This window comes from Pseudochaenichthys georgianus, chromosome 16 (genome assembly GCF_902827115.2).
Source record: "Pseudochaenichthys georgianus chromosome 16, fPseGeo1.2, whole genome shotgun sequence".
Classification (NCBI taxonomy): Eukaryota; Metazoa; Chordata; class Actinopteri; order Perciformes; family Channichthyidae; genus Pseudochaenichthys; species Pseudochaenichthys georgianus.
The window spans coordinates 40,964,684-41,108,862 of record NC_047518.2 but is presented as its reverse complement, the minus strand read 5'-3'; the positions used below and the strand labels follow the sequence as shown (position 1 = coordinate 41,108,862).

The following is a 144,179-nucleotide window of genomic DNA, read 5'->3' as shown; positions in this document are numbered from 1 at the left end:
TTCAAATGTAATACATCAGTGGGTACAGTGGTATTGTAACGACTGAATGAACACAAGTGGATAGCACGACTCAGAGACAGAGGATTAGGATGCAAAAAAGGTCTTTATATCCAAGGTTCGGTACACGGGAGATCAGTCAATAAGGCTAACAAAACAGACGAGGAGTAGACAAGGACCGGGTCAAGACACGAAGCTGGGTCAGGTACACGTGGAATCAGATACTATGACAAATACTGCTGGAACGCTAGGAATAACTAAGACGAACTGGCACTGAAGGGAATGTGGATGCAGACTAAGTAGGCAGAGGGAGAGATGATAATGGGGCACAGGTGAGGCTAATTAGGGAAGGGAAGCAGGTGGAGTTCAATCAAGGGCAGGAAAGCTGAGACTGAAATGAGAGAAACAACAATGAAAACAGGAACAATAACAAAAACATCAACATGCTGGCTAAGCCCTTACAGTTCTATTTCGTATATGGCTTCGCCCTCTAAGGCTATCGCTATTGGGTTATCCCTCTGCGCCCCCGCGCAGCACTGAAACACTTGTAGTCCACGCCCACCCGCTAGGTGGGCCCCACCCTCGGGCCTCCTTCCGGTATAAATAGGAAGGTGGCCCGGCAATCTGCTCCCTCTTTTCTTCAGCAACCAGCAGGCAGCGCCACGGCGTCAGGGCTCGCTGCAGAATTCTGCTAGTTTTAACCTGTCGGTTAATAAACTGCAGAGCTCGCTAATTAAGCCGGCTGCCACTAATCTGTTGATTAAGTAGACAGCAGGGCTCGCTGCAGACGCCTGCCGGTTTTAACCCCTGTTAATAACCTACAGAGCTCACAGCATTCCTCTGTCCGAGATACGCCTCGTACACACGGCCTTAATAAACACGGCCTTAATAAACACGGCCTTAATAAACACGGCCTTAATAAACACGGCCTTAATAAACATGGCCTTAATAAACACATGAACGCCGTTATAACGCTTCATGTGGGCAGCACTGCACATACCTCCATCCATCCCCTGAGCGTGTACGCGCCTCATGGTGAGAGTCGGAGTGAGACGCAGCGTGTGGAGGCCCCCGCCTTGGGTTGCCTCACGGGCAGCAGCGGAAGGGGCTCTGGCGTGGCTCGTCACCATGACGACCAAAAACACATCTCGAGCACGTGCGCCCGCTCTCAGAGTGGCAGCGCGCAGGTCTGATGGACAGATGGATGAGCAGGCTGATCAGCAGAGGATGCGTCCTTCAGTTCGCCTCCCCCCCCCCCCCCACAGTTCAATGGGATACAGGAAAAACTCCTGTCCTCCCAGAAGCTATGTCTTGCGCTCCAATCCAATCCAATCGGAGCCGCTGGAACTCCTGTTGAAACAGGATATCTCCAGGGTTCCTCAAAGGGAGGAAAATCAGGGGTTTTCACTCCCGTTATTTTTCTAATCCCGAAAAAGACTGGGGCAATGAGACATCCTCGATCTGTCAGTATTCCACATGCTGACGATCAAACAGGTGCTGGAATGTGTTCACCAGGACGACTGGTTCACTTCCACCTGAAGGATGCATACTTCCACCTGAAGGATGCATACTTCCACGTACCCCTCATCCCGAAACACAGGAAATTCCTGCGTTTTCTCATTTCAGGGAATATCAGACCAGACAATCGTCTGCCGTTCGGATATTTCCTGGCTCCTCCCATTTTTGTGTAGAGAAGGCTGGAGCCACTACACAGAGGAGGGATGAGAGTGTGGTTTCCTCTGGACGACCTGCTATTTGCTAGCTCGCTCCAGGGAGGAAGTCGCTTTCCAGACGGTACATCTCGTATCGCATCTGTCAAGCCTGGGTTTCATAAGAAATTGGAAGAAGATAAAAGGTTTCCTCGCAGCCCTTTCGCCTCACGGCTCAGCCAGCAGAGCGCGGCTCTCGCAGCAGCGAGTGGAGGAACTGACAGCTCTCCTCAAGCATGTCACAACCCACACAGCCCTCTCCGTGACGCAGCTGCTCGGCATTGGCGTCAGCTGGTCACGTGATGATCCCCCGGGGTCTCTTCCAACAGGGGGACACACCAGAGGTGGTTCATTTGCTGCAGAAGCCTGCTGTTTTAAACCTATTGGTTTATAAACTGCAGAGCTCGCGGCATTCCTCTGTCCCAGACACGCCTCCTACACACGGTCATAATAAACCCACGAGCACCGTTATAACGCCTCGTGTGGACAGCATACACATACCTCTCATCCTCGGGGCGTGTACGCGCCGCATGATGAGAGACGGAGTGAAATGCAGCGTGTGGAAACTCCCTCGCAGCCCTTTGCCTAAAAGTGTGAGGCGGTGTCGCAGGCGTATGTCTCGGTAGAGCCCCGGAGAACATGCGCACTCCACCAGAGGAATTCCTCCTCCACGGCTTTGCACGGAGGAATGTCAGTGGAAGATATTTGCACGGCGGCATCTTGGTCTTCCCCTTGTTCATTTATTCAATTGTATTTGAGGGATGTTTCCCTTTCCTCTATGACGCACCCCGTACTGGGTGTCCTGTCGGAGTGAGTGACGTCAGGGAGCCAGCTGAGCGCTCTCCTACCTGCCTGGCGCGGAGAGAGCGGCTGTTCCCCCTCTATGATCGCAGGATAAGGTGGGACCTTCGTCTCTACTTCTCACAGCGGTCGGTATGTATTGTCCCAGCCTTCACCCCGTCAGGAAAACAGGTATGTTTGCTATGTTCCAGGGACGGGGAGGTGCCATTACGCATGGCACAACAGGCAGGGGGTGTTATTGAGCAGGTGTGTCTGTGCTTCTAGTGCTGGACGGACCCAGTGGGGCGCAGACTACATCATGCTTCGCCCTTAACCCAATAGCGATAGCCTTAGAGGGCGAAGCCATATACGAAATAGTACTGGGGTTACCTACTGTAACCCAGCTTCTATGAGTAATGGAAGCGCTGGGCCCCACTGGCTCTACGAATAGCTGAAGAAAAGTGATATTGTATGGGAGCAGATTGCCGGGCCACCTTCCTATTTATACCGGAAGGAGGCCCGAGGGTGGGGCCCACCTAGCGGGTGGGCGTGGACTACAAGTGTTTCAGTGCTGCGCGGGGGCGCAGAGGGATAACCCAATAGCGATAGCCTTAGAGGGCTGCGCCATTACTCATAGAAGCTGGGTTACAGTAGGTAACCCCAGGTATGAGCAATACCCTGTACAATAGTGCACTACCAGAAATTCATTTTTAATCCAATCAAATATTTTTTTCCAGAAGTCAGCCAAGTCTAGTAAACACCCGAGTTCATGATTTACAAAAAGCTCAAACTTAACTTTTCTCACTTATTCTGCCCAGCATCAATGAAAAAGTATAATATAAAATTTATAAACACACTTACTTATTGTAAGTCGCTTTGGATAAAAGCGTCAGCTAAATGCAATGTAATGTAATGTAATAAAACAGGATAGAGCAAATAACACTAACCATAAATATTTGACAGTTTAATTCACAAATACTATTACTTGTGTATTTACAATTGCTGCAACTTGATACACTATACAAGATAACTATTGTATCACTTTTGCTCATTTGCAGTTATTATAACACAACTCAACCAATAAGTCATGCTGTAAGGCTAAGCTATATTAAGTCATTAACCAGTTAACCCCTGAGCCTGTTTTTCAGGCCTCAGGCTCGAAAATGACATTCCCAGAACAAATGACTATATCTTCCCTTCTAAAAAGGGGTACATTAATAATCTTTTTTCTCAAAGCAAGGATAAACCTGTGAGTTGGATGTAGAAAAGTCAGAATCAATATAGATGTTTTTATTTTATAGTAAATTCAGATTGAACATAGTAAAACAATGTTGTGTAAACTATAGTTTCCTTCCAAAAAAACCCATTACTTATAGTGAAAACAGAGGTCGCGTTAACCGAATATTTTCCGTCTATGACGGATTTTTTTTAACAATGACAGAAAAATCTGAAAGGAGTCCGTCATTTTGACAGATTAGAACAAACTCGGAACAGCGCAAAATTTCCCCTGCAGCGAGCCTCCGGTGTTCTGCCGTGTTATGCATGCCCGCCAAAAAGGAAATGATACCGTTTCCAAACCTAACTTTGCCGTACAAATCATTGAAATGTCTGCACGTTTTTGCATGTCTGTGCGCGCTCCCGCGAGGTGCAGTGGACATGCATAACACGGTGCTAACAGTTCACGAGCGTGCGCCCCCCCCCCCCAGTTGACAGTTCACTAGCATGCTCTCTCTCCCCCCCTCGTCAGAGTTGTGTAAAGGCCGACGGCCCGGGTAATACTGGATTTTGACATCTAAACATTACCATTTGGGACAGCCAGGGTCGGCTCTAGAACAAATCGAATGGGGGGGAAATCATTTACCAAGGGGGGGGCACACACTGCCATCAACAACCAATACACAAACACCAACGTAACTTCAAAAAACATGCTGTAAAGTCTATTGTCTTTCACACACATTGCAGGGTGTAGCGCTATTGTCTAGCTCACCTATGACTTGTGCATACATGCACGGTTGTGGCACGACCACCAAAACAGAAACATATGGACATAGGCCACCATACAAAAAGTGTGCAAATGTATTTAGCATCCTATCCATGTGAACATGATTTAGGTGGGGGTGGACCTAACGTCCTCTAGGAGGGTCCGGGGGCATGCTCCCCCGGGAAGATTATTTTTCAAATATTGAAGTTAAATGCATCAATCTGGTGCACTTTGAGAGCAAAATGAAGAGATCTATGGATAGCCTACATCTCTCAGCATCCATATGAAACAGAACTGTACACAGATGTACTTTTTCTTTACTAATCACTCCCCTTTTAAACTGTATTCTTGTGTTACTGTCCTATAGTATTTCATACCCGTTTTTCATTTATTCTCTTATTTTTTAATAACTATAATGATCATATAAAGGTATTCCTCGCAAATACTTGTTTACATAAATGGTGACCAAACCGTTTGAGACCCACTGAGACTACACTAAAGTTAACTATCTAAACACTGAGAGTCCTTACCTCACCTCACGGACTCTCCTCCGCCTTGGTGTAGAAACAGCTCTTTATATCCGTTAGCATAGCTAGCTAACCAGATGGTAACAACAACATTCCACGTTACTGCTCACGCACTCACAAAATGCGCTCGTGCCACACACACACAGAGCCGAGCTTGAATGAAACACAGAGACCCAGAAGTACTTGTACTGTACTGTATATCATATTATGTTCGATGGCATTACTGTATAATCAGTGTAACAGATGAACAGATTGCCACCGGCTTTAATCTAAACACACAGCCACGTAATGATAACAAAACAAAGGTCGGGGGTCATTGGGTCAAGCAACACACCAATCAGAGAGCAGCAGTGAGCACACCTCAGGCTATGTTTTATATTTGTATTCTTTATTTCTGATGTATTTCACACAAAAACGGAAACGTTAGTGGAAACGTTTTCACTTAGGCTATATGATTTAAAAAAAAAAAAAAACGGCAAAGTGGCAAGGCTTGCCCACCCTGCGTTGGGGGGACACAGTGACTCATTTGGGGGGGCATGGCCCGCGAATGACCCCCCATGACGCCGACTCTGGGGCCAGCATGCCCAAAACCGGAAGCTCTCATACTCATACTCCGATTATTGCCATAAATATGATGATGGATTATCAGTAATCATTTCAAAGTGACACAGAGACATTGGATTAACCTTCAGCAACGTTTATATGCGTTTTAATGCCATTGAACCCAACTTTTGATCAGAAAACAGCAAAGGTACGACGTATTTCCCGTTTTGGCCTGTAAAGTGAAGTTGTGTGTTGTAAGTATCATCACTGTGCGACCAGAACTCACGGCAGTGAAGGCAAGCAAAGGTTTGCCTTCGTGGCCGTGAGTTTTGGTCACACAGTGATGATACCATTGGAATCTGTGGAATCTCAGCTTTCATATTATATCTAGTTTGTGCAGATTGCATGAAGTATAAAATATCACTACCGTGAGTTATGTGCTAAATGCGTTAGCACCCTTTCGCTTAGTGCTAATTCAGACACTCTGCGTGTTTTGTTTAGGTAAAAATGGTTCGTATTTTCAGGTAGCTGAGTTTCTTCCCGTTAAGTGGGTATGACACATTAATAGGTTAAATGTTAAGAAGCCCTGAGACACAGTTTCGTGAATATTGTTGTTTTTAGCCCCCGGGGGTGGGGGCTCCGGGTTTAACAGGTTAAATAAGCTCCAGTCATACCAGCTGTAACTTTAAAGTGACAAACTCCGTAATGCCTCAATATACATAATCCTACAATGTTAAAGCCTATAAATGATTCTGAAAAGGTATGTTCTGCTGAATGGGTTCTTATACTTTGAGTATATTTTGATTCCATTACTACTTTTGTCTTTTACTTAAAGGAGACCTATCATGCTATATTTAAATGATACAGTATAGTGTATGACCATACCTATACTGTAAGGTATATTTATACATTTTGGTGGAGGTGCAAACATCTCGGTTGCAGCAGGACGTTTCTGAATGGTTAGTTGACAAGCTGTTGTCCCTATTTATTTTACTCTGTTTGTTACGATGCTTGCTACTTATTCCGTTTATATTTTGGCTAATTAGCAAGAATGCAATGTGTACAGTTTGTAACTTAGAGTTTGTAACGCAAAAACAGCGATACATATATATATTTATAAAGGGAGACATTCATATTTTCAGCATATATACAATGGCCTCATTGCGTTTATTAATAGTTTACAGTCCTTTTCTTCCAACATTGTGCAACAATCGTTGGAAAGTTCAATAACTTAGGATGATAAAAAGTATAACTCCAGCAACACCTCAGTTGTCAGCAATGTGTGTAGTTTCATGTGTTTTTAAAAGCTCAGTTATTGACTTCTTTGTGCAAATTGCGCCACGATGCCTTCTGAACGGAGAATGTGTGCTGCATGGAGATACCACAGGTAACATTTTTGATAGCTTCACTAAGTTGTCTGTTTAGAGAATACATTTTTCACATGTCATTCAATATATGTTTATCACAATGTGTCAAGACGGATGCAGTAACTTGAGGACTCTGTAACCTGTATGGTGGACCATCCTGGATTGGTGTGCCTGAATGTGTTCTCCCTGCAGAATGCGTTGAATATTTACAGAGCTGAACATGGTGGACTACAGTTGAGGCAAATAGAGCAGTGAGTGGTTTGTTTGTTTGTTTGTTTGTTTGTTTGTTTGTTTGTTTGTTTGTTTGTTTTGACTGAAATTGTAAAACGAATGCTAATATTGTTCATGGAACATTTAATGACAATGATAATCTGCCGAAATGATATCCTGTCATTAAACTTTGAGTGTCTAATAGCAGAGGTGGAAGAAGTACTCAGATCTTGTACTTAAGTAAAAGTAGAATTACCAGAGTGTAGGAATACTCTGTTACAAGTCAAAGTCCTGCATTTAAAATTGTTATCAAGTAAAAGTAGAAAAGTATTAGCATCAACATATACTTAAAGTACGCAGTGCCTAGCCGATCCAGGAGTTCGTCGGCCCGGGGCATTGGATAAGCATCGAATTTGGACACCTCATTCACCCTGCGGTAGTCCACACAGAACCGGATTGACCAGTCGGACTCACATCAGGAGCGCAGAGGTGAGAGAAGTAGCCTTCTCAGATCTTGTAGTTAAGTAAAAAGTACCAGATTGTAGATCTGTTACAGTAAAAGTATTGCATTCAAAATGTTCCTCAAGTAAAAGTAGAAAAGTATTCTCATCAAAATATAGTGAAAGCAACGACAGTAAAAGTAGCCGTTGTGCAGATTGGTCCATTTCAGAATAATATATATGATATGTTTTATAATGATTGATCATGAAAGTGTTCTCAAAGCTGGTGAAGGTGCAGCTAGTCTGAATGACTTTGTGTACAAAGTCATTCAGACTAGCTGCACCTTGTGAGGAAATATTTGTATGTATGCATGTTAGTGAACTATCAAGATGCTTAAAAAGGGAAAATGATTTGGGTGAGTGAACTGTGGTTGGGGCCTGTGAACATTTGGTTTTGTGAAGACAAAAGGAAGAGGGGGAAGGTGTGGAGTTAACATACAGTCATCTCAGATCCCTGTGATAAGGAAAGTTGAGCCACTGGGATTGGGGATGTGAGCTGTTGATACTAATTTGGGCAGCCAATCACTGGTCTGGAAGGGGGGGCACAGATAACTCCTCCTTCTGGTCAGCGAAGTATTTAGACAGGACTCCCAGCAGGCTCTCTCTCTCTCTCCCCTCTCGCTGGCACAGGTAATTATGGGATCCCACAGATAAACTGTATTTAATTTGTACTGTACTTGATTGTATTGCATTGTATATTACCATTAAAGTGGATTATTGTTAAACGGTTACTTGTTTGCTATGGGTTTCCTTCCTGTAAGATAACGGCTATGTTCTAGGAACGCGAGGAGGTTTAAGAAAGCGGACAAGTGGTCCACACAAATCTCCTAACAAATGGTGATCTCCGACGTTTCCAAGTAGACAGGGCTGTGGAAGGATTCTGACGGCCAGACTGGGTCGGGAACAAACGCTTTCAAACACCTCAGACAATCGGCAGGGCCCTGCAACGACAACACGAAAGGTACCACGGACACCTGTTATGAAAATCAAATGTCTGTGATTGGCTATATCTAAAACATTAGGATTGTCTGTAGGCGTTTTACGGTGTTTTTTGATTTTTTAAAAACAAAAGGTTTAAATGGAATATACGATGCATATTGTACCATGTTAGGAAAGTTATATATAACACGTGAACGTTGATCGCAAGGTATAGAGAGTCCTGCGTGACGATAAATAAAGGCAGTTTGCGTGGATCTCAGGTATTTTAGTCCTGAAGTGACGTAGGAGCGGTGCAGTTCGTGAGTTTTGGGTGTAAGTCCCAGACGACGGAACCTGGATGGTCGATATTTAAGATCGATTCGCCGTTTATAACTGGGGGTAAAATAGCAGTCTGAGACCAAATAAGCGAAAGTGTCAGTTGGACTGCTATTCTGTTAAATCCTGGGGAGAGAACGCTAACGTCACCGACATTGTGACGAGATCGGCTCTCGTTTCCCCTTGTCTGTAAACATTGATTTGAAAAGCAAACGTGTGGTAAAGGGCTCGCTGAAACCTGGGCGTTTAAGCTCCATGGGGCGGTCACATTCCTTATGCGTGTTGAAGCACCGTCCGTGGTTTTGGTCTGCCTGTTGAAATAAACACCACATTACAAAGCCGGACAAAATGTACGGGGAATAAATCTGTGTGATTTTTACCTGAAATACTTCTGCGACCAAAGCACTCAGAAGAGTGAAGCTCATTTGTGGTCGGCTGCTGCCATCTAGTGGCTGAAAGGGGGTAACACCCTTACAAGTTCACCAAAGTACATTGCTGCTCGGTATTGAAGAAGGGAACCACGTTAATAGTAGCGACGACAATAGCCTAGTATATTAATACAAGTGAACACATATTTAATTAAGTCAGATAAAAAAACGAAGTCAAAATGGAACATCAGAAAAGTATAGACAATTCTGAAATTCCAGGGAGTTACAGGGAGCAATGGGAACAGATTAAGAGATTGATTTTGAGTGGAGTCAAACAGGGAGCTAAGGAAAAGGCTTGTAATGATCTCCGTTTCCTACACGATAAGATGATAACAGAGAATAGAGTGGAGGAAGATGACACCGTCGGTAATTTGGGCACAGCATTGAATCTATATGAAAGACAGATTGTAAAGCAACTTGCACACCTAAACGAACAGAAGCCCAGATGGTTTGCCCGTAGCAAATGGAACAAACAAATACAAGAACTAGATAGATTGAGGAGGATTTGTCACAATGCTGCCCTGGCAATGATTGGGATTTATGTTCCTCCCGTCACAGACGAAAATCTCCCGGGTGCAATGGCAATCCAAAGCCCCATAGAAACACATGAAGATAAAGACACGAAGGTGCCTACAGATGGTGACATTTTTGCCTATATAGCGGAACGGGTCGAATATTATACAACAATGCAAAATAAGGGTGTCTCTAACTCAGAACACAAATCTCAAACGGGGCCCATACAAAACCCAGCAATTCCCACCCGCTCCTCTCTCCTTTACCCGAATTTAGGTACTCTGATTACACAGCCCCCTCCCCCTTATTCTCTACCCGACGAAAGCGCAAATAAATTGCAAATGACAGTAGCAGATGTATCGGACACGGAAGGAGAGGAGACTGCCATAAGCGGGGGGAATTATAGGATGGTGGGCACGGTAGCGTTGAGTCCGTTAAGGGGCGTCCCTACTCCAAAGAAAAGAGTACATGTTACAGAAACACAAGTTTCCTCCCCGTTAGACGGACTACACAGCGCACACACCACGCGGAGGCCTAGTTTTAACACAGGACAGGGGGTGGTTCCCCCGAGAGGGGACAGTCAACCTGATAGGGAGCTCACCTCAGAACAATTGACTTCCCTTCTAACAGATCTTACAAAGAGCCACTCAGGCGCTACACAGGGAGAAATAAAATACGTAACTGACCTCCTAGATGAGAGGGAAATACGAGAAAAACGGTGCTATGAACAACAGATTCAAGATAGACGTAAGGAGGAAGTCAGGGGACAGGAACGAAGCGTATATGAGGGTTCGGGAGAAGATAGAGAGGAAATTAGGGAAAGGAGAGACCAGCACACAGGAGTACGCAGGCGCGTTGAGGAGGGGGAGAAAGGTGATCCTTTTCAGAACAGATCACGCCAAACATCGACGTCTTATTACCCAGGCGCTGGGGGGGGGGCGTCGGGCCATGAAAGTGAGGAAGAGACAGCAGACCACAGAAGTGGGGGAAGGTCAGCTGGCCATAAAAGAGATAGGGAAACAGCAGGTCATAAAACTGAGGGGTTTTACAATGGAGCAGGAGGCCAGGGTCATAAAGACAGCTGTCAGGACACCTTTCAGCAGGAACAAACAGGACATGAAGGGAGGAAGACAGCAGGGGGGCGAGATGCAAAGTTAAGCTGATATCTCTGACAGGAACAATCAGTGAACGACTGGGAGTAGGTCAGGTCCTTTCAATGCCCCGTAACAGATTGAGGTCTCAACACACCCCAGAAGACCCCACCGAACATGCTTTTATTGCTCCAGTATTACAGGCGCCTTTAGTGGCCGTGCAAAGCGGGAAAACGGCTTATCATCCTTTCACACTAGGGGACATACATGCGCTGATCGATAAAATGCCGTTGCCTACTGAGGGAGGAAGACATTGGATGCGAAGGTTTGCAGACATGGCTGTAGGACAGACTATCTGTCTGGGAGATTTCAGGAGAATACTGGCACAACAGACTTCCTATTATGAGGTGGAAAGAGTTGAGGATAGATCAGGAACATCAAAATGAAAGATGACGTGCCTATTTCCTTTAACAATGTTCACAGCCTGCTGGGCAAAGCAATGAGAGAGCATTTCCCACAGACAGGGGGGGGGTACGGGGCGCTGTCATTTACATTTGCACCTGGAGAGGCTGCGGCAACCATGTTGCTCAGGTCACGCCAACAATACACAGTGGCAACTGACTGCAGTCCAGATAGTAATGACCAACATATACAAATGTTTCGTAGGGCAGTGCTTGCAGCGGTACCGAAAGAAATTAAAAGTCTGATGGAGGACAATCCAGAGATAGATCAGTTAAACACACAGACGTGGGAACGTCATTTAGCCCATCATATGTGTAAAATTAACAAACAACATGCAGAAAGTAGAACTGAGGAAGAGGACTTGAGGGTGCAGTTACTGCGAACGCAGCTGGATATAGCCCGGAAAACAGTTCAGAATGACAAAAAGAATGCCAAACAGTTAATTGTTCACCCAGAAGCGCCGGCCGTGCAGCCACAGGGGCAACAAAACCCACAAGGGGGCTTTTCCAACCAGGGTCCGCCTTATAGTCAGCCCCAATTTGGCTATGATAATGGTTCTTGGCAACAGAGGGGTGGGTCCAGAGGCGGGTTCGGAGGTCAGGATGGTTTTGGAATGGCTCCTGGATTGGTCTATCAGAAGGTGTGTTTCATTTGCGGACAGCCAGATCACTGGTACAAGCAGTGCCCAAATAAAGCCCCACCAGGAAACAAGCGGGCCAAAGGGGGAAAGAAAGGGAACGGAAAGGGGAATGGATCAGAGAAACCATATGTCCAGACACCTCAGGAGGCTGTCCCATGGCCGCAACAACCAAACCAGGGTCACATTGCCCTAATGCTATGGCCGCCCCCTATGGCCAGTTTGTCCTGTATGAGGGGCAGCTCTACGAACAATGACGACGCCCAGGGAACTCTGGATGTACGGGCCTGGCGGATCCATACATTACTATGACTGTTAAAGACTCAAAGCTACCATTCCTGGTTGATTCAGGAGCAAGATACTCCACCATCAATTCTCCCGCCTTCAAGGCGTCCCTTTCATCTACAACAGTTTCAGTCATAGGGTTTTCGGGAAAAGTTAGAAAAAATACCGCTTTCCACGCTGTTATCCACCAAGATAGCAGGACAGACATTCTTGCACCAGTATATTCTTGCACCTAAAAGCCCGGCTAACCTAATGGGAAGGGATATTCTGATCAAAGCGAATGCCTCCATCCTCTGTTCCCCGGATGGACTGATAATATCATTCCCAAATGGCACGACAATCAACTGTTCGTTATCTACCATAAAATCGGGTTCTCAGATGATGTTGGCCCAGTCCACTGAGGCAGAAGCAACTCAACATGCCACTATATTCTGGGGACGGTTGGACCGACCTCGGGACAACACACCTGGACTATACTCCATTTTTCAACAATGGAAGCCATGGATTAACCTCCTCAGGCCTTATGGCCCCCCTCCAGACCCCCCCCACCTGACGCTAAACTATGATAGAAGAGACGACCAAAATTATGAATATGAGTATGATAATGAGGTGTCTATGGCCGTTTGGGATGTTACCACCACAAATCTTTTGTGGGACAGGCGGGGGTGGCTGCGTCGGTTGAGCTCTCTGATGAACAGCTGTATTGGTACCGTTTGTCTGCTGAGTCCACACCACACATTTCATTAGCTATCAGGAAGGGTTATGTAGCTAAAGAACTTGGTCCCATGGTAAAGACGCTGCTAGAAGTCGAAGATTGGGAACCTACGCAGATCGCGGCACTGACATACTCTCCCACACACAGAGCTTATCGTCTTAAAATCTGCACACAAGAATGCATCCACATGGAGAGACACGAAGTAGATAGACATCATGGTAGGGAGAAAACTGACCATGCATATACAGTTGACATGTTGCGTGATCTCCCGTCTGACCTGTGGGCGTCGCACTCTCATGATGTAGGTTTCTGCTTAAAAGCCACACCAGTAACATTTGAGGTGAGCAGCTCTGTGCCTGTGAACCGGTCACAATACCCGATCAAACCACAGGCAAAAGGGGGTGTTGACAAGGCAGTGGAGGGACTGAAGAGAGCAGGGGTGTTAGAACCCTCACAAAGCGTTTGGAATACTCCCATACTTCCTGTATCAAAATCTAGTGGGGAGTACAGAATGGCTCATGATTTGAGAACCGTTAATGCTATTACAACTACAGCTCTGATACCCGTTCCTAACCCCTACACGGCTATCTGTAATATCTCACCTGAACATACATGGTTCACCTGTATTGACCTAGCCAACGCTTTCTTCTGCATACCTCTGGCAGAGAGTATGAGACCTATTTTTGCTTTTACAATAGGTGGGGAGAAACTACAATACACAAGACTGCCACAGGGCTTCAGTTTGTCTCCGGGGATATTTAACAAAGTACTCAGGGAACAGCTAGAGGGCGTTACATTGCCAGTGGGGGTAGTATTGATACAGTATGTAGACGACCTTCTCATCGCAGCACCTTCTGCAGCCTCTTGTTTGGAGGCCACCAGAAACCTACTGGTGCGGCTCCACGCATCAGGGTTCAAAGTCTCCAAGAAAAAGCTACAATGCACCCGTAAAGAGGTGACATTTTTGGGCAGAGTGATTTCCCCAGCAGGCACGGGCATGTCGGCAGCGCATCAGGAACACATTTTGAACCACCCGAAACCCAAAACAGTAAAAGACATGTTGTCTTTTTTGGGTCTCACGGGCTACAGCAGACACTACATCCCAGAGTATAACCCAAGAACAGCTGGACTCAGAACACTGATCAATGAGAAAGGCATGCGCAATCTCACTGCCACGCTGAACTGGACACAAGCTGCAGAAGCTGCGTTCATTTCTCTCAAACAGTCCATGTCCCAAGTCACGGCTCTCGCCTCTGCATCTTATGCATTACCATTCTTTCTTGATGTTTCTGAAAATGAAAACACAGTAAATGGGATTCTTTTTCAGAAAAAGGGGGGTTGTAGGACAATATTGATGTATGTCAGTGTTACACTAGACAGAGTGGAAAACAGAGAACCTCCCTGCATGAGACATGCGGCAGGTACAGCACGTATCTTAAACAAGATTTCACACATTGTGATGAGCCATCCTTTGACAGTACTGACAACACACAGCATTGTCTCTTTTGTGAACTCAAGTGCATTCACAATGACTTCCACAAGACAGACCAGGCTGGAGAAAACTCTGACACAAGCACACATCACCTACACACATGACGGAGTTAACAGCGCAGACACCATAGGCAGCGGAGAACCCCATAGGTGTGAGGAGAGAATCATCCAGGATGTGAAGCTAAGAATAGATCTCAGAGATGAGCCTATGCCACATGCAGAAAACCTGTTCACAGATGGCTGTTGTTTCAGACACCCCACCGACGGGCTCCAGGCAGCCTATGCAGTGGTGGCTCAGACAGCGGAGGGACAGTTTGAGGAAAGAGCAGCAGGAAAAGTAACAGGGAAAGTCTCAGCACAGTTGGCAGAAGTGGTGGGAGTCATTGCAGCATTAGAGCTATCAAAAGGAAAAGACGTAAACATCTATACTGACTCAGCATATGTTCATGGTGTCATACATGTGGAAATGCGCCAGTGGATGAGAGCAGGATTTGTAACGTCCACAAATACCCCCATCAAACATGAGAAAGAGATCAAAAGGCTTGCAGAAGCAGTAATGTTACCTAACAAGTTAGCTTTACTTAAATGTAGAGGTCACAACACAGAAAATAACTACTTGGCTTGGGGTAACAATGCAGCAGACAAAGCAGCTAAAGACAAGGCAGGGTATACACCATGGTATCAAATGCTTGTCTTAAAATCTGCTGACTTGCTGCCCGCAATAACAGACGAGACGCTTAAAGAAGCTCAAGAAGCGGGGTCTCCTCAAGACAAAAAACTATGGTCAAACAGGGGGGCTACCAACAAAGATGGGATATGGTACTCCCCAGATGGGAGACCAGTGATACCCCCAGAGTGGATAAGATCAATGCTTAAAGAAGCACACGGCCCAACGCATTGTGGTAAAACTCAGATGAGCAGACACCTGACTCACTGGTGGCACCCTTACCCTACCTGACATGATAGCAAATCACCTAGAAGAGTGTGTAATTTGTTTAACCCATAACATCAGAGCCACAGTGAAACCACACCAGGGAAAGTTTCCTTTACCTAAGATGGCAGGAGAAGAAATCATCATTGACTACACTGACATGATTGACAAAGTAAGAGGATTCAGATATTTGTTAGTTGTAGTAGATGCATACACAGGTTGGCCAGAAGCTATCCCTTGCAGGAGAGAGGATGCAGACTCAGTGATCAAATTCCTAGTCACGCATTACATTCCATTACATGGATTTCCTAGGAAAGTGAGGTCAGACAATGGCAGCCATTTCAAGAACCATGACCTACGCGCAGTAGAACAGTCCTTAGGACTAAGACACAGTTTTGGAGCAGTTTATCATCCACAGTCTCAGGGAAAAGTGGAAAGGATGAACCAGAACTTAAAACAAAAACTCACCAAAGCATGCGAGGAGACAGGCATGAAATGGTTAGACGCATTGCCTCTAGCTCTTATGTCAATCAGGAGCTCCATTAACAAGGGACAGGTTTCTCTCCATTTGAGCTCACTCATGGTCACCAGTTCCCAGGCCCAGGGGCCCTAAGTGTAGGAAAGGAAATAGAGGTTCTAAGTTCGAAACCATACTTCCAGCAACTTAAGGGATTAGTGGTAGATTTTTCCACCCAGGTTGCAGAGGCAAAAGGGGGACCCGAGAAACACGAAGCGAACACTGCGGAGTTCGTCTGGCTGAAAGCGATCAGACCCAAGTGGCTGAGACCCAGGTTCTCTGGACCCCATCGGGTGATGCAGAGGACATCTCACGCTGTCCGCTTGGAAGGGAAAGGAGACATCTGGTACCACTGGAATCAGTGCGCCGTGGGGAAACCTCCGGGAAGGACCCTAGACGACCTCATCACGGACGTGGTCGGCGCAGAGGAGGACCCAGACGACAACACTCCTATCACCGACCCAGATGACAACACTCCTATCACCGACCCAGATGACAACACTCCTATCACCGACCCAGATGACAACACTCCTATCACCGACCCAGATGACAACACTCCTATCACCGACCCAGAGGAGGAACGGCACTGAGGGAACGAGGCAGAGCGGGGTGGATCAACGCTTCCAGATGGCGTCTGTCTTCTCGACCGGAGGCTGGCGTGTGAAAGCTGTCATCATCCCCCTCATCCTGGGCCTGCTGTACCTGTCCAAGGTAGCCCTGCTTGATGAAGCTGGGGCCATTCCAACGACAGGTGGCGAGGGCTCTCGCCCCTCGGGGGGAGAAAGTAAGGTGCTCTTATCTAAGAGCCCAGACCCTGAGGGCAAAATCACACCAACGGGCCAATCAGTGCCTAGCGACAAAGACAGGTTGTTTCCAAGCACCACACGAACATACAGTACGATGAGAGAAAGACAAAGAGAGAGACACAGAGTGAGAAGAAGGAGGAATGCCCCTCTCTCTGCTCACGAGCCACAGAACATTTCTTTTAACTGCCCAACTGCAATATGTGACTCACCAAACTGTGTTATTAAGTACCCTGTGTTTTTTAACAAGGGGGGCGACTCCACGGTGTGGAAAGCGTATCCAAGGACACAGTATCAGGAGTTCCGGGTCTCGCCACGGATGGTAAGAATAATACTCAACACCATTGCAAATATGCCCCCAGAACTGTGGTGTACCACGGCAGAACAGTTAAAATACGAGTCCCAGTGCACGACAAGGAAACCAGATTACAAAGCTCCCGATTCGGGGGTCACCGGATGTGCATTTATTGAACCAGAGCATGAAACACGTTTTCCAAAGAAGGCTTTAATCGCTCCACCTAAACTAACTAAGACCAATTCGGCAATAAGTTTAATGTTAGACTATGCACACGAACGTAATGTTAGTAACTGTTGGCTGTGCCAAAACCTGCCAGAATCCGTACATTCTCCCATGTTTAGCCCAATCCCATTCTCAAAAACTGATTACAGTTTAGTTAGCTGGAACGATATATCATCCCGCATTGGAGATGATGCCGAGGATTGTTACACTCCATCGTACCCAATAAACTCTGAGAAACCTCTAAAATACAAGGGTTTAATCTCGCTCATTGTTGAGACAGTAAATAAAGATTACCTGCCAGAGGGCTTCAAACAGTTGACGGTCCTGAGACTAATATATGTGAAGAAATATATTAACCTAGCTTTTGAATACAGATTCCAATTAGCTCTAGCCCAGACTAATTGCTCGGTTAACTTTGCCAGTCCAATATGTACACTGCAACCACACACTCCATCTTTATTAGTTGAGGCTTTGGTAACAGTAGTGCCCTGGTTTGGCTCCAGAACAGTGGACTCAGTTGTGGTTAAAATACATGACTGTTCACAGCCATTACCCTTAGGTAAGTCCCCTACCCGTGACTGCTCTGTCTATGTTCCCCCAGTGGTGGTACATGAGTGGAAGAATGTGTCCATCTGTTTCCAAAATGAAAGAGGATCTCTTACCTCTCCAGATGTGGGACACAGCGACTGTAATACTGTAATAACGGTGCAGTTAGCCAGAACGCCCCTCCCACAGAGAGTTTACTTAGTTTGTGGGGACCGAGCCTATGGCTGTATGCCTTATGACATTTTCTATGGCACCTGTTACCTGGCCTATCTAATCCCTTTAATCCGTGAAGTAAAGGCTGATGAGATTGCAGCTATACTTCCCTCTCCACATAGGAACAGCAGGTCAATTACAAAAGGACAGCGGATGGCTAGTCTATTGTTACCATGGTACGGTATTTATGTTTCTCAGCAGGAAATTGTAGCATTGTCCAAAGTAGTGGAAAATCACTTAAATGCATCTAACACCGCCATGTTAGCCGAACATAAAGAATTACAGGAGGTTAGGACGGTAGCATTACAGAATCGTATGGCACTGGATCTTCTATTAGCCGCCCAGGGGGGCACATGCAAGGTGATTGGATCTGAGTGTTGTTCTTTCATCTCTGACGCTACTCCTGAAATAATGGACATGGCTCATGATACCGCCAGGGGGATAAAAGAGTTGCATGAAACTCATGGGTTTACCCTTGGGGATTTAACTGGAACTTTTGGATCGTGGGGTGCGGGGTTGGTTAAATTTGCAGTGACCGTTTCAATGTTTATCCTAGTTGTGCTAATTGTGATAATCTGCTTGGTCACTGTAGTTAAACTAGCCATACGAAAGATGACCAAAACCGCCCTCCAGGCTCCCCAGACACTAGTAGGATATTCCACAGTAAATGACTCCGTGTTGATGTACGACGCCCAGGTTTCAGATCCGTGGGGCTCAATCACGGCATCTGCGCCATGGGGACCCCCACGAAATGAATGACAAGTTGATGAAAATTGACACTCAGAATGTAGAAGATGTATATATCTTTTCGGGTTTTCACACTATGCAATAAATGTCTGATTCTTCTTTTCAGACTTTTGAACTATGTATTGGACTAAAATAAATGTATTGATAAGTGCCTTACTTTGGACTAAAGCGTAATGAAGTATACGTGGAGTAATGTTAAAGCTTGAAGACACTGCAATTTTGCAGATTACAGATTAATTCAATCACCACTGTGAAGGTTATACTTTAAACTGTGAATTTCAACTGGACCTTTACAATCCAGATTTTATACCTCAGGTGGATTTCTAATAATCCTAAAATTTTAAATGTGTTTTTACTATAAGGGTCTTGAAGCAAATCTTTGAGATGCAAGCTATTTTTAAAGTTTGTAATTTGATGATTAAGGGGGACTGAAGGATAAATGATAAAAGATGTTATTTGGATGTTATTTTACTGTTTTCTTCTATATTTTTGGTATGTTTATTTTTGTACTATTGATAAACGATTTGTCTAAACACTGAGGAGAGATGATTTTCTATTACGATTAGCGGTACTCAATCATTCTGATTGAAGGTTTTTATTAACTTTGTTATTACTAAGTAATGGAATTGATGTATGGAGTTATTTACATATTTTGGTATTTCTACACGGTCATATGGAGTTGATATGTGGAGCCATTCCTGAATGTTTAAATAGTCTGAATCCCAGGTTATAATGTGAATGTCTTGGAATAGTTGGTCTCTTAAGGGTAGACCAAAAGGGGGAATTGTGAGGAAATATTTGTATGTATGCATGTTAGTAAACTATCAAGATGCTTAAAAAGGGAAAATGATTTGGGTGAGTGAACTGTGGTTGGGGCCTGTGAACATTTGGTTTTGTGAAGACAAAAGGAAGAGGGGGAAGGTGTGGAGTTAACATACAGTCATCTCAGATCCCTGTGATAAGGAAGTTGAGCCACTGGGATTGGGGATGTGAGCTGTTGATACTAATTTGGGCAGCCAATCACTGGTCTGGAAGGGGGGGCACAGATAACTCCTCCTTCTGGTCAGCGAAGTATTTAGACAGGACTCCCAGCAGGCTCTCTCTCTCTCTCCCCTCTCGCTGGCACAGGTAATTATGGGATCCCACAGATAAACTGTATTTAATTTGTACTGTACTTGATTGTATTGCATTGTATATTACCATTAAAGTGGATTATTGTTAAACGGTTACTTGTTTGCTATGGGTTTCCTTCCTGTAAGATAACGGCTATGTTCTAGGAACGCGAGGAGGTTTAAGAAAGCGGACAAGTGGTCCACACAAATCTCCTAACAGTGGGCGTTACCGTGAGTGACTACCGGTCACATAAACACCGGTTGTTACACTCCTTCCTCCATGAGAGAAGCCTGACATAGGAAGGCTTTTTCATTTTCCTTATCCCTCCTTATTTTATTTCCGATATTGTTGTTCCAACTTTAAGCTGGAAAACCCACAAAATCCTCTTCATCGCTTTCCTCTTCAAAAATCTTGAGGATACGCTGATGTTGCTTTCTGTCCATCTCTTCAGCAGTGGGAAAGCATGGTTTGATTTGAGCCACATTAACAACACGAATGTTCTCTCCAGTCTCTTCTAGGACCACCTCAAAGTTTAGAGGTCCGACTTGCCTGATGACACGATAGGGACCTTTCCACCTCGGTGCCAATTTGGCCATATAGGATTTATCAGCCCTTGAGTAAGGATGTGCTTTTATCCACACACGATCCTTCTCTGAGAAATCCACATCCCTTCTTCCTTTGTCATAGTTTATTTTTTGTCTCTGCCTTGCTTTTTCCATGTTGCCGTTTACCATTTTCTGAAACTCGGCTATCTGTTTAGCTGTAGTGTATGCAGAGGTGTCAGGATCACATAGATGGGGCTTTAGCTCGACATCCAATGGGCCTTTCAAAGGACGACAAAGGTTTAGCTCTGCAGGGGTGACTCCTGTGGACTCATGTACCGCTGAATTCAGTGCAAAGCGGAATTCTGATAAGTATTTGTCCCAAGCTTTGTGTTTTTCTTCCACATAGGAAGCTATCATAGCTTTCACATTCCGGTTAACTCTCTCAGTCATATTGGTTTGAGGGTGGTACGGTGAGGTCCGTTTCTGCTGAAGGTTCCACCGCTTGCATGTTTCTCCAAAAACAGCTGAAACAAACTGGGGACCCTGGTCCGAGAGGATGAAGGTCGGTACACCCCAGCGAGTCAGAATCTCCTTTGTTAATATCTGGGATACTGCCTCTGCTGTTGCTTTACGAAGTGGAAACATCTCAACCCATCTGGTGTAGTAGTCCACAAAGACAATGAGATAGAGGTTACCACTAGAGCTTCTTGGGAAGGGTCCCATGAGATCAACTCCTAACATCTCCCAAGGTCCATGTACCACAGTCTGCTGAAGTTTCCCTGGAGGTTTTCGGGTCTGAGGTTTGTAGAGCTGGCAAACCTGACAACAACGTACATACTCTCTCACATCAATGCTCATTTTAGGCCAATACACAAGGGCTTGTAGTCTTTTATACGTTTTATATCTTCCGAAATGGCCGGACACAGGATCATTATGATAATGGTGGAGTAGTTGTTGGCGTAGTGAAGATGGAATATACACCTGGTATAACGTTTTGTGAGGTAAGTGCACCACTCTGTATACCTTGTCCTCCAAAACAGTAAACTTGGTAGTTGCGTTTTCAACGACTTCTCCTTTTTCCATGATTGCATCGTACAGAGTCTGGATGACAGAATCCTCCTGCTGGGCTTTCCAGTTGTCCTCATCAGTAATTTGGAGGTTTCTATAGGTGTCCCTCTTGGAGAGCAGCACAGCAGCACAGGTGGCAGGTTGTGTCTGGGCATCATCCACAGGAGCTCTTGACAGCGCATTGTAAGGAAATATTTGTATGTATTCGTGCAAACTGTGAAGAAGCTTGAAAATGATTTGTGTAGAAAACTGGGCTGGTTTTGGGCCTGCTAACATGTGGTTTTGTGAGGACAAAGGAAGAGGGGGAAGGTGTGGAGTTGACATAGTCATCTCAGATCCCTGTGATAAGGAAGCTGAGCCACTGGGATTGGGGACTTAAGATGTGGGGTGTTGATGATAATTTGGGCAGCCAATCACTGGTCTGGAAGGGAGGCGCAGATAACTCCTCCTTGGGTCAGCGAGGGATATAGACAGAAACCCCACTGTGTTCGGTCTCTTTCTTCTCTGGCTGGCTGGCTGGCTGGCTGGCTCACGTGAGTATCAGGTAAATGTGGGATCCCACAGAACTGTATGTAATTTGTACTGTATTGATTGTACTTGATTGTATTGCATTGCATATTACCATTAAAGTGGATTATTGTTAAACGGTTACTTGTTTGCTATGGGTTTCCTTCCTGTAAGATAACGGCTATGTTCTAGGAACGCGAGGAGGTTTAAGAAAGCGGACAAGTGGTCCACACAAATCTCCTAACAGCATCTGGAACTGTGTTGTATTTTCCTTTACGGTACTCCACAGTGAAGGAAAATTCCTGGAGACGGAGAGCCCAACGAATAAGTCGAGTGCTATTTTTTTGCGTTTTGAAAACCCAGACAAGTGAGGAATGATCGGTCACTACTGTAAAGTGTCTGCCTTCCAAGTAGTACCTCCACTTCTCTAGGGCCCATACGACAGCGAGGCATTCTTGCTCTGTGGTCGAGTAGTTCCGCTCTGCCTGGTTTAAAGTTCGGCTGGCAAAAGCCAGGACCTGCTCTGTACCGAGACCAGTCTGTTGAGCCAAGACTGCCCCCAAACCGACATCACTGGCGTCAGTATAGACGATAAAGGGGAGTTTAAAGTCAGGATGACCCAGGATTGGCGGTGAAACCAGATTGTTTGCTATGGGTTTCCTTCCTGTAAGATAACGGCTATGTTCTAGGAACGCGAGGAGGTTTAAGAAAGCGGACAAGTGGTCCACACAAATCTCCTAACAAATGGTGATCTCCGACGTTTCCGAGTAGACAGGGCTGTGGAAGGATTCAGAGGACCACACTGGGTCGGGAACAAGCACTTTTGGGCGCCTCGGACAATAGCAGGGCCATGTATGATTGTCTGTAGGCGTTTCAGAGTGTTTTTGAAGTTTGAATGGAGTATACAATGCATCTTTTTTACCATGTTAGGAAAGTTATATATAACACGTGAACGTTGATCGTCAGGTATAGAGAGTCCTGCGTAACAAGAAATTAGAGCAGTTTAGCGTGGATCTTCAGGTAGTTTAGTCCGGAAGTGGCGTAGGAGCGGTGCAGTTCGTGGGATGTGCGGTGTGAGTCCCACACGACGTAACCTGGATGATCGATATTTAAGATCGGTCCGCCGTTTATAACTGGGGGTAAAATAAGAGTCCAAGACCAAATAAGCGAAAGTGTCAGCGGACTTTTATCTGTTAAATCCTTGGGAGAGAGCGCTAACGTCACCTACATTGTGACGAGACCGGCTCCCGTTTCCCTTGTCTGTAAAAATTAATTTGAAAGGCTGACGTAAACATAACGTTGATCGCAAGGTAGGCAGAGAGTCCTGCGTGACGACATATGAAGCACGTTATCAAGCCGGACAAAATGTAAGGGGAATAAATCTGTGTGATTTTTACCTAAATAACCTGTATGAGCATTGTCTATGGATATCAGACATTGAGTCAGAAGAGTGAAGCTCATTTGTGCTCTGCTGCTGCCATCTAGTGGCTGAAAGGGGGGGAAGCACGTTAATTAAGTCAGATAAATAAAAGCGAAGTCAATATATTGCGTATATTTAACTAAATGAGCTGTCTGTGGGTTGTCATTGTTGATTAGTACAGACCTTGTTTTATGTTGGTAAATGTAATGATACAAAAGCAAGCTATTCATCACAATTGTATTTTTAGGTTATGAATAAGACAAAAATAGTGGCCTAAGGGATAAGCAGAAAGGTTTTTGAACGCTTGTCAGTTATGACAAGGCGTTTAGGTTTTCAATGTGCGCCATCACGTTAAAACAGGATTGGTGGCATTTTCAGTTCATTGCTTGCTTCCACACGCCTTCCCCCTCCTTGTCTCTTTCACGACTATAGTTAATGCATTGGAACGATTGTCAATTTGCCGTGTTTCTAGGAACACGGCTGTTCCGGAACGGCCTTTCAAAATAAAAGCCAAAGGCCGCTGTTCGCCAGAGATGCCTTCACAATAAAACAGTAATTACCTTAACAATATATTTAACTTATATTGCGTCTTTAAATATTGATTTTAATTCATTACAGATCTAACCTGCTTGCAACACAACTTAGATAAACAATTTCAAGTGGTTAAAAGGGGTTTCCTGTCTGGCTCATTTGATTTAGAACTGAAGTAAGGGAGAATAGTGTTTTATGAGTCATTCCTCATGGTTTATAAAGATAAATCATCAGTTTGTCTGGACTTTGATATAGAGATATGATCATGGTGGAGAAGGAAGACCTTTTTTGGTTTCAAATTAAAGTAGAGTTTAAGGATGAAGTAAGCAGGACTTCAACTGGCCAAAAGACATTTTAAAGTTTAATATTCTTGGTTAGCAAACAAGACATCTGATTATTATGTCACACGTGATAATCTTGTTATAGAAACTAGCTTAAAATATTGGAGAAAATATGTAGATGTTCTTTCGTGGTGTGTGGAATATGTGATGCTGGAAACATGTACGTTTTTCAATGTATAGGAGAAAATGGTTTCCTGAAAGAGTTATGTTGGGTACATATGTAGCAATGGATGAAACAATTTTTAGAGTGGGTTTTTGTAATATCATTTGTAGACATCAATTAGGTTGTTTAGATGGCATTTAACAATTAAGACAGATACTATGATTACAAAGAGTCAGAGTGGAAAGGGTTGGATTTATTTAACCTCAGTGTGCTAGATTTTTTATAGGTAATGCGTCCCGAGACCTGGACTCCCCCTCTGAGTTAGAAAAGGCTACGGTCCCGACCATAGACATATAAAGAGTAGACGCCGCATTGGCTGCTGGGGCGCAAGAAATACGGCCGCCATCTTGGACCGGTCATCCTACAGACATTCTACCCAGAGACAGCAGAGGTTTCAAGATGCCAGAGCACTGTGCAGCATATTGCTGTGCAAATCGGCGGACGATTGCGAACAGGGGTCGGGGGATTACTTTTCACAAGTAAGATTCAACATTATAATTGGTTGTATTTTGTAAATATAATATTATTGTACTGTATTGATGTCCGCCAGCGAAATCGTAGCCAGCAAACATTATGTTCATGGCCAACTGAGACTTTATAAATCGCTGCTGTAACAAGTGAATGTCCCCGTTGTGGGATGAATACAGTAAAATCTAATCTAATCTATCTAGGAAGAAGAAGGAAGAAAATAAGCTTGACCTCCTTCTTAAAATGTTTTTGTGTTGACTCTCAAATCTCCCGTTTTTATTTTGAAGGTTTCCCAAAGACAACGATATGAGAAAGAAGTGGGAAGTTGCTTTGAGGAGGGAAGGGTTCACTGCAAGCGAGTCATCCGTGATTTGCAGTGAGCATTGTAAGCAGGACGAGTTTGACAGGACAGATTGTCCGACTCAGAGATGGTGTTATTCCCTCCATCTTCAGCTTCCCGGTTCACCTCCAAAGAGTAGGTGTATCATCATACGGTTATTAGCATTCATAAATGTAAATAGTTTATTATCAATAACAGGGCAGGGTGACGTGTGAGTGTGTGTGTGTGTGTGTGTGTGTGTGTGTGTGTGTGTGTGTGTGTGTGTGTGTGTGTGTGTGTGTGTGTGTGTGTGTGTGTGTGTGTGTGTGTGTGTGTTGTGTGTGTGTGTGTGTGTGTGTGTGTGTGTGTGTGTGTGTGTGTGTGTGTGTGTGTGTGTGTGTGTGTGTGTGTGTGTGTGTGTGTGTGTGTGTGTGTGTGTGTGTGTGTGTTCATTTTAGCCGGAAAAGGGCAGGACTACGTCTCCTTCCAGAAAAGCTGAAGAGAGCCTGTCTGTGGCCCCTCAGGACGACCCAGAAGCTTCAACCTCACACTCACAACCTCAGCCTAATGATGTGAGTATTTCTATTTTCAACATCATTCATAATGGTTCTAGACAAAGTCAAATCTCTCTTGTTTGCTGCCACTCATATTAAACACACTCACAAATAAACACATACACACACAATTGAAGACATGTTGAACATGCATTCCTGGCACCGATGCTGCTACTGAGGCTCTTGTGTTCATGGTGGTTGGCCTACACGGACATTGGAAGGCTCCCATTGCATATTACCTGACGAAGTCTTTGTCACCTGAAACACAAAGGGTCCTAATCTAAATCTAAAATCTAATCTAATCTATCTAGGAAGAAGAAGGAAGAAGATAAGCTTGACCTCCTTCTTAAAATGTTTTTGTGTTGACTCTCAAATCTCCCGTTTTTATTTTGATGGTTTCCCAAAGACAAAGATATGAGAAAGAGGTTCTCAGTCATGCTTTGGAGGAGCCGCATGCACGGGGCATTCGGGTGTCATGAGCAACTTTGTGTAAATATGGTTTGGCGGGGTGGTGTCATGTTCTTGTGTTTAACTTGAACATTTACATTTTTTATATAGATGTAGAAGTACATTTTCATTTTTTATGACATAGATATTCATTTTTACTGATATATAACTTCTGTCTATGTATAATGTATTATTGTTTCTTCATTTTTCAACTTATTAAAATAGCTGAGTATAGGCCTACACAATATGCTTCTCTATCATATATAGACCATTAGTGTTTTTTTATGTGTGTGTGTATATATTATATATCGTGTGTCTTTTGCAAAATACCTATCATACATAACATAGGCTATCAAATACCAGAATATTCTATTGCTGTTAAGCCTACTATGAATATTAAAATACGCCGAATCATGTGTCCGGTATCATGCCTACATATATGACGTTTGCAGAAACCCCCCCCCCCCCAATCAGTTTTGTATTCAGCGAGTTATGATTGATAAAATGCGCTGACACTTCATTGCGCCTGCCAGACAGATTACACTGAGTGGAGCGGGTGACCGGTCCAAGATGGCGGCCCCACGGCTCGTCAGCGCCAATAGGCAGCAGCGGTCGATGCGGCGTCTACTCTTTATATGTCTATGCTCGTACACACATAGATATATATAAACACTAGATGGCTCATGGGAGATTTTCCAGCGTAGCTGACCGGCCGCCATCTTGCTACAGTTAACAGTTACTCTGATTCGCGTTATGGTAGCTGTTGAGTGATCTGCACAAAAATACTCTTAACTCACTGAAATCTTGACTGATTTACAAACGATTTGGTTTATTATAAACATGATTAGCATGGCTATGATACAGGATGCTTGGACATGTTGAAATTGCAGCTTTTCTTTGTGTATGTGGTTGTATTTATTAGCTGGCTAATAACAAGAGGCTGTCAGTGAGACCTAGTATTACAAAGTTGACCCAGCAACTTTACACCAGTGGGAGAGGCAGAACTGCTCTTTCTTTTCAAACACAACTTAAGTTGTGTTGAATCTGATTCACTGATCCATCAAGCCATGTTGGGTAAACTACCTTTTTATATCTGCTCTCTGATCTCTCGACGAATTGAAAGTACGTATTGCCTGAGATCTCATGATGTTTTTTTATTGAATGTGCCAAGTGCTAGGACTGTCTTAGGGAAGAAAGCTTTTAGATGTGCAGCTGCACTAACTTGGAACAGCCTGCAAACATGTTTAAAACTGAGCACTTTGGTTCCCCTGCATCATTTTAAAAGTCGGCTGGGTGACTTGCTGTTTGATACTCATGGTAGCTGTCACTGTAAATAGAGTTTGTAAACGGTGCCCTGCACATTATGTTGTCATCCTTATTGTTGTGCTGTTGTTTTATGTTACATGTGTAACTAACGTCCTGCAGGTCACCCTTCAAAAAGAGATCTTTTGATCTCAAGGGGCTTCACCTGGTTAAATAAAGGCTACACACAAACACACTTTGCCCCTGAACATTATTATAATACAATGTGCATTGTACACATTCCAGAGATTGCACGTTTTACATAAGAGGAAGAAACATTTGTATATGGATATGAGACACTGGATGTAAACTCAACCCATGTATTCATGTGTGTTCAAACTACATAACCACATTGCCCTGTGATCACAGAGGAGAGAAGGATTCAGAGCTGAACAAATAACAGATGTTATTTTTAAGAAGAAAAGACACAGACAATGCAATCAACAATTGACCAGTGAAGACTTAGCATACATCATAGCATACATAGCATACATCATATATGTATACATAGCATTGTATACATAGCATACAATACATAGCATACATCATAGCGTACATCATTTGTTCATCTTTTTATTATTAAATCTCAATATGTTAAAAATAAAACTAATTTCTGGGCATTGGGTCAACTATTTCATGAACTAATCCCACTTTTAAATCTTGAACTTTGTCTGTTAAATTCAGTCTTTTAACAATTGTATTGCAGTATAACTATATCTTGCTTTCTCCGCCTCATCAGAGTTATGGATTGGATTCTAAATCTCATTCTACTTTCAGGTAAGTGTAACTCCTTTTACTTTCTCTAAGTGAACAGTCTCTGAATAAACATCACTGTAGTGTACTGTAGTTTCTCTCAGCTGCAGCATGTTTTTGATTTTCTATTACACAGTTTCTCTCCTCCAGATATCAAACCAACCAATTTACCAATCATTAACTCAATCAATTACTACATTAATCAGTTAACAAACCAATCACTAACTTAATCATAACTAACTAAATCAACCAACCAACCAATCAATTCAAATCATAATTTAAATGGCTCGTAAAATATAAAAGTGTAATCGAATGTAATTTGAGTATGTTTATTGTATTTTTCAGTTGAAATGTATCTCCACGACTTCTCTCCCACAGCGCTGTGCTCTCTGTCTTCATGTGTACTCCAACCTGAGTTTGTCTTATTCAAAGAAAAGAAAACCTGGCGTGAGGCTCAGAGTTTCTGCAGAGAGGATTGTCTCGACCTGGCCACCATAGAGGACCTGGGAGATATAGAAACAGTGCTGAGATCTGTTGAGGTACGATGATGCCGTGTGGAAAGGGGAGCAGAGGTGGCACTGGTCCATAACTGAAAAAGATGTCTACAAGAAGGGAGAAAGAGATTATTTCATTTGGGACATCCAAGAAGAGACTTTTGTCTTCAACAACGGGACACTGTTTGTCAGAGAGTGCACCACCACACAACGTTCAATTTGCTTTGATGGTGAGTGACACTTGATTCTGGAGTACACACACACACACACACACACACACACACACACACACACACACACAACACACACACACACACACCACACACACACACACACACACGCACACACACACACACACACACACACACACACACACACACACACACACACACACACACACACACACACACACACACACACACACACACACACACACACACACACAATTTAAAATGTGTGCCTCTACTGTGACATGTCTCCATGCTTTAATGTTCAAAAAGCTCTTTATTTTTCTCATACATACTCTCTGTTCACCCTCTGTCTGAAACCAGAGCCCAGTCTGCTCTGATTGGTTAGCTGGCCGGCTCTGTTGTGATTGGTCAACTGCTTAGAGATGTCCCGCCCCTTAGCCTATAACGTACAATGTGTTGGAGCGCTAGCCAATAGGAGAATGAGTGTTACATAGTGATGTCACTATGTTACAGATGTAAACAAAGGAGTCCAATGGAGGCGTTTCAGGCAGGGGTTTTAGCCTTTGCAGACCATTTACATGCACACAAACCGATACAACACGTAGAAGGGAAACCCCCAAAAGCCTGTATACACAAGGCGTCTTTAAGGATCAAAACAATCAGCACCAGTCTTTCTAATACACAGAGAGACACAGAAAACGATAAACTTGTGGTTTTCTTCATAGGAGGAAAACAAGGTAGAGATCAGCACGTACACGTTGCAAATGCTAGGATGGATTGCTGCTCGAGACCACTGCAGACAATTCTTCACAGACCTGGCCAGTGTGAGGAATGATGGGAAGTAGCCGGGGACCAGCAAGTGTGGGTTGGCCTCTTCAGGGACATCTGGGTGTGGTCGGACCAGACATTATCCTCATTCAGATACTGGAAAACAGGCAAAGCTGTTTATACTCCATCTGACGGAAACTGTGGAGCTTTGATGAAGAGCGTTTCTGGACGATGGGGAGAACGGCTACGCACAGAAAAACACCCGTTCCTCTGTAAATGTGGTGAGTTCTTCAATTTCATTATTTCATATTCCCTGTTTAGTTAATTTTTTTAGCTCATAATCTAAATTATTTTATTATTTGTGAGAACAGCTGAACATACAGTATATGTCCATACAATAGTGTGTGTGAGCTTAAAGGTAGGGTATGTAAGAATGGAGAAACCAGCTCGAGTGCACTAGAATTGGAAAATACACAACCGAAAAAAATCTGCCCCTTCCTTCAGACTCCCATTATTTTCATAAGCTCCACTCCAGTCAACAGGCTTGTAGTAATGCACCTAAAGCTTTTTTGGATGGCCAAACATGCCAGAGGAGGAATAATTATTGCACTTTATCCGTTTAAGAGTAGTTTGTCCCAATACACAGTACTGTAAGTCAAATGCAACTTGCCAAAAATAAAAGGAAGTCCTACTGCATGTGGTCGCATATTGCAGTATGAAAATGTGCATAGTATTCAACCCTCCATCCTCGGTGCCGCGGAGAAGACGTCACATTGACTGAAACCCTGAGAGAGAAGCAGAGCTCTCCACCTGTGGCGAACATAAGCTCACATATTTTTATTTTAACGGTCACCTATTATGCAAAATGCACTTTTCAATGTGTTTTATACATGAATGTGTGTCCCCGGTGTTACATGTTTTGTATAGATATGGCTCCTATAATATATTGTTCAAATTGTGCAAAAATTGCGACGGATAAATGAGAAAGAGGGTTAAAGTTCAAGATATAAGACGTTTGTTCCCAATTGTGTGTATTCTGCATGCTAGTGCAGTTGCACTACATACTGAAAGAAAAAAGTATGCAGCCTTATTTTTGCATCCATATGACCTTATTTGATCGTATCAAATATTCCACTCTGCAATTAATAATAATAACAATAATAGATTTATTTTGTTTGCGCTTTTCCAGGTGCTCAAAGACGCTTTACAGATATAGTGAAAAGAACAACAAATACATAAAGTTAAATTCAAATAATACAAAAACAATCACACATTAAAAGCCAGATTGAAGAGGTGAGTGCTTTGAAGGTGGTGAGGTCAGTCTCTGATGGGTTGTGGGAGTGAGTTCCAGAGGGAGGGGGCAGCGACGGAGAAGGCTCTGTCCCCCAGGTCCGGTGCTTGATGCGGGCGGGGATGGATAGGATGTTGGCTCCTGATGAGCGGAGGCAGCGGGAAGGGGTGTGGTGGTGCAGCAGGTCTGTGAGGTAGGGGGGGGGCTGATTGTTGAGGGCTTTGTGAGTAATCAGGAGGACTTTGAAGTTGATTATCCATGAAGAAGGATCGTCCAATTTCCTTATTTTTATTTTTAAAATGTAATTGAGATTGAAGTACGGAAATTGTACGACATTGGTGTATAATATTTCACATCTGTTTATGCGACGATTTTCTATTTCAAGGAGCTGGCGGAGAAGGTGGGAATGTTACGGAGTTTCAGTGGAAATATTTTGTAAGAACTACAAAGCAAAACTAACAATTGTAATATTAATCCAATCCAACTTTATTTATATAGCACTTTAAAAACCTTCAGACCAAAGTGCTGTACAGAGAGATAAGCTCACACAACATAATATAAATACATTTAAAATACAAGATACAAACACAAAACAAACCAGAATAAACGTAATAATTAAAAAATAAATAACAGCCATATAATAAAAACAATAGACCACTGAAAGCAAATAAAAGAAATCTACTTGTTTCTGAATGCCTCACATCGCGGAGGGGGCCTCACCCGAAGCGCATATGCGGCGCAATTACTGTAAGCATGCACCCCCCCCCCCCCGGGTGTTTTTTTAACGCTGAAACATTCAGACTGTTGGAAAAACCCAGATAACCTGGAGAAAACCCATTCATGAAGACTACATGGATTTAGGGGGGACAATGGGAACACATTACATTAAAGGTGAACAGGTCTCCCTTGGAAAAGAGATCAATGATCTCAATGGGATTTTATCTGTATAAATAAAGGTTTGAAATGAAATGAAAGGTAGAGGGGGAAAAGTGGGGTAGAGGGGTAGAGGGGATGTAGATTGCCATTTAATTCAGCATCATGAAGTTCTCCTGGTTCCTCTTGATCATTTGAGTTTGCGGAGTGGAATATCTGAGCAATGGTTCCCCTGTCACCATCCTGTGGGTCCGCGACTCCACCCGAGCGGAACGGATCTTTACTGCAGGAGGGTTTGCTATTGTGAGTGGTGTGACGAGGGTACGCTGCACGCTAGTCTCACTGTTCTTCTTCAGAGGTGGTGTGACGAGGGTACGCTGCACTCTAGTCTCACTGTTCTTCTTCAGAGGTGGTGAGCTGCACTAGTCTCACTGTTCTTCTTCAGAGGTGGTGTGACGAGGGTACGCTGCACTCTAGTCTCACTGTTCTTCTTCAGAGGTGGTGTGACGAGGGTACGCTGCACGCTAGTCTCACTGTTCTTCTTCAGAGGTGGTGTGACGAGGGTACGCTGCACTCTAGTCTCACTGTTCTTCTTCAGAGGTGGTGTGACGAGGGTACGCTGCACTCTAGTCTCACTGTTCTTCTTCAGAGGTGGTGTGACGAGGGTACGCTGCACTCTAGTCTCACTGTTCTTCTTCAGAGGTGGTGTGACGAGGGTACGCTGCACTCTAGTCTCAATGTTCTTCTTCAGAGGTGGTGTGACGAGGGTACGCCGCACGCTAATTTCACTGTTCTTCTGCGCGGTGTCCCGGCTTTTAGAAGTGTCCAATCTGGGCGACCGCTCTCCTGTTTCTTTCCCACGGTTCTTTGATGACTCCACCCCAGTTAGGGCAGAGTGTCTTCCTGCAGGTGCTCCCGGTGTTTTAATGGTTGGGGTGCGGGTTGGCCGCAGATCAGCAGTACTGCTCTCTTTGAGCTGAAACTTGTCCTTTTCCAGGTACTGCTTTCTCTTCTCCTCCGAGGAAGCGGTGCACTGGCATGTAGAATTTGCCTTCGTGGGCAACGGTTCACCTGCATCTTTTGAACCATGGCGGGCATCACCAGCTCGGGAAAGTGTTGGCAGGACGTGCGGCCTCACATCCACCGCGGCTTGCTGCAGGCTGCTGCGTTCCTGTTCCCGTTCCCGTTCCGTTTCATTAAGCACTCCTTGCTAAACTGGTGATTACCGAGTTTGGGCAACCATCATCAGTTTCTCGACAGAAGTAATTGTAATCTGGCTCCTCCCGTAATCTCTGAGCTGCTGGATGATGCGCGCGCTCCTGCTCCATGTATTGCTGGATTTGGTTCTCTCCCCGGCAATCTGTTTCTCCATTTCTCTGGCAGCATGTAATTCCTCTCTTATCTCCTGTTGACGAAGGGCTTTATTTTTAGCAGCATCGGATAATAAATCCTCTTGATGCTTAATGTTGGTTTGTCTTTTTAAATACACTTCTCGATTACTTTGCTCCTCAGACAACCTGTCAAGCTGTTTCAGTTGATGATACCAGTCCAGGCTGTCTCTTTTTCCTCTCTCTCCTTCTCTTCTTTTCCACGATGTGTTTCCATTCTGTGAGTGGCAATGCTCTTCTGAGCCGCAGCCCTCTTCTCCTTCAGGTCCTTCTGCTGTTTTCTCACTTTAGCATCTGCCTCGGCCACTTCCTTGGACAACTTCACTCCTCTCTCTGGATTCTCTGAGCAGCCTCCTTTTTTTAGCCGCTGCCAGTTGGTCTTTAACTATATCCTTAGGAATCTGCCTCATCTTGAGTTGTTCTGACTTCTCCTGTTTTCTCTGCTGCAGCAGTTCCTCTATGTCAGTCTGAACACGTTTAGTTTCCTTCTCCTTCATGTTCAGTTTTTTCAATTTCTCTTTGTCTGAGGCAGTTTTTTCTACAGATTTCCTCTTTACGAAGTTTTATGTTTTCGTCCTTTGCCTTCTGTTCTTTTCGATGCTCCTCTCTAAGCTTCTGTTTATGCTGTTCATCGAGGGCCCTGAGTTGGTCTCTTTCTTCCTTCTTCTATCAACAGATTCTTCTCCTTGGTCTGCTTAACAAGCTCGTTTTTCAGAGCCACATTATCACGGCGTCTCTGACGAATGTTGTCTTCCTTTTTCTCTGAGCATCAATACATATCTGACGCCTCTTTTCGTCCTCCTCCCTTTTCTGTTGGTTAGCCTTCCTCTCTGTCTCTCTATTAGACGCAGCCATAACTGCATTGTCCTTTCTATTTTTTCTTTTAAGAGGTCGCTATTGAACTTCCTGACCCTTGCATTCTGGAAGAACCTCTTATCCTTGGCTGCGTCAAGCGCCAATGATAAGTGCCGGTCTTTTCTCTTTAAATCCACGTCATTTGCAGCCGTCTCAGACCTATAGTCCTCCTCTGCCTGTTTGGGCATCATTGTTTGTTCCCGCTGCTTCAATATGCAGGTTTTGTAGATTGGATGAGCCATTTCAGTTTGTTCTGTGTTGTCGTGTTGTGTTGGGAAAATACCGTCTGTGTCTCTGTGTTGTGTCTCTGTGTTGTGTCTCTGTGTTGTGTCTATGTGTTGTGTCTCTGTGTTGTGTCTCTGTGTTGTGTCTCTGTGTTGTGTCTCTGTGTTTTGTCTCCACAAACTGATGGACTGAAGTCTTAGCAATTTGGTTCGGAACACAGATCAAGGCGAATGACATCATTAGATAGTGACCTCACATTCCGTGTGACAGCACTTGACTTTTGACTATTAAGTCATTCAAATAATCGCATTCCAAGTTGCCTATACAGTTGCTAGGCAACCAACATTATTGAATTTCACACCTGATTCTAAACTAATGCATTCCAATCAGGGGCGGATCTAGACAAATATTCATGGGGTGGCAGGAGATGTTGAGGGGTGGCATCCCCCGGCAGAAGTATATGCTGATTTAATCGCAGTCATATCAATCAATGTTAACTTGGAAAGCCACAATATTAATATTTTAACTCAATAACATCAGGACAGAGATGTTCACAAGTCTTTTTTTGCAAGTCCAAGTCAAGTCTCAAGTCTTTGGTCACGAGTCCAAGTCAAGTCTCAAGTCTTTGTGGTAGATATCAAGTCTCAAGTCTTTGTGGGGTGAGACTTGATCAAGTCTCAAGTCTTTGGTCACGAGTCCAAGTCAAGTCTCAAGTCTCTAAAAAAATAAAAGTCTCATCATGTCTCTTCTGGTTGTAATAAGCCAATTGTCTGCTGCTATCCAGTATGTTAAGAATACTGCACAGCTATATCTAAGAAATTCAAAGCATTTACTGTGTTATTATCACTCCTATATCTATTAGCATACAGTATCAGTACTGATTAGTTGTTTGTTATATGATCACTTTAAACCGGCTATTGCAATGCAATATGAGGACAAACATCACACTTTAGCTAAATACAAACAACTTATAAGCAAAACACTTCAGAATCAGAAATACGTCAAATACATCTTTGTATCAACCGTATTGTTTAATTACACTGGGTCTCTAATGACATCTTTTAAGTCTACTATTAATAAACATAATCCTCTATCCTCTCACTCAAACCCAGTGTCATGGTAACCTGATAAACCTGTAACATTAACGTTACGTGGTCAACAATAAACCTGTAACCTGCCTATAAACCCACAGATGTATTTATGTATGTAACTATGTATTTTTCTACGTTTAACGTTAGCCAGTAGATGGTGGCAGCGGGTAATGATTAACGTTACCGACCTTTTTTATGTCATGTCAAGAGTTGGATGTCAACGCCACTCAACTCAAACAAGCGTGACAAGCAATTCACTAATATTTTCAAATATTCAGTTACAAAGCTAGCAGCAAGCTAAGTTAGCATTACACAGCTGATGCTGAGCTAAACATGTTTGCTAACCGTCCATGCGTTAATGTGACTGACCTCTCCGGGTGACTTTTCAAGTGCCTGATGAAATTCGACGTTGTTGCGCCAGCATCCTTGATTTTGATATTGCAGACTTTGCAGTGTGCGCTCCTTTTGTTGGTGCCGCCGGCGTTTTGTTCGAAGTTTTTGTAGTTGAACCTAATTACAAGCGGTACAGCCGCAGGTGTGCCGCCGGTCGCCATTGTGTTACTACGAGGTAATAACAGAGGCGCGCACGTCTGCGTAATGAGCCCGGCTAAAGTAACTGGATGGCCTACCTGCCTGTCAGCCTTCCATCTGGGCACAAACTGATCTCGTGCCCTCATTGGTCATGTGCACGTTCGTGTGTGTTGGAGGAGGCGGGCTCTATAAGGAAGTAGCAGCCTCGAGCAGATTATCTCCGGTTGTGTATTTTCAAATTCTAGCGATCTCGAGCCGGTTTCTCTCAAATGTACCTACCCCACCTTTAATACGCCAAAAATAGAAAACACAATGATTGTTCACGAGTCCCAACACACGAGTCCAAGTCGAGTCTGAAGTCTTTTGGTCACGAGTCCAAGTCAAGTCTGAAGTCTCTGTGTGTGCGACTTAAGTGCGACTCGAGTCCGAGTCGCAGACTCGAGTCCCCATCTCTGCATCAGGATACATTATTGTGGCACATCATTTAAATATAAATATATAAGGTGGCAGACATCATTTAATGAATTTTAAATGAACAATAACAAATAAAAGACCAGCAGGGTTACCAAATCTATGCAGACTGCTGCAATACGTACATTAATTAACTGTCTCTTCGATGTTTGTCTGAATATGATAATATTAACAATCATATCATTCTTATCAGCTGTCAATCACTTTTATGATTCACATATTCATTTATTATTCAATAAACTATATTTTTTGGAGGAGTTAATGATGAATGTTCCTCAAGATGCTTGCTCACCCTCCTTCAAATTTGAATGACTATATCAAAACTCAAAAGATTCAAAGGAACAGTTCAGCGCAGCACGACTTTACTGCAAACAGTTACAACCTTGACTTTACATCAGAAAGAACAAACATTAAAGAAGTGACTAACTGCATCAATTAGGGTTAAAAAACGTGTATTCAGCTAAAATATATACACCGCTGCAGCTATTATGCAGTGGAAAGTCCTTACCTACTGGCCAGTTAAATCCTTTGTGCCTGTAGCCATCAGGCTGCACAACAATGTTACTGGACATAAATACACACTGTTTCCATACATCCATGCAAATATATGTAATATGTATGACCCAATATGTATTATGTTCATTTTCATTCATTTCTTACTTCATAGTTTATATGACCCAATGTAGCTATATAGGCTCATTTTTATTTTGTATTCATTTCTTATTTCATAGTTTTTGTATTTGAATCTTTGATTTTATTAATCTGTGTGAATCTGTGCTGTCCTGTTTTTCATTCTTACCCTGTTGCTGTTTGAACTGCTGAATTTCCCCACGGGGATTAATAAAGGTCCATCTTATCTTAAATCAAAGTGGTTACTTTTTTTTGGCTGGGCAGTGTAGTTGTACGTTTTATTTGACTTTCTCAGTAATTAAAACAGTTTTTTGGGGGCAGACCCCCACTGTTATGGAAATCTTAGACCTAGTCAATACTGTGGAGATATACAATTAGAATGATCAATCAATAAACTGCCTCGAAGGCACAGGTCTCACAGAGTATAGGATAGTTTGCAGGAGTGTGCGCAATAGTCACAGAATAGCAAAGCTTATACAAGATAGGGCGAGCAGACAGAGTTTTGTGTAGCGGCGGCAGTGTTGGGAAAGTTCACTTTCTACATGAACTAGTTCAGTTCACAGTTCACACATTTTAAAATGAACTAGTTCAGTTCATAGTTCATAATTCAAAATGTTGAACTAAAGTTCATGGTTTCAAAAATGAACTAATTTATAGTTCATAGTTCTTTTTTCAATACGTTGCTGTGAGCTATTATTTGTCTCCTGTACGATGTTAATGGGCCATTTCAATTTTTACAATATCCTCAGAGGGCCGTACAAGTTATTGACCTCTGCTTAAAAAAACTAAAATCACAGCCCATTCATTTCATTCTGTGCAAAGAAAAAGCAACCTCTTCATCCAGATATCTCACCATGACTCGCGTATGCATGCACGTGCAGGGTGTGGCGTGACCACCAAAACAGAAAGATATGGACACAAGATGTGTGCAAATGTATTTAGTTTCCTATCCATGTGAACATGGTTTAAGTGGGGGGGACCTAACCTCCTCTAGGGGGGTCCGGGGGGCATGCTCCCCTGGGAAGATTTGTTGCACTTTGAGAGCAACATTAGGAGATCTATGGACACATCTCTCAACACCCAAACACAACTGTAAGCAGATTTTCTTTTAATTTATGGATATTTGACAAATCACTCCCCTTTCAAACTGTATTCTTCTTTATTAATAACTGTCATATAGTATTTTATACCTGTTTACTTTATTCTCTTATTTTTTTTAGAACTATAATGATCATATAAAGATGTGCCTTTACCTCACTGGTTGTAGACAAAGCTTCTTATATTCGTTAGCATAGCTAGCTAACCAGATGCTAATGATAACAACACAGTTATTGACTGTCTGATCAGTGTGACAGATGAGCAGATCGCCACTGGGCTTACAACTAAAGACACAGACACGCAGAAACTGTGGCATGTGTATGGACTTATCGGTACTGCAATTTCTGAAGTGCTGGAGTGGCGTTCTGGTGCTCTCCGTCAGAACTGCACCCCTGTCAGTCGAGACATATACCACGTGATGACACGTTAGGCTTGTGTTGTGTTCAAGGACCCTGACCTTGGCCAGGAAAAACAGGCACCCGCTTGTTTAATTTTTTTGCGGTCTAGATTTCTTTCATTTTTTATTTTTTGCGTGTGTTTATAAATTACCTCGAGGGCCGTACCAAATTGTCTCGCGGGCCGTATACGGCCGGAGGCCGGAGGTTCCCCACCCCTGCCGTAGAGTCTCACTCTGAGCGAGTGCTGCTGCAGCTGCTCTCGGCTTCGTCCATACTAATTAATTAATTAATTCATTCAATGCTCGCCGGTTCCGCGGTTCCACATTGTTTGTTGTGAGGAGTCTGATATATTTAGTATATTTATATTTTAGTGCGACAGCCAGGGGTGACAGGCGCGTACGCGTCACAGGCAGCTTGCTGTTGCCAGATTGGGTGGTTTTCCGCATTATTTTGAAGCCTGTTTACGGTGTGTTTTAACTGGGTTTTCGGCTGAAAGGCATATGAAATCTGGCACACTTTTGAACGCCGTTATAATACAGTGCTGAGAATGAACGCACTTTTGAACGCCGTTATAAAGTGCTGAGAATGAACGCGTTCTCAATTACGTTCATCGAGCGGAAATACAGTACGTTCAGTTCACGTTCACCCAAAATATGAACGCGTTCATGAACGATCGTTCATTGAACGCGTTCAGGTACATCACTGAGCGGCGGAACGCCTCAGAAATCTGCTTTCACAAGGATGTCTCATATTGTTATTAGACGCATGTCCTTGAGCTGGAGAAAGTATAACGGTTCTCAGAATATGGAAGTTCATGTGTGACTTTGTGTGAAGAGGAGGAGTCTCAACATAGTCTACCAAATCAGCTCTGTGGCCGTGAAGCGCTTGGGAATAATAACCCTCATTAAGAGTATGCAGAGAAAAAGCACATATCAGGAAAATTGTACAGTAGTGTTAGACAATGCTTTTAGAAGCATTTGGTTTTACCCAAGCGGCAAACTCTGGGGAACAGCCGGGAAGCCAATACGGAAGTGCCACACACTGCAGTTCATATAGTGGCCGATAGGCGATGGCTGCAGAAAGGAGCAATTTCCATAGACCCCCATGTTAAAATGCCCAACTTTACAGCAGAAAAAAACATGTTTCTATCCCTGGCTCTTTTATTATCGATATAGTTAGATTCCACCTTCATGATTATGGATCTGTGAGTGAATTGTTTTCTAACAGGACCCTTTTATTTATATTAGGTCTTAAAGTTGTTGCATTAATTAGGGCGTGGTCACGTTGATGGACACGTACATGCCTCACTGTCAGCTAACAGCAACTTGCCCACTCTGCTAGGCTACAACCATAGAGGCTACAACGTTAGTTAGTCATAGTACTTGACCCTTTAGCTTTAGCCGTGTTCGTGGTGATATACCAGACAATTAAGATGTCGTGCTGTGCGCTTGAATGTACTAACAGAACTTCCAAGAAGTCTACTCACAGTTTTTTTCGGTGAGTAAAATGATAATATTATACATGTTAACCCCGTTAGCAGGTGTTTGTGTGCTTGTTAGCAGTGTTGTAGTCAAGTCACCAATTCACGAGTCCAAGTCACCCTCGAGTCACCACTCTTCGAGTCCGAGTCCAAGTCCGAGTCACCAAGGGAGAGTCGTAGTCGAGTCCGAGTCCAAGTCCGAGTCACCCAAGGAGTGTCCAAGTCGAGTCCGAGTCCGAGTCATCATTACCTGTGTTCGAGTCCGAGTCCAATTCCGAGTCACTTAAGAAGAGTCCAAGTCAAGTCCGAGTCACAAGTCTTCATGTATTAATCTTCGTGGATATATGTTTTGAAATGTAGCTGCTCCTCTACATTGCTGTTATCCTGTCTATTGAACTGCTGTGAAGCGACTTTGGCTACAATTCTTGTAATAGGTGCTATACAAATATAAAGCTTATTTCTAATATTCATATTATTATTATATATAAATAAACTATATTTAAAATGAGTTACCTTTTAGAGAAGTGATTATATTTGTATGCCAATATTTTCCTATGGTAAAGTTTTCGTTTTGCACTTTTATTTTGATAGTAATAAGATTGGGACTCTTATTTTGAAGGAACTTTTACGGGTTAAATCAGTTTACTGATAAAGATTTAGCCCCAGAAAGCACATGGCTACTTAGCATGCAAAATGACGTCATTCTGCATGTTAAGTATGTGCTTTCGTGTTATGGCTGAATCTTTATTTATTGATTAGATCACGTTACTCTGATGATAGTGTTCAAGACAGCCTATATGTCTGAACTCGACCCTTAGAGTAATGTGTTACGGAGCCTTCTCTTCTATATTGTTTCCACATAACGAGCATTTTGCTCTTTTCCAATGTGGAAGCAGAATGTGTGAAAGCATACAGCACGATGCGGGGTGTGTCTGTAGACATCTCTAGACTGGAACAGCGGGGCCCAGTACGTGAACTCGCCATACAGGATAGAGGACATCAGACTCCAGAGAAAATGTGCTCGAGTCCGAGTCCAAGTCGGAGCGTCAATGTACGAGTCGAGTCCGAGTCATCGTGGGGGGGGGGAATTCACGAGTCCGAGTCCGAGTCCAAGTCATCCTGTGCGAGAATTCACGAGTCCAAGTCCGAGTCGCGTCAATCAGTGCGCGAGTCCGAGTCGAGTCCCGAAAATCGGCACTCAAGTCCGACTCGAGTCCGAGTCCAGGACTCGAGTACTCCATCTCTGCTTGTTAGCTTAGCTTGTTATGTAGCTTATTAGCCAGCTAAGGACGTAACCCTCTATACATGTGTATATATATATATACAGTTTAGTTTATGATTCAGCCTTGGGTAAGACTTTTATAGTCTATGGCTATGACGCCCATAATGCTAAATGGGAGCAAATGTTAAAAGGGGACCCAATTATCCCAGTGGTGGCCGCCGGAGTCCGCCGCCGAAGCTAACCGGAGCCGTAGCTAGCCCTTTGCAGCTCCGTTAGCTTCGGCCAGCGGCGGAGTACGGCGTTATAACTGGAGATCAAGGAATGCAGCGAAACGCGGACTTGGTTCGCCTGCAGCCCGCTATAGTATTAGCCAGAGCTATTTAATAGAAGAGTTACGACATCTCCGTTCACTCCAATGGACCACTTTTTTACAGCAATGGCGGATCGTGGAGCCTCTCAATCGTTCCCCGGAAGTTAGCGCCAAGGCTGGCAGAGCTGTGGAGTTGCAGCATAATACACCGTTCGTGACGGACTTTTAAAGGTAAGAAGAAGTTTAAAGATTTATATTGCGGATATTATCAGTACATCTGATTCAAATTAACATGTGTATTAAAGGATGTCAGTGGATTATCCCTAAATTAGTAGATTTAGGGAACGTTTACAGATAACAGATTAAGCTAGCATACCGAAGCAAGTTAGCAAAACACGTTGAACAGCCTTTTAATTGTAAATTCCGTTCTCTTAATGTCATTTCGTCCAACATGTTGAATTAGAGAAGAGGGGCTTCTAAACGGGATTGTATGCGGGGGTGGAGGGAGTTAAATATTAGATAAATATAACTTTGGTGCGTGTAAGAGTGAGTGTTTTTAGCAGAGCCATATTGTGTCCTTGTGATTCTGTTGATTATTACCTGTCTGTATAATGTTGCAGCTCATCTGATTCTGGATTGATGGCAAAGGGAGAGGGACTTAAGTGAGAGTGAAAACACAAGGTAAGTTTAATACTACTGTTTTATATAAGTAAACACCTTATCTCCCCAAGGCATTTCCCATCCAATAGGTGTGCTGTGTGTGTATAACCCTTTCTCCTGTCTGTTACTCCCTCTTTCAGCACAAGAACCAGAGGGGGGTTCAATGGAGCCTGAATACCTGCACTGAGACCCTCACCCTGCACCCTGAGTCTCAACTCTGTGTTTTTCAAGCCTTTCCCTGTTTTTTTGTATTAAACAAAACATTAAGCTTTCCCAATGGTGTGGTTTTCGTTTTATGAAAAAGTGCAAATGCAGTGTTTGTATATAATTACATCACATATTGTGTTGCTGTTGGTCGTGAAATTGCTCCTGCTGACTTGAGCCAGCCATTTTTTCCTCCGCTCTGTGTCAGTGGGGAAGCCGTACATTCGTACTCCTTTCTCTGAGCGATTAGAGCATCCCCAGGCAGCACAGCAAACCATGGTGGCTACTAGGAGGCAGCACAGCAAACCAGAACAACACGGAGGAAAAGGCACCGACAAACTGCATGATATGCTATTCAATGTTTATTGAATCCCATGTAATGTAGCTCAGTGTAAGTTCAATCAGGAAGACAACAGCATCGGGTGTCACACGTTATTTCAATAAGTGATCAGGGGCATTACGCCCCGGCTAGCCAATCATCGCACCTGCTAACCTCTTTAAATCTGCTCTCCCCTTCCTGTCAGTTGTCATTTCAGGTGTCAACGCAAAAGGTAGTAAACGAATACTCCTCCGTAAACACTCAGAAAAGAAAGAAAAACAAACCACAATGTCTAACACAGACTCTTCCGAGAACGAACCGTTTTCGAAGGATCTCGATCCTGGCTCCGATGTACCTCCGGATGCAGCTTCGAACTCCTCAAGCCTCCGGCGCATGAGCGCCCGCCTGGCTTCCCGTGACAGCTCACAATCAGCAGAAGCAAACTTCATAATCACCCATTTACGGCAGCAGGGTATCTCTGCAGCCTCAGATCTCCCTCTCTCCCAGCTCAGGGAGCTCTCGGACCAAGTCTCCGGCGCGGTCCATCAGCCCAGGGCAGCAGCCCCAGCAGCTCCAGCCAACTCTCCAGCTATCACCCCCGAGAGGCCGGAGCGAGGACGCGGGCGGAGCCGCGGGGGGAAAAGGAAAAAAAAGTCAAGTCCCTCTAGAGCCGGTCCATCTAAAAGGTCCACCTTTCCACAGGCTCACCCAAGCGTCGCCCAGCCCGGGAGCCCCGGTAATCAGCCACTAACGGATAGCATAGCAAACTCCCTGCAATCGTTGGCTAGCTCTATGCTGCTAATTGACGCTCGCCTGCAGGCCATGGATAAAGGCCCCATCGGAGCTTCAACCTCTTCTGCGAACTGGGCCTCGGTCCCCGCTTCGCTGCCAACAGGATTTATGCCAGGTCTCGGGGGTTTCCCTCCACAAATCATAGCTCCCCCTCACTCCCTGGCTTCAGCACTCCCAGCGCCTCACTCAGGTAGGCCTCATATTCCCCAGAGCGCTCACATTTCCTCTCGGCTGAGAGCGAAAATCCTCGAAGGGAAAGACATAAATTTAGTCACCCTCATCTTGCCTTCCCCGGAGTGCGACAAGTCAATCGCCACGGGAGGAAGCATCACTGCCGTTTTTAAGTCCGCAGATCCTCGGCTCCTCAGAGACCTCAACATAGGACAATTTCTGGTTGCTTTCGGCATCTTCCGCGATGTCCTGTGTTCCGTTTACCCGGAAAGAAGAGTTGAGTTAGACGCTTATCTGGGCCTCATCGGCGATCTTTATCTCAAATTCGGGAAATCCACGTTCTACTCCTATCACAAGAGCTTTTCTAGCAAAGCAGCGCTTCACTTAGCCCACTGCAACGTTCGCCTGGACTGGTCCGTGCTGGACACCGAGCTGCTCGTGATGGCGACTGGCGGGCAACAAGTTGTTTCGTGCATCAGCTGCGGGACGCAGGGCCACACCTCCCCCTTCTGCCCATCAGTGCCTTTCTCCGGGTTCAGAGCTTTTCCTGCGTCACAGTCGGGGAATAATAAACAAAAAAACCAGGTGCAGAATAGTACCTGCAGGGAGGCTCACCCGAAGTCAGTTTGCCCCAGGCGCGGGCACGTGAAGTTCCCGCAGCAGAAACCACGTGGGGGAAAAACTCCTGAAACATCACCTTTCCACCCCCATCAACATCCCACATTTAGCAGCAGCGCTTTCTACTCACCCAGATCCCGTGTTCGTAGAATATCTTCTGTCAGGGCTCTCTCAAGGGTTCAGGGTCGGGGTTATTTCTCCTCCCTCCGTGTCCCTTGTTTCAAAAAATCTGCAATCAGCATTTAAAGAACCCACCATAGTCTCCCAGCTTATCGAGAAAGAACTCAACAAAGGATACCTTATCGGTCCGTTTCACTCACCCCCGTTCTCAGTGTTCCGGACAAGCCCAATAGGAATAGCCACGAGTAAATACTCTGAGAAAAAAAGGCTGATTTTCGATCTGTCCGCACCCCGCTCCGGCCCGTTTTGCAGTATTAACAGCCTTATTCCTCCAGAGCCATTCTCCCTTCATTATGCCTCAGTCGATAACGCAATCAAACTAATTAAGTTTGCGGGGCAAGGAGCCTGGCTCTCCAAGGCAGATATTACTGACGCATTCAAGATCATTCCCATCCATCCATCCCAGTGGAACATGTTCGGTATTAAGTGGGAAGCTAAATTCTACTTTGCAGTTCGCTTGACTTTCGGGTGCAGAAGTAGCCCCTGTATTTTTAATTCCTTTTCCGAAGCTCTCTGCTGGATTCTGCTGAATAATGTCAGGATTCCCTCCGTTCTCCACTTGCTGGACGATTTTCTCCTCATAGATCCCCCTCGGGATAACTCAGGCGCTTCCCTGGCGAAACTCAAATGCTGCTTTCAGGAGCTAGGCGTCCCCCTGTCCGGAGAGAAAACCATAGGACCCGACACTAGCTTGGAGTTTTTAGGCATCACACTCGACACTATAGACATGAAAGCATCTCTCCCCATCGCCAAACTGCAGCGCATACGCGACATCACTAAATCCTATTGCGAGCAACAAGTCATCACCAAACAGCAGCTGCTCTCCCTCCTCGGGCACCTCAACTTTGCCATGCGCGTCATCCCCCAGGGGCGCTCATTCATCTCCCGCCTCCTGGACGCAGCGTCGGCTGTAACAAACCTCCACGACCGCGTGTTTCTAGACGAAGGCTGCCGCTCAGACCTATGCTTCTGGTCTCTCCTGCTCGCCCACTGGAATGGCATCACCTTCTTTTACGACGACCTCGTGTACTCCTCTGATTCCATGAGGTTTTTCACGGACGCTGCCCCATCCGTGGGTTTTGGGGGTTTCTTTCAGGGAGAGTGGTTCGCGGGCCCGTGGCCTCCCTCATTTCCCAATCATGCCTCATCCTCCGCCCTGCACGAGATCTATCCGATTGCTGTTGCCTGCCACGTGTGGGGCCACCTCTGGCTACGGAAACGCATCTCGGTCCTCTGCGACAACCAGTCAGTGGTCTGGATCATCAATAAAGGTCGCTCCTCTTGTAGTGACATCATGCCGTTCATGAGAAGCATCACGTGGTCCTCCCTCACTCACAACTTCTTCATCTCAGCTCGTCACGTCCCCGGCCACCTCAATATAGTGGCTGATTCCCTCTCTCGCTTTCAATTTCAGACCTTCCGGAACCTCTGCCCGGAAGCCAGCCCGCAACCCGTTGGGATTCCTCCTCTGCATCTCCTCTCTCTACATTAAACAAGAGCCCCTTAGCTAGGCACCTAGAGTCGGCCAGATATTTTATGAGGAAAGGCTTAGCCACTTCCACCCTCAGAACGTACGACTTTGCATGGAGAACGTTTGCGTTCTTTTGTGTTTCCGTAGGCATCTCACTTAGACCCGTTCTCATCCCCACCGTGTGCGCCTTCATGTGCTACTGCGCCACTGATCGCCACCTCAAACCCCAATACATCCGGGGCCTCTTAGCAGGAGTACAATTTAACGTTCGCTGCTTCGATCCCAGCTTCCCCAGCTTGCTTGCTAACCTATCCGTTAAACTCATACTTAGAGGTCTTCTAAAAACGTTTCCCCCAGCGTTAGACCATAGACGACCCATTACACTCTCCACTCTGCGCCTTATGCTCTCCAAACTTAGAGAAGGATTATTTTCTCCCTACATCGACGCCCTACTCGACGCCGTATTTCTGCTGGCATTTTATGCTTTTCTTAGACCAGGCGAATTTACCACAGCTTCACGATCATTCAATCCCAATCAAGACGTCTGCCTTAACGACCTATCCTTCCACGCTAGCCATTTTAGTTTAAACATTAAACACTCAAAATGCGGAGGCGCTTGCTCCGTCATCGCAGCTCGCAACGATTCCCCGTTCTGCCCTTATGGATCCATGATCAAATTCCTGCGTCTTAGACCTTCCATTAATCCTCTCTCACCACTATTTCTTATTTCAGGGGATTTTCCCTTAACTCAACACCAGTTCAATCATTACCTTAAGCAAGTTCTCATTAGATCCGGCTTATCGCCCCAATTATTCTCGGGGCATTCGTTCAGGATAGGCGCAGCTACCTCCGCTGCTAATCAAGGCGTCTCATCCTCATCCCTGCAACAACTCGGACGATGGTCCTCCTCTGCCTTCACATCCTACATCCGCCCGGACATCAGTGCCGTGCTGGCTATCCAAAGGTCCCTCAAACACTAAAAGATGGTAAATATACCTATAACTGGTGGTGGTAACATGTCAGCATGTATACGTGTCTACGGTTCCGGATCTGTCAGGCTATGACTCCGGATCTGCGTATGCTAATCCCGCAAGTGCAGGTCGCGAACGTGGGTCCGAGTCAAGTTGCCGACTCAGGTCCGCGGTTAGGTTTAACCCTGCGGGCGCAGGTTGCGGACACAGGTCCGCGCTTAGGTTTAACCCTGCGGGCGCAGGTTGCGGACACAGGTCCGCGCTTAGGTTTAACCCTGCGGGCGCAGGTTGCGGACACAGGTCCGCGCTTAGGTTTAACCCTGCGCGCAGGTTGCGGACACAGGTCCGCGCTTAGGTTTAACCCTGCGGGCGCAGGTTGCGGCCAGTGGGTCCGCGCTTAGGTTTAACCCTGCGGGCGCAGGTTGCGACCAGTGGGTCTGCGTCATGGTAAACCTGCGTGCAGGTTTCGGGCAGTGGTCCCGCACATGACTAACCCCGCAGCCCGGAAGCGATTCCGGCGCTCATCATGTCCCCATGTTAATCTCCTTTTCATCCATAGATCTCCGCAGCCAGCCGCAAGGTAAGGATTGCTCACAGCTCCGTACTTCATACTTCACTTCTTTTGGGGGTTCATCAGAGCGATTCTTTCCCTCCTGAATGATCATCCTGCAAACCCGGGGCCTAGTCGCCAAAACATCATTACAGTTACTTGTTGTAATACGTCAATCACTATTCCCGCATATCATGTGTCCCGATAAATAAACATGTACTCATACATCACGTCTCTCCTGATTGAAATGTAGCTCAGTGTAAGTTCAATCAGGAAGACAACAGCATCGGGTGTCACACGTTATTTCAATAAGTGATCAGGGGCATTACGCCCCGGCTAGCCAATCATCGCACCTGCTAACCTCTTTAAATCTGCTCTCCCCTTCCTGTCAGTTGTCATTTCAGGTGTCAACGCAAACCCTCCTCCACCCCTTCGCCTCCTGTCTCCTAAATACAGGGCCAAGCTAAACCTTCTCCCTTCAGATCGGACTGAACTACTATCACCACCACCAGTGTCTAGACCCCGGGGGGTTCATCAGAGCGATTCTTTCCCTCCTGAATGATCATCCTGCAAACCCGGGGCCTAGTCGCCAAAACATCATTACAGTTACTTGTTGTAATACGTCAATCACTATTCCCGCATATCATGTGTCCCGATAAATAAACATGTACTCATACATCACGTCTCTCCTGATTGAATTTGCAATGGATGTTCCTAAAACAACACATTTAACATCATCATTATCATCATATGCTGCTAGTCCTGCTGCTGCTGCTAGTCCTTTGATAGTCACCTGTCGGTCTCCTGTCCTTTCTGAAAGCCATAAAGATGACATTAGTCATTTAGATAACTTGTGTCCTCAGTTACCATGGGATTACTGAAACTACCATGAATTTAAGAAAATGGTAGAAATGAATCCAATCTGAATTTTAAAGCATTACTTTAGATCCCCTCCCTCTAAATGTATCAATAAACATTAGAAAGTGATGCTCCTGACTACCATACAAGTTTAAGAAGATAATATTGGTTTGAAAGAATTCAAAGCTATAAATAAACAGCAACAGGCTCTTTAACAAGGCACTGTTAGTAACATGTAAACTAGTTGTTCACACTAATCCTAATATTATCACTTAATATTAGCAAATTCGATTTTATTTTTTAAAACATATTGATGTAAATACATACACATATCGATTTGTTGTATAAATATTGCAAATCAAAACCTTTATTCACTAATAATTAACAAAAATCGTAGTTCTATCTCCTGTTATCAATGCATTCACATTGCCCGCCATGAACTTCCGGGGAACGATCCTCGTCTACATGAACCACGTGACGATAACCGTTTTTGGACTTCCGGTGTCGTAACTCTTCTATCTATATGGCGCTGGGTGCGCCGAGTATCAGAGTGTTACCATGGTAGCAGCGGGAGAGGGAGGGGCTGCAGTATGATCGTTGGAAGCTCAAATCAAGCGACTCGCTGGCTGTGTATTTGTTGCTAAATATCAGATAAACTACTACGCATACGTGACTGGCGAGGCGGTGTGTGTGGTGGGGGGGCCAGTGGGGGGGCCAACAAATATATCAGGGTGGCCATGGCCCCCCCCTGCTGGCGCCATTGCTCCCTGAGCATCAGTGGCCTCAATCTCCAGATTTGACTCTAACAGCCAGCGACCATGAGTGAAAATGTTTGCAGTAAGTGTCACCCCGATGGAAGAAAGCTCTGGTGCGGTGAACAAGTTGCTCACTTACTATTCCCACTGGCATCGCCTGAAAAAAGCTGTGGCCTGGATGCTACGCATAAAATCCGCTCTGATGGCGAGGGCAAAAATGAATTTGAAGGAAAAGAGAGCAAAACATGAAAAAGGACCCCTCACTGTTGGAAACTTGGAGGAAGCGGAAGCTGCCATAATTCAGTTTTGTCAGTCCGCTTCATTTAAGGATGAGATAACTGCGCTAAAGAAAGGACTTGCAGTAAAAAGGAGCAGTCATCTTCAAAGACTAGCACCCATTCTGCAGAACAACTTGGTAAAAGTTGGCGGAAGGTTAGCGAAATCCGCAATGCCAGCCGAAGCCTGATTGGTGCCATTTGATATTTTTCTCATACTGCCTGTGCTGCAGCACCTCTTTTCACCCTCTGTCTGAAACCAGAGCCCAGTCTGCTCTAATTGGTTAGCTGGCCGGCTCTGTTGTGATTGGTCAACCACTTAGAGATGTCCCGCCCCTTAGCCTATCACGTACAATGTGTTGGAGCGCTAGCCAATAGTACAATGGAGAAGTTTGAGGCAGGGAGGGGAGTGTGTGGGAGGGAACACAGGGATTTTAGCCTTTGCAGACCATTGACATGCACTAAAACTATACAACACACTACAGGAAAGGGAAAGCCTCTTTAAATGTGAAGATTCCCTTCGCAGCACTAGATGGACCCCACCTTTAATACGCCAAAAATAGAAAACACAATGATTGTTCACGAGTCCCAACACACGAGTCCAAGTCGAGTCTGAAGTCTTTTGGTCACGAGTCCAAGTCAAGTCTGAAGTCTCTGTGTGTGCGACTTAAGTGCGACTCGAGTCCGAGTCGCAGACTCGAGTCCCCATCTCTGCATCAGGATACATTATTGTGGCACATCATTTAAATATAAATATATAAGGTGGCAGACATCATTTAATGAATTTTAAATGAACAATAACAAATAAAAGACCAGCAGGGTTACCAAATCTATGCAGACTGCTGCAATACGTACATTAATTAACTGTCTCTTCGATGTTTGTCTGAATATGATAATATTAACAATCATATCATTCTTATCAGCTGTCAATCACTTTTATGATTCACATATTCATTTATTATTCAATAAACTATATTTTTTGGAGGAGTTAATGATGAATGTTCCTCAAGATGCTTGCTCACCCTCCTTCAAATTTGAATGACTATATCAAAACTCAAAAGATTCAAAGGAACAGTTCAGCGCAGCACGACTTTACTGCAAACAGTTACAACCTTGACTTTACATCAGAAAGAACAAACATTAAAGAAGTGACTAACTGCATCAATTAGGGTTAAAAAACGTGTATTCAGCTAAAATATATACACCGCTGCAGCTATTATGCAGTGGAAAGTCCTTACCTACTGGCCAGTTAAATCCTTTGTGCCTGTAGCCATCAGGCTGCACAACAATGTTACTGGACATAAATACACACTGTTTCCATACATCCATGCAAATATATGTAATATGTATGACCCAATATGTATTATGTTCATTTTCATTCATTTCTTACTTCATAGTTTATATGACCCAATGTAGCTATATAGGCTCATTTTTATTTTGTATTCATTTCTTATTTCATAGTTTTTGTATTTGAATCTTTGATTTTATTAATCTGTGTGAATCTGTGCTGTCCTGTTTTTCATTCTTACCCTGTTGCTGTTTGAACTGCTGAATTTCCCCACGGGGATTAATAAAGGTCCATCTTATCTTAAATCAAAGTGGTTACTTTTTTTGGCTGGGCAGTGTAGTTGTACGTTTTATTTGACTTTCTCAGTAATTAAAACAGTTTTTTTGGGGCAGACCCCCACTGTTATGGAAATCTTAGACCTAGTCAATACTGTGGAGATATACAATTAGAATGATCAATCAATAAACTGCCTCGAAGGCACAGGTCTCACAGAGTATAGGATAGTTTGCAGGAGTGTGCGCAATAGTCACAGAATAGCAAAGCTTATACAAGATAGGGCGAGCAGACAGAGTTTTGTGTAGCGGCGGCAGTGTTGGGAAAGTTCACTTTCTACATGAACTAGTTCAGTTCACAGTTCACACATTTTAAAATGAACTAGTTCAGTTCACAGTTCACACATTTTAAAATGAACTAGTTCAGTTATGTTTCATAATTCAAAATGTTGAACTAAAGTTCATGGTTTCAAAAATGAACTAATTTATAGTTCATAGTTCTTTTTTCAATACGTTGCTGTGAGCTATTATTTGTCTCCTGTACGATGTTAATGGGCCATTTCAATTTTTACAATATCCTCAGAGGGCCGTACAAGTTATTGACCTCTGCTTAAAAAAACTAAAATCACAGCCCATTCATTTCATTCTGTGCAAAGAAAAAGCAACCTCTTCATCCAGATATCTCACCATGACTCGCGTATGCATGCACGTGCAGGGTGTGGCGTGACCACCAAACAGAAAGATATGGACACAAGATGTGTGCAAATGTATTTAGTTTCCTATCCATGTGAACATGGTTTAAGTGGGGGGGACCTAACCTCCTCTAGGGGGGTCCGGGGGGCATGCTCCCCTGGGAAGATTTGTTGCACTTTGAGAGCAACATTAGGAGATCTATGGACACATCTCTCAACACCCAAACACAACTGTAAGCAGATTTTCTTTTAATTTATGGATATTTGACAAATCACTCCCCTTTCAAACTGTATTCTTCTTTATTAATAACTGTCATATAGTATTTTATACCTGTTTACTTTATTCTCTTATTTTTTTTAGAACTATAATGATCATATAAAGATGTGCCTTTACCTCACTGGTTGTAGACAAAGCTTCTTATATTCGTTAGCATAGCTAGCTAACCAGATGCTAATGATAACAACACAGTTATTGACTGTCTGATCAGTGTGACAGATGAGCAGATCGCCACTGGGCTTACAACTAAAGACACAGACACGCAGAAACTGTGGCATGTGTATGGACTTATCGGTACTGCAATTTCTGAAGTGCTGGAGTGGCGTTCTGGTGCTCTCCGTCAGAACTGCACCCCTGTCAGTCGAGACATATACCACGTGATGACACGTTAGGCTTGTGTTGTGTTCAAGGACCCTGACCTTGGCCAGGAAAAACAGGCACCCGCTTGTTTAATTTTTTTGCGGTCTAGATTTCTTTCATTTTTTTATTTTTTGCGTGTGTTTATAAATTACCTCGAGGGCCGTACCAAATTGTCTCGCGGGCCGTATACGGCCGGAGGCCGGAGGTTCCCCACCCCTGCCGTAGAGTCTCACTCTGAGCGAGTGCTGCTGCAGCTGCTCTCGGCTTCGTCCATACTAATTAATTAATTAATTCATTCAATGCTCGCCGGTTCCGCGGTTCCACATTGTTTGTTGTGAGGAGTCTGATATATTTAGTATATTTATATTTTAGTGCGACAGCCAGGGGTGACAGGCGCGTACGCGTCACAGGCAGCTTGCTGTTGCCAGATTGGGTGGTTTTCCGCATTATTTTGAAGCCTGTTTACGGTGTGTTTTAACTGGGTTTTCGGCTGAAAGGCATATGAAATCTGGCACACTTTTGAACGCCGTTATAATACAGTGCTGAGAATGAACGCACTTTTGAACGCCGTTATAAAGTGCTGAGAATGAACGCGTTCTCAATTACGTTCATCGAGCGGAAATACAGTACGTTCAGTTCACGTTCACCCAAAATATGAACGCGTTCATGAACGATCGTTCATTGAACGCGTTCAGGTACATCACTGAGCGGCGGAACGCCTCAGAAATCTGCTTTCACAAGGATGTCTCATATTGTTATTAGACGCATGTCCTTGAGCTGGAGAAAGTATAACGGTTCTCAGAATATGGAAGTTCATGTGTGACTTTGTGTGAAGAGGAGGAGTCTCAACATAGTCTACCAAATCAGCTCTGTGGCCGTGAAGCGCTTGGGAATAATAACCCTCATTAAGAGTATGCAGAGAAAAAGCACATATCAGGAAAATTGTACAGTAGTGTTAGACAATGCTTTTAGAAGCATTTGGTTTTACCCAAGCGGCAAACTCTGGGGAACAGCCGGGAAGCCAATACGGAAGTGCCACACACTGCAGTTCATATAGTGGCCGATAGGCGATGGCTGCAGAAAGGAGCAATTTCCATAGACCCCCATGTTAAAATGCCCAACTTTACAGCAGAAAAAAACATGTTTCTATCCCTGGCTCTTTTATTATCGATATAGTTAGATTCCACCTTCATGATTATGGATCTGTGAGTGAATTGTTTTCTAACAGGACCCTTTTATTTATATTAGGTCTTAAAGTTGTTGCATTAATTAGGGCGTGGTCACGTTGATGGACACGTACATGCCTCACTGTCAGCTAACAGCAACTTGCCCACTCTGCTAGGCTACAACCATAGAGGCTACAACGTTAGTTAGTCATAGTACTTGACCCTTTAGCTTTAGCCGTGTTCGTGGTGATATACCAGACAATTAAGATGTCGTGCTGTGCGCTTGAATGTACTAACAGAACTTCCAAGAAGTCTACTCACAGTTTTTTTCGGTGAGTAAAATGATAATATTATACATGTTAACCCCGTTAGCAGGTGTTTGTGTGCTTGTTAGCAGTGTTGTAGTCAAGTCACCAATTCACGAGTCCAAGTCACCCTCGAGTCACCACTCTTCGAGTCCGAGTCCAAGTCCGAGTCACCAAGGGAGAGTCGTAGTCGAGTCCGAGTCCAAGTCCGAGTCACCCAAGGAGTGTCCAAGTCGAGTCCGAGTCCGAGTCATCATTACCTGTGTTCGAGTCCGAGTCCAATTCCGAGTCACTTAAGAAGAGTCCAAGTCAAGTCCGAGTCACAAGTCTTCATGTATTAATCTTCGTGGATATATGTTTTGAAATGTAGCTGCTCCTCTACATTGCTGTTATCCTGTCTATTGAACTGCTGTGAAGCGACTTTGGCTACAATTCTTGTAATAGGTGCTATACAAATATAAAGCTTATTTCTAATATTCATATTATTATTATATATAAATAAACTATATTTAAAATGAGTTACCTTTTAGAGAAGTGATTATATTTGTATGCCAATATTTTCCTATGGTAAAGTTTTCGTTTTGCACTTTTATTTTGATAGTAATAAGATTGGGACTCTTATTTTGAAGGAACTTTTACGGGTTAAATCAGTTTACTGATAAAGATTTAGCCCCAGAAAGCACATGGCTACTTAGCATGCAAAATGACGTCATTCTGCATGTTAAGTATGTGCTTTCGTGTTATGGCTGAATCTTTATTTATTGATTAGATCACGTTACTCTGATGATAGTGTTCAAGACAGCCTATATGTCTGAACTCGACCCTTAGAGTAATGTGTTACGGAGCCTTCTCTTCTATATTGTTTCCACATAACGAGCATTTTGCTCTTTTCCAATGTGGAAGCAGAATGTGTGAAAGCATACAGCACGATGCGGGGTGTGTCTGTAGACATCTCTAGACTGGAACAGCGGGGCCCAGTACGTGAACTCGCCATACAGGATAGAGGACATCAGACTCCAGAGAGAAATGTGCTCGAGTCCGAGTCCAAGTCGGAGCGTCAATGTACGAGTCGAGTCCGAGTCATCGTGGGGGGGGGGAATTCACGAGTCCGAGTCCGAGTCCAAGTCATCCTGTGCGAGAATTCACGAGTCCAAGTCCGAGTCGCGTCAATCAGTGCGCGAGTCCGAGTCGAGTCCCGAAAATCGGCACTCAAGTCCGACTCGAGTCCGAGTCCAGGACTCGAGTACTCCATCTCTGCTTGTTAGCTTAGCTTGTTATGTAGCTTATTAGCCAGCTAAGGACGTAACCCTCTATACATGTGTATATATATATACAGTTTAGTTTATGATTCAGCCTTGGGTAAGACTTTTATAGTCTATGGCTATGACGCCCATAATGCTAAATGGGAGCAAATGTTAAAAGGGGACCCAATTATCCCAGTGGTGGCCGCCGGAGTCCGCCGCCGAAGCTAACCGGAGCCGTAGCTAGCCCTTTGCAGCTCCGTTAGCTTCGGCCAGCGGCGGAGTACGGCGTTATAACTGGAGATCAAGGAATGCAGCGAAACGCGGACTTGGTTCGCCTGCAGCCCGCTATAGTATTAGCCAGAGCTATTTAATAGAAGAGTTACGACATCTCCGTTCACTCCAATGGACCACTTTTTTACAGCAATGGCGGATCGTGGAGCCTCTCAATCGTTCCCCGGAAGTTAGCGCCAAGGCTGGCAGAGCTGTGGAGTTGCAGCATAATACACCGTTCGTGACGGACTTTTAAAGGTAAGAAGAAGTTTAAAGATTTATATTGCGGATATTATCAGTACATCTGATTCAAATTAACATGTGTATTAAAGGATGTCAGTGGATTATCCCTAAATTAGTAGATTTAGGGAACGTTTACAGATAACAGATTAAGCTAGCATACCGAAGCAAGTTAGCAAAACACGTTGAACAGCCTTTTAATTGTAAATTCCGTTCTCTTAATGTCATTTCGTCCAACATGTTGAATTAGAGAAGAGGGGCTTCTAAACGGGATTGTATGCGGGGGTGGAGGGAGTTAAATATTAGATAAATATAACTTTGGTGCGTGTAAGAGTGAGTGTTTTTAGCAGAGCCATATTGTGTCCTTGTGATTCTGTTGATTATTACCTGTCTGTATAATGTTGCAGCTCATCTGATTCTGGATTGATGGCAAAGGGAGAGGGACTTAAGTGAGAGTGAAAACACAAGGTAAGTTTAATACTACTGTTTTATATAAGTAAACACCTTATCTCCCCAAGGCATTTCCCATCCAATAGGTGTGCTGTGTGTGTATAACCCTTTCTCCTGTCTGTACTCCCTCTTTCAGCACAAGAACCAGAGGGGGGTTCAATGGAGCCTGAATACCTGCACTGAGACCCTCACCCTGCACCCTGAGTCTCAACTCTGTGTTTTTCAAGCCTTTCCCTGTTTTTTTGTATTAAACAAAACATTAAGCTTTCCCAATGGCGTGGTTTTCGTTTTATGAAAAAGTGCAAATGCAGTGTTTGTATATAATTACATCACATATTGTGTTGCTGTTGGTCGTGAAATTGCTCCTGCTGACTTGAGCCAGCCATTTTTTCCTCCGCTCTGTGTCAGTGGGGAAGCCGTACATTCGTACTCCTTTCTCTGAGCGATTAGAGCATCCCCAGGCAGCACAGCAAACCATGGTGGCTACTAGGAGGCAGCACAGCAAACCAGAACAACACGGAGGAAAAGGCACCGACAAACTGCATGATATGCTATTCAATGTTTATTGAATCCCATGTAATGTAGCTCAGTGTAAGTTCAATCAGGAAGACAACAGCATCGGGTGTCACACGTTATTTCAATAAGTGATCAGGGGCATTACGCCCCGGCTAGCCAATCATCGCACCTGCTAACCTCTTTAAATCTGCTCTCCCCTTCCTGTCAGTTGTCATTTCAGGTGTCAACGCAAAAGGTAGTAAACGAATACTCCTCCGTAAACACTCAGAAAAGAAAGAAAAACAAACCACAATGTCTAACACAGACTCTTCCGAGAACGAACCGTTTTCGAAGGATCTCGATCCTGGCTCCGATGTACCTCCGGATGCAGCTTCGAACTCCTCAAGCCTCCGGCGCATGAGCGCCCGCCTGGCTTCCCGTGACAGCTCACAATCAGCAGAAGCAAACTTCATAATCACCCATTTACGGCAGCAGGGTATCTCTGCAGCCTCAGATCTCCCTCTCTCCCAGCTCAGGGAGCTCTCGGACCAAGTCTCCGGCGCGGTCCATCAGCCCAGGGCAGCAGCCCCAGCAGCTCCAGCCAACTCTCCAGCTATCACCCCCGAGAGGCCGGAGCGAGGACGCGGGCGGAGCCGCGGGGGGAAAAGGAAAAAAAAGTCAAGTCCCTCTAGAGCCGGTCCATCTAAAAGGTCCACCTTTCCACAGGCTCACCCAAGCGTCGCCCAGCCCGGGAGCCCCGGTAATCAGCCACTAACGGATAGCATAGCAAACTCCCTGCAATCGTTGGCTAGCTCTATGCTGCTAATTGACGCTCGCCTGCAGGCCATGGATAAAGGCCCCATCGGAGCTTCAACCTCTTCTGCGAACTGGGCCTCGGTCCCCGCTTCGCTGCCAACAGGATTTATGCCAGGTCTCGGGGGTTTCCCTCCACAAATCATAGCTCCCCCTCACTCCCTGGCTTCAGCACTCCCAGCGCCTCACTCAGGTAGGCCTCATATTCCCCAGAGCGCTCACATTTCCTCTCGGCTGAGAGCGAAAATCCTCGAAGGGAAAGACATAAATTTAGTCACCCTCATCTTGCCTTCCCCGGAGTGCGACAAGTCAATCGCCACGGGAGGAAGCATCACTGCCGTTTTTAAGTCCGCAGATCCTCGGCTCCTCAGAGACCTCAACATAGGACAATTTCTGGTTGCTTTCGGCATCTTCCGCGATGTCCTGTGTTCCGTTTACCCGGAAAGAAGAGTTGAGTTAGACGCTTATCTGGGCCTCATCGGCGATCTTTATCTCAAATTCGGGAAATCCACGTTCTACTCCTATCACAAGAGCTTTTCTAGCAAAGCAGCGCTTCACTTAGCCCACTGCAACGTTCGCCTGGACTGGTCCGTGCTGGACACCGAGCTGCTCGTGATGGCGACTGGCGGGCAACAAGTTGTTTCGTGCATCAGCTGCGGGACGCAGGGCCACACCTCCCCCTTCTGCCCATCAGTGCCTTTCTCCGGGTTCAGAGCTTTTCCTGCGTCACAGTCGGGGAATAATAAACAAAAAAACCAGGTGCAGAATAGTACCTGCAGGGAGGCTCACCCGAAGTCAGTTTGCCCCAGGCGCGGGCACGTGAAGTTCCCGCAGCAGAAACCACGTGGGGAAAAAACTCCTGAAACATCACCTTTCCACCCCCATCAACATCCCACATTTAGCAGCAGCGCTTTCTACTCACCCAGATCCCGTGTTCGTAGAATATCTTCTGTCAGGGCTCTCTCAAGGGTTCAGGGTCGGGGTTATTTCTCCTCCCTCCGTGTCCCTTGTTTCAAAAAATCTGCAATCAGCATTTAAAGAACCCACCATAGTCTCCCAGCTTATCGAGAAAGAACTCAACAAAGGATACCTTATCGGTCCGTTTCACTCACCCCCGTTCTCAGTGTTCCGGACAAGCCCAATAGGAATAGCCACGAGTAAATACTCTGAGAAAAAAAGGCTGATTTTCGATCTGTCCGCACCCCGCTCCGGCCCGTTTTGCAGTATTAACAGCCTTATTCCTCCAGAGCCATTCTCCCTTCATTATGCCTCAGTCGATAACGCAATCAAACTAATTAAGTTTGCGGGGCAAGGAGCCTGGCTCTCCAAGGCAGATATTACTGACGCATTCAAGATCATTCCCATCCATCCATCCCAGTGGAACATGTTCGGTATTAAGTGGGAAGCTAAATTCTACTTTGCAGTTCGCTTGACTTTCGGGTGCAGAAGTAGCCCCTGTATTTTTAATTCCTTTTCCGAAGCTCTCTGCTGGATTCTGCTGAATAATGTCAGGATTCCCTCCGTTCTCCACTTGCTGGACGATTTTCTCCTCATAGATCCCCCTCGGGATAACTCAGGCGCTTCCCTGGCGAAACTCAAATGCTGCTTTCAGGAGCTAGGCGTCCCCCTGTCCGGAGAGAAAACCATAGGACCCGACACTAGCTTGGAGTTTTTAGGCATCACACTCGACACTATAGACATGAAAGCATCTCTCCCCATCGCCAAACTGCAGCGCATACGCGACATCACTAAATCCTATTGCGAGCAACAAGTCATCACCAAACAGCAGCTGCTCTCCCTCCTCGGGCACCTCAACTTTGCCATGCGCGTCATCCCCCAGGGGCGCTCATTCATCTCCCGCCTCCTGGACGCAGCGTCGGCTGTAACAAACCTCCACGACCGCGTGTTTCTAGACGAAGGCTGCCGCTCAGACCTATGCTTCTGGTCTCTCCTGCTCGCCCACTGGAATGGCATCACCTTCTTTTACGACGACCTCGTGTACTCCTCTGATTCCATGAGGTTTTTCACGGACGCTGCCCCATCCGTGGGTTTTGGGGGTTTCTTTCAGGGAGAGTGGTTCGCGGGCCCGTGGCCTCCCTCATTTCCCAATCATGCCTCATCCTCCGCCCTGCACGAGATCTATCCGATTGCTGTTGCCTGCCACGTGTGGGGCCACCTCTGGCTACGGAAACGCATCTCGGTCCTCTGCGACAACCAGTCAGTGGTCTGGATCATCAATAAAGGTCGCTCCTCTTGTAGTGACATCATGCCGTTCATGAGAAGCATCACGTGGTCCTCCCTCACTCACAACTTCCTCATCTCAGCTCGTCACGTCCCCGGCCACCTCAATATAGTGGCTGATTCCCTCTCTCGCTTTCAATTTCAGACCTTCCGGAACCTCTGCCCGGAAGCCAGCCCGCAACCCGTTGGGATTCCTCCTCTGCATCTCCTCTCTCTACATTAAACAAGAGCCCCTTAGCTAGGCACCTAGAGTCGGCCAGATATTTTATGAGGAAAGGCTTAGCCACTTCCACCCTCAGAACGTACGACTTTGCATGGAGAACGTTTGCGTTCTTTTGTGTTTCCGTAGGCATCTCACTTAGACCCGTTCTCATCCCCACCGTGTGCGCCTTCATGTGCTACTGCGCCACTGATCGCCACCTCAAACCCCAATACATCCGGGGCCTCTTAGCAGGAGTACAATTTAACGTTCGCTGCTTCGATCCCAGCTTCCCCAGCTTGCTTGCTAACCTATCCGTTAAACTCATACTTAGAGGTCTTCTAAAAACGTTTCCCCCAGCGTTAGACCATAGACGACCCATTACACTCTCCACTCTGCGCCTTATGCTCTCCAAACTTAGAGAAGGATTATTTTCTCCCTACATCGACGCCCTACTCGACGCCGTATTTCTGCTGGCATTTTATGCTTTTCTTAGACCAGGCGAATTTACCACAGCTTCACGATCATTCAATCCCAATCAAGACGTCTGCCTTAACGACCTATCCTTCCACGCTAGCCATTTTAGTTTAAACATTAAACACTCAAAATGCGGAGGCGCTTGCTCCGTCATCGCAGCTCGCAACGATTCCCCGTTCTGCCCTTATGGATCCATGATCAAATTCCTGCGTCTTAGACCTTCCATTAATCCTCTCTCACCACTATTTCTTATTTCAGGGGATTTTCCCTTAACTCAACACCAGTTCAATCATTACCTTAAGCAAGTTCTCATTAGATCCGGCTTATCGCCCCAATTATTCTCGGGGCATTCGTTCAGGATAGGCGCAGCTACCTCCGCTGCTAATCAAGGCGTCTCATCCTCATCCCTGCAACAACTCGGACGATGGTCCTCCTCTGCCTTCACATCCTACATCCGCCCGGACATCAGTGCCGTGCTGGCTATCCAAAGGTCCCTCAAACACTAAAAGATGGTAAATATACCTATAACTGGTGGTGGTAACATGTCAGCATGTATACGTGTCTACGGTTCCGGATCTGTCAGGCTATGACTCCGGATCTGCGTATGCTAATCCCGCAAGTGCAGGTCGCGAACGTGGGTCCGAGTCAAGTTGCCGACTCAGGTCCGCGGTTAGGTTTAACCCTGCGGGCGCAGGTTGCGGACACAGGTCCGCGCTTAGGTTTAACCCTGCGGGCGCAGGTTGCGGACACAGGTCCGCGCTTAGGTTTAACCCTGCGGGCGCAGGTTGCGGACACAGGTCCGCGCTTAGGTTTAACCCTGCGGGCGCAGGTTGCGGACACAGGTCCGCGCTTAGGTTTAACCCTGCGGGCGCAGGTTGCGGCCAGTGGGTCCGCGCTTAGGTTTAACCCTGCGGGCGCAGGTTGCGACCAGTGGGTCTGCGTCATGGTAAACCTGCGTGCAGGTTTCGGGCAGTGGTCCCGCACATGACTAACCCCGCAGCCCGGAAGCGATTCCGGCGCTCATCATGTCCCCATGTTAATCTCCTTTTCATCCATAGATCTCCGCAGCCAGCCGCAAGGTAAGGATTGCTCACAGCTCCGTACTTCATACTTCACTTCTTTTGGGGGTTCATCAGAGCGATTCTTTCCCTCCTGAATGATCATCCTGCAAACCCGGGGCCTAGTCGCCAAAACATCATTACAGTTACTTGTTGTAATACGTCAATCACTATTCCCGCATATCATGTGTCCCGATAAATAAACATGTACTCATACATCACGTCTCTCCTGATTGAAATGTAGCTCAGTGTAAGTTCAATCAGGAAGACAACAGCATCGGGTGTCACACGTTATTTCAATAAGTGATCAGGGGCATTACGCCCCGGCTAGCCAATCATCGCACCTGCTAACCTCTTTAAATCTGCTCTCCCCTTCCTGTCAGTTGTCATTTCAGGTGTCAACGCAAACCCTCCTCCACCCCTTCGCCTCCTGTCTCCTAAATACAGGGCCAAGCTAAACCTTCTCCCTTCAGATCGGACTGAACTACTATCACCACCACCAGTGTCTAGACCCCGGGGGGTTCATCAGAGCGATTCTTTCCCTCCTGAATGATCATCCTGCAAACCCGGGGCCTAGTCGCCAAAACATCATTACAGTTACTTGTTGTAATACGTCAATCACTATTCCCGCATATCATGTGTCCCGATAAATAAACATGTACTCATACATCACGTCTCTCCTGATTGAATTTGCAATGGATGTTCCTAAAACAACACATTTAACATCATCATTATCATCATATGCTGCTAGTCCTGCTGCTGCTGCTAGTCCTTTGATAGTCACCTGTCGGTCTCCTGTCCTTTCTGAAAGCCATAAAGATGACATTAGTCATTTAGATAACTTGTGTCCTCAGTTACCATGGGATTACTGAAACTACCATGAATTTAAGAAAATGGTAGAAATGAATCCAATCTGAATTTTAAAGCATTACTTTAGATCCCCTCCCTCTAAATGTATCAATAAACATTAGAAAGTGATGCTCCTGACTACCATACAAGTTTAAGAAGATAATATTGGTTTGAAAGAATTCAAAGCTATAAATAAACAGCAACAGGCTCTTTAACAAGGCACTGTTAGTAACATGTAAACTAGTTGTTCACACTAATCCTAATATTATCACTTAATATTAGCAAATTCGATTTTATTTTTTAAAACATATTGATGTAAATACATACACATATCGATTTGTTGTATAAATATTGCAAATCAAAACCTTTATTCACTAATAATTAACAAAAATCGTAGTTCTATCTCCTGTTATCAATGCATTCACATTGCCCGCCATGAACTTCCGGGGAACGATCCTCGTCTACATGAACCACGTGACGATAACCGTTTTTGGACTTCCGGTGTCGTAACTCTTCTATCTATATGGCGCTGGGTGCGCCGAGTATCAGAGTGTTACCATGGTAGCAGCGGGAGAGGGAGGGGCTGCAGTATGATCGTTGGAAGCTCAAATCAAGCGACTCGCTGGCTGTGTATTTGTTGCTAAATATCAGATAAACTACTACGCATACGTGACTGGCGAGGCGGTGTGTGTGGTGGGGGGGCCAGTGGGGGGGCCAACAAATATATCAGGGTGGCCATGGCCCCCCCCTGCTGGCGCCATTGCTCCCTGAGCATCAGTGGCCTCAATCTCCAGATTTGACTCTAACAGCCAGCGACCATGAAGTGAAAATGTTTGCAGTAAGTGTCACCCCGATGGAAGAAAGCTCTGGTGCGGTGAACAAGTTGCTCACTTACTATTCCCACTGGCATCGCCTGAAAAAAGCTGTGGCCTGGATGCTACGCATAAAATCCGCTCTGATGGCGAGGGCAAAAATGAATTTGAAGGAAAAGAGAGCAAAACATGAAAAAGGACCCCTCACTGTTGGAAACTTGGAGGAAGCGGAAGCTGCCATAATTCAGTTTTGTCAGTCCGCTTCATTTAAGGATGAGATAACTGCGCTAAAGAAAGGACTTGCAGTAAAAAGGAGCAGTCATCTTCAAAGACTAGCACCCATTCTGCAGAACAACTTGGTAAAAGTTGGCGGAAGGTTAGCGAAATCCGCAATGCCAGCCGAAGCCTGATTGGTGCCATTTGATATTTTTCTCATACTGCCTGTGCTGCAGCACCTCTTTTCACCCTCTGTCTGAAACCAGAGCCCAGTCTGCTCTAATTGGTTAGCTGGCCGGCTCTGTTGTGATTGGTCAACCACTTAGAGATGTCCCGCCCCTTAGCCTATCACGTACAATGTGTTGGAGCGCTAGCCAATAGTACAATGGAGAAGTTTGAGGCAGGGAGGGGAGTGTGTGGGAGGGAACACAGGGATTTTAGCCTTTGCAGACCATTGACATGCACTAAAACTATACAACACACTACAGGAAAGGGAAAGCCTCTTTAAATGTGAAGATTCCCTTCGCAGCACTAGATGGCAGTCTTTTTCCGTAAAGTGTTTATTTCTCCTCACCACAGAGTTGCCCTCTGGACTTTGCACAGGACACAAGTCGTGTTCAAGTCGTTACAGTCCTCTTCTTTATGCAAACCTCTGCAAAAAGCACTTCCAAATCCATATCAATAGATACTAACTGTAGTAAACAAGATAACATACGACATAGAGAATTGACTGAAAGGCAGCTGTCGTTGTGTTTAAATCGTGTTTTACTGCAGTTTTCTTTTGATTCTTGCACAGACTAACACTAATACTTGCCCCAGATATTTAATGAAGTGTGGACATGTGATGTGTATAAGGCAGTATTTACAGTACTGCCAATATAAAATGGACCGAGTGTTGAGCAGCCAGCCGGCGTCTAATCTTAGCCTGACCTTTAATTCCCCTCTCTGACCTTCAGCTGAGAGCAGAGGGTGAGAGCGGCATGCACTCGGGGGCTGTGGCCCTTCAGATACGCCGGACAACTGGACCGCAGCCATGAAACACAGAGCAGCCCGGCCTCCTGTTACAAAAGCAACACCGTTTCTGCTGGAATAAGTCAATGAATGTCTGTGCTGCAGCTAGATAACAATGTGTTCCCAGTGATGGAACTTATTAAAGTACATATACCCAACTACTGTACTTTTATTGAGGTACTTTTCTGAGTGTTTTCATTTGATGCTACTTTACATTCCTCCACTACACTTTGGAAGCCAGTAAATATAATTCAACTTATTCGTAAATTTTGACATATAATTATATGAAAAATAATCCAGCATGCAAAAGTTTTAAAATGAGGTCGAACTTAATGACTCAATAAAATACATTTATTCAAGTAATGCACTAAACTATTTAGATGAATACACAAAATATAATCAAAGAACATTTTAAAAATAGCTTAAGCTGACCTCAGTGATCTCCTGGTGAAGTTTAAAAGCTGCACGGCAGTATAGTATTAAAATACACTCCTCCAACAACATTTCAATGCAATAACATAACAAAGATTTTGTTTTTAATACGGCTATAGTGCAGAATGTGCGCTTGTGTGTACTTTATATATACTTTTAGTGGAACAGAGTCTGTCTACTCAGTTGTTTTACTATTCTTACTGGTGTAAAATATCTTCTTCCCCCTCTTGTTTTAACAATTTGAATCACCCTCTGAGTGCTTACTTTACAAACATCAAGTCTGTTACAAGAGAAAAAAGTCAAAATAAACTCTGACATTTTCAGGCCTTGTCATATTCTGTGTTTAAGGAATAGAGGTTTCATTTAGCAGCAGAGAAACACGTTGCCAAGACTCTAAGTGCAGCACTTTCATCCAGATAAAGGAAACTGTCTTTCAAATGAACGTTCTTTAGCATTTAGCTTCGGTTTGACATTTCTAATGAACCTGACAGAGACTCAAACAGCCCGCCTCTTCACATGCGTGACGAAGAGTTCACGTTGAGCAACTTAAAGTCAACTTTTCACTCTGATGCAGAGGTGGAGGGAGACGGTCTGAAAGTGAAGGGTCGTGGTCTTTGGACATTAAATGTCACAGTGGGGAAGACAGAGATTTGATCCTTGGTGTGACTGTATTCACTGAGAAGGTCAGTGGGTTACCCCTCTCTGTTTTCAGTCCACTATCTGAGGACTTTAATATCTATATCTAGACTAGGAAGGTGGCAACACACGCAAAAAACTACATTCTGAAACTTATGCTAAAATAATGTCAATATAAGCTAAATATTTCTGAGAAGCAAAAAGTCTTCCACAGTTTGAGACTCACATGCAGTTGCAGAGGGCAGCTTGCATGTTGCAGACTGACCTTGACATTCAGAGGGGCGTGGACATGAGAGGGGACCATTGAGGGGGCGTGGCCTCAATCTCCGGTCAATCATAAAATCACACCGACACACTCTGCTCTACCTCACTCGGAGTCAAGACGGACTGAGGCATCTCACAAACGGTAAATACCTCTAACAACAAAATCATTTTACACAGGGACAGAGAGGGGGGCTGCAAGGCCTCACACACACACACACACACACACACACACACACACACACACACACACACACACACACACACACACACACACACACACACACACACACACACACAAACACAAACACACCCTGATTTATCTGCATGAGCTCAATTGAACCGAGGTTTGAAGTAAATCTAGTCATAAAGTTCATAGAAATGCACTTTGCTTATCTCTTGTTTTAACATGTTGAAGTCTTTATGAGCATGTAAACTTGTTTTTTTTAGTGCAGATTAATTTTCAGGCATTGCAGATTTACACCTGCGTGGCCTGTGTTCACAGATAGCTTATCGGTGGAATACTTTTGCATGTTCATTTGCACTCTTTGCGTATCCCTTACAAGCTGCCCCTCACTAAGTAGAAACGTATTTATGGCATCGTAAATATATGTGATCATAAGTGGTGGTTGTTCACTTATTAACAGGATGTATTGTTTTCCCTCTCTCCTTCCAGAAGACTAGCACACCCCAGGCAAAATGGTGAAAGTTGGAATTAACGGGTAAGAGTTCATTTTCACCCACGCACTCCAAATAAAACACACACACACACACACACACACACACACACTCAATTTAAAGTCTCTCTGCACCCCGAATCACCGTAACACTGCTCACCTGCACACAGCGGGCATTAAGCAGATCGACCTAATGCTGCCTTTAGTTCAATGTACTCAATTCTTGAAGCGTATTTGTTAGTTTGATAAAGTATTGTTAGACATTCACACACTTTAACCTACATTTACTCGGGAAAATGTGCATTTGAGTGAACAAATGTTTTTACTTGAGTTAAAAGCCTATACAAATAACTAAGAAATAAAAGTTATCAGAATTGCATCAAATCAAAATAAGGAGGTAGAAAAGGGTTTCAAAAGTGCACAAAGACAATGTTAGTTTGCCCCAAACGGCTACATCTATCAATACATGGGAATTTAGGAAGATTATAGTCTAGTAGGATATTACTGAATTAGTCTTGGAAACACAATTTGTTCTACTGCATGTTGATTAGTAAATACAGTTTAAGATATTAAGCTAATAACATTTTTAGTGGCGTGTTTTATGCTGTGATGCCGAGTGTTTATATGGCTCAGTGTGGGGGAATAACTCTTTGTTGAATGATAAAATGAGTCCAAGCTTCAGTCTCTCTGTGATAATATAAATAGTGACACAGCAGCTGAGAGGACACATGTTTGGTGAGGCCGGACAGGCTCGGATCCACAGGGGGCTGTCTCATGTTGCTCGTGATCTTTGAACTTTGGCCCCTCAGCAGATAACCGTGTGGGCAGTTGCTCGGACGCGGGGGTCAGCGGGGGAGGGGTTTTCCGACGTCTGAAGCTTGTAACGGAATTGTAAATGTTATTGAACGCTCACAATGTGACGTTAGAAGAGCTCCCTATCTGCGGCATTATCTCTCCCCTCCCCCAGACAGAGTGTTTCTGTGCCAGGATGTTGGACCCGCGGTTAAAAAGTAACTCAGACGCTGATCAAACACTGCAGAAGGATTACCACATTCATAAGAGCTTCATTCAGACTTTAGCCTCCAGAGAGGGGTGTGTGTGTCTTTGTGAGCTGTGTGTGTGTGAGCTGTGCAACACACACCTCCCGCTGCCCCTCCTCCTAACCCCTGGCCTTACTCCGCCTGCAGTCTCGGGTCTCCTGGGGACTTAATGCATTGCATGGAAACAAAATTAGGACATACATCAGAACCAAAAAACCCGTTATTAGTCCCGAAGAGGGTAGACAGTGTATATAAAAGGAAGTAGGCTAACATATTAAAAGGGGGGGGGGGAACATGAGCCCAATAAGTACTTACACTTTTGCTGTTTTAGGTATATTTTGATGGAAATGCATTTGTTCTTTAAGAACGATTTTAAACAATATTTTTACATTTTTTCTTGCTACTTTAACCTTAGTAACCTAAGCACCTCTTCCACCACTGGAAAATAAGTAGCAGCATAATCAAAGTGAGTGTGTTTAAAAACCCCAGTGCTACATCTTAATTTCAGACTCTCACAATCGACTGCAGCTTCTTTCATTGTTACTCTGAGACTCAACCATCATCATTTCACACGGGGAGGTTTTTAATCCCGAGTTGCATGGTTCCATACCGCCACCTAGAGGCCACACTCACAAACAACTCTGTTCATTTTTCAGATTCGGCCGCATCGGTCGTCTGGTGACCCGCGCCGCCTTCATCTCAAAGAAGGTGGAGGTCGTGGCCATCAACGACCCCTTCATCGACCTGGAGTACATGGTGGGTGAGGGACAATTAAGGACTTTGGGATCAGAGTTTAAAATAAACAGCCCTCTACATGCAGTGGTGGAACTTGAATTGACTCGATACTATATTTAAGTAACATTTTGAGGTACTTTACCTTAGTTTTTTCCATTTCATGCGTCACTATTACTACTTTGGCGATATTTATGTGAGAGTTTTAGTTGCATTATAGATTCAGATTTGTTGCAACAAAATATTAATCAGCTAAAATGTAGACACTTAACATTTCGTTATCAGTAAAGATATCCAGCTGCAGTATACAAAGTAAGGACCTTTATCTGTAACGGAGTATTTCTGCAATTTAGTTTTACTGCTTTGACTCAAAATCTGTACTTATAAACTTGAGGTGATTGTTGAAGGCTTTTTGTTCAGTTATCCTCCAGGAAGAGACTTAATAGTACACGTAGAATATAATCAATTTTGGTCAGCTGTGGAAACTACCTCCCTCTTTATCTATGCTTCACTTTTCCTCTCTTAGGTCTACATGTTCAAGTATGACTCCACCCACGGACGCTTCAAGGGCGAGGTCTCCATAGACGGCGACAAGCTGGTCATCGATGGACACAAGATCACCGTTTTCCACGAGTGAGTTCACGATGTGGAAAGCATTTTAGTATAATTACACTTTCAAACATTAGCGAAATCTAAAACGTTTCTCTTCTTCTTGTGTCTGTTTCCAGGAGGGACCCCGCTAACATTAAATGGGGCGATGCTGGTGCTGATTACGTGGTTGAGTCCACCGGTGTGTTCACCACCATCGAGAAGGCCTCTGTACGTATCTCTTGACTTAAATGTGGAAAAAGCAGCTAAAACATGGCACGTATATGTACAATGAAGTGACTTATTTGACGAGGAATATTTAAATTTCAGTTAAAATGAAAGACCAGGGTGGAATGCCTAAGTAATGGGAGATCAGCATTTTGATACACAACCCTTAGAATGACAGAGTCGACGGTAAAAATGTCTTTCACAGTAACATCTTCGTGTATCTCAACAAAGACAGTTTGGCACCCTTAACAATTCATTGTGAGGCACTTCCTATTATGAAAAGATACATGATATTCTGATTTGAATACTATTTTCTTTTAACTTTTTGAATGTGTTGCGTGTCGTGCATTTAGCCGGAAAGGACTTGCATTAAATACTGTTTTGAAAAACTCTTTTCAGGCTCACTTGAAGGGCGGTGCCAAGAGAGTCGTCATCTCCGCACCCAGCGCCGACGCTCCCATGTTCGTGATGGGCGTCAACCACGAGAAGTACGACAACTCCCACAAGGTCGTCAGGTAAGAAGGAGAAAGTCTTTGATGTTTTTGTATATTTAAGGGGTTTTAAATTCAGTTTTTATAGTTTATGTGTATTATTGAGCATTTTGTACGTCTGCTCCTGATGTGTAAACAATTGAGTTTTTTTTAAAGAATACTAAAATGTTTTAGCTGATGACTTTATGTAGTCTACCCAAGTTCAATTTTGAGGTACTTACATTTCCTGCTACTTTTTTTTTTTTTCTTACAAACCAATAACAGTCAAATATTGTACTTTTTACTCCACCTTTATTAACTTGGATTACTTGAAATGGGTGGATTTATACAACAAAATTAGTATACTCTTTTGCCTTTAGATCTGCAATATACATTTGCGGCTGTAGTGCAGCGTTCATTTCCCCGCTGCGGCACAAATAACAGATTTCTGGTTCTGACATTCAAGCGTTTTGAAAGCAGGACTTTTACTTTTACCCCGTTGTGTTTACTTTAACTTTAATAAAATACAGTAAACTGATGTTTCTTTATTCTCTCCACAGCAACGCTTCCTGCACCACCAACTGCCTGGCCCCCCTGGCGAAGGTCATCAACGACAACTTCGTCATCATTGAGGGTCTGATGGTGAGGAAACAACCCCTGAAACCACAAAAAATGATATTGTCATTATAAGTATCTTAAGTTAGAGGGGGGGGGTTTATGGCATATTTACTCTATGCATTACATTAATGCACAATGTACAACAATATCCATTTCTTTTCCGATTACTGACCATTTTTATTCCATTTCTATGTAAATACGGTTACATTTTAATATTATTCTAGTTTTCTATCTGTTTTTAAATCTCTTTTTATGTATACACCACGACGTGGAGTCAAATTGCTCATACGTGTCAACCTACCTGGTGATAAACCTGATTGTGATTTAACCCTCTCCCTTCTGACTCTCAGAGCACAGTTCACGCCATCACCGCCACCCAGAAGACGGTGGACGGGCCCTCCGGTAAACTGTGGAGGGACGGCCGCGGAGCGAGTCAGAACATCATCCCCGCCTCCACCGGCGCCGCCAAGGCCGTCGGGAAGGTCATCCCTGAGCTCAACGGGTCAGTTTATTTGTTTATAGCAGGGGGTCCAAACTTTTCTCTCTGAGGGCCAAATAGAGAAAAATGTATTGCCTCATCAGTTAAGTTATAAGTTGGCAAAATCAAATGTAGGTAAGTTATGCTTGATACTTGAACAAAATCACAGCTCTCATACGGTTTCATTTTTCTTTTTTATTAAAACATGAATACTGTGTAATATATTTGTACATGTTTAAGAAGTAAAAGTACTTTTTGAACTTGCTGAGGTTCGATTCAAAATGGCCTGCGGACCGCGTTTGGACACCCCTGGTTTGTAGTGTCGTGGACAGTCCCCATTAATCAACTGTCACAAAGACCGTAAATGGGGCAGCTTTCGCCAACATTGCTAATTTCTAGCTGTTGCCAGATGATAATGGACACCCTTAAAATCACAATACATGCAGGTGCAGGAACCCTTGCTCTATTGAGTGTTGTTGTATTAACCACTCGATGTGTAGAGTCTTTAGTTCTTGACCTAACCTATAGAACAGTATTTATTTTTGTTGGATTTAAAGAAACCCCTTCCATTTGTAGTTAATTGGGTCATATTCTTTTACCAATCCCTTGTAATATGTTTCAAAATAACATTATAGAAATGTTATTTAACTGTCGTCTTGTGTTTTACAGTAAGATTACCGGCATGGCTTTCCGTGTCCCGACCCCCAACGTGTCCGTGGTTGACCTGACCGTCCGTCTGGAGAAACCCGTGAGTGATTACACACGTTCATGACCTTTAAACAAACTAAAATTAACTTAACTGTATATCTGGATTTGATTTTTATCCTACCGTCCACACATGTAATGAAAATAACCAAACAAGCAATGACTATTCCCTTAAAGCAAGTATTTTGCATATAGACTACGGTGCGCATGTCATTTTATTTTTGAGCCAATCTCCTATAACCAGTTCTGACATGAATCTGTATTAATTGTTGAAAATAGTGTCCAACAAGTCTATCATTTACACTAGTTTGACTAATACTTGCTTACAATTGTTCACAAAATGTCATCAAAGTACTCCCCCTTGCTTCATGTTGTAGTAAAACATACCTTGCCAACTGCCAAACAACAGATATATATATATATATATATATATATACACACACACACACGGATACATGTGTTGTATATGTACAATAACACATGTTCTTTTTTTAACAGGCCACATACGAAGACATCAAGAAGGTCGTGAAGGCCGCAGCTGATGGACCCATGAAGGGCATTCTGGGATACACGGAGGACCAGGTATGTGTTTGTCTCTCTCTACAAATGATCCTTTAAAACTGCGTTTGGATCAATATTCTTTAAACGTTTCCTCCGCTCTCTTCCTCCAGGTCGTCTCCACAGACTTCAACGGTGACCTCCGCTCCTCCATCTTTGATGCTGGCGCTGGCATCGCCCTCAACGACCACTTCGTCAAGCTGGTCGCATGGTACGTGTCGTCGCTCTCTATATAAGCCACTATCGACGCCTTTTTTAAAATGGAAATGTTCAAAGTTATCTTTCAAGTTATTAATTTCACTCGCCGTGGTGACGACTTGTGAGGCTGGCTTGATGTTATGCAGCTCGTACGGTTAATACAAATAAAACGCATTCAAAAGGCAAAACACCCATATAATGAAAAGCAAACTTAGATAGTCGTTCTTTCTGTGAGATGATAACGTTGAGAAGTGTAATGGTTAGGAACTTCGTCTCGTCTGCATCTACCAGATACTGTAGGCTTGCTCACATCTGTTTCTTTCTGGAGTGGTGCATTGATATGTTTTTTTTAGACCGGCCCAGAAGTTTGCAATAGGATTTTCATTGTATCATGGAAACGATGATTCCTGCATGTTTTATTCAGCAGAAAAGGCTTTCGAACACCGCTTTATGATATTTGAAGGCTAAATACAATCACCAGTAACAATATAATGTTAGGCTATAAACAAACCACAACACGGTCACGTGATTCGCGTCACCACCGCTAAGCTAAAGGCGGCTAATGTTTGGCGTGACGGAACGTAGCCGTCTCAACAGTTGTTTCTAAGATGCACAAAAAGCTACACTTCTTCAAATTGTGTTTAAAACCAGATTTCAGGCCTAACCACACACTCGTAAAATAAATAAAACCTATGACGTCGAGACAAAGGAACAGGAAGTTGTAAAATGCTGACTCATTCCCTGTCTAAGGACTCATTCCTGCGCCGCTCTATACCCTGGCGCCTTGGGAATTGTAGTCTTATATACTCCATTGCCAGTTAATTGCGTTTACCAACCCTTTCTCCACGAAACCGGGAAAAGAACCGTCTAACCTTCAGCATAGAATTACTTCATAACCCAATATCTATTTCCAGCTGCATTTTGACTCGTTTTTGCTTCTTCCTGACCAGGTACGACAACGAGTTCGCCTACAGCAACCGTGTGTGTGACCTGATGGCTCACATGTCCACCAAGGAGTAAAGAAAACCATCTGTTGCTCATCACTGCACTACCCCCCCCCCCGTCCCCCCCCCCCCTGTCTCCTGACACCAGAGTTATACATACCAGAGTTATACATGCACAATGATGCGTTGTGTCTTTATGACTGGTTCCTTCAAAAACAGCAAACCCCATCTGATGCCTGAGGAAAGGTCCCACAGAGGGAAGACGAAAAAGATTCAAATTGGTGACCAATTACTTTTTTGTATGTGTTCTGTTCTTGTGTGAGATGGAGTGAGAGTGTCTGTCTGCGGCGCGTCTTCGGTGCTGCAGTCAGAGGTGAAATAAAAAGTCCCGTTTGTGAGAATCCCTCGCCTCTTTTCTCATCACTGCACATCTTAAAAAAAAAACATCCACCACCGGGATAATGCAGATATCGGCAGATGGATTTCTATCTGGGTCAGTGACTTGAGCAAACCCTATCGATGCGTCGCATTGAGGGAAGACACTGACGCCTCCTAATTTGGGCAACAACCCATTCTTGCACAACAACATTGCGAAAGCGGTCACATGATCCATTCTTAAAGACAACTGTGCTGAAGTCCTGTTCAATACATAGAGTATCGGACAAAAGCTCACTAAGATGGTTCAATATGATTGTTTTATCAATGACTCTTGCGTGTGGTTTTCTCTCTGAAGTGTCAAATTATTTTTAAATGTTTCTTTCAAATGTCCTCCCTAATTGATCCGTCTCGGTCACTTGTCGGAGTCAGCTGCTCGTCAGTATTAGCTTACATGACGCCACATATTCATACAGGAATATGCTTAATAAAGGGAATAGTGTATAGGAAGTTTAACTAAACCCATATAAGCCATGTGTTCTGCCCTCCTGCTTCTACCAATTGGGTTTTCTGGTAACTGGTGTATCAATTCTGTCGTGACATACAATTTGAAAACTTAATCAATTCTCTTTTAAATGGTGATTTTCTGAGTTGAACTGGTTCACCAAGTGTGAGAATATTGATAGCTTTAAAGCAATGTTTTCCCTGTCAGATCACGACAGATGTGATTATTGATCGCTCCAATTACACCCTCCAACAGGCGCCTTTTTATATAAATATTTTAGCAGCCATTACAAATGAAAGAGATCAGAAATAATGGATGTTACTTTAATTGGTGACAAGGAGAAGATCGATCATGCGCCACGGTTCATGTTCAGCCACTAAGGCCCTTTAATCTAACAGCCACTGGATCAGATCGCATGTTTTACACACAGATGATTGCAATATATTCAAATGTATTCACAGAGATGATATGGAGATTTAAGGTGGGACAGAGATCAAAGATCCTTAAGCCCCCCCCCCCCCCCACATGTGTCTCCCTCTCTCTGTGTGCATCTCCTGATCATTTCCAAACCACGTTGTCAACAGCAGATGTTTCTCTCCAGATAATTACCACATGGATTTACAGAGAAAGCGTTCCGAATGAGACGAGAATAAATACGATGCAATCTTTGCATTAAATTCCCGCTGAGAGACCGAAGAGGCTGACAACCGGAGGAGAGGAAGGTGAGCTGGGATGCTTTTGAATGTATCGACAGGTTTCCTGCAGGTTAGCGTATCGAGGATGGAGAGAATATGCCGATGGAAAGTGTACAAATATATATCTTTGGAGGGATGTTAGTCTCTTTTTTATTTTTCATGATGTAACTGTCAATTGAGTTTTTTATTATTGAGTTTTTGACCCTCATGACTCTCAGCTGACTTTCCTCCGGGAGAAACTCCTGCCAAGTAATTGAGAAATGGGTCTTTGCTTCCCCCCTGCTTTTTACACAATTGGTCGTAAACAAACCTTTACTTATTAATAAGTTTATAGACCCTCAGATGTTTAAGTCACAGAAAAGTGTCAGGGAATATTTTGCCCTGCATGTCCTCCTCCTTCGTCCCCTCTGACGCAGATGCCCAGCCCTGGACAGCCACTATCTCCCTTAAGCTACCACCAGTGTAGCACCCTTGAAAAACACAATTTCTGAGTTTTTACCATTTTAAATGTTTTATATAAAATGTTTATATGTCTGCAATATAGACATTAGAGTTTAAGTATACATTCAGATCTAAATGAGGAAAATCACTCAATTAGAGGGTAATCAAAGAATAGTAGACTTTATAATAATCGAAGGATCCAATGTGTTTTTAAACGGAGCAGAAATAGAACTAGTCCCCCACTTCAAGTATCTTGGAGTCATACTGGACTCGAACTTGACTTTTAAGAAACATAAGAAAGTATCCAATACCATTAAATCCAACTTTCTAAATGTTAAACAAATCAGACCTTTCTTAACCGTCAGTGCTGCGAAGTCAGACCTCCGCTGCATGATTCTATCCCACATTGAATACTGTCTGACAAACTGGTCGTTTGCTTGAGCCACAAACCTGAACCCACAGAACAGCTGTTCAAGAGGGCTATCCAGGTGTTTGACAGAAGGCCCCATTCAGACCACCACTGTACCATCCTAGAGAAACACCATGTCTTGAGCTTTGACTATTTTAAGTCTTTTAAAAGTATGTGTTTTATTTATAGATGTTTACATGGACTGCCCCCCCCCCCCTAGGGGAATTCATCCACAGAAAACACACTGGCCGCTGCACTAGGTCAGAAACCAGAGGAGACTGTGAGGTCCACCGCAGACGGACCGCTTTTGGACAAAATGTCCTCTCCGTTAAAGGCAGCTCATCGTGGAACAGCCTCCCAGCTGAGACACGGGACTGTCCCACTCTTTAAAAGTCAACTCAAAGAATGGTTGACCTTAACACAGGGGCATCTCCTCTTGCACTTCAGGTAGATCTTGTATCTCCTCTTGCACTTAATATATCGTAGCTGCTACATTGTACTGCCATGTGGTAAATGCTTGTGTCTGCTGCTCAGGCTCTTTTGAACTTTTTGCATATCATGTATTTGTATTTGCTATGTTTATAATTGTCATGTTCTTAAATGTGTTATGTGAGGGACTGCGGATGGAAAGTAGCTCCAAGCTAAATCCGGCACATTGACGCTTGGCACATTTATTGTTTTAAGTGTTCATTAATGTGCAACGTTCCTGCCAAATAAACGACTAAAATAAAATAAGGAGGGGCTGCCCTAGCATTTTGTTGTTACCAGTTTGTGACCGGGCAACTCTCGGTCAGAGATAGTTATGGTTGTGGGACACCTGGAACACATCCTTCTCGGGGCGTAGATGACCCCAAGCCATAACAACAACAACAACAACAACAACAACTGTGATTCAGTGTCCTCAGCTGTTTAGTCTATCTATTGAAGAATGTTGATTATTACACTCTGAACTAGTTAAAACCTCCTACCAGAGGAAGGTTTCTTCAGAATTGATTGTGGCATCTCTGCCCTGTGGTCAGACCGTGGCCCCGTGACGTGTCGTGTGGATTCTCCGGCCGAAGCTCCAAATAAACCGTCAGTGTTTGCCATCAAAGCTCCGGCTCTCCTCGTGTCTCCTGTTTCCAATTGCTTCAGAAGTTTCCCCCACAAAAAGAGATTTTTTTGTTGTTGATATAAACAGACAACCTCTTATTGTTTTCGTCAACTGGGTTTTCCCTGCGTAACCCCTAACCAAAAACTGGAGGACATTCCAGGAAAAGGTCAGATCTTGTGCGAGACAGCAGCAAATTAGTCATCGTAGGTCAGATGATGTTACATGACCTACACGCATTATATTTATTATTGATATCATTATGTATAATGCTGCGTCAATTGATTATTCAAGGAATGTTATTATGTTGAGTTTTTGGTTTGCATGCACAAAAGGACCATGAGCAGGGAAAGAAATATGAATATGAACATTTATTTTAAACTCAAATATATAAAATCCTGTTTTAAAAACCCATTTCTCTTTTAAATTGAGCTTCTGCTCTACTGCTATGTGTGTACCCTGAAACAAAACTGCATAATTATCTGAATTATCTGATTTTTCCAACATGCCAGTGTAGACGAGATGATGCACCATCACCTGCTCCATCTGCATTCATTTACATACATCTGTATAACTGGATGTTTCTCAATATCGAGGACGCTTCTTTGGGAGGACAAGTCCCTCGGAGTCAGGTCTTTCAGAAGCGAGGCAAGAATCCTTCCTAGCCTCGGAAAATGAAGAATTGTGGAACAGGCTAACAGGTGTGCAGGTGTGCTTCATATGAGAGGCCCCGCCTTAAATGGAGCGCGATTTCCGCCAAAGATTTGGAAATTGGTCCGTGCGCAAAGCATTGTGGGGATTTTAGGACCGCGGAGGATACACACACGTGCAGCCTCAACATTTTCCGCAACGAAGGACGCCGGCCTCGGTAGAATTCCAAGCATCCTCTGGACATTGGAACAGTCCTTCGGCGGGACTCGATTACGTAGCATCCTTGAAAGCCTTCCTCGACATTGAGAAACACCCACTGTCATCACGTTGTTATTATTTATTCATTTATAATGCTCTAGAAAAACCACCTCAGGACCGATTTTATTATGATTGAACTCAAGGAGAGGACAATCTGTTTTATTTTAGCTAAAATAATAAGAAAACAAAATAAAGAATATATATATAATATGTACATCACTGTCCCTCTCTCACCATGCTGATTTAAAAACGCCCATTGTTGTCTTAAAAGGGATGTTTAAAATGAGGTTCTGCCCTTCTGTAATTTCTGTCTGCAGATTAGAAGCAGTTTAGAGAAATCTCTTCCTAAAACCAAACCCAGAACAGAACACTGAGGCCTGTGCTGCCTCCTCGTCATGACAAACATTACCTCAGCATGCTGCCAATCCTTCCTGTCAGAGAGTCAAAGTATTTCACTCTCAGTGTTCCTGTGGTCACTGGCTCTCCTCTCTGCAGGCTGTAGGGGGTCGCTGAGGTGCATCATGGGAGGAAATGTCTCTCCGAGCGGCTCCTGGTTCGTCGCCTCGTCCGTCCACCCGCTGTTCGTCTCCCAGCTGTCCCCGAGCACTGACAGCCTCATCGCTGTCTTCCTCACCTTCACATGTAAGCAAGCTCTCAGAGGACACTTTATTTATAGTTTTTTCCGACACATAACACAATAGCAGGAGAACATACAGAGTACACAGGTGCTAAATACAAATGACAAAACAATGATAATAAAGCGATGTCCAGACATTGACCAGGTCAAGAGGAAATACAGAGACATTATTTTCTCGAGGTACAGGGGTGGGGAAGGTGTTTGACTATGTGTATGTGTGAGTGTGTATATGTGCGTGTGTGTGTGTGTGTGTGTGTGTGTGTGTGTGTGTGTGTGTGTGTGTGTGTGTGTGTGTGTGTGTGTGTGTGTGTGTGTGTGTGTGTGTGTGTGTGTGTGTGTGTGTGTGTGTGTGTGTGTGTGTGTGTGTGTGTGTGTACACATATGTGTATATGTATATATGTCAATCAACAAGTCAAGCAGATTAATAATAATAATAACAATAATAATGAATAATAAAATGTGTGTAGATTATAAATAAATCATTTAGGGACAAGGGGTGAGATTAAATAAATTATACTTCTTCTTACTCCTTTTCAAACACTAGATGTGGGACTGTTTATGTTGCTGTTGTTGTTGTTGTTGTTGTTGTTGTTGTTGTTGTAAATGTCATTTTTTGTTTTGATTTCTCTTACATGACTATGCACTGCAACATTTTTGTTGTTTTGTAATTATTTATTTTACTTGTTCGAAATAAAATGTATCAATCAATCAATCAACAATAACATAAGAAGACTATTACAGTAATAGCAATGAAAATAAAAATACACAATGACATGATAAGACAGAAACAGAAACCCCTAAGACCAGTCCCTCCAGGCGGGGCCACACTGCGCAGTAATCACCAACAAAGGAGAAAGAAAGATTCAACTTGCCTCAGCAAATGCATTTGTATTTTCAGAGGACACTTTTATCAGTATGACAATCTCAGGTTTGTTAGTAACCAACCATTTACATTTTCTTTAGCCCACGACTTCAAAAGTGATCAGGAAATGATGAGATGAAACATGCTTAATTTATAGTAAACCATTTTGTCAGAACTAGGTCGAGGGAATGATTCAAACAGTGGGTCATCTCTTTCGACTCCACCTCGAGCGATAGAATGACTAACAAAGAACTGCTAACAAAGCACTTATATACTAATAAAGGACTGGCTTATCTAAAGCCAGTTGAGTAGCACTTGAAATGCTTATATGATTCTGTTTTCTTCAAGGTTGTGTCTTCCTGGTCGAATGTACTTATTGTGAGTCGCTTTGGATAAAAGCGTCAGCTAAATGTAATGTTTATCTACATCTTGACTGAATTGAATAGAATATATTAAAGAGGTAAAAGTAATATTAATATTGACCACAGGGGCGGACTGGGACAACAAATCTGCCCGGGACTCTCGAACGGCCCACTTCGGTACCGCAAGTAAATACCGCTAGTAAATTGTCAACGTCCCGAACGTCCCGATGGCCAGTCCGCCACTGAGGAACCACGAGAGTGTATGGTTTAACCATTTATGATATACAGTGAATTATTTCTGCACTTTATTTTGTTTATTTATGTATGCTGTTTGTCTTTGTCTTTGTTGTCTTTTCTGAATGTTTTGATGGCACCCTATAATGATAATAAATGCTTCTGATCTATTCTATTCTGTAAAGAAGAACACTTGAAAGGATTGAGACAATAAACCCATAGACATTAGAGAGAATGCAAATCTCTGGTGCTTTGAGTGTAATTTAAGTATAGTGGATATGAGAAGTGTTTTCCCTCCAGCAACCAACACAAAAGACAGAATCGTAAACAAATCTTATAAAAAAAGACAGTTCAAGCCGTCTGAATCGATACATTGATTCACTAAAATAGTCTTTGCTTCTGAATCCCTTTGATGGAGCTGCAGATGCTCTCCTCTGCTCAGTGGGATGGTAATTTGTTTTGTGTCTGGGCTTATTGGCTTCCTGTTATCGCAGCTTGACAGATTGGCGTCGGTGCTCATTGTGAATGTGTGTGATTAAAGAGCAGATTTGAAGCCAATCCTTTTCTTCACTATTTCATTTGCACCATTATGTCTCTTGCAATATTGAATTGGACTATTTTATTTCTTCTTTTATGTCTTAACTATGTCTGGGACTCAAGATGTTCAATGCAAGTATTTTGCATATGAGAATAAAGCTTTGAATCTTTCTCCAGGTGTCACGTCAGTGCTGGGGAACGGCACGTCGTTGTTGATGTTCTGCAGGAGACGAAAGAAGCTCCGACCTCCAGAGCTCATGATCGTCAACCTGGCTCTCTGCGATTTAGGCTTCAGCCTCTTGGGAGCGCCGTTTTTCATCATTTCCAGGTACATAAAAACATTGTGATCGACTCCTCGGTGGCCAGGCATAGCTCCAGATTGATGATACAATGAAAGAGGCTAGTGGGTGTGTACTGGGTTTTGATTATCTCACAAACAGATCAGCGGTTCTGTATACAACTGCAAGCAACTGGGTCCACCTGGATGGTCTCTGGCTTTTTTACTAATGATGTGAAGACTGTGTAAATGCTACTGAAACATGCACTCACTGTGAAACTAAAACAGCAGCATTAAGAACACATCCCAAATGAGGACTGCGCCACTAATACGAATAAAACCAAGGCCATCTTCTGTTTATGGAAAGCCAACGGCGTCATTAAACCCCACATGTTTAAAACTAAAACCCCATAAATAAACGTGTGGAAATAGTGTTGTTTAATGGCACTATCGGCCTTCTATAGATAGACATTTGTCAGAGGCATATGAGGAGGATCCAGTATGAATCTAAAGCCCTTCAATGTGGTAATAATAATATATATTGTAAATGCTTTATGTTTAGTCTCTTATGTTTGTCTGGGCTCGTATGTCTTTAAAACCAGAAGGTTGTGGGTTCGATCCCAGCCAATGCAGTCAACATGTCGATGTATCCTTGGGCAAGATACTGAACCCTGAGTTGCTCACGATGGCCAACGCTGTGTGAAGGTTAGCGTATTGCTCTTTACATTACATTGCATTTAGCTGACGCTTTTATCCAAAGCGACTTACAACAAGTGCGTTCGACCAAGAAGACACAAACTTGAAGAAAACAGAATCATAAGTACATCAGGTTTCATAGAGCAAACACATTTCAAGTGCTACTCAACTGGCTGTAGATAAGCCAGCCCTTTATTAGTATATAAGTGCTTAGTTAATAGTTCTATCGCTCGAAGTGGAGTAGAAAGAGATGAGTTTTCAGTCTGCGCCGGAAGGTGTGTAAGCTTTCTGCTGTCCTGATGTCGATGGGGAGCTCATTCCACCATCTTGGAGCCAGGATAACAAACCCACGTGTTTTTGCTGATGGGAACTTGGGTCCCCCTCGCAGCGAGGGTGCAGCAAGTCGTTTGGCTGATGCAGAGCGTAGTGCACGTGCTGGGGTGTACGGTTTAACCATGTCCTGGATGTAGGAAGGGCCAGATCCATTCGCAGCATGGTACGCATGTACCAGTGTCTTGAAGTGGATTCTAGCAGTTACCGGAAGCCAGTGGAGGGAGCGGAGGAGCAGCGTGGTGTGGGAACATTTAGGAAGGTTGAAGACCAGATGAGCCGCTGCATTCTGGATGAGCTGCAGAGGTCGGATGGCACATGCAGGTAGACCAGCCAGGAGGGAGTTGCAGTAGTCTAGGCATGAGATGACGAGAGCCTGGACCAGAAGCTGCGTGTCTTTCTGGGTCAGCTTGGGACGCATCCTCCTGATGTTGTAAAGCGTGTATCTGCAGCAGCGGGTTGTAGCAGCGATGTTTGCAGTGAAGGACAGGTTGTTATCCAGGATCACACCCAGATTCCTTGCAGTCTGGGTCGGGGAAACAACAGAGGGGCCGATGTTGATTGTTAGGTCAAGAGTGGGACAATCTTTTCCAGGAAGGAAAAGCAGTTCAGTCTTGTCAAGGTTGAGTGTGAGGTGGCGAGCAGACATCCACTGAGAGATGAATTTATGAATGAGGTTTGAAAGGGTGAATGATGACATGTAGTATGTAAAGCGCTTTGAGGGGTCGTAAAGAATGGATAAAGCGCTATATAAGTACAGTCCATTTACCGTTTACCATTTTAAGACTGTGAATAAATTGAGTTGATTTCTGTCTCTTTCAGCTGGAGTCATGCCTGGGTGTTTGGCGACACCGGCTGCCTCTTGTACGGCATTCAGGGTTTTCTGTTCGGCATCGGCTCGCTGCTCACCACCTGCCTCATCTCTCTGGACCGCTGCCTGAAGATCTGCTGCTTAAGATACGGCAAGTCTCAGATATTAACATGCACAACTCCAATAAAGATGTAGAAGATTTACTCGGTTAATGCACTTTAGAACCACTTTAAGGTACTTGTATTTTCATGTTATACTTCTTCAAACTTCTACTCCATTAGCACACAGAATCAGAAACAGGTTTATTACCAGGTAGGTTGACACGTACGAGGAATTTGACTTGATGTCGTGGTGCATACATAAAAGTAAAAGAACAATTAAAAACACAGAAAATAATAAAAAGTATAGTAAAATATAACAGTACTTACATAGAAATAGAATGGAATAAAATGGCTCTTAAACAAACCTCACTTACACAATATACTGTATAGCCTACTCAAGTCATTTAGACCCTACAGGTCCGCTGCAACTCTTCATACTTTTAAATCCAGACTAAAAACGTATATTGTTGTCGCTGCATTTGAGTGAGCTGTTCATATCCACACTGCAGTATGGTTTGTATTCATGTATTCTGTATCTGTTGTGTTTAATTTATTATCCTTGCTTTTTAATACCTGTTTTTAAATGCCATTTTATAATGTGTTTCTGCTGTATTTATTCTTAAATGTCTTTTATTTTAATTTGTAAAGCACTTGCCATGTGCTGAAAGGTGCTATATAAATAGACTTGCCTTGCCTAAAGGTCAACTAAAATCCACTGGAGTTTAAAATAAATGAGTGAAATGTGAAGTAGTGTCTCATTAGGCTCAAACATGACCTTTACTGGTCCAACTTAGTTCATTAAGTGGTTTCTTGCTTCTTTGCCATGCAGGTCAATGGATTGAGAGGCGCCACGTGTTACTGTCCTTAGCGCTGTTGTGGGTGTACACGAGTTTCTGGGCCGTCTTGCCTGCTTTTGGCTTTGGTAGTTATGGACCAGAGCCTTATGGGACCAGCTGCTCAATAAACTGGTAATTTAAATGTATGCTTATTCTCAGGTTCATATCTGTATTTTGTGCCTCTACCGTCTCCATGCTTTAATGTTCGAACAGCTCTTTATTGTTCTCATACTGCCTGTGCTGCAGCTCCTCTTTTCACCCTCTGTCTGAAACCAGAGCCCAGTCTGCTCTGATTGTGATTGGTCAACCTCTTAGAGATACAGATATCAGGTACAATGTGTTGGAGCGCTAGCCAATAGGAGCGCGAGTGTTACATAGTGATGCCCCTATGTTACGGAAGTAAACAAAGGAGTCCAATGGAGGCGTTTTACTTCTTGCCTCACCGAACAAAAGTATTTTTTTGTTGGAGATTTAAAAGATGAGCACAGGGCAAGAAAGCCAACATTTTAGCAGACAAACATGTTAGCAATAACTGATCTAACTTGTGTTTCTGTTTCAAGGTGGAGAATAAAGACGTCTCTAAATGACAGAATCTATATTTTCCTCATCATGATGTTATGCTTTGGATTTCCTGCCCTCATTATCGTCGCTTCATATGTGATCATCCTGCGGAAGGTGAGGAAAATTGCCCGTGGTGCAGTGATGATGTGTTTTTCAGGCCGACCCAGAGGTTAGCATGGTGAGGGCTCTCTTCACAAAAGGTTATGTGTTTTTCTCGTGGGGTATTGCAGAAAATAAGCTCTGTAACAAACATTAATTTGCACTTGATACTAACCTGTTTGTTCCGCAAGATAATATCCACATTTTCAAGGTCACCTATCGTGCTATTTCTAGGCAATAGCGTAGGTCTATGAAGTGTTTTGCTCAAAATACCAAACAGATCACCCATTCTAGTCATATCCCTCTATTTCACTTCCTGTTTCAAACGTGCTGATTCTGGGTATAAACAGGTCTCTCTCGAGAATAAGACCCAGTGTCTCATTTAGATGTTCACTTGTATAAATAAAGGCACAAAAAAAAAAAAAAAAAAAAAGCTTTTTTTTTTAAACTGAAAAAATATAAAATAAGAGGGGGTGGAGCTTATGCTTGCTCATGCGGGACCTGGCAGATACTGTCTAAAATGCTGCGGTGATGAAACGCAAGGCTTATTAGATCATGGATTATTAGATCAAGGATTCTCTCTGAAACAGTCTGGAGCTCAAAGGCTTTCTCTCTTGCCGGTTATACCACAAGGTGAGTTCCTTTCTACTTCCTGCTTCTTCACACACATGCTCTCCAGTACAGGTTAGCTCTGAGTGTTAGCGATGCTAATGTGAACACCGACCATATTACGTCCAAAACAGTCGGGCGTTGTTTCTGTATAGCAACGTTTCTGATTGGGCCGTGGGTCCACATTTCAGATGTTACGTCATATCGGACGCAAATCTGGATCAGCTCCGTTGTTCCCCGTTTTTAGAGATTTGGGTACGGAGGAAAAGAGAGAGGGTTTTATTTTCTGACGCTGCGTGAGTTTCCCGACACACCGGGGACACATATTTATGTATAAAAGACATCAAAAAGTGAATTTTGCATGATAGGTCCCCTTTAATGCCACTTATTGATTTTTTTAAGCGTCAAAGAAATCCCCAGAGGGAAAAGAGCTAACGTCAGCATTGCTAAGCTAAAGGTGGCTAATGTTTAGTGTGACGTTTCGTCGTTTAATTTAGTCACTTGTTAGGAACTGCCTTTTCAGTGACACATAGTAGCGTCAATCATTCACCATTGGGGTATTTATTAACTGACGTATTTTATCTAACCTTTGTAGTGCCGAGAGATAGGGAGTCTGAGGCGGTGCAAGGAAGGTGCAAAAGGGTACTTTATTGGAGAGCAACTAAGGTCATGTTGTCTGGTCGCAGTCCGGGAAGAAGAGAGTGAAGAGAGGAGGGCACACAACATAGTAAAACACATACCATGTCCGTGTGGGAACAATACCCCCAACTGTAGTTCCATGCATGAATTATGAACCCAGTGTATAAATAGGTGGTCACCACACCTTTAAAAGAAACATTGACTTGGACTTAAGAGCTAAAATGCTCACTTATTTCCGAGCTAAGGACTCAATTTCTTCACCTCTCTTTGCAGATGTCTTCATGTGTCTCTGCCTGGCTAAACTTGACCTATCTTCCAAACGCTTATTCAATCATTAGATTGGGCTTTGACTTAATTGAGGATATAATATTTTTGTTGGATCTTTTCACTCAGGCTGTGTATACAAAAGTGATGCTACCAACACGCATGCACAGACTGAGACCAAATGATTTTGTAAGCTTTTGCTAATCAGACCTTATTTCATGCTTCTAACCAAAAAAGGGAACCTGGAGTGTAAATGATAACTGATTTCCGGGTTTTAGGACTCATTCCTGCACCACTGTGTGTGAAGAATGTGAACATAGGAACTCTGGCACCACCTCGTGTTAGTTTCAAGACGGAGATATAAATATATGACCCCAACAGCCAACACATCCAACACAACACGGGATTCCCAAATAAACCAAACGTAAAAAGTCCATTGACCGAGACGCCCGGGGCTTTAAAAAGCTTTAAGATTAATGAGCTGTCATTTTTGTTTGTGCTAGTTTTAAGTATCCCCGCCAGCATTTCTAGAGCAAATAATACTGCTTTTGTTTCACGGTTTTGAAACCCCATTGCTATATTCTTTACGATTGTATAACTATTATTGAAGTTTTTCCAGGGGTTAACTACCCATTTTTAGTGGTGAAACAAATTCAGATAACAGGTTTATTTTTGCTTTACACAGACCTGTAAACAGCTGTTACAGCGCAGGTCGCCAGAGGGAATATGAGCTTCAGCCTCTTAGGGTTCATCATTAAAGTTGTTTTTTCATAGGACCCCTGGGGCTCTAATAGGGAGTGTGTGACCCCTAGGGGTTTCTGTAAGTAACTGCAGGGGGGGGCAGCCAAATTACCGTTTCAGATTACTTATACATAAAATGGAAATTGGACATACGAAACAACTCTCACCATACACAGCACAACATACAGTAGTTCACACACAATACACGATAAGTATATACCCTAAAGTCTAAAAGGGCAAAGTGGATGGGTCTTTGCAAGAAGTCCATTCAAATTGTCAAATTAAAATATTTGTTTTCTGTATGTTGCTGTATCTATGTTTGTCTTTGTAGTTGTAATTTGCTCTGTCACCGTTGTTTGTGATGTGTAGTGGTATCCTGTTGAAATTGAAACCTCAAGGTTTTTTAAAATACATTTGAGTAACTGCGTCTGTTTCCAGGTTTACAGATCCAGTCGCACTCTGGCATCTATACCGTCCGCCTCCGTCTCTCACAGTGGCAAAGACCTGCAAAGGTAAACCACTACATATTTTTCAATATGATATATTTTACTTTAACTTTTAATTAAAAGCTACTGTGCACTATGCTTACATATTTCTGTTATCAGATTGGTATATTAGAGAGTATTCTTATAGTGTGCAGTATATCCTCTTCTGAATATATGTATTTTCTACTGAGAATATATTGTTTTTACATTTTAAGGTTTATTTTATTCTTTTTATTATTATTGTACATTCACTGCGAAAATGCTGCTCTGACAAAACAATTCCTTAACTCGGGATAAATAAAGTATCTATACCTATCAATCTACGCACGTAGGCACATCAACAAAATTACACACTTAAACAAATACAAAACAGTTTTAATTGACCTTTTATTATTGCTGGATATTATAACATTTTCTCAAATGAATCTGTGTGTTTTCAGATGGCGGCGGTGGTGTGTGCCTCCTTCTTCATAGCCTGGATGCCGTACACCACCATTTCTCTGATCTCTGCACTCATTCCCAGTGAGGACCAGGAGGCGTCTCTACACTCTGTGGTGGAGGAGTCGAGCTCTGCGAATCCCCCAAAGACCCTGGACATCCCCTCGCTGCTCAACTGGACAGCTACAGAATATTACAGACACATTTACTACAACCCTGAGAGCAGGTGGAGCGGCGTGGAGATGAATTCAGCCTCCATCGCCTCCCCGAGTGAACCCAGCCGCCCCAGGTCCGCCTTCTCTCCTTTGGTCAGCTTAATCCCCGCCGTGCTTGCAAAGTCCCACACCATGCTCAACCCTCTGATCTACCACATCATGAACCGGGAGTTCAGGTACGACATGTACGCCATGATGTTCGGCCAGGTGAAGGCGGAGAAGAGGAAGATGTCCACGAATCTAGAGAGACACAGCAGAAATCTGAGCAAACAGAAGAGAAGGGAGAGTAAGAGTAAGGGGAGATTCAACTCCTGGGCAGATACTACCTCCTCAGTGGGTGGGGGGGGACACACTGAACTTTAACACCTTGGACACTGAAGGCCACGTGGACACTGCAGCATCGATGGGAGGAGAGACCTGAGATGCTCCACATCCAGCACTGTGAGAGAGAGGCAGAGAGACAGAAGAGGCTTCTCAATACTCAAATTCCCCCTCCTCGATACTTAGACCCGCCCACAGGAGATGCGAGCGGAGGACCGAGGAGGGGAACCGAGGAGAGAGGAGGGGAAGCAGCAGACGTTTAAAGAAATGAGAACTCCTCTCCTCTGAGCGGTCATATTAAAGCGACGTCCGTTCATTATTACGTGGCAACAGCTGCATCATCTGTCGAGTGTTTTGTCATCTTTTATAATCTCTGCTGGATCAGCTGAACATTGTTCCCCCACATATTTACTTTGAATTCATTGAGTGCGGTATAATGAGACAATACCAGGCTACAGATGCGGACACACACGCACAAATATATTTATATAAATATATGCAATTTAAAGTATGAGAGCACTCTCATAATAACGTAACACAATCAGAGACTGGATATATCCCCCCCTCTCTCTGGTCGCTGAAATGGGGAATTGAAATTACGGGCCAAAAGTTGTATTTGCAAGTATTAAAAGTAAGCAGAGGACACCAAACCAACTGAGACCTGTCTGTCCGCCGCATCTGCGCACTGTACAACACGCACCTACACACTGTACAACACGCACCGACACTGTACCACACACACCTACACACTGTACAACACGCACCGACACTGTACCACACACACACACGTACAGCTCCTAAAGCATAATCAGGCTACAGCCGTTGTGTATTTTATTATGTGAAGCACTAAATGGTTTTAGAAAAATATCGACTCTTTGTTTGTAGATATCTACTAAACTAAAGCAAACAAAGAGAGTAGGCCTGTTCTACTGAGTGATATATATTTTACACACTGCTCTGCTTTCTGCAGGGCCTCACAGCTGTTCTCACTGTAAACATCGCGTTGCGATGAGAGCAGTTTCTAAAATAATATCCAGGGGATGCATGCAGAGCTGTCATTGGCTGAGATAAGTCCGGCCGTGCGTCACGCCTCCACCGTTCCCGGAAATGCATCCGCGGAGGAGCCGTGGAGGAACCATCAGTGTATCCTCGGTTATAGCTCCTCCAGAGAGCCTCCTCGACGCTCGCTCCTCGGTGTGCATTTAGAGAAATGAGACGTCCTTCAAAATGGCGCGCTGAAATTCATTTCCGGGTCACTACCGGAGGACCGAGGAGTTGAGGAGGGGACATTTGAGTATTGAGAAGCCTCTAGAGAGACAGAGAGACATGTGCTCCCATGAGTGCACAGAGCCTTATTTCTCGTGCTGAAACAACATTAATAAAGGATTTTCTTACCTTGTTGTCTTGTCAGTTGTATAAACATGAACTGTTCCTTTAAGCTAGCTAAACCAACTGCTGGATGTGGAGCTTCAACATATATCTAAGAAATATCATGGGAAATCTTCCCGGAAAAGCAGCTCAAACTGTTTTCTGCAGATGCAACATGTCGTTGATGATGCCCTCTAACAGCAACTCAGGAGGGGGTCGAATGAGGCCAATGCTATTGTACTGAAATTAATAATTTATTTTAAACAATCGATTCATCTGCTTATTCAAATGTTATTAAGTCGATTGGTGCAACTAGCTAAGCTAACTGGTGCTTAGTTTCAATTGCATCATCTCTACACCTGTCAGATGTGGGAAGTAACTAAGAACATTTACTCAAGTACTGTACTTAAGTACAATTCTGAGGTACTTGTAATTTACTTGATTATTTCCATTTCATGCTGCTTTGTACTTCTACTCCACTTCAATTCAGAGGTACATCGTGTACTTTTACTCCTCTACATTTATTCAACACCTTTAGTTACTTCACAGATTTGGATGAATGATGTGAAATATAATCAACTCTTAAATCAGAATTGAGTGAAGTCACAAGCTACCCTGCAGTCTACAAAGTCATTCAAACGAATGCACCTTTAACTGTGCATCAATAATTATAAAACATACCATAAATATTATTCTGAAATGGACCAATCTGCACAATGACTACTTTTACTTTAAGTATATTTTGCTGCTAATACTTTTGTACTTTTACTTGAGTAACATTTTGAATGCAGGACTTCTACTTATAAACAGAGTATTCCTACACTGGTATTTATACTTTTACAGTACAATATCTATACTTCTCCTAACCCTCTGCACCCAGTCCCAGGGATACGACACAGATGGCTAAAAGATAAAAAAGGATGCATCCTAAACCCATTATCATGTTAGCTGTACTTAAATGTCTGATCAATTTCCTGTTAATGAAATTACCCTAAACCAGATGGGGACAGTGAAAGTGGACATGTGGTAGGTCTGACAAAGCAGGTGATATAATCCCGTTTTAAAAACCTTAATTGAGCATTGTATCATTATTATTTTATGTGTATCGAAATCTGAACTCTTTCTTGTGCAAACAAATATATCGTTTTGTTTGGTGCTGTTTTCAACATGAACCAAACAGCAGTGCCCCTCTGCTTGCGTCTTTACGGTACCGGGCTCTTCAATCTTGCAGTCTCGCTCCTGCCTGCGGTCACATCTTGTTGCCAGATCTTCCCTGACGCGGTGACACGCTGTTTCTGTGTTTCTATGCACGCTCTGCGTCATTTTCCTTCGTTTTAATCAAGTTTATTTTTACAGAACAGCTCACCGAGGCGCAGCTCCGCATTTTGTGTCCTCGCCTCGCTGCGCATTGGGAGTCGCTTTGGATGTTTGGCTGCGGCGGTGAGAGAAAACCCTGATCCATCTTAAGACCTCTCAGCTTTAACATTCTGATTTAGACTCGGTTATATAACCAGGTGCATACCGGTGTGTTGTGCGCCTGTCTTTCTGGTTCGTTCATTCCGCATCCTTTTTATTCTGCTGTAGCAAGACTATTCCCGTCCGTGTTCATGCCAGATCTGCAGCGCTTTAGTTTCCCTTACCATAGCATGAATCCTTTGTTGGAGGCGAACACGCATCTCCATCACCAGAGTGCAGCCCCCTCTCACCCGGACTCCCCCTCAGGCCTCCTGCCCGACACCCTGCTCGGTGGACCGGACGCGGCGTCCTTTCTGCTGGGGGATCATCCGGGGCCTGACTTCACCGCACCCTCCTCTTACCTCCATCACAACAGCCTGTACCATCACCGCGCGGCACCGCACCCCCCCGCCGCCATGGCGCTCAGAAACGACCTGGGCTCCAACATCAGCGTCCTGAAGACCCTCAACCTGAGGTTCAGGTGCTTCCTGGCCAAAGTGCACGAGTTGGAGCGCAGGAATAAGATTTTAGAGAAGCAGCTGCAACAAGCACATGATGCCAACAAGGGCTGTCAGGGGGGGTGCTGTGACAGCAGGGGGTCTTCCCAGGAGGCGGGGGTGCAGACTGGGTTTGTGGGCTCCATCCCTCTGAGGCCCGGCTCTCTCCCCTTCCACAACACCAACAACTCAGCCAGGAGGCCGACAACACTGTTCACACCTACACACAACACCACCCTGCCATCTGAGAGCTTCACCTCCACCCAGAGTAATTACACTTCCTGTAACCCGGCCATCACCATCAGCCAGGCCTCGCCCTGTGTGGACTCCCCTGGATCCGGCTCTAAAAGTTTCTCCAGCACCGGCTCGGGGAGCACCACCAACCCTCCTCCACGCTTCCTGCCTGGCACCATCTGGTCCTACAACCACACCCGTAAGATGGGCCCCTCTGCAGGCCTGAGCAGCCCCGGGGTGTCCTGGGAGCAGCCGGATGGAGTCGGGGTCCAGATCGACACCATCACCCCCGAGATCAGAGCCCTGTACAATGTGCTGGCCAAGGTGAAGAGGGAGAGGGACGAGTATAAACGCAGGTAAATGGACTGAAACCCTTTTATTGCACAGTCAAAGTCAACGTTGTCATCAATTTCTGTGTGTGTGTGTGTGTGTGTGTGTGATACAAACAGGGAGATATAAATTCCATTTCTCACCATCCCCAAGAATAAGAATATGTATACATACATACACACCCGAATACCCACTTAAAAATAGATATATACACATACAAATATATATATATACACATAAGAGGTATAATATAAATAATTTAAAAAGAAGGCACAACAATACTTAAACAAAGCTTTCACACTTAAATGTGAACAGGACACAGGTAAGTCTAGTCTGGTAGACTCAAACAGATGAATATATGACAACAGTACACAAGTAGTGCCCGAACAGGCCTACAGGGGCATTGTTGTCCCTGTGTAATGCTTCACTTTGAGCAGAGCTGTAAAGCAGCTGCAGACCAGCTGTCGCCAGCAGAGTCAGCACAAACTGCATCCATCCATCAGCTGCACCCTGCCTGCATCCATCACATTCATGTCTGAGCACAGAGGCAGGTGCTGCTGCTGGAAATAAACACCTCACACGCTAAATATAAAGAAGAATGAAGGTCAAAGCTTAGGAGGGATGATCATCACAAATGTTCACTCGGAGTGCGTTAAGATCCCGACAGTTTATATGGCTTTTATTTAAACGACCCTGCCAAAGGGAGACCCTGCCAAAACATGACAGGATGGAAAGAAGATCACATCCCGTCAGCAACAATAGAAACAACACAAAGACATGAGGGATTATCAACAGAGAAAGTTAGACGTGTTTGTTTATTAACGGAAGAACCTGCAGCTAGCAGCGACCACTTCCTATAGAGAGGCGAAGCCCCTCCCTTTCCTCCATGGGACCTTATTTTGGAAAAATCATGCATTGAAGTCAATGGGGAGAGAAAGATTATCTTTTAATCCCGTTTGAATTGTGCCACGAGTTACACATATGATGTTTGTCAATTTAAAAGATAAATTTGCAAGTTAAAAAAATGTAAATGTGTCGTAAAACTGTGAAGTAACACTTTTTGTGTGAAACCGCTCAATGAACTACATCTCCCGTCTCGCACCACACACCCAGACGGCCGTCACGTTGAAACATTTCACCTCTTTCTTTCAGAACGAGGCGGAAAGTATTAAAAGAGGTGAAAATCACTCCAAGTCTGGGCGCGTTGAGAGCTGTGCACACACACAAGGGGAGTTAGTCGGTTCAGAGCCAGCATGCGGGACCGGGACTCTGGGATTTGTAGTCTTTCCAGTTGCGTATTTTTCATAGTCTTATATTTCAACAGTTTTACGACAAACTGTGACTTTCTTGACACGGAATTAAAAAATTAAGATCGACAAACTTCATATGTGTAATTCGTGGCACAATTCAAACGGGATCGAAAGATAATCTTTCTCTCTCCATTGACTTCAATGCATACGTTTTCAGAAATAAGGTCCCATGGGTCGGAAGTAGATGGGCGGGACTTCGCCTCTCTATTATTCCAAGTAGTTACGTTTACGGGAATATTATGGGACATCCATCCTGCAGAAAAAACGGTTTGATTTGACTTATTGTAAGTTGCTGAATAATATGTAATGTAATTTTATATAAGATTTTGTCGTTTATGAAACTAGTAGAGCGTCTAAAGATGAAAGACAGAAATCATGATAACTAATAATGATAAATATGCAATGTTAGTTAGGGCTCCAAACTATCCATTTTCTGGATTCATTGATACATGTTTTGGTCTATAAAGTTCTCAGCAGTCACTGGTTTTAGCTTCTCGGAAAATGTTTTTCTTGATGTTCCTGATGTTACAATAATCAAATGATTTTGGATTGGGCTGAATAATTAATTGTAATATTATGGAAATCGCAGTAAAGACCATGATAATATCCGAAGATGTGCCCCATTTGTTAAAGGTGTCCCAAACTACAGATTTAATTTTACACACCAAAGAAAACATATTGGTTTGGTACAGATACTTGAAAAAAGGACACTTTGAACAATGTAATGAGAATAATGATGCAAGAAAACGCTCCATTCCCAACACCACTAATCGTGTCTCATTGCCAAAAATATATATTATTTTCTATATCGTTCAACCTTACTTTTAGGTTTTGAAACCAAACAAGCAATTTAAAGACGTCACATTGGGCTCTGGGAAGTTGTGATGGCTTTTAAAAAACTAAATCTGACATTTTATGAACAATAGAGAAAACAATCCACAGATGAAATGATAATTAAAACCTTGTGTTGAAATGGTGAGATCATAGTGCATCTCCAATTAAACTTCTGTGAACCCGCAATCAATTATTCATGATCCAGTTCACAGCAATGACATCACCAGTTATCAGGATGCTCGGATCTTTCCTTGAACTTTATTGTCGAACTCAAACAGCAATCTTTAAATCCTGCCTGGTAGGGCTGCTCGATTATGGCAACAATTATAATCTCGATTATTTGGGTCAATAATTGATATCACGATTATTAAAAACGATCCAAATGTATTGGAGAAAACATGTTTTAACAGTATATTTTTAATAGTTTATTACCCTGAACTTTAAATATAATTCAACTGAAAAGATTAATACAAAATAAAAAAAAAATTAAAAAAAAATAGTTTTATTTCGATTACGTTGTTTTCGTAATCGTTGTAAGCCATAATTGCGATTAAAATACGATTAATTGAGCAGCCTACTGCCCGGTATTAGAAGGACACGTGTTAGATTTGGATAACGTATTATCTGTGAACCAAAGTAGCCCCGATGTTTCTGCACATCATCAGTGAATTCCCTCACATTACGTCCAGATGAGCAGCCATGCATTCTCCACAGAGGACCCTGACCACCGTGGGCTCTTTGTGATGAGGACACCAACTAAGTGTGTGGCATAAGATCAGGATTTCATCGTATTTACATCGACATTTTTGTGTCTGTACCTGAAAATAAAGGGTTCCACTTTGTGTTTAAACCACAATTACAGCAAAGTGGACAGCGCAGGTAAAAAGGCAAATACAAGTAAAGCTAACAAACTAAATACAGACATTTTAATAAAATCCAATAAGTACGCAAACATTGTAGGAAAACTATTTAATATGTAGCAACATTATGAATTATGTGAGCTTGCTTGATGTGTCAGTTTACCTCGAGACAATGGATGCATTACCTGTGCTGTCAATTATTTTAAAAACAGATCCCGAGGTAATAATGTAATATATTGTATTGCCTCTGTAAGGTCATATGGTCTGCAAAGACTAGAATCCCTGTGTTCCCTCCAGAGTGAGTTTCTCCTCTGCCTGAAACGCCTCCATTGGACTCCTTTGTTTAGTTTTGTAACATAATGACATCACTATGTAGCACTCCCTGTATTGGGTAGCTCTAACACATTGCACATGATACGCTAAGGGGCGGGACATCTCTAAGCGGTTGACTAATCGCAACAGAGCTCGCCAGCTAACCAATCAGAGCAGACTGGGCTCTGGTTTCAGACAGAGGGTGAAAAGAGGTGCTGCAGGCAGTATGAGAAAAATAAAGAGCTTTTTGAACATTGAAGCATGGAACATGTAGAGACACTACATGCTGATATACACCTGAACATCAGCAGGAGAGGACTCTTTAAAGTAGAGACACTATACTGATATACACCTGAACATCAGCAGGAGAGGACTCTTTAAAGTAGAGACACTACATACTGATATACATCTGAACATCAGCAGGAGAGGACTCTTTAAAGTAGAGACACTACATGCTGATATACACCTGAACATCAGCAGGAGAGGACTCTTTAAAGTAGAGACACTACATACTGATATACATCTGAACATCAGCAGGAGAGGACTCTTTAAAGTAGAGACACTACATGCTGATATACACCTGAACATCAGCAGGAGAGGACTCTTTAAAGTAGAGACACTACATACTGATATACACCTGAACATCAGCAGGAGAGGACTCTTTAAAGTAGAGACACTACACACTGATATACACCTGAACATCAGCAGGAGAGGACTCTTTAAAGTAGAGACACTACATGCTGATATACACCTGAACATCAGCAGGAGAGGACTCTTTAAAGTAGAGACACTACACTGATATACACCTGAACATCAGCAGGAGAGGACTCTTTAAAGTAGAGACACTACATGCTGATATACACCTGAACATCAGCAGGAGAGGACTCTTTAAAGTAGAGACACTACATGCTGATATACACCTGAACATCAGCAGGAGAGGACTCTTTAAAGTAGAGACACTACATGCTGATATACACCTGAACATCAGCAGGAGAGGACTCTTTAAAGTAGAGACACTACATGCTGATATACACCTGAACATCAGCAGGAGAGGACTCTTTAAAGTAGAGACACTACATACTGATATACACCTGAACATCAGCAGGAGAGGACTCTTTAAAGTAGAGACACTACATACTGATATACACCTGAACATCAGCAGGAGAGGACTCTTTAAAGTAGAGACACTACATATTGATATACACCTGAACATCAGCAGGAGAGGACTCTTTAAAGTAGAGACACTACACACTGATATACACCTGAACATCATATGTCCTCTTTAACCCCTTTTATTTTGGCTAATTTCACTACCTTAGACTGTAGGATGGTAACACTCTACTTTCACAATTAAATAATGTTAAAACTGGCTGCTAGTTCACCGCTTTTCATATGTGTTCACTAACCCTAGCTGCTACTTATTTCTATAGCCTGCACCTGTACTTATATTTGTTCTTTATTTTATAAGCAGGGTCTGTACTGAACAAATACGTTTAGTAGAATATGATTTGTTGTCCAGCTCCACAATACTTCATTTAAAACATTTGACTAATGTTGTGCTTCTTGCATTTTGAATATTCCACCAGTCCATTTTGTGATTTCGATAACATTTTGATTAAAGGTGGGGTAGGTAAGTTTGAAGAACCGGCTTGAGATACACTTGTGGTTATATTCCCTGGAATGCTCTTAACATCCCGATAGCAATGAATATCTGAAGTGCTTTGACAAAAAATGCATAAAAATGTCATCTGTAGAAGCCGTGGCGCTGTAAAAAGCACGACCAATCATCTGAGCCGGCTAAAGTAACTGGATGGCCTACCTGCCTGTCAGCCTTCCATCTGGGCACAAACTTATCTCGTGCCTCATTGGTCATGTGCGCGTTCGTGTGTGTTGGAGGAGGGGCTCTGTGAGGAAGTGGCAGATTTGTGCTAAATCAAATTCTAGCGCACTCGAGCTGGTTTCTCCAAAATTACCTACCCCACCTTTAATTGTGCAGCCTTTCTGATTTCCTTCTCGAGCTCTGTTACCCATTCATAATGGATTTTTCCTTCAAGGACAACTTCTGTTTCTCCCCCTTTACCCTCCCCACCACTCCCCCTTTTCTCTGTCTCATGTACACCCCTCACACTTCCTCTCTCCTTCCCTCTCCCACTGCGCCTCCCCCGCTCCTCACTCTATCTGCAATGCACCATGCGCTGCTAACAGTTACTGCTGGGGGGGGCTTGGCTTGCAGAAGGATGCACTTCTCCACTTTCTGTTCGCTCTCACCTTACTGATCAAACAAGCATCCTCTACAACATAAACAACTCTTCTTTCATGACTCAGTTTCTCTCAGCTTTAGTTTCCCCTGAAGGTCCGATGTGCCGCAGCATCCTGCATTTAAAGCAGCCGTTATATAATTCAGACTCTGCAGAGAGAACATGTGCCGTGTGAAGTCACTGAATCTGAGGTCACATGCAGGATCCGTGCTCCGGCTTTTAAATGTATTAAAGTTCAGATTCATGAGTCGTCGTGTTATTGGCTGCACTATAGTGGCAAATAATTCATCAAGCAAGCGTTTGATCAGAGAGTGAGTCAGCAAATCTCTCACTCACATTTTTACTGTCTGCACCTCATTTCATTTCACTTGATATCCTAATTGGATTTCACTAAACTGCTTTCACATATTGAAGTCAGATCCACATTGAAATCAAATTGCCGAATTTTGGTTGTTGTAAAATATAATCCAGCACCTGACAGCCAACCCGTCATGTCGTTCCCCAGATGTGTATACTGACTGGAGAAGCCATTGGCTGAGTTGATTATATACGTCTTGTTTTTCTTTTAATTGTTTATCTTTATTAGTATACAGTGGGTGTTTCTCAATGTCGAGGAAGGCTGCTCCAGAGCTACTATTTCAAGGATACTACGTCATCGAGTGCCACCCAAGGACTGTTCCAATGTCCAGCATACTTGGAATTCTACCGAGGCCACCGTACTTCGTAGCGGGACATTTCGAGGCTGCACATGTGTATCCTCCGTGGTCTTAAAATCCCCACAATGCTTTGCGCACGGACCAATTTCCAAATATTTGGCGGAAATCGCGATCCATTTAAGGCGGGGCCTCGCATATGACACACACCTGTTAGCCTGTTCCACCATTCTTTGTTTTCCGAGGCTAGGAAGGATTCTTGCCTCGCTTCTGAAGCAAGTGACGAGGAAGACATGTGCTACCAAGCAAGCCTCCTCGACATTAAGAAACACCCATGGCCTACAAATATTACGTGTTGAATATTGATCTACTCACCTTAGTTGTTTACGCCCCTGAATATATTTGTTGACACCCCTTGGTCTCATATTTGCTATGTTATGTCTGTTAATGGGGAAGGGGCTGGTTTTAGACAGGGGAAGCTAAACCAGTTCAACCACACACACCAGACACACTCTGAAGGAGGGATATATGGTGAAATGGAAAAATAAATGGATTCATCTTGACACATTTGTGAATCATCGTATGTTGTAAGTGGCTCTAGAAACTGTTAAGCCACTACACTGACAACGGATGATTTTAATATATTTTTTCTTGTAAAAAACGATTGTATCCGTAAGGTTAAACAAAAGTGTTAACATTTATAAAGCCGACTGAGGGTGTTTCTCAATGTCGAGTAAAGCTGCTCCAGAGCCACTATTTCAAGGATACTACGTCATCGAGTGCCGCCGAAGGACTGTTCCAATGTCCAGCATACTTGGAATTCTACCGAGGCTGCCGTACTTTGTTGATGGAAATTTCGAGGCTGCACATGTGTAGACTGCGCGGTCTTAAAATCCCCACAATGCTTTGCGCACGGACCAATTTCCCCAAATCTGTGGCGGAAAATCATATGGCGGGGCCTCTCATATGACGCACACTTGCTCTCCTGTTCCACTCTTCGTTTTCCGAGGTTGGAGGTATTCTTGCCTCGCTTCTTAAGGAACTCGCTCGAAGGTACACGTGCTACCAAGCAAGCCTCCTCCACATTGAGAAACACCCTGAGTTTCCCATCCAGCTAGAGCTTCAACTAACAAGAATAATCTTCTGATTATTTTCTAGATTCATCGTTTGGTCTATAAAATGTCAAGACAAAATGTCTATCCCAGTTTCTACATGTCCAAAGTCGTATTGTGTTATCGCAGAACCCAAACATATTCCCTTTTTATATGAAACAAAACGGAGTAAAGCATCAAATGTTTTAAAGGATAATGTACTCATTTTTTTGCATCAAATAATGCTTTACAATTTTTTAATAACCAAAACAATTGGCTTGAATTTTTCAGGTTCGTTGTTGCAGCTCTTTATCCAACATTGTTCAAATCCATGTTTAACAGTCTCATCCATCTTGGACTCACTATTGTTTAACATCTGGAAATAGTGAGTCAGTCTTTTGGCTTTTCAACTTTGTGAAATAGCTAAATTATGGGTTAGTGTCTTTCTAAGTTAATCTATAAGATGTATAAATAAAAAAGCATAAACAGATCATTTGTGCACGTTGAAAACATGGCCTATGTGTTTGCTTTCCAATGCACTCCAATATTGTTTGATTCTTATTTCTTTGTGTCTTTCAGATGGGAAGAGGAATACACCATGAGGGTGGACATGGAGCAGAAAATGACTGACCTGCAAGAGGTAACATTGTGTGTGTGTGTGTGGTCTAGCATTACTATACTTGTGTGGACCTAAATCTGTTTACACAGTCACGTGTGGGGACTCGCCTCCCTTATGGGGACAAAATGGAGGTCCCCATAAGGGGGATCATACATTTTAGGGTGAAAACTTGGTTAGGGTTAGGCATGTGTTGGCTATGGTGTTCTTTTCCCCATAATGACCAAGTCGCTGCACATTATCCCGCTTATTACATGGCCGCATTCTCAACAAAGTAACGTTATGACTCCCAATATTAATTGAAATGCTTTTATGGATTTAGAAAATGATTTTATTGATTTAAAAAATAGTTGTATTGATTTAAAATGACATGCATCCACTAAGAAAAGTAGTCCGTTGTTACCGTTTGAACTAACGTAGCAACGGCAGGAACTGCTTCGATAGCGTTTTTGAGGAGCTTTCTGATTACAGATTTGAAAACATCGCTGCTTGCTTTAAAAGTAGCACAATTCATGATGTCAAACCTTGGAAAGTATCTCGATATCCCTGCCCTGATGCCAAAGGAACTGCACACTGTATGTTTTGCCATTTGATGTCTATGTCTGGACCGCTGCGTAAAAAGGAGGGTTTCTGCCCGTTACTTCTCCGCTGTTTTCTTGTCCCTCTTGTCTTTTTCTTTTCTTCACTGGGGACTCATCAGCCACTAACTATTACTCCAAATTACTGTGCTCTCCAAATATATTAAAATTAATGTTAAAATCCTCCATGTTGCTATCACACGCCAGCAGAAAACTAAAGACAATCAGACAGTTTGCTTGCTTTTCAAACTGTTACATTTGAAAAACAGTGAGAGCGTCTCTTGTCAGTTTGAAAAGCCAACGGTAGGACCTGCTTGCGTTTTTGAGGAGCTTTTTGATTACAGATTTGAAAACATCGCTCCTTGCTTTAAAAGTAGCACAATTCATGATGTCAAACCTTGGAAAGTATCTAGATATCCCTGCCCTAATGCCAAAGTAACTGGCAAGTGAATATGTGTCGCCGTTTGATGTCTATGTCTGGACCGCTGCGTAAAAAGGAGGGTTTGTGCCCCGTTACTTCTCTGCAGTTTTTCTTGTCCCAGTTCCAAAAGCAAACTGCATGCAGTTTGCTTTTCGGCCCAACTGTATACAGTTCAATCGACCGGACTTCTTTCTGAAGATGTGAGCGTCCTTAACAACGGTCAATAAGTCCTTGACAGCGGTCTGTCTGTTCGGTATTAACAACGTGTCACGTGTTCCGAATTGACCAATCAGAATCGAGTATTCAACTAAGCCATGTAATAAGGTTAGGATAAGTCTCCAGGAAATGCATGTAAGTCAATGTAATGTCCCCTGAAGTGATGTATACATGGTGTGTGTGTGGCCTAGCATAACTATACTTGCGGGGACCTAAATCGGTTTACACAGTCACGTGTGGGGACTCGCCTCCCTTATGGGGACAAAATGGAGGTCCCCATGAGGGGGATCATTAATTTTAGGGTGAAAACTTGGTTAGGTTTAGGGTTAGGGTTAGTCATGTGTTGGTTATGGTTAAGGTTAGGATAAGTCTCTAGGAAATGCATGTAAGTCAATGTAATGTCCCCTGAAGTGATGTATACATGGTGTGTGTGTGTGTGTGTGTGTGTGTGTGTGTGTATATATATAAACTGAAGGTATCGGAGCTTTGTATTTGCAGCGTTGACATCAGCCCGAGTCATTCAAAGTATAATAAACTATTGAACATGACGCTTCAGTTGATGCTTATCATACCCTGAGCGTATGCGGTGTGTTTTCCTGCCCTATCAACAGCAATAATCACACAGCTAGTGGTTACATATTTTAGACGAGGCTTTTCATTTCTCTGATAACAATCAGTGAGTTTCTGCAGCCCTCACTCTGCAGCCTGCTTCCTTTGTGCAGCATGAGTCACACAGTGACTCACACCGAGCTCATGCACTCCTTTCTGATTGGTGTTATACCACTGACCATCATCTGATTAAAACTGTTATCATTTCAGAGTTAGACAACTTCTATTTTTAGTGTGGCTCGTGTTCCAGCCAAGAATATACAGTCCACCTATTTCAAAACATATTTTAAACGGTTCTTCTCTTTCCAACAATGTTCACTTTTTTCTAGCCATTTCCATTTCCATTCAAAAACAACTGGTCTTTCTCCTCTTTACTCCGTCAGTCATCAGAATCAAGACATTTCAATAAATACATTGAACATTGCAGACAACAAAAACACTTAAAGTAGCAAATAGCAAGACATAATATCAGTTAAATTAATACGAGTGATTAAAAGTAGATAACTCTTATGACTCTAAACATATTATCTAGCAAAACTACAGGTCACCACATCCAGAACCTCCTATACATATGTGTTGTGTTCATTGTTTTCTGTGTTTGTTAGGCAATAACTTTGGTTACAAATATGTTTATCGCTTTATATACTCCTGTTTTAAGATATGTGTTTTCTTGGGAAGCCAAATGTCTGTCTTTGCCTCTGGGGTTTATGGCTCTGAATGCTAAATATCAAACCGTTAGCTACTGTGTTTCCTGCAGCTGTGTCTTTTATAAACCCTATCATTTCCTGCGAGTGTGTGGGTAGCTAGGTGTGTGTGTGTGTGTGTGTGTGTGTGTGTGTGTGTGTGTGTGTGTGTGTGTGTGTGTGTGTGTGTGTGTGTGTGTGTGTGTGTGTGTGTGTGTGTGTGTGTTTGCAGATGTCTCGTGTGTTTGAACATTGCCAGGAATCTTTACCTGACCCCGGTTAGCTAGCAGCGCCGTGACGCAAGACCACACGCAGAAAAACACCTCCGAGACTGAGAAGGGTCCGGGCTTATACTGTTGCACATGTGAATGAAGTCGACAGGAGGAACAGATACTTCTTATCTCATCAGAAACATCTAGAGATCACCTCAGGAGATTATGAATTCAAGATTTTTTTTCATGCACTTTGCAGATATAGGCTTTTATTGTGTCGACGCCCTCCTGCTTGTACCCTTGTTGTTCTTCATGTCTTGTCTTTCTCTCATGTGTGCAGGACCTGCAGGAGAGCGAGGGCTGTCAGGACGAGCTGGCTGTCAGAGTCCAGCAGCTGAAGGCAGAGCTGGTGCTCTTCAAAGGCCTCATGAGCAATGTGAGCACCGTAAGACCCAAACACTTCTAAAACATTCTCAAAGATATGCACGTTAAGAGTCTCGATATGTATGTTTGCTTCTCCTTCATCTCTGTAAATAAGTAAAGGAATAGGATTTAGTTTGCAGCGTAAGTGTTATTGGAGTGAATTGTATGAAATGTATACGAATTAGGGCCGGGACTTTAACGCGTTAATTAATTACACAAACATTAACGCATTTTAATCGCACTTATTTTTGCACAGCGGAACGTTTCTCACTGGATGAGTTTCAGGCGTACCGATTATACTGGAGCACCAACTAACGTTCATGACTTCAGCATGGGACTTCAAACAACAACAAACCACGGTGAACAATAGTCAAACATGAACGAACAAGCTGATGAGGCCGCTTTGGTCGGCCCCGTGGATGGGAAATGTTGTTTTAAAAAACGGACGGACGGAAGCGTCGACAAGAGCACGGTTGTGTGCAAATTATGCAAAAATCAATTTGCATATCACCGCAGCACATCAAGCCTAAAGTATCACCTAAATGCAAAGCATGTAGCAGCTAGCCCGACTCCGAGTGCAAGGAACCACACCCTGACCCAACCCACACTCAACCAGATGACTGGTTTCAGGATAAGTCAGTCCACGTCTGAGAGAATAACCACCTCCCTGGCTCACTGGACTGCACTCGACTGTCGACCACCTGGAGTAACATCCATGTGAAAATTGCTTCTCACTGTTCTCAGGTCAGATATGTATATTTGATTAAAAACAAAGCCTCTAATTAATTAGATTAATTTTTTTAATCGAGTCCCGGCTCTAATACGAATACATTCACATGGTAAATAAAACACTTAAACAGTCAAAGGCAATATGCCAGACGGATAAACCTTGCAGAGCATTATGCAAAACCAACCAAGCAAATATGCATGAAGAACAAACAATGTATTTTTCACTTTTACATTTTTAACCCCCCCCTTTTTTTAAATGAATGTCAACGAGCCCCACATTGGGCGCCATTTCTGTAGCGTAGGTGTTATCCCTGAACGAATAAATTACACTTGGCGCCAGACAGAGGAATATTTAATATATCCAGCTGTCAAAGAAATGATCTGCTCAAACACGCAGAACAGAGGGATAGCCCGGTGACCCAGCTACTGACGTTTACAAAGGAAAACTAATCAACCAATTCGCTTTCAACATCAAATGGCTGCATTTTTTTAACCCCAAATCATAATCAGTACATTAAACAAACGACTCATGTCACCGACCATTTTCCAGACAACTTAAATCCAATAGATGCAAAAACAAACAAGTCAAATTAACTCACTGTGAGTGAGTGTGGGGGGGAAAGTATTTGTTGTCACTCAGGGTGAGAGTGTAGTTCAGGGGATGGGGGTGTGTGACAGTAGAGTGCAAGAGGAGGGGAAATGATATTGGGGTAGTGAGAATAACTTATCTGAGGGCGCCAGGCCAGAGGAGATCACTGGGTTTAACCGGGAAGGGGAAAGTTAGATGTCTCCCCAACAGCTCCTGGGTTCAGTGGCAACAATAGCCTGATTCCTCTGATGAAGTCCTCAGGAATCCACTTTCCTCCTTGCTAGATCCACTTCCTCTTGCTTCTTTCTGTTGAATGACATGCTGGCCTCCTTTAACAGCACACAGGTGCCAATCATTGCCTTGATTGGTTTCCTCCAGCTTCTCTCAGGGGTGCTTGATTAGCCACTCCCCTTTTTCTCAGGGGTTTGAATGTTTATTTGATTATCTTTGCTTTTTAATGACTGTTTTTAAATGCCATTTTCTGAATGTCTTTCATTTTTGTAAAGCACTTTGAATTGCCTTGTGTTGAAAGGTGCTGTATAAATAAACTTGCCTTTCCTTTAATGTCCTGAGTGAGCCATCTGAAACAAAACTCTGACTTATTGGACTGTGTGTAGCTTCTGGTTGCCGGGTCTGGATGTGCTTATTCTTCTTCAGCTTGCCTTTTTGACTAGCTTTCATTCATAAGGGGAAACCACGCTAACGGACCATTTGACTGCAGATCATCAAGTCCCCAGTCCATACGTTAACAGTTCATTCATATACTTGAACTACTATCAACTAGAAACACACAGTCATGTTTAGAGCCATTTAAAGCTTCATTCATGCCGTTTGAAGCAGCTTTAGCCAAATACTAAAGTTGCTATGTGGTGGCTTAACTCCCGGGAATGACTTCACTGACGCGCTTTACTGTGTTTATAGATACCGCTGTGTTGTAGTGAAAGTGAAGTCCATTCTATTATCCATTAAACAAACATTATTTTCTGTATTCCCACACTGCGGTCAAAAACCATTTGTCCTTCCGGGGTCAGACACACCCGATCAGGTGACACAACAAACCTTAAATACCTGCCTTAGGGAATCTGACTGCGACGCCCTCATGGCACACACACAGTGAAAAACCCCAACAGGGACTCTCATCCAAATGGCTCGTACACCATTTATCTTTGAACGGTGTCTGATCCGTCTCCCTCCCTCCTCTCTGCAGAACCTGTCAGACCTGGACAGTAAGATCCAGGAGAAAGCCATGAAGGTGGACATGGACATCTGCCGCCGGATCGACATCACCGCGCGCCTCTGTGACGTGGCTCAGCAGAGGAACTGTGAGGACGTCATCCAGATGTACCAGGTACCAGAGCATGTTCAAAAGTGAAACATGTGGGGTTTTTATGTCCCTTTGAATAAACCTACTGTGATGGAAACGTCTGAAGCGATGGCGACAGAGAGACACGAGGAGAGCAGGAACTTTGATGGCAAACACTGATGGTTTATTTGGAGCTTCGAGCTACCCCAGACCCGAGTATTTAGCTAGTTCTGAGAGAAGAATCAACATGCTGCAGAACAAGATAACACCATATCTATCAGCTGACGCCAACCGGGTCAAAGTTAAGGGCCCACCTCACACCTACAACCCCTTTAGTGTCGAGCCGCTAACCACCGTTAATTGTATTCTCTAAATTGAGCCGTCTGTGAAGATCTGCTCCCAGGAACAATACCAATACCAGCTGCATGTGTCCCTTCCAGCAAAGCGGCTGCATCCGGTTAGAGACAACACCACATGGCAGTTAGCGAATAAGTGAAGTTTGAATCTTCTGTGGTCCAATCCACACGGTCACTTCCTGTTAGAGTTTGTCTTGAGTGTTGATGGTGGCGCTCTGAATGCTAACGTTTCCCCCGCAGGTTCCTAACAACCAATCATCCCTGAACTGTCGCCGCAAACAGACTCCTCTGTCCTTCAACGGCAGCGAGTGTGACGAGTCCGTGAGCACCTCGGAGAGCGAGGGGGGGGGCGGCTCCTCGGCCAATCAGATCAACGAGGAGATGCAGAGGATGCTGAACCAACTGTGAGTGGGATGATGAAATATAATAATAATAATACATGACACTTATATAGCGCCTTTCTAAAAACTCAGACGCTTTGACAGAGAATAAAACACGAAGAAAGATACATAAAGAGGGGGGGTGGTCAGTTTGAATGCAGTTAGCGGGGAAGAGCTCTTCCTGGTGCTCAAAGCGCTTATATGATGAGTATAATGTTTCTGCACTAACACTAATTATTTCTTTAAATGTGTGTTTCTGTTTTAGGCGTGAGTGTGAGTTTGAGGATGATTGCGACAGTCTGGCCTGGGAGGAGACTGAAGAGACCCTGCTGCTTTGGGAGGACTTCCCAGGTGGCACTCTGCCTCCGGACCCCAGCCACCCACCAGGAGAGGTAGATTGGAGATGCACGACTTATTTCAAATGTCACTTTGTTTAAGAAATACAGATACAGAACAGAAAGACAATACCTGGACATAGAAAGCTAGTTATAACAGTTTAATTCAGAGGTGTCAAACTCAAATACACAGTGGGCCAAAATTAATAAATGGGTACTAGTCGAGGGCCGGACTGGTTCAATGTTTATTGCAAAACGTATTGAAATGAACTCATTGCACATATTAAACCTGGAACTAACAAAGCTTACATGATTGCCTATAAAACAACATTAAATAATCAGTTGCATTCATTTCTTATGGCTCTATCTGCAGAGTCATTTCTTATGGCTCTATCTGCAGAGTCATTTCTTATGGCTCTATCTGCAGAGTCATTTCTTATGGCTCTATCTGCAGAGTCATTTCTTATGGCTCTATCTGCAGAGTCATTTCTTATGGCTCTATCTGCAGAGTCATTTCGTATGGCTCTATCTGCAGAGTCATTTCTTATGGCTCTATCTGCAGAGTCATTTCTTATGGCTCTATCTGCAGAGTCATTTCTTATGGCTCTATCTGCAGAGTCATTTCTTATGGCTCTATCTGCAGAGTCATTTCTTATGGCTCTATCTGCAGAGTCATTTCGTATGGCTCTATCTGCAGAGTCATTTCTTATGGCTCTATCTGCAGAGTCATTTCTTATGGCTCTATCTGCAGAGTCATTTCTTATGGCTCTATCTGCAGAGTCATTTCTTATGGCTCTATCTGCAGAGTCATTTCTTATGGCTCTATCTGCAGAGTCATTTCGTATGGCTCTATCTGCAGAGTCATTTCTTATGGCTCTATCTGCAGAGTCATTTCGTATGGCTCTATCTGCAGAGTCATTTCTTATGGCTCTATCTGCAGAGTCATTTCTTATGGCTCTATCTGCAGAGTCATTTCTTATGGCTCTATCTGCAGAGTCATTTCTTATGGCTCTATCTGCAGAGTCATGTCTTATGGCTCTATCTGCAGAGTCATTTCTTATGGCTCTATCTGCAGAGTCATGTCTTATGGCTCTATCTGCAGAGTCATTTCTTATGGCTCTATCTGCAGAGTCATTTCTTATGGCTCTATCTGCAGAGTCATTTCTTATGGCTCTATCTGCAGAGTCATTTCTTATGGCTCTATCTGCAGAGTCATTTCTTATGGCTCTATCTGCAGAGTCATTTCGTATGGCTCTATCTGCAGAGTCATTTCTTATGGCTCTATCTGCAGAGTCATTTCGTATGGCTCTATCTGCAGAGTCATTTCTTATGGCTCTATCTGCAGAGTCATTTCTTATGGCTCTATCTGCAGAGTCATTTCTTATGGCTCTATCTGCAGAGTCATTTCTTATGGCTCTATCTGCAGAGTCATGTCTTATGGCTCTATCTGCAGAGTCATTTCTTATGGCTCTATCTGCAGAGTCATGTCTTATGGCTCTATCTGCAGAGTCATTTCTTATGGCTCTATCTGCAGAGTCATTTCTTATGGCTCTATCTGCAGAGTCATTTCTTATGGCTCTATCTGCAGAGTCATTTCTTATGGCTCTATCTGCAGAGTTATTTCTTATGATTACATTTCTCCAACAACAGCTTCAAACAAACATTTCCCCTCAAAGAACAAACCAAACATGCCCTGTTGCCGTGAGAGACAAAGTGCAGAAGGAAACATCCATACAACTCAGTGTGCTGCTCTGTGATGCTAGTTCAGATACTCGGGTGCAAGGTCATCAATGTGTGGGGTCAGGCTCTGAGCGGAGGAGACCCTCAGGATGGAGTGAAGGTGCAATATACCGGAGGGCCAGATCTAACAGGAATTAGAAATTATCCTGCGGGCCGAAATTAAATCCACCACGGGCCTGATTTGGCCCCCGGGCCTCGAGTTTGAAACATGTGCTTTAAAGGGACCCTATTATACCTTTTGGGGGTTTCCCTTTCCTGTAGTGTGTTTTAAAGGTTGTTGTGCATTTAAATGGTCCCAAGGGTCCGTCCAGAGGGAGTATTTTACTTCTGTATCATACTGACGTCACACTGCTTGAATTTACTGAGATTATCAGTGAATCTGATGTTAATGCTCTGCGGGACATCTACTATGAGCCCGTTGATGTTTATATCATATTCACAAAGATGTTTCAATTCAAGATTCAAGGCTTTTATTATTTTGTTTTGTTTGTTCGCCATGCAAATTGATCTCCTGGGTCTGTGTCGTGACATGAGCCTCCTGAATCTGAATCTGCCATGTATGATTACTAATGCAGCCTCCATACATCTCCACTAGGAAGGAGGTCGTAAGAAGCCTCAAAATAAATTTAAAAAAGCACTCCGAATCACAGATGCCCAATAACAAGGGATCTAGTTCACAGAAGACAGCTACAGTCATTACACATTAACGGAGGTCCCCAGCCAGTGTCAGGGCTTTATTCTGTTCTGCTATGTCACTATTTTTCAATCAAAGGACACTTGAGAGCGTAGACTTTGTGCATATGATAATGATCTGAACCTTTCCTAGCATCCTTCAGACTGCTGCTTGTTAATCGATATTTTCCGTCCAGACTTCAAAGAAGCTTTTAAACTTCTGATGTGGAGATGATGTGCCGAGCAGCGGCAGATTAAGATGGTCAATTTAGATTTGTCTCACACTGACCTTCAATGCTCTGCTGTGTCTGGGGCGATTCAGGACACACACACACACACACACACACACACACACACACACACACACACACACACACACACACACACACACACACATACCACGTATACATCACTTCAGGGGACATTACATTGACTGACATGCATTTCCTGGAGACTTATCCTAACCTTAACCTTAACCAACACATGCCTTACCCTTACCAAGTCTTCACCCTAAAATTAATGATGCCCCTCATGGGGACCTCCAATTTGTCCCCATAAGGGAGGCCAGTCCCCACACGTGACTATGTAAACAGATTTAGGTCCCCACAAGTATAGTAATGCTAGACCACACACACACACACACACACACACACACACACACACTAAAGCAGATGCTCTGTCTAGCCTGTATGGACGTGCAGTTTGGTTGTTTCCACGTAATGCTTGTAGGTATTTGTTTTCATTCACCGGCCGTGTGTTATTTGTCTCTCTGAGGGGAGGATCTGCATCAGTCGGCGACATTTGAGCTATCTATCTATCTGGGCTTTGATAGTCGTGTTACCGCACCTGTCTGATTGTGTCATGATTACCGCACAAACACATGTTCTGTGTTACTATATGTTATCACATGCATATCTATACCAACAAAGATAGGCTGAACATCTCTGCTCTCTCCCTACAGCAGGAGGACTGTCTGGAGAAGGTGATCAATGACACAGAATGTCTCTTCCAGTCCCGAGAGAAGGAATACCAGGAGACCATCGACCAGATTGAGGTCAGACCCTCTCCCTGTTCATGCATTCCTTCATTGTTATTTCTCTGTCCCATGGCATACTAGGAATAACAAGACACCATTGGTTGCAATCTTTAGGTGTTGCATACACAAAGCATGGAAGGAAAGGAAAAGGAAAAGAAGTATCCAGAATAAGCAGTTCACGTAGCTGAGGATTCTGGGTAGTGTAGTGTCTTCGGCCATCCTAAACTCCGAAAAAACGATTTGTTTCTCCGAATCGAAGGATAAAAACACAAAAGCGTTGTACACAATTTAAACCAATCAATGTTGTGTAATTAACAAGGATACATTAGTGGATGAGTAGTGCACATATATCACTGTGAAATCATTTGACAGTGAGGGCAATACTTCCGGTTTTATTAAGAAAACTTCGAGACCGGAAATACTGTTTTCACCCCGTGAGGGTTGACGCCAACTTTACACGGACGCTGCGGAAAGACGTAGTATACACGTTCTCCTGGCGAGACCTCAAATCATCTTCGTAATATCTATCAAACCATAGATCCTCCGCTGGACGTAGAATCTAAAAGCACAATATACACTTCTCGCTAGAAATCGAATCAAAAAGCCTTTGAATGGCTTTCTCTGTTGTGCGTCATCCACACACACAATCTCTCTGTCCTTTCCTATCTTACTAATACAGCTTTGACTTGTTCACGATAAAAAGGACGGTTTTACACACATTGTTTTTGTCTCTTGATGCAGTGCTGTGTTCTTATGCAGTGCTCTGAAGATCATTTACATAATGACTCGGCGTTAAGTGACTCGTACTGTATGGTACATCTTTCCCTCACTGATCAACTCCTCCACGAGGCTCAGCATGAAACTGTGAAGGCAACCGAACAACACATACTTGCCTGTGAGGGATACGGTGTGAAGCTTTTCCAGACGCGTGGTGTCGACAGCAAATCAGGTCTTCTCTTTGAGTGCATTTAAGATGTTCATTTGGATTGCAGGAGGATGACGGCAAAACAAGAGCCGGGTGTTTAACTGATAACTAAACAACTAACTGATAAAGAAATAACAGAAAATAAGCGAAAACACGCACGGTTGAAAAACTGTGTGGCTTCCCTCTGGTGATTCCCAATCCCTCATGCTGTGTCCTCCCCAAATAGTGGGCTGTACCCTGACATTGGCCGAGTCCCCGCCTACGCCCAGGTCAATTCAGCATCACAGCACCTTCATACAGATATTAAAATACATCAAATTGGCTGCAACACATACATTTCTCTCTCTTCTTTTCTTAACTGCAGTGTTCTGTATACTTTATATTAATCCCGCACATAAGCAAGAATACATTTTCACTAGGAGGAAATTAAATCAGTTTGCACGCACCACTTTAGAGAGAGATGCGTGTCTCTTGGCGTAAAGAAGTGGAATTCTTTGCTGAATGATTTAAAGGGTTGTAAGAAAATGTTTATGTTTAAGAAAATGTATAAAGAAAGTGTAATTAGACATGAAGTTGACTTTTGATTGTGTTCTGGTTTATGTTTCAGTATTTGTAAGAAACTGAGACTGAAAGAATATTGCTTTTATGGTTTTTTCAAGAAGGGGCAGGGCAAATAAGATTTTGAAGTGTACATGTTTTGTTTTAAAATAACTGCCATGTGTGGAATAAACAAATACATAAACTAAATGTGTTTCTGCATGTTTTCTGCCTGCAGCTGGAGCTGGCCACAGCGAAGAGCGACATGAACCGACACCTGCACGAGTACATGGAGATGTGCTCCATGAAGAGAGGCCTGGACGTCCAGATGGAGACCTGCAGGAGACTCATCACTCACAGCGGAGACGAAGAGAGGTGACAGAAAGACAAACGGACAGAGAGACGGACAGAGAGATGGACGGACAGACAGACAGACAGAAAGACAAACGGACAGAGAGACGGACAGACAGACGGACAGACAGAGAGACAGATGGACAGAGAGACGGACAGACAGACAGACAGACAAACGGACAGAGAGACGGACAGAGAGATGGACGGACAGACAGGCAGACAGACAGACAGACAGACAGATGGACGGACAGACAGAGAGACAGACAGACAGAGAGACAGACAGACAGACAGACAGACAGACAGACAGACAGACAGACAGAGAGACAGACAGACAGATGGACGGACAGACAGAGAGACAGACAGACAGCGAGACACAGCTAAACCCAGCCCCAAACACACACACACACACACACACACACACACACACACACACCCCCGCAGCCTGGCTGGGAGTTTGTGTGTGTGCCCAGGCTGAGTTCCGTGGTGTCTCGCTGCTCACAGTGTCCCGCTCCTCGCAGCAGCGAGCCTCGCAAAGTCCCGCCGAGTGTGTGTGTGAGGAAGTCCGCGGATTGGTCCAGACGTAACGGCTCCGCGGATTGGTTCTTTTGGACCAATCTGTGGAGCCGCTACGTAACGTCACTATACCCGAAATACGTCACTATAGCCAAGAAGTAAACAATAGAAGAAGAGAAATGTCCAACGAGGCGTTCTGCGGCAGCACAGACAGGTCTTCTCTGTGTTAGAGTTGTACTCGCTACAGGGTGCGCTTTGAGGGCTGTGACTCTGCAGACCTCATGCAGGAAAGGCTACATAACACAAGGGGACGGGTCAGAACCGGACAAGCATGTCTTCATGTTCTTGTTTCTGTGTGTCTCAGTGACCCTGCAGCTCCTGCCTCCGCTGAGCGAGGCGAGAAGAGAGAAAGCGACAGATCTTCATCGTCTCCGCCCTCTTCCTCGAGCCCTGGCAGATCCTGACCCCTCCTCACAGTGACGGCAGTGAGGGGGGCTCCACCACATCCAGCTACAGTACCACACCAACGCAACACACACTCCTGTAACAAAGGCAACACCACGTTTACAGGCGAGCCGCTTCATTTACGCAGTCGTGCTGGAAATCCTTCCTGCAAACGACAAGATGTCAAAGCCCTGCGCAGAGGAGAGGTCTTGTGATCCAGAGTTGGATAGCGGTAGGAACACGTGTGAATCGGGAAATCTAGAATTGGATTTTCTTGTGAAAAGACTTACGTTTGAAGTAGTTTATTGTAAGTAAACAGGCTGAATGCAGTGCAGAGACAAGCATGATGTATTCACTCCACAAAAAAGAATAGTTAAACTCCTGGGCATCTGAAAATAATCAAGCAAAACTTGCTGCAAGGGCACTAAGAATCCACTCCACACAAATGTGCATGCCTGTAATTTACCTTCTATCACGAAACAAACAAAAAACTACGATAGGGATAGTTTGCTGCAACAACGGGTATCCTGGAGTGTATGTCTGAGTGTTATCCGTCAGTTTGATAATATAATGATAAGCTTAGGACTTCAAAGTGTACAAATAAGTCATGATTCAGCATTTTACTGCCGAACAGCTTGCTTTCTGTCTTTGCAGTACCATTTTACGCCACAGGCAAAGCAAAGGGGTAAAGTCACAAATACGTTATCACAGATGTGCTCGAAATATTATGAATAACTTAAACATGAGCCGCAGAGCTGCGCCTCTGAATGTCAACGTGTCACTTGAGTGCCAACACGAGGAAGGTATAATCCTGAAAACACTGTTGGTGTTCTGCAAATCACCAAACTGGATTTAACGTGAATAATCCACCGTTAATCACGTTATCCATTGTGGATTTACTTAGGATTTCCTGGTTTACCTCGATGTTAGCGTTGCAATAAAACTACGAATAAATGTCTCATCATGTCACAACACTTTAACAACACTAACAACATTGGCAGTAAGCGTTAGGCAACATTTCAACCCTTAAGCTCAGAGAAATGTTTCCAAGAAAAGCCAACCACGTTAATTTGTCAGAGAAATGTAAACAATTATTTGGAAGTGTAGCACTTGAAGGTATATTGCATAACAAAAATTGGATTGAACGTGCATTGTAACTTGCAGATAAAACTCTAACAGGTGCGTTTTGAAACCCAAAGTCTCTGGTAACAACGGAGAAGGATGTTGCCGTTTCAAAGAGGGAAGCATGCTCACATTTCAGATTTATAAACACCTTATTGACGCTGATCTGGAGTCAGTTGAGGCTCTTTTTCTGCTGTGGGATGAAATAATAATAAAGTACTTTAGCCGTAATGCTGAATCATTGTAAAAGCTGAACACATAGATGGTCATAAAATAAAGTAAGTTAGCTGTTGAGTGCCAAAATAAAATGGTCAGATGTGAACAGAAAATGGCTGTGTAAAAAAAATCATTATAGCTGCCGAAGCTATTTCAACAAGGTGCTTGATGCGTATAACTGATCTATTTTTGAGCCTTGTTGCACATAGAAAGAAAGAGCAGAGCAAACATGTATATGAAACAATCAGCTTACTTAAACATGTTGGAAATATACAAATATATTTCCTCTGTTCATATTTCCTCATCCTCCACTGTACTAGAATAATGAATTTAACGAACACATACCTCATTTTTACTTTTCTCCGCGCGCATTTAACCATGAACTTTAAGTCCGACACACTGCTACAGTAAAGCCGTATATTAGCGTACTGCTGGAAATCTTCACTGCTCTATTATCGGACACTAAATGTATTCCTGGCTGTGTTTTCCTCTGTGGTTGTATCAGGTGAAATGTGTCCTGCTTCTGCTGCGACTCACACTTCAACTCTTTGTTTCAACGATAAAGAAAGTCTACGGAAGCCCTGAAAGGCAAACTAGACAAACGCATTGGAGATCTGTTTTCAAAATCTAATATTTACTGTTTTCGCTCCTGTGTTTGGGAGGTGTGTGGCGCAGTGGGTTGTGCGTTGGTGTCGGATCAGGGGGTCACAGGTTCAAACCCCGCTGCAGTCAGCATGTCGTTGTGTCCCTGAGACACTTCACCCCAAATTGCTCCTGTGGGGATTGTCCACAGTGTTGAGTATGTAAGTCGCTTTGGATAAAAGCATCTAAAACGTAATGTAATGTTTATGACTTAAGAACAGTCTTAAAATAGTCTTTTGGTGGGACAATCCTCCTTAATTATTTTCCATAGTTGCTTTATTTTATCCTTGAAAATGGGTGGGAAAAGGTTTTATGCCAGTCTTCCTTCATTTTCTTTCCACAGTTCAAATGGACGGATATTTTTTGCCTTGATCATTTTTTTAATCTGTTAAGTATCTTTTTCGTGTTTGTTGTTGCAATGCTCTTTTTTGCCACCATATTGCACCACGACCTCAATGGCACTAAAACCGTTTCTTACAGGTCAGTCTTACTTTCTCAACAAGATACGTATATTGTGCGTTAGCAAGTTAAGCTAGTTACGCTACATTACTGTATTTTTTTTTTAAACTCACCTGAAAGACAACACTACTGTTTTAGTTGTATTTAGAGCGTGGCTTAGTGGTTTATTCTGGTGACCGAAATAAGCATTGCAACAACAAAAGTTAGGAAAATAAAAAAACATCACCACGAAAACGTATTTTTCCACCGGTTTGTGCAGATAAAAAAGGCTAACTTAGAAATGTAATAGTGCCAAAACGTATTTTTACTGATAGAAAAAAAGGTAACTTGAACAATGAAAGAATTAAAACATAAAAAAATAAAATTCTTCTTTAAAAGAACTTTATTTGTATCTCTTCATAAGTTAAAGAAAAACCAAAAAGAACATTTTCAGATCAGACTTAAAAAATGAATTACCACGATATGTATGTGTTCTCGTTTGTCTTTCAGGGCTTCCGTAGAAACCGTATGACGACAGATTTTAATCGTATATAAACTGCATGTGTGGCTGTTGGATTAGCTGAATGCTAATAGCAGTGTTTCCACTACTGTTTGAATGCAGAAGGAGGATGTCAGAGACAAACTGAGTGAGACGGAAAACACCATTTCCCTTTGTATAGTTTAGCACACTGAGTGAGTCTCTATGTATGCATGTGCCAGTGTGTATGTTTTCGGGTGTTATGTACAGTGAGTGTTTTTAAAAAGACTTTTACTGGGGCAAATGTACAACATGAAGAAGAAGGAAACGTAACAAGTCCAATTTGATGTCGTCTCTGTTTGAGACTGAGCTGTCTTTTTGACAAAAATCACCTAAAAATTGTAAATATTTCAAATTAAAAGACAATGGAGTTCTTTTTTTCCCATTGGATCTTTTTCCTTATGAGTGTATGTGATTGCCAAATAAAGTCAATTTAAAAATAACTCAAGTTATAAAAAACTAAACAATAATTACGGAATTACTGAAATGCAAATGCTTAAGCGAAATGAACTGTACGATGGCTTTGATATTATTATAACGTGTAATGGAAATATAGCTTTGAATATAGACTTGTGTTCAAAGAATGCAAATGAAGAATGTCCACAGTCACACACCTGGAAAGAAAACTCAACATTATCTAAATTAAAACTAAAAGCACCTGATTGGTCTTTTAGTTGTCACTGTCATTTCTTTCACATATTTAAAGAAGCATTTGGATTGAATTTGTGTCAAACAGCAATTAGATGATAACTGAGTATTGATGAGGTGCTCCAGATGTGTGACGAAGCAGCTTTAAACATCCAGACAGTAATTTAGGCTAAAAGGCTTCACTGCAGAGCTACAGTATGTAACGTGTCGAGAGAGACTGAACGAATAAAAGATGCAACTGAGCAACAAGCTCTCGTGTGATTATTGAACACAACATGTCTGTCTGCTTTTCATTAAACGGTCTGTGTACCGAAATTACAAAGAAACCAATGGAGGTGAATGGTATTGTGTTTGCTATGCTCACAGCATTTAACAACATCACGTTGTCAAATATTGCCAAATGTTTTGGTCCAAGGAAGCTAACATTTGGCAAAGAGCGAGTGTAAAGCGTGTACTTTACTGAAAGGTAGGGTAGGTACGAATGGAGAAACCAGCTCGAGTGCGCAAGAATTTGAAAGTACGCAGCCGAAACAAATCTGCCCCTTCCTTCAGAGACGGAGGAGAGGGCGGAAAAAGCGAAGGGCCCCTCCAGCAAAGCCAAGGTAATGAGGCCGAGTTAAACACTTGACTTATGTTCAGCACCTTTTCAGCACCAACAGTCATTCAAGGACAATTCCCTTGGAGTGAATTGGTACATTAAAGGTGGGGTAGGTAATTTGAGAAACCGGCTCGAGATCGCTAGAATTTGAAAATACACAAGAGGCTTCTCAATACTCAAATTTCCCCTCCTCGACTCCCCTCCTCGATACTTAGACCCGCCCACAGGAGATGCGAGCGGAGGAGAGAGGAGGGGAAGCAGCAGACGTTTAAAGAAATGAGAACTCCTCTCCTCTGAGCGGTCATATTAAAGCGACGTCCGTTCATTATTATGGCAACAGCTGCATCATCTGTCGAGTGTTTTGTCATCTTTTATAATCTCTGTTAGATCAGCTGAACATTGTTCCCCCACATATTTACTTTTAATTCATTGAGAGTGCGGTGTAATGAGACAATACCAGGCTACAGATGCGGACACACACACAAATATATTTATATAAATATATGCAATTTAAAGTATGAGAGCACTCTCATAATAACGTAACACAATCAGAGACTGGATATATCCCCCCCTCTCTCTGGTCGCTGAAATGGGGAATTGAAATTACGGGCCAAAAGTTGTATTTGCAAGTATTAAAAGTAAGCAGAGGACACCAAACCAACTGAGACCTGTCTGTCCGCCGCATCTGCGCACTGTACAACACGCACCTACACACTGTACCACACACTGTACCACACACACACACCTACACACTGTACAACACACACCTGACACTGTACCACACACACTTACAGCTCCTAAAGCATAATCAGGCTACAGCCGTTGTGTATTTTATTAAGGACCGAGGAGTCGAGGAGTTGAGGAGGGGAAATTTGAGTATTGAGAAGCCTCTACAGCCGGAGAAAATCTACCACTTCCTCACAGAGCCCCTCCTCCAACACACAGGAACGCGCACATGACCAATGAGGGCACGAGATAAGTGTGTGCCCCGATGGAAGGCTGACAGGCAGGTAGGCCATCCAGTTACTTTAGCCGGGCCGGCTCAGATGATTGGTCGAGCTTTTTACAGCGCTACGGCTTCCACAGATGACATTTTGTATGTATTTAATGTCAAAGCATTTCATGTATTCATTGCTATCGGGACGTTAAGAGCATTCCATGGAACAGAACAAAAAGTGTTTCTGAAGTGAATGACCTACCCACCTTTAAAGTACTACTAAATCTTGCTTTAACGTATCTGAAGGTTATTCACAATGTAAAACGTCTGGCGGTGACATATTTCTCAATGATTCCTTCACAGCTCGAGGGAAGAGATATGATTTATCTTCCAAATAATAATGCCCCAAATAGGTGCAATTATTAACACGTTTAAATAAGGTTAAATTCCCCTTCCAAAATGTTTTTCCTCATATTAATCATCTCATGGCCCCCTAGATCTTATCTCTTTGATCCCCACTTTGGAAACTACTAGAACCTTTTAAAGTAGATGAAAACAGATCCACAGCTTTACTGTTTTTAAATCTGTAACAGGGCCACTTCTACCACAGGAAGAGTACTTTTACTTTGAACATTATCTGTCAACAATTGTGTACTTTTAATAAGATTTGAATGCAGGACTTTTACTTTTAACCAAGTGGTTTTGCAATCACGTGTTGGATCCTAATACTCAACCCATAACTGATTCTACTTGGATATCACAAGGAAGTGTTTTTTATTTTCTGTGAACGAGGCAAAGTAAGATTCCACTTAAGGTAAGGGAAACTTTGTTAGCTCCTTCAACAGTCAACCGTAATGTGGTGATTAAGCTATTCTGTGAAATCAAATCGGGAGAGAAATAACGTGATCTGCTCTTCGATCATGTTGTTGCACAGAGATCGGCTCTTTGATTCGTCCTCGTCTCACAGTCTGGAAAGAGATGAGGCTTTGATGCAGAAACGTCAGAGTGCGTGAGAGAGAGAGAGAGAGAGAGAGATCAAGGAAACGGTGACACAGAGGATGGGCAGAGTGAGAGGTACAGTTACAGAACAACCCAAAGAGAGTCACACCTTGAGGAAGTTAACAAAAGGAGGAGAACAAAAGACGCTTAATATTGAAGGTAAATCTTTTACATTTCCACCTTATTTTAAAGTCACAGCTTATTTCTGAATGTATAACTTTGTTGGTGCAACACAAAAGTGCACTTTCTTAAAACACTGCTGCTTATTTTTGTATCATTTGACTCCTTTCTTTAGCGTGTGCCTCTTTATTAAAATATGATAGTCTACTGATGTCTGCTTTAATTTGTTTATGACCTAACCACTTGATATCTTCATTTCGACATGTTCTCCCCTCTCTACAGGATGGGACTCGTGCAATGTTTGGTGATCTTCTGGATGTTTTCTGCACAGCTGGTGCTCTCCTCTCCGCTGGTAACAGTCCTCAGTAAATCAACCCACATATCTGTAGTCACAGGAAATAAAGCCTTGTTCTGCCTCTGTAGAGTGCTCACACGTGCAACGACATGTATTACTTTGCTGGAGTTTAGAAGCGGTGTATCTTATTTATTTTATTTTAATTTTTTTATTTAACCAGATAAAAGCATTGAGATAGAATCTCATTTGCAATGCTGACTTGGCCAAGAAGGCAGCAACGTTACACACACATATAAAATACAGAGAACATAACTAAGAAAACAAAAGACGAGAAAGCAGTCACTACATTGAGCACATTAGGACAGTAAGAAAGGAACTACTTATTACTGCAAGAGCAGCTGGTGGAAAGGACTTCAGACAATTTCAATTTAAAACATGCTATTGAGACAAGTGCCCTCAGTTTGAGGCGTGATTGAAGGTCGTTCCAAGACCAAGGACCATAATAAAAAAGTCTCCTTTCCCCAGCCTCAGCCGCACGGCAGGAACCTGGTCTAATTGATTTCATGTGAATGTGTACACAGAACGATGTGAGCCGGTATTGCGAGCCTTCAGGAGGGAGAAGGTGTAAAAAGTGTCCTGCAGGTAGGATGAAATCTGAAATCTGAAATCTGATAAAAACTGCATTCGAAATCTTGCATAAGTAAAAGTACAGAAGTAAAACCATTTAATATACTTAAAGTACAAAAAGTACTTGTTAAGTGTAATGACCAATTTCAGAGTCATATGTCAAAGTACTGGATTATGATTATTGATGCATTCATGTGGAGCTAATTTGTACTACTAATAATAATAATAATACGGTTAATACTAATTTTGTGTCTTCTTAACTTGCTTGTAAAGCGCTTTGAGCACCAAGAAAAGCGCTATATAAATGTAATGTATTATTATTATTACTATATAAATAACTTATATGGATATCTTTACTTTTAATTATGTGTTAAATAATTACTTTATGTTGCATAGCCTATAATCTGAATCTGTAAAGTATCAAGTCACTAAAGCTGTTAATTCAATAACTGTAGTGGAATAGAAAGTTGTGTAAAAGTAAAATATGGGTCTACAGAGTATAGTAGAGGTGAAATATAAAGTACAATGTCCCTCCCACCTCTAATGTCTTCAACATGTCTCTGTTTGTCTCGATGAAAGTGACGCCCTCTCTCTGTGTGCGACCACATCCTTTATTATTCTGCGCTCGGGGCGAGAGACTTCATCCGGTTGTTTTCATTATCCTCTCTTTCTCTCTCTCTCTCTCTCTCTCTCTCTCTCTCTCTCTCTCTCTCTCTCTCTCTCTCTCTCAGGTGAGTATCAGAGGTCGTGTGCAGAGTGTGTGCCGTGCTCTTCAGGATTTTACACACTTGAGCTCAACTGTGAACAAAACTGCCACGCCTGCTCCAGAGACTGCAGCGCAGGTAAAGAAACACGAGCTATCTACACCAACGATGGTGATGATGGTGCCAAGACGAGCTTTGAACTTTAATAATAAACGGAGAATGTATTCATCTCTTTGCATGTCTGGAAATGACATTTTATCTTATATTTTTGTCATTGTTAGGATTAGGATTATTATTATATATGTTTATATATTTTCTGTATTTATATTAAAATGATCTTTTATTGTGATTTATGTTTTAAATATAATTTTTTTCCTATTTTCTTAGTTTTCTAGGATTGTTGTTGTTATTATAAATGTTTTGTACTATTATTATAATTATTATTAGCATATAATTTTTTTATATTATTAGCATTATTATTATTATCAGCATTAAAAGCATACTTTCCCCCCTATTTTTCAAGTTGTTTTGTTTTATTATTATTAGCATTATTATTATCAGTATTTTTAGCAAATAATATTAGCATTATTATCATTTTTTCAGTTACATTTACCCTTAAAGGAATGAGAACAGAACTGCATGAATATCAGTGATTAAAACCCCCTAAAATCACCTCCATTTCCCCACGCCCCTAGAGTCACATCTGAAGGTGGTTCAGAACTGCAGCCGCTCGTCCAACATGAGGTGTGTCTGTGAGGAAGGCTTCAGGTGCTCTCACCACGTCACCGAGTCAAGAAACTGCAGAGACTGTGAAAAGATGCAGGAAACAACAACAGGTAAACAACAACAACCACATGTAAACAACAAAAGGTAAAACACTGCAGACTTCTAAACCGTCATAACAGACTCTACCACCAGGGGGCGTCATGATAAACGAAATATACCGCACTGACTGTAAGAGAGAGAGAAATACTGTACTTTGTGACAGTGATAAAAAGCAGAGGTGGGAGAAGTACTTATATCTTTTGAGTAAAAGTAGAAGTACTCAGATATTGCACTTGAGTAAAAGTAGAAGTACTCAGATCTTGTACTTAAGTAGAAGTAGGAGTGTAGTAAAAGTCCTGCATTCAAAATTGTACTCAAGTAAAAGTGCAAAAGTATTAGCATCCAAATATAGTTAAAGCACCAAAAGTAAAAGTAGTCATTGTGCAGATTGGTCCATTTCAGAATAATATGATATGATATGTTTTATAATGATTGATCATGAAAGTGTTCTCAAAGCTGGTGAAGGTGCAGCTGGTTTGAAGGACTTTGTATTCTGCAGGGTAGCTGGTGGATTCACTCCAGGTGGAACTAAAGTCTGATTTAAGAGCTGATTATATTTCACATCATTCATCCAGATCTGTAAAGTAACTAAAGGTATTAAATAAATGTAGTGGAGTAGAAGTACACCATTTACCTCTGAATTGTAGTGGAGTAGAAGTACACAGTAGCATAACATGGAAATACTCAAGTAAAGTACCTCAACGGTAAATCTAGTTACTTCCCACCTCTGAAAATAAGTTATAGGAAGTCTCTCACATGAGCTCCCCTATAAGGGAGGTGAACAGTACAGAAGGAATACTCATATCATATATTTAGAAAAGTGATGCCACCGGGCAAAATACCCCATTATTACTAGTTCTACTTTACGTATGCATGTATTAATATACTCAAACATATACTCATTTAATAAAAAACAAGGCCCCTATATAGAACCATGAACATGTTAAACAATGGTAAACAGTTATAATAAAACAATGAATATTCACTAGAAGATATATTAGGTATAAAAACATAAATAAAATGACACACAAAAAATAAATTATATGATTATTACCTACTAACTGAAACTGTGTTTGCTCCTGTCCGTACCTTTACATTGCTCTCATGGCAATTATTCTCAATACCGTTGATAAGCAATGTGCATGGTATGACAACTGTGAACTGTACTACTCCTAAATACCGTTAAAAATAAGAAATAAATGAAGAGTAATTTGGAAAATTATATGAAACGGTTCAAAAACGATTAAATATATGTGAAAAAAGCTTTGCAGTCAACCTGGGAACTAACACCTCTTCACAGGAACAGAAACAACGGTACTCTGAAGATAATCATTTATGAAATGTATGTGTTACTTCCTTCAGCCTTCATTGTTGTTTGACAGCAGAGAGATGACAGGAAATGAAGGAAGAGAGAGATATTTGAAAACATGCAACGAAGGTTATTTCTGCGGACAATGACCCATGAAGTTCACGGTCAGAGCGTTAACCCGTAAACAGTCTGTCCTCTTGAATCTGAAAGTAAAGCTGTGATGTTTTTCTGCTGCTTTTTCAGAACCAGATCAACAGACGACTTCCTCAGCTTCCCCGGGACGAAGCAGCTCTTCCACAAAACCCTGCACGTTACCCAAGTAAGTCATACATTTCCTTAGAGAGAGTTTTGGATTAAAACTTTGAATTCCTCTGACACCCTTAATGTTACAGCTGTACATACAAATAGAAAACAAACCAAAAGAGAGCCATAAGCCATACTTTCACATTCAACCCACATTAAACAATTAAATGAAATTGCTAAATGTTTACCATATGTTCACTTTAATAACTAGATATAACAGATGGCCATCTTTCTTGTTAAATAACACGTCTCTCAACATTGCCTAACATGTGCTAAGTCTCTTATTACACTGAATGTTCCTCTTCACCACAGACGGTTGACACCACATAAATGGTAATGGGCTGTTCTTATACGGCATAGCGCTTTATCCAGTCTTTTCGACCCCGCGCTTTACATACTATCAGGCTGCGGCCACACGAGGACGAAAACGGCTAAACGCATAGGATTAACGCAATCGCAAAAGCTTCCGTCCACACGCAATATTCACCGGATAGTGTCTGTCCACACGAGACAGCTCCGTTTAGCTCCAACCGCTGGAGAAGCTGCAGTACATATGCAGGAGCCTGTAGGTGGCGCTGTAGCTTCCTCCACAAAAGCAGCGAAGAAGCATGGTTGTCATGGTTGCCCTTCTGTTTATTCTCCGCGGTGGGGGCCGAGGGAACCGGGCAGAGTTTTTCGCCAGTCAACGTGTATTAAAGTTATGTATAAAAATTATCAAAGTCAAAGGTCTTCTTTGTTATTTATTGAGCTTTAAAACAAATGAATAACGACTCTATATAATATAATAATAAAATACACGGAGCCTCTCTTTTTCCTCCCTCTCTTCGGACAGCGTCAGTGTCTGTCTCATGCAGCAGCTCATCCAGTAATCAGTGACCCGGCCGACATTAAAAATAAACATATTTATAACTAGTTTAGGGAGTTTGAGAGGTGTCTCCGTCATGTCAGATTAGACTTCACTCGCGTTTATGTCCATATCGAGAGAAAGATAAATAATCTGAATTCAGGGTGCAGTTTACTTTGACGCGGGGGTGAGCAGCAAAGGTGGGGAGAGGCGGGGCTATTGCCTCATCATTATCAGAAAATGATCGTATAGGGCATACACACGGAGCCGTTGGACCCCCCAGAGCGTTGCGTATGCCGTTCTATCCACCTTGGGACCCGTTATCGTTTCCGCAGTCGTTTAGTGCCGTATGCGGTCATCCTCGTGTGGCCGAACGGTCTATATGACACTAAACAGTAACGCAAACGACCGTTTTCGTCCTCGTGTGGCCACAGCCTGAGTCATTATTCACCCATTCACACCTCATTCATGCAGAGCAGAACCACTTGCTGTAGGGAAGCCACACACACACACACACACACACACACACACACACACACACACACACACACACACACACACACACACACACACACACCACACACACACACACACACACACACACACACACACACACACACACACACACACACACACACACACACACACACACACACACACACCAAGTTACCCAGTATACAGGCACATCTCCATACATTTGAATATTGTGGAAAAGTTTATTTCAGTATTTCTATTTTTAAAAAGTTGAAACTCATATAGCCTACGATATAGATTAATTTCACACAAAGATAATTATTATTAAGTGTTTATTGGTTTTAATCTTGATTACGGCTTACAGCTGATATTAAATACTGTAAGACCAATACAAAAAGGATTTTAAATACAGAAATGTCGGCCTTCTGAAAAGTGTGTTCATGTTTCTGCTCCTTTTGCACAAATTACTGCAATAATGGCCTTCAGCCCGTCTGCACTGTTGGGTCTTGTGTCTCATCTTCCTCTCGACAATACCCCATAGTTTAACTTTTTTAAATAGAATCACTGAAATTAAATCACTTTTCCAAAATATTCAAATGTATTGAGATATACCTGTACATCGACATGTTGACTGCACGGGCTGGGATCGAGCCTCCAACCTTCTGACTTTAAAGACGGCAGCCACAGTCCCCCTACATCTAGATCGCTTTAGTCCTCTCAAAGTCACAGAGTATTACATTAAGTGTATTTGAGCACTTCCAGATATCGCAGTCAGTTCTTGCTCTTAAGGCCCTGACACACCAAGCAGTCACCAGAGGACTAGCCGACGCTGAAGTCGGCTGTTGCCTGGCCGTGTTCTCCTGCGTTTTGGCCATGTGTCGCACGGGAACACACCGCACCGACTTCAGTGCATGAGTGGCAATAACTCTCCTTACCAGCAGGCGGCGGTAGTGTGTATTCGTCATTCAAAAGAGGCAACAACCGGAAGACAGAGAAGAAGAAGAGTATCTTTTCTCCGTAATATCATACAGAGCTGGCCTCTCCTGGATCAAGGTGATGAGCAGGTCTTCGTTTGCATCATTCCAGATCGCCATGATGAGATGAAAATGAATAGCAGTCTGTGTGTGCCTTCTTAAATCGTTTGTTTACGTCCCTCACTTCCGCTTCGCTTCTCATGCACTGATTTGCTAGCTGAACAGCCAATCAGAGTGATTATTTGGTCCGACTGCCAGACCCGATGCATGGCCGATTCAACATGTTGAATCGGCCATGCATCGGGTCTGGCAGTCCAAATAAGGCGTGTCACGGTCGACGGTGCGGGACACACCAACCTGACTACGGCGCCGCGAATGCCCGACAGCCTCTGACGGCCTCTGACTCCCAAAATCGGGTTGGTGTGTCAGGGCCTTTAAAGGCCAAATAATCACTCTGATTGGCTGTTCAGCTAGCAAATCAGTGCATGAGAAGCGAAGCGGAAGTGAGGGACGTAAACAAACGATTTAAGAAGGCACACACAGACTGCTATTCATTTTCATCTCATCATGGCGATCTGGAATGATGCAAACGAAGACCTGCTCATCACCTTGATCCAGGAGAGGCCAGCTCTGTATGATATTACGGAGAAAAGATACTCTTCTTCTTCTCTGTCTTCCGGTTGTTGCCTCTTTTGAATGACGAATACACACTACCGCCGCCTGCTGGTAAGGAGAGTTATTGCCACTCATGCACTGAAGTCGGTGCGGTGTGTTCCCGTGCGACACATGGCCAAAACGCAGGAGAACACGGCCAGGCAACAGCCGACTTCAGCGTCGGCTAGTCCTCTGGTGACTGCTTGGTGTGTCAGGGCCTTTAGGTCACATTTTCAAGATGTTAAACACTTCACCTTTTTCTCACACAGCTGCCGCCCGACGCCAGAACCCCCAGCAGGACATGACCCACACATAGGTGAGAGTGAAGAGAAGACTATTTGGAGACTGTTTTCAATGTATTTCTAATGTTGTGAGGCACAATGTGTGATCTATGTTCTAAAGCACATGTTTCAAACTCAAGGCCCGGGGGCCAAATCAGGCCCTTGGTGGATTTAATTTCGGCCCGCAGGATAATATCTAATTCCTATTAGATCTGGCCCGCCGGTATATTGCACGCACACTTCACTCCATCCTGAGGGTCTCCAAGATGAGATGCCAAGTATCTGAACTAGCATCACAGAGCAGCACACTGAGTTCAATGGATGTTTCCTTCTGCACTTTCTTTCTCACGGCAACAGGGCATGTTTGGTTTGTTCTTTGAGGGGAATAGTTTTGTTGAAGCTGTTGTTGGCCTGTGGAGAAATGTAATCATAAGGAATGACTCTGCAGATAGAGCCATAAGAAATGACTCTGCAGATCGAGCCATAAGAAATGACTCTGCAGATAGAGCCATAAGAAATGAATGCATCTGATTATTTAATGTTGTTTTATAGGCAATAATTTAAGCTTTGTTAGTTCCAGGTTTAATATGTGCAATGAGTTCATTTCAATACGTTTTGCAATAAACATTGAACCAGTCCGGCCCTCCACTAGTATCCATTTTTTTATTTTGGCCCACTGTGTATTTGAGTTTGACACCTAAAGCATGTCTGTAGTGATGGAAATGTTGGTCGGACAGCAGTGGTTTAAAGTAACTAAGTAGATTTACTCAAGTACTTAAGTAACATTTTGAGATACTTGTACTTTACTTGAGTATTTCCATATTCTGCTACTTTGTACTTCTACTCGACATAAATTCAGTGTACTCCACTACATGTATTTAATCCCTTTAGTTACTTCACAGATGTGGATGAATGATGTGAAATATAATCAACACTTAAATCAGACTTTAGTTCCACCTGGAGTAAATCCACCAGCTACCCTGCAGAATACAAAGTACTTCAGACTAGCTGCACCTTCACCAGCTTTGAGAACACTTTCATGATCAATCTTTATAAAACATATCATATATATTATTCTGAAATGGACTTTAACTCTTGTTTTGATTTTTCTCAGGCGGGAAGAGCGTTCGGCTGGAGGCCATCTTGTGTCCGGTGGCTCTGGGATGTTTGGCCCTTTTGATCCTGTTCTTCTTTCGCTCAAACCGAGATGAAAACGCAGAGGAATCGTGTTTCAAGCGAGGTAAGATGGTGTGTGTACTGGACATCCTGGACAGGCTCAGTTGCTGCTCATTAACCAATCAAACCCTTAACTTTATGATGACATCACCTCTGGGGAAACAATGAAAGCTGTTTTCTGGAAGCCAGGCATGGGAAGTAACGGATTCCATGTAACGGGAATATGTAATCATTAGGATACAATAAAAAGATAGTAGATGAAGTAATCAGGTTACATTACTTGTATCTTTCAATACTAACATTAGGTTACATTTTGTACAGGTAGTCATTCACTATTAACAGTATACATTTTTAAAGTAACCCCCAATCTTGTTGAAAGCCTTTAAAGAGGTCCTATAGAGAGGCGAAGTCCCGCCCATCTACTTCCGACCCATGGGACTTTATTTCTGAAAAAGTATGCATTGAAGTCAATGGAGAGAGAAAGATTATCTTTCGATCCCGTTTGAATTGTGCCACGAGTTACACATATGATGTTTGTCAATTTAAAAAATCATTTCCAAAAAAGTCAGTTTGTCGTAAAACTGTTGAAATATAAGACTATGAAAAATACGCAACTAGAAAGACTACAAATCCCAGAGTCCCGGTCCCGCATGCTGGCTCTGAACCGACTAACTCCCCTTGTGTGTGTGCAGCTCTCAACGTGCCCAGACTTGCAGTGATTTTCACCTCGTTTAATACTTTCCGCCTCGTTCTGAAAGAAAGAAGTGAAATGTTCCAACGTGACGGCCGTCTGGGTGTGTGGAGCAAGACGGGAGATGTAGTTCATTGAGCGGTTTCACACACAAAGTGTTACTTCACAGTTTTACCACACATTTGTATTAATGTGTTTTCTGTTGTTTTCCAGCTGTTGCAAAGTTATGCAGTGAGGTAAGTTTCCTCGTTTCCTTCGTGCATGTTTCTACATAAATCGCATCCCGTCTGGTTTGCCTGCCTCGCACTGACACATGTTTCTCTTCAGGGAGGAGGAGATGCTTCTCACAAGCCGCAGGAATCGACTCACCCGCCCCCCAGAGACTCATTCAGTGCCAAGCAGCCGCCGGCCGGCCTCTCTGCAGCCAATCAGGGTACTGATGAGCGAAACCAGCACATCCATGGGAAAGACATTTCTCACTTTGTGGAGTCATTAAGAAAAGAAAACACGCGAAAGATGCAGCTGTGTTCCTGTTATGAATGTGTGTTCTTTAAACTACTTCGGGTAAATGACAACGTCCACTCTTTGTCTTTTCTTTAGTTCCAGTCCACGTCTATAATCCAGGGACGGTTATCTTCGGCCTCCTCAATCAGTTTACAGGACAAGTCGGTCCAACGATGGTCCAATGTGGGAAGACGGCCGAGAGAGTGACCAGCGAAGAGGAGGAAGAGGAGAGAGGCTGTCCTGTGTTCCACCCCACATCCTCTCCCAGCATGCACCTCTCTGAGGAGGAGAGGAGCGGAGAGGCCGACAGCATTTTCTTTCCCTCCCAGGAGCAAGGAAAGGAATGCCATGTGTCCAAAGAGGAGTCGCTATAATGCGTCCTAAATATCCCAGACGATTTACGTTGGTGGTTTACGACCGCTGGCATCCAGACTTTTTTAGTAACGACAGAACAGATGAACGTGGAGCCTTTGGCAAACTGTGAAGGGATCCCAGTGCCATGCAGCCGAGACTTTGTTACCGGGTCCAAGCACACCACAAACTTGAACTTTGGGAAGAACAGCTGGAGGGATCTCCTGTGTAAGTCATCATGTAAATACTCTCTCTTTAAAAGTGTCAGACCCGGATGTGTCACGTGAATATTACTCGATTTGGTTACAATAAAACTTTATTCAGAATAAAGAAAGCTGAGTAGAAACATAAAGAAATCAAAACATTCACATTTGAAAAATCTTAAAAGTCTGTTTATATTTACATCTATAAATGTACCGCAGTACATACCACCGGCACAGTTACAGCGTCACACTTGGTATTTGAAGTTCTCCAATCCCATTCATCATCTTAGCGTCACAGATGGCAGACAGTCAAGTTCGCCCGGAAAACAGCAGCAGTCTTGAAATCTGTTCTTCCATTCCTAGCGTGGGCCCGTTTGCCCTGGATGTCCAAAGAGATGTTTTGCAGTAAAGGTTCATATTCTGGAGCTCTTCTTTCACTCATACACATTCACCTTTCCCGACCACTTCCTGGATGGGCGTGGACACTTCTTCGTCCTCGGAGCATGCCGGTACCGGCGCAGCTTCTTTAGCCAAAAAGTAGCCTGAGCAACGACAGAAAGAGGGAAGATATCTTAAGCATTCAGGTAAAAATACGAGGTCGTTGTCACTTTAATTTTAAAACGAATGTGTGCACAACATCAAATGAGACTCTCCGTGCACTCCCTTTGTGTGTATGCTGGTGCAGGGTTATCCGCTTCATTATGTTAATGACTGACCATTCGTGGATTTGATCCAGCGCAGAAAGGGCTTTATGTTTGCGACAAAAACGATTGCAAGTCCTGCACACAGGAGGGCAATAATCACCAGGAACCACACGGTGTCTGTAAGAACTTGTGAGAGAGACATTTATAGATTGAAATACACTGGAGAGAGTTCAGTCCTTGTTTGGATTGGCACAGACAGAACTTTACCTCTGAGCTGTGGAGCAGGCGGCCAGGCTGTAGTGAGGCCGGGTTTCAGGGCTGCAGGGAGACAGAGTGCATTGGAAGCATTTCACTTTTCATGGTTCAGATTAGATCGTGAGCGCACTCCTTTATTTTATCTGATCAGGAAGTCCCGATATGTAAATACACACAACGGTTTATAATTAACTCCTGTCACCCAGTGTGTGTGTGTGTGTGTGTGTGTGTGTGTGTGTGTGTGTGCGTGCGTGGGTGCGTGCGTGCGTGCGTGTGCGTGCGTGCGTGCGTGTGCGCGAACTAAAGCCTCGGAAACTGAAAAATATTTGAAGAGTAGCTAAATAGCTCAAAGTCAAAACATGTAAGAAAGAAGTCTTTATCCACTTTGATATCTACTATGTTGTGTATTTTGTGTATTGGCTGAGTGACTCAAAAGACAAAAAACACCTATATATTTTTTTAAAGAATATAAGAAGAAGAAGAACACACTGTGAAGAAATGCTTTTAATGCGGATGTCCAATCAGTGTTCATGGTAAATGAGGAGTTTGTTCATCAACACTGATTGGATATCCTCATCAGATGTGCAGAATAATAACATTTGCACAAAACAAACATCTTGTCTTCCTACATGTTTGGTTATCAGCTGTCAATAACTTGTTCTCTCTAAAAATAGATTGGATTCAACTTTATCGTCATTGCACGACGAAATGCAGTTTGCATCCACCCGGAAAGCGCAAAGAGTAACAAAGTGCATTCGTTTTCTATTGAAATATACATCACAGAAAACAATGAAGGTGCAGGGTTTAGACAAAGTATACAGATAAGTTCAGATGTAAGTAGATGCAATGTCACTGAACTTAATGAAATAATGCGTTCTTAACTTCAGATTGCTAAAATAATCTACAAAAAGGCTTATGTATTGTGTATGTAATGTGTGTGTGTTCCAGTAGGGCTCCAGTCCGCCCCAAAGCTACAGTGACACGCAGGGTATGTGTGTCAAAAAGTTAAAAAGCTAAAAATGTTTTTAACATCAGACTGCATCAGAAACGGAACCAGATATGTTATTTCTGTTAATTTAGTGGATTCCTTTGTAAACTTTCATCCTGCTCTATTCCGTAATATATCTCGAATTCAATTGAGCAACAAATCAAATGTTATTTATGTTTCTTTTCTGAAAATACGTGTCTTTTCTGCGAGAATGGTGCATTCCTGTGCATGTGAACGGACTGGAAAACGGTTGTCTCTTCTCAGATGTTTTAATGTAATGCACGCAGATGGGCTCACCTGCAGTGGGCGGAGCAGCTGTAGGTGTGGTCGGTGGTATCGGCACACACTGTGTGCGGGACGCGTCTCTGAACTTGTAGCCGGCGTTACATCGGCACACTGCGTTGTGAGTGGAGTTGCAGTTTGAAGCAGACGCCATGTTTGCTGTAAGAAGAGGCAGAGCATGGCATCATGGTTTCTTTACTATAAGTACAAACAGTGTGTTCGCGATGAACCAAACGCACTAAGGCTGCCTGTAAACCATGACAGGAATCAGACAATGGGGAATGAGTCACACTCGGCGGGTTACGATTCTGGGTCTCAGTCACAGGGCGGTTTTTATTCTCACTTTTGATGCATATTTGTAAAGTAAGACTGTTATTACTCAGTGAAGCGGTATTTCACTTTGATTTCACATTTAACCCTCTTACTAACTGTTTTTACGAGCATACGTCGATATGAACTCACACATAGCAATAGTATGGGTCCCTGTAGTCATTACACCACAACACAACCATAATTACATTTGGTGTCATGTAGGGTTATTGCTCAGAGAGAACGGCAGGTGGGAGTGGTTACATTTCACTGAACTTCAGTAGCAGACATATTTTACATGAACTATCTTCAATGCATTCTTGTCATACTCCTCTGTTCCCAACACTGGCATTAAAAGGACTTCACAAACACGATTTAAACTAGATTATCATAAACTCTGCAATATATAACCGTACACCTGACAAGGTATGGTAATGCTTGGGTCCCATGAGGCTGCACATATCGACATGTTGACGTTTTGCCTTTTACTCTGCTGTCCCATGATGAACCATATAATAGACTTCAAATAGCCATTATTCCAACACGTGTTTATCTTGGATGTGAATCAAACAGAAATAGACAGAATGAAGTACAAAGCTTAAGAGTTGCTGCAGATTCAAAGCAAAGATGTTTACTCTTAATAATTTACAGACAATTAAAAAAAGAAATCGTCCGGAAAGCCGGTAAGAGTACGACCGTATGCTCTACTGAAGTAAACATCTATCATTTAAGAGTTCATATGTGGCATGATTCCTTTTTGCACTCCCAAATCCATGCAAACATCAATCCAATTGAAGCATCATCACTGTTGTATTGCAACGACAGCGCATGAGGTTTTTGTGTGGGTTGAATCATTTCCACATGAATTCGTTTCCAGAGCCGTTAATTGGCATATTATTTGACATTTCAACACCCACCTTTAAACCCGCAGTGCAAAAGGTTTGTTGACAGCGGCACTGTACACATTGAATCCAAAACATTTAGGTGCAGACGTGAAAGTCGAAATCACAGACTTGTGTTTTCCCCTCCGTGTTCACAGCGACCTTTAAGAAGAAGCACAACAGGCTGTTGTTGCTCCTCTTCATCAGAGGCCTTAGCGTCTGAGTCTCTTTCCGATGTTCACCACATGTCGGTCTTTTCCCCCACCGTCAAGATGGTGGTCTTTCATTTTTGAAACTCTTCCTGTCTGTACTTGTGATGACTTACATTTTGGTGCAGATTTGATATTACATATTATATCGACACATGAATGTTTGTGTTTAATTAATCAATCGACCAAAAGAATGGTAACTGTAGCACGTGCTGCTAATGATGTTGTTAAAGGGGCCCTATTATGCTAATTTCCAGGTTCATATTTGTATATTGTTCGTCTACTGGGACATGTCTCCGTGCTTTAATGTTCAAAATGCTCTTTGTTTTTCTCATACTGCCTGTCCTCTTTTCACCCTCTGTCTGAAACCAGAGCCCAGTCTGCTCTGATTGGTTAGCTGGCCGGTCCCTAAGCCAATCGTGTACAATTTGTTGGAGAGCTAGCCAATAGAGCACATGTGTCAAACCCAAGGCCCGGGGGCCAAATCAGGCCCTTGGTGGATTTGATTTCGGCCCGCAGGATAATTTCTAATTGCTATTAGATCTGGCCCGCCGGTATATTGCACGCACACCTTCACTCCATCCTGAGGGTCTCCTCAGCTCAGAGCCTGACCCCAAACGTTGATGACCTTGCCCCCGAGATGAGATGCCAAGTATCTGAGCTAGCATCTCAGAGCAGCACACTGACTTTAATGGATGTTTCCTTCTGCACTTTCTCTCACGGCAACAGGGCATGTTTGGTTTGTTCTTTGAGGGGAATAGTTTTGTTGAAGCTGTTGTTGGCCTGTGGAGAAATGTACTCATAAGAAATGACTCTGCAGATAGAGCCATAAGAAATGACTCTGCAGATAGAGCCATAAGAAATTAATGCATCTGATTATTTAATGTTGTTTTTATAGGCAATAATTTAAGCTTTGTTAGTTCCAGGTTTAATATGTGCAATAAGTTCATTTCAATAAGTTCTGCAATAAACATTGAACCAGTCCGGCCCTCGACTAGTATCGATTTATTTATTTTGGCCCACTGTGTGTTTGAGTTTGACAGCCCTGCAATAGAGTGATATCACTATGTTATGGAAGTAAACACAGGAGTCCAATGGAGGCGTTTCAGGGAGAGAAACTCCCTCTGGAGCGAACACAGGGATTGCAGTCTTTGCAGACCATTTACATGCACTGAAACCTAACACACAACAGGAAAGGGAAATCCCCCCTAAAACACAACAGGGCCTCTTTAATGCTGCAGAATCCCACCCTAATAACCTCCCTTTCACGGAGGGTTTCTCAGACCCCACCAATTCTCTCTCTGACTGTCTCCCACCGTGACACACGATGGGAAATCCCCTCCCATCTGTGACCCTTTGAGTCTCTTTGGGCAAACTTCTCAGAAATCATGACGAAGACACAGAGTTGAGTAACAAGCATGCTGTCTTTAAAAAAAATGTTGAGTAACAACTAGCCTGGACCTGACTCCAGACTAAGGATTAATCACTCACTTCAAACTAAATGAGAACCGAAATGTTACCCAGAGGGAGCAGATAGTATTTCTAGAGTATTGATGAATCACTTCTAATCAAAGCATTATGTTCTGTTTCATCTTCAAGATGACTACACTCTTCTTAACCTGTATATGTTAATGATCCAGTCTTATAATCAAGTAACATGTTTATTTTCTGTTTCTTGGGCTTCCATGCATGATCAGGGTGGAAACTGTTGAGGGTTTAAATCTCCTGTATGTGCAAGAATCAGTCTCTGTGAGCTGTGTTAAAGGGGCCCTATTCTGCTCATTTCATATCAGTACGTAGTGTCTCCACTGGGACATGTCTCCAGGCTTTAATGTTCAAAGAGCTCTTTCTTCTTCTCCTACTGCCTGTGCTGCAGCACCTCTTTTCACCCTCTGTCTGAAACCAGAGCCCAGGGTGCTCTGATTGGTTAGCTGGCTGGCTCAGTTGTGATTGGACAACCGCTTAGAGATGTCCCGCCCCTTAGCCCATCACGTACAATGTGTAGGAGCGCTAGCCAACTGAAGTGGAGTGTTACCTAGTGATGTCACTATGTTGGGGAAGGAAACTCACTACAGCACAATAGGACCCCTTTAAACTAACATCATCTGAACCATGATGAAATCATGCTGTCACTGAGCTGGTTCTGTGTCTCTAAGAAGCATTTCCCCCCAATTCAGGCCTCACACACCCAACAGAAAAGCTGTGAAAATACTCACATTTATTGCAATTTCTACAAAATGCACAGCTCAACTTCACATTGTAGGTATCCCTGTACAGTGTCTCCTTGCAGGGTCCACACACAGGTGCACAAGTGACTGTTGAACGCGTAAGCATACGCTGACCTGGAATACACACACGACTTAAAGGTTATTATCTGTTTGCATCTAAGCTTTGAAATGTGTAAAGGAGAAATTATGATTTGTGTACCTGGCGCGCATTTGTCGCAGCATAACGTAGGTGTGACCGCTGGCCAGGCATAGTGTCTGTCAGAGCAGTTTAGAGACAACACCGAGGAGAGGGAAGAGAGGGTGCACAGGAGAGAGAGATAACAAAGTGGCTGCATCTGGGAAGAAGAGGGGAAAGAGAGGAGGAGGAGATAGATGTAAATATATTCAACAGGCATTGAGTGAAAGAACACATTCCTAGTGTGGTGAAATGTAACTAAGTACATTTAGTCAAGTACCGTACTTAAAGGTGGGGTAGGTAAGTTTGAGAAACCGGCTCGAGATCGCTAGAATTTGAAAATACACAACTGGAGAAAATCTGCCACTTCCTCACAGAGCCCCTCCTCCAACACACAGGAACGCGCACATGACCAATGAGGGCACGAGATAACTGTGTGCCCCGATGGAAGGCTGACAGGCAGGTAGGCCGTCCAGTTACTTTAGCCGGGCCGGCTCAGATGATTGGTCGTGCTTTTCACAGCGCCACGGCTTCCACTGATGACTTTTTTTATGGATTTTTTGTCAAAGCACTTCAGATATTCATTGCTATCGGGATGTGGAACAAAAAGTGTATCTCGAGCCGGTTTCTCAAACTTATCTACCGCACCTTTAAGTATTTTTACTTAATGCTACTTTTTACTTTACAGCTTGAGCTACTTTGCAGATTAGGATGAATAATAATACAAAATACAATGTAACCAATACATTACGATATATTATTATCAAAGATACGCGTTATCACAAAAACTTGGATCATTATTTGTATTAAAATGATGCATTGCAAGTCAAGCTCCTACAGTTTATAATGTATCATTAAGATGAACCCCACCTTTACCAGCTTCAAAGGTGATGAAAACATGAATGTATTAACAAATAAAATTCAATTATTTACTATATATGATTCTCAAATGGTCCAGTACTTTTACATTTGGCACTTTCAGTACATTTTGATGCTAATACTTTTGTACTTTTACCTGATAGCAGGACTTTTACTTGTATCTGAGTATTTTGGTACTTCTTCCAACACTGGAGACTTTTACATCACAATAAACAGAAAGTCTGGCAGTGAAGCTACACAATGCAGTATACACACTTTACCAATAAGATACCATTTTAAAAGACAAATCTTCTTACCACCAATAAAAACACTTTACAAGCTACTGCGAGTGATTTAAGGGAAGTTTTCACCCCAGGTTTGACTTACAGCGATGGTTTGAAATGTCTCTTCTACAGTTTGTACTTACCGTGGATGAGGAGGCGAGAGAAGATGTGAGCAGAGACCCTCTGAGTGTGCGACTGAGCAGGGGACCAGAAGTGTGTCAGGGGATTGTTCATCAAATGTCGAATGACTCATTCTGAGAGCTTAACATTTTAGTAATGTTTTTGAAATATGTCAACCTGTCTCAGTCTTTTTGCTGCGACCCTTGGCTCCGTGCACAAAAACAAGACCTCCATCAGCCGCTTACTTTTTCCACACGCGCCATCTCTCTCGTTTCACCAAAAACCTCTATTTTAGGCTGAAAACAATCTCCCTTCCTCTCTTCTTTATACCTGTCTTTGACTCTCGCCCTCTTCAGTAAAATATCATGCATCACTCATTTCACTCGTACCCCTCCTGTTGCTGAAAGAAATGACATGAATCTACCAGCCTGATGATAAAGGAGAGAACATTACCAGTTGAATGGTGAGGCAAAGAGGGGCTTAGTCATCTAGTCAAATGAGGAAATTCACATTTCAAGAAATAACTGTGTACATGTTTTGAGTGCCATTGAATGACTGCTAAATGCATAGTGTGTGACATCTTCTGCGTGTGATAGAGCAGATGATTATCTGTCCACTGTGGCTTGAGTTGCCCGGATTAGATTAAAATATTACAATTGATGTGTGATTGGTACATTCCTGCTTTTACTGTTTTTACTTTGTAAGTGTGAGAACTGTTTGTGTTATGATGAGCTACTTATCTGCATTTCTGTAAAGGCCTTCTGCTAACACTTTATTTTCTAAGTGTCTCTTTGTTTTTGGAAGGGGACATCTTAGGCTTCAGGTGTATGTTGGGTTTCCACTTGAACGAGTTCACTTGCTTCAAAATGATGAAATATGTTTATTGACAAATGATTTTTCTCATATGATTTGTCTGAATTCACTTGTTTTCACATGTTTTATTTTGGGGGATGTTTTGCCTCTATTAGAGTACAGCTGATGATAGATGTTATTTCATTTAGCTGACGCTTTTACTCAAAACGACTTAAAGGTCCCACGTCATGGCCATTTCTACTGATCATAATTCCATTGTTGAGGTCTACTAGAATAAATGTATATTGTGCAATGTTCCAAACTCACATTGGTTTCTCACACAGCATCTCTGTAGTATGTGTATTCACTCTCTGTCCTAAACGGCTTGTTGGAGCTCCCCCCCCGCCCTGTGAGCCCAGTGGCCGTCTGCGAGACAGCGAGACACCGCGAAACCCAGCCTGAAACACACACACACACACACACACACACACACACACACACACACACACACACACACACACACACACACACACACACACACACACACACACACACACACACCCCCGCAGCCTGGCTGGGAGTTTGTGTGTGTGCCCAGGCTGAGTTCCGCGGTGTCTCGCAGACCCCACGGCACACCAGTGAGCCGTGAGCCAGCTCACAGTGTCCGCTCCTCGCAGCAGCGAGCCTCGCAACGTCCCGCCGAGTGTGTGTGTGTGTGCAGGGCCGGCCCTCGGCATAGGCAGTATAGGCGAATGCTAAGGGCGCATCAACCCATAGGGGGCGCCGAAAAAAAAAAAAATTTTAAATTTATTTCATAACAACACAATTTCCCGATTTTGGATCAACAAAGTACATCTTATTATCTTATACTAACAGAACTACGCCTATATTGCGTACAGCACCCATAAACTATGGCACACACCCCCCCAAATCAAGTTGAACTGCCCCAGTCCCAGTCAAAACCAAAGGTTTATGTGAAATTGTTCTTTTTTGAAATAATGGTTTTAGTGTGCAATTATAGGTTTTCATTTTATATTTGTGTTCATATAAAATAAATCAAACTCCCAAAAAACGTACACAGCTTCTGTGTGCTTTTATTAACATTGGAATTTACTGTGTAAGCGGCCGCGGGGGGAGAGCTTTAGAGAGCTCTCTCCTGAAAGACTGAGAGGCTCTGATAACCTCAGCTCAGTGAGGTAGAGGCACACCTCTATATGATCATTATAGTTATAACAAAATAAGAGAACAGGTGAAAAACAGGTATAAAATACTGACAGTACAAAAAAGTTGTTATTAATAAACAAGAATACAGTTTGAAAGGGGAGTGATTTGTAAAATATCCATAAAGAAAAGCTAAAATCTTGCCTAGGGCGGCAAATTGGTCAGGGCCGGCCCTGTGTGTGTGTGTGTGTGTGTGTGTGTGTGTGTGTGTGTGTGTGTGTGTGTGTGTGTGTGTGTGTGTGTGTGTGTGTGTGTGTGTGTGTGTGTGTGTGTGTGTGTGTGTGTGTGTGTGTGTGTGTGTGTGTGTGTGTGTGTGTGTGTGTGTGTGTGTGTGCGTGCGTGTGTGTGTGTGTGTGAGGAAGTCAGCGGATTGGTCCAAACGTAACGGCTCCGCGTCACTATACCAGAAATACTTCACTATACCCAAGAAGTAAACAATGGAAAAAGAGAAATCTCCAACGAGGCGTTCTGGGGCAGCACAGACAGGTATGTTCTAGTTGTACTCCCGACAGGGACCTTTTAACTATAAAGATACAAACTCATGAAGTGCTCTCTTTTTATCATTTAACAGCCAAGACAAGGAGGACAACCTGCACTCTGAGCTTTAGATGATGGGGCATTGACTCGACATCTTAAACTGAATCATAAACTGACTACGAGTTTCAATACCCATTTTAGTCTGCCAGAGAAAGATTAAGTATGTCTTAATACTGAGTATGTCAAATGCAGTATACAACTAAATACTTATGCATCCGGTCTATATTTGCAGTTTGCAAGCCAGCATGTTTTCCTGCCAGTTTGACTCACTACTCTTGGTACAGCGGACACATGAGTGAGTGTGGATGAGGAAGAATGCCCATGTATGCATACTGTAACTGTAAGCAAGTGTTTGTACTTTGTAACAGGAGACTGTGGTGCAGCCTAAAGTATGTGATGTGGAGTTTTTTGGCACTTCCACCATCATCTTATCTTCTCAACATCTTTGTCACTTCTTCACAGAAACGAAGCCACAACCACACGTGATCTGCTGTCAGAAAGTGAAACGGGGCCTAAGGGTTGTGGAGGGGCTCTCGGCGCCACTGCCACAGAGTACAGGGGTGACTAAGAGAGATGACTCCACTTTAAAATCCCAGAGCAAACCTGGTCATGCTTATCTTCAGGTTTCAGTTGTAGACTGCTTGACCTTAAGGATTAGATAAGAACTTGCCAGGAACCTGCCGAGGATGTTCTGATAATGTAAAAAGGTAATATACAAGTGCATTCATACAATAAGTAAAGAAAAAAGCAACTCATTTACAGTAAATAAAAGGTAGACATGATCATGACTTAAAGTAAGGAGGCTTAAAGTTGTATTTAAGTTCATGTGATTGCAATGTTCAAATCAATTGTTTTCTCTATTAAAGGCCATGTGTCTCATGTTATTCTTTCATAGTTGATCTCATCCAAGTAAACTAGTCATACACATAAACTAGTTTTTGCTTGACTGGAAACATGCACTCAGATCAGTTTCCAGATCAGGCTGTATGAAACTCAGCAGTGCATGTGCATGTAAGAAAAGACCTACTTAAAGTGTCTGTGTGGCAGATGTGCTAGTGGAATTGTTTGACACTTACATGCATAAGACACAGAGACAGACAGAAGAGAGCGAGGAAGAGGAGGAACAGTAGAAAGATGAAGACACAGCTCACTGAAGAGGAAGGATGTGGTTTTTCTGAGGAGGTACTTGTTCTGCTGACTGAGCGCTTTCATGTAATGTACCAGGGAAGTCACGTGACTCCATGCTCTGCTGGGTCCCTATAGTACCAGCCTATACTTCACTGTGGCCCATAATTACAGTGCATCGAGTCATACTTCACGGATTCAAAAGCTTTATTGTACAACAAGATGGGTGGTTCTGTAGCCCCCCCTCCAAAAGTAGAATCTACGATAATGCAACTTGTGATTCATAATGAAGACTAACAACAAGTAAACACAATAAAAGAACAAGAAAGCCAATTACAAGAAGTATACAAGAAAATAAACATGTAAACAGACATGAAACATAACATTACAATTACTAAAGACATGTTTAAGACCCTTTAATGTACACTTGTTATTTAAGTCTGTATTTATTTTAGGATTGCCCGCTGCACTAAAGAGCTTCGGTCTAACCAAATCATGGGACCCTGACGGTAACAGTACACTTTGATACAGGCAGAAACCCAACCAGTAAGGCAGCATAAATAATGTATTTATTACCCCAAACTGCATCTAAACTTCTGCTGCCCCTCTACAATTCAGAGGTACGTCGTGTAACTACACTCCACTACATAACATTTGTTTAATCCCTTTAGTTGCTTTGCAGGTTTTGGATGAATGATGTGAAATATAATCAAGTGTTGAATCAGACTTTAGTTCCACCTGGAGTAAAGTCACAAGCTACCCTGCAGTCTACAAAGCCATTCAAACTAGCTGCACCTTCACCAGCTTTGAGAACACTTAATGATCAATCATTATAAAACACATCATATATATTATTCTGAAATGGACCAATCTGCACAACGACTACTTTTACTTTTGGTACTTTAAGTATATTTGGATGCTAATACTTTTGCACTTTTACTTGAGTAACATTTTGAATGCAGGACTTTTACTGTAACAGAGTATTCCTACAGTACAACATCTGAGTACTTCGCCCACCTCTACTTAGTTACTTTCCATCACTGCTTAATTACTTGAGTAAAGAATCCACTGCACCTGTGCTATCTTCTATATCTTTTGGGATGTATACTGATCTGAACGTGAGCTAGCTGCAGACTTCCTCACCTGTGTGTTTACTGTTAACTCTCAGTTCGTTGCCTTGTCTAACTTGCTTCACACTTCCAAGAAGTCTCGTGACGCAGCTATTTCCCATATTCAGTCCTCCCCCGCTCGTGCTCAGCCGGGCCAGTAGCGCCGTCGCTCTGCTTCTACTTTTATACAAAATAATACGAAGTTATATGAAATTAAATCTACATTCCTGTCGAGTTATGGACCTGCGGTAAAAGAGATTCTCCCCGGTGTTTGTCCAGGTAAGTGTCGGTAAAATATGTCTGAATGTCAGCTTGTGGGAAGAGGAGATTCATATCAGACTTCTGCGGTGGGGGTTTTGTGGTGGGAACTAAAGCGAAACCAGTGATAAAACAGTAACAAAATGAGTGTAGATTAAGTACTTTAATACGTCAACTTTATCGGTAAACAAGTCAGTGTTCAGGTTGATTTGAGGTTTTAAATTCGAGTTTATTCTTACTGTGAGTGCGACAGGGAAGTCAACAGGCTGCCAAACAAGTGTCGGAGAAATATGCAGGACATGCCAAGTTTTTTTTTAACTGTCTGTAGAACTATTCATTCTGTATTTATCCACAAACTACATTTACAATAAAGACAAACGTATATCCTCCTTGTTTTTCTGTGGGTTGAATCCAATTTAATTTTAAATTTCGTTGTAGCCTACCTGGTGCGATGACAATAAAGGAATTCTATTCAGTGACTTCCAAAATGTTATTTATCATGCATTTAACTTTTCTTATGACAACCTTAAATGACCTGTTTCTCACTCTCGGTAAAACCCAATCAACATAATGTCAATAACTTTATTTTAACATTCACAACCAGTGTATGGGTTGTTTAAAATGTGATATTTGGCGTTAAAAAACGTTGTATACAAATGATCAGATCATTAAAGTGTCCTGCTTACCTCTTGATACCCTTGCTGAAGGTTTCGTTTTATCTACTAATGTGATGAGAAAACCCCATCTGAAACTCCAACCCCCCCCCCCCCCTCCCAAATATGACTCTTCCTCAACTTAATGCAAAGACCTGTCAGCTATTTGGACAATGTTATCTTTGTCAGAAAGTAGTTCTGATTAATATATGTCCTTAGCAAAGTGTAAAGATAAGCCTGTTTATTATTTAAAGCCTTTAATCAAATTTGTTGTGATTTGTCCTCCATTTTATTGTGTTTGGACTCCCGAAACGGCATAGTTTGATATCATGTAGGTGGAAACACACGTCTAAAGTAATTTGGGTGACCCTTTTAAAGTTATTAGATCAAGGGTCAGTATTACGTAGCACAGTATAGATTGATTATCATTTTAAAACCCTTAAATTATGCGCAAATTACTCTTATTTATACAATAGATTGATGGATAACATACTGTACAGAACACTTTGCTGTTCTTTTAAAATATGACTTGACCAAAATTGGATCCCCTGGACATTTTAGGGAATGGTTGTTTTCTAATTTGAAGCACTTAAATTATGCACAAATGGCTCTTATTTACATACACAAAAACATTATTTTATGGATGAAATAAGTGCAGAAAACGATGCTGTTCTTATAAATACGACCTGACTCAATGATCCCAATTTGAGGTGACGTTGTTAGCGAAATCACAACATTGGATCCTTTTATTGTTGGACATTTTTAGGAAATAGATGGATTGTTTTTCTATATTTAACCACTTTAATTAAGCACATATGGCTCCTATTTACACACCAGGCAACATTATTGGTTGATGGATGAAATATGTACAGAAAATAGACCCAGCACCCGAGTAAAGGCCATGTGTTTAGCTAAATCAGAAAGGTGTGTCCTCTTCTCCCTGGACATTTTAGGAAGCGTAAGACTCAGGCCGCTCTACATTATCAGTTGGTTCAACCCTTATCAGATAAAGTTAAATGTTTTCAGCCACAGAGGTTTACTGAAGGCTTTATTATTAACTAGCATGTTTTATTGTATATCTTATTGTATAAGTAACATGTTCATATTCACTGTTATTGCTTAGTCATTTTAAAACATTATAGGAAACATCACCATGTTTAACTGAGACTATAGAGACCTTAGGGAATGTAGGGATATTTAAGGCATTTAAAAGTTAGGTTTAATTATAAATGTGTGGGCCAAGAGCCAAACATAGACTACATTGGCTGTTAGACGTTTGACAGCGAGTTTTTAAAGCTCGGTTGGATGCTAGTCAATCGGAAGCTGTTGGTACCTGCTCATGTGGATAGTTATGTAATCCCTGTAATGGTGCTGTAACATGTCCTTTTTGTTGTTCTGTTTATGTTTCATGTGGAACCTACTTGAGCAGGTCTCCCTTGGAAAAGAGACCAATGATCTCAATGGGATACACCTGGGTAAATAAAGGTTTGAAATGAAATGAGATTGTCTTCCTTGCAGGTGTCCTCAGATGGATTGACTTAAAGCTGTAAGATGATGGAGGGCGCTGGGCTGAGAGGAAGACGGGACAGAAAAGCTCCTGTTGGCACATTACTGCTCCCGATGGTGAGAACAACTTGAAGGGACTCGCTTTGTCATGGCACGAACCCTTGGGAAAACGCATGTCTTTGTAAGTTCATTGCACATTCTCTGTTTCAGTGCATGTTCCTCACCGCTCTCACATCGGTCTCGGAGGCCAAGACGTGTCCAGCTGGGGATTATGACAATGACAACGGGGTCTGTTGCAACAAATGCCTTCCAGGTACTGTATTTCTGCACGCTGCACATCACAGTAGCATCCTCATTATCGGAAATACCCCACAGCGGCCCTCCTTTTGTAACGTCAAATCCATTCTACAAAGTCTGAAAGACGCTCCCTTTCAGGTTCATATTTGTATGTATTGTCTCCATGCTTTAATGTTCTTTATCTTTCTCATACTGCCTGTGCTGCACTTCTAATACATCATATGGCCTCTTTAACAGCATGTAGTGGAATAATAGACACGTGAGTTGACAGAAGGATAATGAACAACAATGTTGGTGATCGATTTAATACAGAAACACTTTTTGGGGAAACTATGAGAATGAAGAGAGGTGATTGAAGATGAGAAATGATTGTATGTGTAAATGTAAGTAGGAATAACTTGCATTGATCAAGTAAGGGGTGTGAGTTAATAAGCATTTGCTTCCTCCTGCTCCCTTTCCGGCACATCCGAATTATTATTATTATTAATATGAAGACTTTTTGTTGTTGAATATATAAATATTATCATGAATGTGGATACATACTGTATTTTAACAGTACGGTATTCTGTTTTTCACATTTGTTTTTTTAATCTGTTCGAAATAAAGATTGAAATGAAATTAGTGCGGCAGAAAAAAATGCAGTTTCAGACTCTTAAATATGAAGAATTCCTGCTTCGTATAACATCATATTTAACTAAACACTATTATAAAGTAGGGATGAACTGATTGTATTTTTCTCAGCCGATGCCGAGTACAATGTATTTAGTTATGTATTCCTCTTTAGTGGCAGGGAAACGCACCACACTGACTTTGAATGAGCACAAATACCTTAAGAACAACTGGCACAACATGCACGAACAGGAAATACTCAATGAGAGGATTTAAGTG

General features: G+C 43.1%; 7 protein-coding genes and 3 long non-coding RNA genes across 21 annotated transcripts in view; 9 read left to right on the top strand and 1 right to left on the bottom strand.

Annotated features, from left to right (window-relative positions):
• Positions 1–41,467: 41,467 nt before the first annotated feature.
• On the top strand, positions 41,468–42,546 carry LOC139435519 (uncharacterized). Its single transcript, XR_011644769.1, has 3 exons — positions 41,468–41,845; positions 42,235–42,295; positions 42,415–42,546. It is a non-coding gene; the product is annotated as an uncharacterized lncRNA (long non-coding RNA).
• Positions 42,547–44,886: 2,340 nt separating this feature from the next.
• LOC117460715 (uncharacterized) lies at positions 44,887–48,453 on the top strand. Of its 4 annotated transcripts, none has more exons than XM_071206186.1 (3): positions 44,887–47,015; positions 47,560–47,580; positions 47,943–48,453. In XM_071206186.1, the coding sequence occupies exon 1, from the start codon at positions 44,971–44,973 to the stop codon at positions 46,048–46,050; it is 1,080 nt and encodes a 359-aa protein (XP_071062287.1). In that variant the 5' UTR covers positions 44,887–44,970; the 3' UTR covers positions 46,051–47,015; positions 47,560–47,580; positions 47,943–48,453. The 4 variants fall into 4 exon arrangements, with proteins under 4 accessions (XP_071062287.1, XP_071062285.1, XP_071062286.1 ...); XM_071206184.1 differs by having other exon boundaries at positions 44,887–47,210; positions 47,433–47,704; XM_071206185.1 differs by having other exon boundaries at positions 47,560–48,453.
• Positions 48,454–55,251: 6,798 nt separating this feature from the next.
• LOC139435518 (uncharacterized) lies at positions 55,252–56,270 on the top strand. The gene is made up of 3 exons (XR_011644768.1): positions 55,252–55,570; positions 55,960–56,020; positions 56,139–56,270. It is a non-coding gene; the product is annotated as an uncharacterized lncRNA (long non-coding RNA).
• A 2,340-nt stretch (positions 56,271–58,610) lies between these two features.
• Positions 58,611–62,179, top strand: LOC117460714 (uncharacterized). 4 transcript variants are annotated; one of them, XM_071206182.1, is made up of 3 exons: positions 58,611–60,739; positions 61,286–61,306; positions 61,669–62,179. In XM_071206182.1, the coding sequence occupies exon 1, from the start codon at positions 58,695–58,697 to the stop codon at positions 59,772–59,774; it is 1,080 nt and encodes a 359-aa protein (XP_071062283.1). In that variant the 5' UTR covers positions 58,611–58,694; the 3' UTR covers positions 59,775–60,739; positions 61,286–61,306; positions 61,669–62,179. The 4 variants fall into 4 exon arrangements, with proteins under 4 accessions (XP_071062283.1, XP_071062281.1, XP_071062282.1 ...); XM_071206180.1 differs by having other exon boundaries at positions 58,611–60,934; positions 61,159–61,430; XM_071206181.1 differs by having other exon boundaries at positions 61,286–62,179.
• Positions 62,180–65,562: 3,383 nt separating this feature from the next.
• Positions 65,563–73,139, top strand: gapdh (glyceraldehyde-3-phosphate dehydrogenase). Its single transcript, XM_034103437.2, has 12 exons — positions 65,563–65,647; positions 66,179–66,224; positions 67,876–67,975; positions 68,478–68,584; positions 68,680–68,770; positions 69,167–69,282; positions 69,798–69,879; positions 70,206–70,357; positions 71,003–71,081; positions 71,537–71,620; positions 71,710–71,807; positions 72,745–73,139. Exons 2-12 carry the CDS (start codon positions 66,202–66,204, stop codon positions 72,812–72,814), a joined length of 1,002 nt encoding a protein of 333 aa, XP_033959328.1. The 5' UTR covers positions 65,563–65,647; positions 66,179–66,201; the 3' UTR covers positions 72,815–73,139.
• A 4,505-nt stretch (positions 73,140–77,644) lies between these two features.
• On the top strand, positions 77,645–88,160 carry opn9 (opsin 9). The gene is given in 7 exon segments (XM_071205979.1): positions 77,645–77,804; positions 79,972–80,122; positions 81,920–82,059; positions 82,839–82,977; positions 83,406–83,520; positions 86,197–86,278; positions 86,682–88,160. Coding segments are annotated over 7 exon segments (1,326 nt in total). The 5' UTR covers positions 77,645–77,683; the 3' UTR covers positions 87,260–88,160.
• On the bottom strand, positions 87,049–90,314 carry LOC139435358 (uncharacterized). The gene is made up of 3 exons (XR_011644644.1): positions 90,226–90,314; positions 87,223–87,335; positions 87,049–87,136 (listed from the first exon to the last, which is right to left on the bottom strand). It is a non-coding gene; the product is annotated as an uncharacterized lncRNA (long non-coding RNA).
• iffo1b (intermediate filament family orphan 1b) lies at positions 89,688–114,955 on the top strand. 3 transcript variants are annotated; one of them, XM_071205977.1, is made up of 9 exons: positions 89,688–91,127; positions 98,999–99,059; positions 102,095–102,190; positions 104,703–104,843; positions 105,395–105,558; positions 105,800–105,926; positions 109,243–109,335; positions 111,018–111,154; positions 112,008–114,955. In XM_071205977.1, the coding sequence occupies exons 1-9, from the start codon at positions 90,193–90,195 to the stop codon at positions 112,105–112,107; spliced, it is 1,854 nt and encodes a 617-aa protein (XP_071062078.1). In that variant the 5' UTR covers positions 89,688–90,192; the 3' UTR covers positions 112,108–114,955. The 3 variants fall into 3 exon arrangements, with proteins under 3 accessions (XP_071062078.1, XP_071062079.1, XP_033959321.2); XM_071205978.1 differs by having other exon boundaries at positions 102,095–102,199; positions 105,437–105,558; XM_034103430.2 differs by having other exon boundaries at positions 89,689–91,127; positions 102,095–102,199.
• Positions 114,956–118,268: 3,313 nt separating this feature from the next.
• Positions 118,269–128,392, top strand: LOC117461524 (tumor necrosis factor receptor superfamily member 5). 2 transcript variants are annotated; one of them, XM_034103435.2, is made up of 11 exons: positions 118,269–118,384; positions 118,628–118,697; positions 119,222–119,282; positions 119,999–120,109; positions 120,667–120,807; positions 122,349–122,424; positions 125,624–125,670; positions 126,750–126,875; positions 127,716–127,738; positions 127,830–127,935; positions 128,103–128,392. In XM_034103435.2, exons 2-11 carry the CDS (start codon positions 118,629–118,631, stop codon positions 128,378–128,380), a joined length of 1,038 nt encoding a protein of 345 aa, XP_033959326.1. In that variant the 5' UTR covers positions 118,269–118,384; position 118,628; the 3' UTR covers positions 128,381–128,392. The 2 variants fall into 2 exon arrangements, with proteins under 2 accessions (XP_033959326.1, XP_033959327.1); XM_034103436.2 differs by lacking the exon at positions 119,222–119,282.
• Positions 128,393–138,343: 9,951 nt separating this feature from the next.
• Positions 138,344–144,179, top strand: part of tnfrsf1a (tumor necrosis factor receptor superfamily, member 1a) — a 19,318-nt gene continuing 13,482 nt past the window's right edge. Inside the window, exons 1-3 of one of the 3 annotated variants that reach the window (XM_034103432.2) lie at positions 138,344–140,856; positions 143,007–143,111; positions 143,205–143,307. In XM_034103432.2, the coding sequence (XP_033959323.1) occupies positions 143,040–143,111; positions 143,205–143,307 (175 nt within the window). In that variant the 5' untranslated portion in view covers positions 138,344–140,856; positions 143,007–143,039. The remainder of the gene's footprint in view (positions 140,857–143,006; positions 143,112–143,204; positions 143,308–144,179) is intronic. The other 2 variants (XM_034103434.2, XM_034103433.2) reach the window with 2 other exon arrangements.

What these genes read in the sequence shown, in the direction of transcription:
- LOC117460715 (XM_071206186.1), top strand. Translation starts at nt 44,971, where the DNA reads ATGTTCGGTATTAAGTGGGAAGCTAAATTCTACTTTGCAGTTCGCTTG.
- LOC117460714 (XM_071206182.1), top strand. Translation starts at nt 58,695, where the DNA reads ATGTTCGGTATTAAGTGGGAAGCTAAATTCTACTTTGCAGTTCGCTTG.
- gapdh (XM_034103437.2), top strand. Translation starts at nt 66,202, where the DNA reads ATGGTGAAAGTTGGAATTAACGG. An exon ending in TGGGATACACGGAGGACCAG is followed by an intron (nt 71,621 to 71,709) that starts GTATGTGTTTGT and finishes CTCTTCCTCCAG; the next exon opens with GTCGTCTCCACAGACTTCAA. An exon ending in TTCGTCAAGCTGGTCGCATG is followed by an intron (nt 71,808 to 72,744) that starts GTACGTGTCGTC and finishes CTTCCTGACCAG; the next exon opens with GTACGACAACGAGTTCGCCT.
- iffo1b (XM_034103430.2), top strand. Translation starts at nt 90,193, where the DNA reads ATGCCAGATCTGCAGCGCTTTAGTTTCCCTTACCATAGCATGAATCCT. An exon ending in TCATGAGCAATGTGAGCACC is followed by an intron (nt 102,200 to 104,702) that starts GTAAGACCCAAA and finishes TCCTCTCTGCAG; the next exon opens with AACCTGTCAGACCTGGACAG. An exon ending in AGACCATCGACCAGATTGAG is followed by an intron (nt 109,336 to 111,017) that starts GTCAGACCCTCT and finishes TTCTGCCTGCAG; the next exon opens with CTGGAGCTGGCCACAGCGAA.
- LOC117461524 (XM_034103435.2), top strand. Translation starts at nt 118,629, where the DNA reads ATGGGACTCGTGCAATGTTTGGTGATCTTCTGGATGTTTTCTGCACAG. An exon ending in GTGTAAAAAGTGTCCTGCAG is followed by an intron (nt 119,283 to 119,998) that starts GTAGGATGAAAT and finishes TCTCTCTCTCAG; the next exon opens with GTGAGTATCAGAGGTCGTGT. An exon ending in CTCCAGAGACTGCAGCGCAG is followed by an intron (nt 120,110 to 120,666) that starts GTAAAGAAACAC and finishes CCACGCCCCTAG; the next exon opens with AGTCACATCTGAAGGTGGTT.